General features: G+C 44.9%; 1 protein-coding gene across 6 annotated transcripts; it reads left to right on the top strand.

The window, feature by feature from the left end:
- Window positions 1-29,684: 29,684 nt before the first annotated feature.
- On the top strand, window positions 29,685-133,177 carry LOC143960982 (cAMP-dependent protein kinase catalytic subunit alpha). 6 transcript variants are annotated; one of them, XM_077470069.1, is made up of 11 exons: window positions 29,685-29,846; window positions 42,200-42,307; window positions 99,885-99,946; window positions 106,613-106,741; window positions 109,415-109,513; window positions 111,569-111,651; window positions 111,733-111,859; window positions 115,566-115,661; window positions 122,366-122,488; window positions 124,409-124,573; window positions 130,801-133,177. In XM_077470069.1, exons 2-11 carry the CDS (start codon window positions 42,262-42,264, stop codon window positions 130,924-130,926), a joined length of 1,056 nt encoding a protein of 351 aa, XP_077326195.1. In that variant the 5' UTR covers window positions 29,685-29,846; window positions 42,200-42,261; the 3' UTR covers window positions 130,927-133,177. The 6 variants fall into 6 exon arrangements, with proteins under 6 accessions (XP_077326195.1, XP_077326194.1, XP_077326196.1 ...); XM_077470068.1 differs by having other exon boundaries at window positions 29,833-29,913; XM_077470070.1 differs by lacking the exon at window positions 29,685-29,846 and adding an exon at window positions 29,923-29,944.
- Window positions 133,178-144,179: the final 11,002 nt, after the last annotated feature.

Genomic DNA, 144,179 nt, shown 5'->3' with positions numbered 1-144,179 from the left:
CTTTCTTAAGGTGCTTAAAGTACTTCCTCTGTTTAGAGGGTGCTTCAACTGGATCTTCCCATTTTAGAGCAGCCTTGACCGCTCTGACCAGCTGCAGAACAAGAGAAAAATCAAAACCTGCAGTTGATTCATCAATCTCACTGTCCGAAGACTCACTTGGAGAGACATTGTGTCTGGAGGGACCCGGAATTACAGGGTCTGCGTCTACATCGACTGGAGCTGTAACGGAAGGAGGATTAAACATCCAATCAGACTCTGCTTTGTTCAGAGATTCTTGAACCACCTTCCTGACCAATGCTTCCACTTGCTGGTCTCCGGCTCCTCTTTCCTTCATAGCTCTGGAATAACAAGACTCACAGAGAGATTTACCCTCTGGAACATGAGATTTACAACCCCAGCAGGCTTTCTCTGAGCGGCTGGAACGGTGGGTTGAATGACGACCAGATCCAGATCTTGACCGATCTCTATGGTGTCTGGAGGGTGATCTAGAGCGTCTAGAACTTGACGTAGAATGACGATGTTGTAACCTAGACTGGTCAGTATCTTTGCGTGCCGACAAATGACGTTCAGACCTAGAAGGGCTAAATAGAGAAGAAAAGACTACAGCAAGAAAAAACAAAAGTAATTACCCAAAATAAAACCAGCAGAAGGAAATAATATTCCTACCTGCAGCGTAAGGGTTGGCCACTGGGGGGCGATGATACGTCCATAATGAAAAAGTCTGTATGCTGTAGAGATTCGAAACACCATAAGCATCCAACAGGAATCAAATAGTAAAGCTTACTGGCGAACAGAACATACCTCCAAGCAAGACACACAGCACACCGGGAAGCCGCCTTTCTCCCGCAGAGCAATCCCAACCATAGCCTTATCTGACAGCTATTTAAATGTTGGCGCCGATGGTGACGTCACCACGCCCCCTGGCGTCGGTCAGCGGAGTTCGCGCGAACGAGGAACGCGCCTGCGCAGAACAAACGGAAGAGGCGGCGGACTGGAAAACAGATGCGCTCCAGCCGCCATATGTACCAGGAAATGGAAAGAAAGGAGATGACAAACAACACACAAAAACAGGCTGCCATAATGATAAATGATTAAATCAATACGATACCGCCACGGCACGATCCCAATCCATCCTGACTGGGGGTACTCCACCCACTGCACGAACAGGACATCAAAACAGAGGCCTCCTGCTAATAGCAAAGGATGTATGGCCAAATTGCCGCTTGCCTGCCAATGGCAGGTTAGTAAGCTCTTCATGGCATCGCATATATCGCCCGTCTCCACCCGGCTAATAGCTGGGACTGCTGGAATCCATAATCACCCTCAGGATCTTCGTGCAAACAGGACTGGACCGGAACTCTTTATAAGGTAAGCAAACACCTTGGTCCTAGGAGGAGGACAAAAAAGGAACACAGTCTCTGTTCAGAAGCAAAGATTTATGGGAGTGGGGTCCTATGAGGTATGAGAGGCGGGGTTAACCCATACGTAGGCTGCCATGGAGTCTGTCAGGAAATACTTCTTTTCAAAATTGTCTGCTTTTTTTGTTTATAGCGCAAAAAATTAAAAAGAGAGGTGGTCAAATACCTCCAAAAGAAAGCCCTATTTGTATGGAAAAAAGGGTATCAATTTTATTTGGGTACAATGTCACACAACCGCACAATTGTCAGTTAAATCATTGCAGTGCCGTATCGAAAAAATGGCCTGATCAGGTAGGGGAGTGAACATTCCGGAGCTGAAGTGGTTAAAGCCCATCTCTGGGCAATGGCAAATGTTGTTCTGTGCTTAGGCTTTACTGCCCACTCTGCTGTCACAGATTCACAAACCTAATTAAATTTAGAAAAAAAAAACCTTTCAAAGCAATATTTCACTCTCCTGAGTCTGTTCTTATGGCTCACCATGGCTCCTCTTCTAAGACTGAAGAATGCTGATCTAATACTGCAGCATGCCAAATTGTCTTGGTTGCCACTCATCAATGTAATGCCATCAAGCTGCTTCTGGAGTCTTAACCACTTTAGCCGGGAAGATTTGGCTGCTCAATGACCAGGCCATTTTTTGTGATACAGCACTGCGTCGCTTTAACTGACAATTGCGCGGTCGTGCGATGTTGCACCCAAACAAAATTGGCGTCCTTTTTTTTCCCCACAAATAGAGCTTTCTTTTGGTGGTATTTGACCATCTCTGTGGTTATTTTTTGCGCTATAAACAAAAAAAAAAACAATTTTGAAAAAAAAAAAAACATATTTTGTACTTTTTGCTATAATAAATATCCCCAATTGATTTAAAAAAAAAAAAGCATATTTTTTCCTCAGTTTAAGCCGATATGTATTCTACATATTTTTGGTAATAAAAATCGCAATAAGCGTATATTTATTGGTTTGCGCAAAAGTTGTAGTGTCTACAAAATAGGGGAAAGATTTATGGCATTTCTATTATTTTTAATTTTTTTTACTAGTAATGGCGGTGACCAGCGATTTTTATGGGGACTGCAACATTATGGCGGACAGATCGGACACTTTTGACACATTTTTGGGACCCTTGGCACTTATACAGCGATCAGTGCTATAAAAATGCCCTGATTACTGTGTAAAGGTCACTGGCAGGGGAGGGGTTAACTGTGTTACGTAGGGAGTGATTCTAACTGTGGGGGGATGGGACTGCCTGGGTGAGCAGAGATCATTGTTCTTAGTATGGATAACAGATTGCGCTCCTCACCCCTGACAGCATGGAGTTCTGTCTGTTTACACTTACAAATCTCTGTTCTGTCTCTGTGTGGAGCGATTGCGGGTGCACGCACATCAGCTGTGGCATCATGCCACAGGTGCGAGTGTGTCCGCCCCCTAGTGGTCAAAAGGCGAACCGACATACAGCTGTGAGGCCCCCATCCATGGACAGCCAAGGGGAACTGTCAACATTGCCAGACAGCACTGCCTTAACCCTCTTGGACATGGAGCTCACACAGGTTGCCACGGGAGTTCTCTTCCACTCTTCTATGGCGATATCACCGAGCTGGTGGATGTTAGAGACCTTGCGCTCCTCCACCTTCCATTTGAGGATGCCCCACAGATGCTCAATAGGGTTTAGGTCTGGAGACATGCTTGGCCAGTCCATCACCTTCCTTTACCCTCAGCTTTTTTTTAGCAAGGCAGTGGTCGTCTTGGAGGTTTGTTCGGGGTTGTTATCATGTTGGAATACTGCCCTACGGCCCAGTCTCTGAAGAGAGGGGATCATGTTCTGCTTCAGTATGTCACTGTACATGTTTGCATTCATGATTCCCTCAATGAACTGTAGTTCCATAGTGCTGGCAGCACTCATGTAACCCCAGACCATGACACTCCCACCACCATGCTTGACTGTAGGCAAGAAACCCTTGTCTATGTACTCCTCGCCTGTTTGCTGCCACACACGCTTCACACCATCTAAACCCAAAAAGTTTATCTTGGTCTCATCAGACCATAGGACATGGTTCCAGTAATCCATGTCCTTAGTCTGATGTCTTCAGCAAAATGTTTGCAGGTTTTCTTGTGCATCATTGTCACGATCAGGGGTCAGGCTCGAAGACCAATTGCTATAGCAGTTGCAGGATTACCACTAACCAGCAGGATAGGAACACAGGCCGTCACCCTGGCAGAAGACACAGCGGAGTCTAAGTACTAACCGGTTTTCACCAGAGCTCCAGATGGTAGAGATGGATTTAGCTGCGTGTTAGTACCAGGTCGCGGTCCTCAGGATCGCCCCACCAGGAGGTGAGCAAGCCGGGGTTCAGTAGCGGATGAGCAGGTAAGGATCAAACAGAAGCGTGGTCAGAAAGCAAGCCAAAAGGTCGGTAATGAGTTGTTGCAGATTGGGATCAGGCAGAAGCGTAGTCGTGGAACAAGCCAAGGGGTTGATAAGGAGCAGTAGCAAATATAAACGGCAGCAGAGAAGACGGGAGCGAGATACAGGCTGGAGATAGCACAATATTCTGGCAAGGATGAAGTGCAGAGACATTGCTTATATCAGGAAGTTCATGGGAGGAGCAAAGAGTTCAAGGTTCAGCTGAAATCAAGGTACAAGGCAGGGTTGTCAAAAGGATCTGACAAGGAACTGTCCAGCATCTCAGATAGCTCAGAGAGAAGATTCATTGCCAGACGCAGCGGAGGTCCTGGGTTCAAGTCCAGGTCCTGACAGTACTCCCCTCCTCCCAGGACGTCCACTGGACGTCTTAGGGCCCGGTTTGTGAGGGAACCTCTGGTGGAATTCTCTTGTTAATCTAGGAGCATGAACATTCTGCTCAGGCTCCCAAGAATTTTCTTCTGGCCCATATCCTTCCCATTGAACCCGATATTGCAATTTGTTCCTATAGATCCTGGAATCAAGAATTTTCTCCACCACATATTCTTCTTCACCCTGTACCTTAACAGGTGGAGGGGGTGGAAGAATTCTTCCCGAAAAGTGTTTTCGTGAAAAGGTTTGAGTAGCGATATGTGAAACACAGGGTGAATCTTCATACTGGCTGGAAGTTTTAGGCGAAAGGCGACTGGGTTGATCTGGGCCAAGATCTGGAAAGGTCCCACAAACTTTTGTCCCAACTTTGCATATGGAACATGAACCTTCAGATTTTTAGTAGATAACCAAACTTGATCACCCACATGAAAGGTAGGAAGTGCTCTGCGATGTCTATCTGCAGCCTTTTTGTAACTTTCCTGAGCTTCCCTCAAAGTCTCGATCAATTTATCCTGGATCTCCTGTAAAGCAGTTAATCTGTTGGTAACAGCAGGAATCGGAGTTGAGATAGGGAGATCAGGGATAAAAGCTGGATGATGCCCGGTATTTAGGAAAAAAGGAGTCTGAGAGGTGGCGCTATGTTTAGAATTGTTATAAGCAAACTCCGCCGTAGGAAGATAGTCCACCCAGTCATCCTGAAGATAATTAACAAAACATCGAAGGTACTGCTCTAACGTTTGATTGGTCCGCTCGGTCTGACCATTAGACTGAGGATGAAAAGCAGAAGATAGATTAACTGTTACTCCTAGAGCTGAGAAAAAGCTTTTCCAAAATTTTGAAGTGAATTGTACTCCTCTGTCAGAAACTACATCTTCTGGAATTCCATGTAGTCTAAAGATTTCTCGAACCATCAACTCCGAAGTTTGTTCTGCAGAGGGTACCCCCTTGACCGGTATAAAGTGAGCCATCTTCGTGAAGCGATCAATAACAACCAAGATGGTGGTCATTTCTTTAGAGGGGGGTAAATCGACTACAAAGTCCATAGAAATTGATCCCCATGGTCTTGATGGGACAGGGAGTGGCTGGAGCAACCTCAAAGGCGAAGCTCGGGGTGTCTTATTGCGAGCACAGACCAGGCACGATGATACATAATCTTTGACATCTCTTTTGTACCCAGGCCACCAAAAGGAAAGGGGTTAAAAGTTCCTCTGTCTTAGAAACTCCAAAATGTCCAGCAAGTTTGGAGTCATGAACCAACTTTAGGACTTCAACCCGAGCAACTTCAGGTACATAGAGGCGATGTGCTTGAGTCCAGAAGCCATTTTTGTACTCAAGGATGATGTCCATAGGGGGATTTTTGAGGAGTGGGTCATTCTCATACCCTTCCTTGAGGAGACTCAAGAGTGCTTTAGAACTTGTGGCACCTAGAAAGTTCTTTTGAGGCAGGACTGTGTATTCAGAGTTGTTTTCCTGGAGAGGTCCAGACAACATTTGTGATAAGGCATCAGCCTTACCATTCCTTGACCCAGGTCGATATGAGATAATAAAATTGAACCTGGAAAAGAACAATGACCAACGTGCTTGTCTAGAAGACAATCTCTTGGCAGAACGAATGAATTACAGATTCTTATGATCTGTGAGAACGGTCACAGGATGCTTAGTGCCTTCCAGCAAATGCCTCCCTTCAGAAAATGCTTCCTTAATTGCCAGTAACTCCTTATTCCCAATATCATAATTTCTTTCGACTGAAGACATTAAACGAGAGAAGTAAGCGCAAGGATGAAGCTGCATCTTTTCACCACGTCGTTGAGAGAGGATAGCTCCCACGGCAGAGTCCGAAGCATCCACTTCCACTATAAACGGTAATTCAGGATTGGGATGTACCAATACTGGTGAAGTAGTAAAAAGAGTTTTTAACTTTACAAAAGCAGCCTGTGCCTCAGATGACCACACAAAGGGTACCCCTTTCTTCGTTAGTTGGGTAAATGGAGCTATCACCTTAGAGAAGTTCCTTATGAATTTTCTGTAAAAGTTGGCAAACCCGACAAATCGTTGGATTTCCTTAATGTTTCCAGGGGCAGGCCAATCTACCACTGCTTTAATCTTCTCGGGGTCCATGTTCACTCCATCTGGAGAAATAATATACCCTAAGAACTGGATCTGGGCTTGTTCGAACTCACACTTCTCCAGTTTGATGTAAAGTCGATTCTGCCTTAATCTTTCAAAGACAGTGCAAACATGCCTGCGGTGTTCTTCCAGGTTATCGGAAAAGATTAGGATGTCATCCAGATAAGCAATGACAAATTAGTCCAACAGATCGCGAAAAAAATCATTTATGAAGTGTTGAAAGGTCGCAGGGGCATTGCAGAGACCAAAAGGCATGACCAAGGACTCGAAATGTCCATATCTGGTTCTAAAGGCGGTTTTCCATTCGTCTCCTGGACGAATACGGACCAGGTTATATGCCCCCCGTAGGTCAAGTTTTGAAAAAACTCTGGCAGAACGAAGTCTTTCCAACATTTCCGAGATCAAGGGGAGTGGATAACGGTTTTTAATAGTGACCTTATTTATGTGCCTGTAATCAATGCATGGACGCAAAGTGGAGTCTTTCTTTTCAACAAAGAATAGAGCTGCTCCTGCAGGAGATGTTGAGTGTCTAATAAAACCCTTCTCTAAATTTTCATCAAGCCACTCCCTGAGCACTTTTAATTCAGGTTCTGACAGATTAAAAAGGCGGCCGAAAGGTATTTCAGCCCCTGGGAGCAGCTCAATGGGGCAATCGTATGGGCGGTGAGGAGGTAATTTATCTGCATTTTTCTTATCACAGACATCCCGGAACGCATGGTATTGTGGAGGCAAGTTGTGATATGACTGGGTAGTTACCACACCAACTTGCAATTCCTTGACCAGCGGAGAACTTGTTTGGTAAGATTCCCTACAGTGTTCCTTGCAGTGGGAAGATGTGAAATCTATGGTTCGTGTTCCCCAGTTGATAGAGGGATTGTGAGTGGATAACCAAGGAATGCCCAAAATTACGGGAAATTTGGGTGATGTAATCAACTGAAAGCTGATGGTCTCACGATGATCAGCCTCAAACTGGGTTACCAGAGGAACTGTCTTATGGGTAACAGGTCCTGAGGATAAGGGTGAACCATCAACCGTCTCCATCTCAATAGGAGCAGATGTATTTCTGGCTGGAATGTTATTGCGGTGGGCAAACTCTATGTCCATAAAGTTTCCTCCAGCCCCAGAGTCCAGCATAGCAGAGCAGGGGATTTCATGGTCCTCAGAAATAAGCTTAATAGGGATGACAAAATGAGACAGTGGAGAATTTACTTTATTTTCTTCAAGAATCAATGGGGAGATAGACTGGGTAATAGAGTTGATTTGTTCAGACAGGATCACATCAGTCGCCGCAATTGTTCTTCTAACCTTGTTAGGACAGTTAACTGCGTAATGCCCAGAGTCTCCACAATATAGACAGAGATTCTCCGAACGTCTTCTTTCTTTCTCCTGAAAAGAAATGGATCTCTTAATTGCATCAACCTGCATAGGTTCAGCTTGGTCAGAATCTGGAGAAACTCTTGGATCCTTCTAAAAAAATTGACTAGCAGGGAAACGCATGCCACTATTACTTCCAAACATTCCCAGCCTCTCCTTCCTCCTTTCTGTAAGCCTCTGATCAACTCGGATACATAGTTGGATGAAGGCTTCAAGATCATTAGGAGTCTCTACTCTGGCAAGCTCATCCTTCACCTGTTCAGAAAGGCCCTGGCAGAACTGACTTTTTTGCGCTGCTGGGTTCCAAGTGGTATCTGCCATCCAGCGTCTGAATTCAGCTGTGTATTCAGCAACAGAGCGTTTACCCTGTCGTAAACTATGCAACTTTGCTTCAGCCGTAGCGCAGCGGTTGGGATCATCAAAAACTTGATTCATTGCATCCTCGAAAGTCTGGAAATTATTCAGCATGGCACTGTCTTGTTCGATATAGGGGGAGGCCCAGGCTAGAGCTTCTGTCTTTCAGAAATGAATGCAGTGGGTCGCATTTGCAAATAGATGCGACACTGGTTAAGAAAACCTCTGTAATGGTGGCGGTCACCATTAAACTTGGGTGGGTGAGGCATATGGGCGTTAGTATCATCTCGGGAACGTAGATCCAGCAATTGTTTTGTCAGAGCACGGATCTCTTCATGCTGCTCCTTCACCACACCTTCCAGTATGGAGAATTTTTCTTGGTAAATGACACCGAACTCCTGCAGCTCTGCAATTTGCTGCCTGAACGGAGCCACGGCATTTGCTATAGCGGCCTCCATGTTTTGGGCCAGAATATTCTGTCACGATCAGGGGTCAGGCTCGAAGACCAATTGCTATAGCAGTTGCAGGATTACCACTAACCAGCAGGATAGGAACACAGGCCGTCACCCTGGCAGAAGACACAGGCTCACCTGAGGTGCGGAGTCTAAGTACTAACCGGTTTTCACCAGAGCTCCAGATGGTAGAGATGGATTTAGCTGCGTGTTAGTACCAGGTCGCGGTCCTCAGGATCGCCCCACCAGGAGGTGAGCAAGTCGGGGGTTCAGTAGCGGATGAGCAGGTAAGGATCAAACAGAAGCGTGGTCAGAAAGCAAGCCAAAAGGTCGGTAATGAGTTGTTGCAGATTGGGATCAGGCAGAAGCGTAGTCGTGGAACAAGCCAAGGGGTTGATAAGGAGCAGTAGCAAATATAAACGGCAGCAGAGAAGACAGGAGCGAGATACAGGCTGGAGATAGCACAATATTCTGGCAAGGAGGAAGTGCAGAGACATTGCTTATATCAGGAAGTTCATGGGAGGAGCAAAGAGTTCAAGGTTCAGCTGAAATCAAGGTACAAGGCAGGGTTGTCAAAAGGATCTGACAAGGAACTGTCCAGCATCTCAGATAGCTCAGAGAGAAGATTCATTGCCAGACGCAGCGGAGGTCCCGGGTTCAAGTCCAGGTCCTGACAATCATCTTTAGAAGAGGCTTTCTTCTGGGACAACAGCCATGCAGACCAATTTGATGCAGTTTGCGGCGTATGGTCTGAGCACTGACAGGCTGACCCTCCACCTCTGCAGCAATGCTGGCAGCACTCATACGTCTTTTTCCCAAAGACAACCTCTGGATATGACACTGGACACGTGCACTCAACTTCTTTGGTCGACCATGGCGAGGCCTGTTCTGAGTGGAACCTGTCCTGATAAACCACTGTATGGTCTTGGCCACCATGCTTCAGCTCAGTTTCAGGGTCTTGCCAATCTTCTTATAGCCTAGGCCATCTTTATGTAGAGCAACAATTCTTTTTCTTCATATCCTCAGAGAGTTCTTTGCCATGAGGTACCATGTTGAACTTCCAGTAACCAGTATGAGAGAGTGAGAGCGATAACACCAAATTTAACACACCTGCTCCCCGTTCACACCTGAGACCTTGTAACACAAATGAGTCACATGACACCGGAGAGGGAAAATGGTTAATATTTACAAAAATGTGAGGGGTGTACTCACTTTTCTGAGATACTGTACATACTCACATTGGTCCAAGCTGGAACTATGTAACTATGTAAAAATTGCCATACCTAGAAATCAAGAGCTGGTTTTAAAAAAAACATTGAAAATTACAAGAAGTAGGTAATTACCAAGGAACTGTTCTGGAGGATTCCTAGAAAAGGAATTACTGGAAAGTGTAATGATAGATGTCTGTCATCATCCTGTGACAGCACAACCGGGATAGATACAGTATGGTAGAAATTCTTGGGAGACAGAAGCATCTGCAGAAGGCAGAATGGCTAAGGCATTCCTACTTGACTCTGATATTTATAATCTGATGTCCCATGTGACCAAAAGACAATAAGAAGGTGCAGTAAGGCATGTAGGTAGGTGAGTGAGGGGCCTTCCGCAGAACCAGATACATTATGGTTTAAGATATGCCCAATGGCTTCAAGGGTGCAAAAACAACATATTGTTGAGAAATAATTTATTCATGTAGTGACTAATCAGTGCAATGGTTAGCTCTAGAATAAAGGTACCTCAAAAGGTCTAATTTAAGGTTGTACCAAGAGGTTCCTGTGCGCAAAGTATATAGGTTGCAAAATCTCATTGACGTTCCTGTAGGGTCATTATAGGTGTAAGCTAGTAAATACCAGGTCCACCCTTAACAGATCCATCAATCACGGCTCCTCTGTGCAGTGCCTCTCGACCAGTCCCTGCCATGGTTGTCAGCCTACAGGCATAGTACTGTTATATTGACATGTAGTTTTATATGCGCTTTAAATAAGAGACTTACAGTATAAATTCAAGCTCAACTCCAGCTAACACTGTTAAGGGCTATGCTTGCAGCTGTCCATGCAGAGATCTGTCAGCATTCCTCGTCTGTAAGCTACCTTAGTGTGGAAGCTGACAGTGAAGGCATCATGGGCTGGTCAGGGACTGACAAAGGGCTAGATGTGGTCTAGGGACTCGCCCCGCTCTAGTTTAGGCAGTTACAGCAACCGTTTTTTTTCTTTAGAAAGAGGAACTCAACTTTGCTGTTTCAAAAAAATTTTTATTTTTTTATTACCTGACTTACTAAGCCTTGCTCTACACTGTACCTTTGTTTGGAGCTGGCCACTTAGAAACAGGGTCTTTCTTTCTCATGTCAGAGGCTCCAGCAAAGGGTAAAGTGAGCAGTGTGTAGGCAGGTGCAGTCTGCTTTGTCCACTGCAAGTGGCGCTCTCCCACAGCAGCACTGTAGGGATAAGTCAGGAGGAACAGGGTTCCTCGGTTTCCTGGGTCACTGCTGAAGCTATCCCATTGGATGTTGCCACCCCATGTGACTCTGGCAGCCATCTTGGGTCAGGCAAAACCATTTTAAAGCCATGATTCCCAGGTTTAGCCTGCATTTGCAAGTTGGTAGAATAGGGACTGGTACGCCACCTAGCAGGGACAGAACTAGTGGCAGGGAAAGGTTCCTGATGAGGAGGAAAAGCGTAGGGCTCACAACTTCTCTGGACACCTGCATGTGTGGGACCTGCCAGGCCGGTATTCTCCCCCTCTGTTCAGGAGCTGTCAGTTCAACTGCATCCTGCTGTCTACAAGCTGTTGGAACTGTGAGTGTTCCTGGTTGGGCTAACTTCCCACCAGGTTATTTGTGAACTGTCTCTGCTTTATTTCAATACAAGTTCTTCATTGCACTGGGACTAAGTGTGTTATTCCCGCCGCACTTCGCTACACCCCACCTACACTTGGCAGCAGTCAGCAGGATATGTCCTTTCCTTTGCAGCAGGTGCATAATGAAGGCAGGTTTTGGAGGAAGTCAATTGTAGAGGGCAGGTGCTTCCCCTTCAGGACTGTTTATTAGGCAGCTGATCAGAGAGGCTGATTGATGGCAGTTTTGCTGTCTGTAGTGAGGAGACCTGGATGCTGCCTGGAAGTCTCCATAATCTGACTTTGACCAGCTGGGTGAGCTTACCTTTAACAGAGACTTTGAAATATTGTGTATGCTGTGGCTGGGATGCTAAAGGTCTGGCAAGAGCCTGCTTAGCCCTCTGATCCCAACATAGAGGAGGAGAGACATGCATGTATCAGATTCCGGACCAGCTGGTGGTGGAGCTGGCTATTAACATCCTAGAGGATGATTGCAACCATACGGTGATGGTGCTACCAGAACACGAGCGAGCTACCTTGGAACACATTGTATCACACCTGGATGGCCTGTTGGGGGAGAAGATACCGCTTCTGGAGCTGAGTTGAAGGTTCTTACTAAAGAAACAGCAGGAGGATGAGAATTTCACACATTACTCAGCAGCCGTGCAGAACCTGTGGAGGCGCCTGGAGATGCGCTGACATCACTGACGCAGACCTCATGCTAAGGGATGAGTTTATAGTGGGTTTAAATGCTGGGTTTAAATGCTGCCCCCCTCTGGAGGGCATTGCAAGAGAAAGCGGTTGTATAGTCATTTTAATAGGTTTAACCTACAGGTAAGCCTATAATAAGGTATGGTTTAGGAAATATTACCCTCGCAATGCGCCACTGACTGCTTCGGCGCATGCTCACAGGGGATTCTTGGCTGAAAGTCCGGCAGACGCCGGACCCTGGCGGAAAGAAATCTCCCACGTGCATGCGCGGGAGTGACAATTTCGCGGCTCCGGCCACTCACAGCGCCGGAGCCGCGATACCCGGAAGACACGCCGAGGGCACATGTCAGCTCCCTCGGCGTGGATCGGGCCAGATGTCGGGGCCTCGTTCTAAGGTATTTCATAATGAGCTAGTATGCGGTGCATACTAGCTCATTATGCCTTTTCCTTTGCAGGTAAAAAAAAAAACTTCAGTGGGTTTACTCCCGCTTTAAGGTGCAACCCACCACCTCCTTCCATAATGCAGTGGTGGGTGCAGTTGCACAGGGACCAGAAGCTTTAAAGGGATTTGAACCTGCATACTTCAAAGAGGATGCCCTGGCACTTTCACCCCTGTCAGCCATGCAAACTGCACTCGCCCACAATGAACACCCCTCCTTCAATTTAACACAAAAATAATTAACTTATAAGGAACTAAACATTTTGAACTTGGGACTTAAATGTGGCATCAAAAAGCTCATTAATAAATTCAGTGTTTTTATTGATATTCACAAATATATTAGAAAGTTGAACATAAAAAAAACATTTTATTGGAAGTAATCTCAGAATAGGAACCCCTGTGAGCTATCAAAATAAAGTGGTGAACAGTGGTTTAAAAAAATAAATCCTTCTTTAATCCTCCCAACAATCCAAACCACCAAGTAGAAGTGTTTAAAGGCTTGGTGTTGTAGGACCTGGAAGCCTTGAAACCAAAAAAATAAATAAGTGTGAGGCAAATAAATGAAGGTATTGAAATGCTAGAAAAGCGTAAAGACATCATTATATGCCCCGCGGACAAAGGAGGAGGAGTGGTAATACTCTCCAAGGATTTTTACCATAACCAGATAATAGATATGTTATCGGACACGGTGACTTACAGGAAGCTGGAGAAAGATCCCACCCAGCAGTATAGAGATCGGTTGGAGAAATTAATTGAGATAGGATCTAACACAGGGGTCTTAACAATTAAAGCGGGAGTCCGCCGGGACTCCACGTTTTTTTTTTTTTTTTTTTTAAAGTCAGCAGCTACAAATACTGCAGCTGCTGACTTTTAAAATAGTGACACTTACCTGTCCAGCGCGCCCGCGATGTCGGCACCCGAAGCCGATCTCTAGATCGACACTCGAGTGCTGCCGCCGCCATCTTGGGTATGGGAATCAGGAAATGGAGCCTTTCGGCTTCCTTTCCCGGTTCCCTACTGTTCCCTACGGTTCCCTATTGCGCGCTGCGCAATGAGGACGGTCCCCGCTGCCTCTGGGATCTGTGTGTTTCCCAGCAGGCAGCGGGGCACTTGCGGAAGGGGGCGGGCACTTGCGGAAAGGGGCGTAATGTACGCCCCTTTCCGCAGAGAGCTAGCCCGGAAGTGGGTGCAGTTACCTGGATTATCCAGGTAACTGCACCCCCCTCCCCCCTGAAAGGTGCCAATTGTGGCGCCGGAGGGGGGGAGGAATCCGATGAGCGGAAGGTCCATTTTAGGGTGGACCTCCGCTTTAAGGAAAGAAAATATCTTACACCTGCCAGCAGTCGGGTACCCAAACTTTATACCTTACCCAAAATCCATAAGGATCCAACAAACCCTCCTGCAAGGGCCATTGTTAATAGTATTGACTCATTTTCATCGAGATTGAGTCAATATTTGGATACATTTTTACAGACAAGTGTGGGAGACACTAGATCTTATTTACGAGACACAAAAAGTTTTCTGAATTACTTACAGAATGTGGATCTAGGTGGCAAGGAACATGTGTTCTTGGTGACAGCGGATGTATCATCGCTGTATTCAATAATCCAGCATGACGATGCTCTTTTGACCTTAAATTGGGCATTAACCACTTTCAGACTGGACCAATTTGCTGGTCAAAGACCAGACCACTTTTTGCGATTCGGCACTGCGTTGCTTTAACTGACAATTGCGCGGTCGTGCGACGTGGCTCCCAAACAAAATTGACGTCCTTTTTTTCCCACAAATAGAGCGTTCTTTTGGTGGTATTTGATCACCCCTGCGGTTTTTATTTTTTGCGCTATAAACAAAATAGAGCGACAATTTTGAAAAAAACGTATTATTTTTGACACATTTTTGGGACCATTGTCATCTATACAGTAATCACTGCTATATAAATGCAGTGATTCCTGTGTAAATGACACTGGCAGTGAAGGGGTTAACCAGTGGGTGGCAGTGTAGGGGTTAAGTGTTCCTAGGGGCGTGTTACTAACTGTGGGGGGGTTGGGCTTTCATTTAGTGAACACTGATCTCTGCTCCAATCACATGGAGCAGAGATCAGCGTCACTAGTTGCTAGGCAGAATGGAGAAATGTTGTTTACAACGGCACTTCTCCATTCGGCCGCTCCATGAGACGATCGCGGGTCCCGATGGCAGGGCGCGCTCCCGATGTGCCACTGGCGCGCTCCCGATGGCAGGGCGGCACATTTAAAGGGACGTACATGTACGTCCATTGGCCTGCCTGTGCCATTCTGTCGACGCACATCGTCATGCGCTGGTCGGCAAGTGGTTAAGCAAGAGAGATGATCTTCCACACAATCAGAAAATCTTCCTAAGAAATGCTCTGGACTTTTGTTTGAACCACAATTATTTTTGGTACAACAATACATTTTATTCTCAACAAAGGGGTGTTGCGATCGATGGGTGCAAAATTTGCATAGCTAATCTATTTATGGCTGAGTAGGAGGATAAGGTGATTTTTAACCAACAACATTCCGAGCTAATTTTTTATAAACAATTTATAGACAACCTCTTCTTTATTTGGACCGGTACAGAGACAAATATGAGAATTTGTGCAATATCTTAACGCAAATGATTACAACATCAGACTTACTTCAGAATGGCATAAGCAGGAAATCAATTTTCTAGATGTGGCTATCTATAAGAAGAATAATAAATTGGAAACAAAAGTATTCTTCAAGAAAACTGATAGGAATAGCTATCTACCAATATCAAGTGGCCATCACCCACAATGGTTGAAAAATATACTCAAGGGTCAGATAATGAGAGTTCGGAGAAATTACTCTGAATATGATAATTTTAACATACAGGCCAATGTGTTGGCACAGAGGTTTGTAGTCTGCGGATACGATCCTGCTATTCTGAATAAAGTGATTGAGGAGGTCGGGGACATTCTAAGACCATCATGCCTAGAAGAATGAAGGGTTACTGTTCCTGCAAATGAAACGGGCAGGAACACGCAAGATAAGGAATGGGGCTTCATCTCGGGATTTCATGCCCAATACAGAGAAGTTGAAGCCATCTTTAAGCGACATTGGTATGTCCTGTTATTGGATAAAAAATTGAGCACGGAATTACCAGCTAAACCGCAATTCATCTTTAGGAAGGCCATGAGTTTTGGTGACAAAATATTTTAAAAAGTGGTTGACCCACCAAGACGCCCACCAACCTTCTGGGATCAGAACGGCTTCTACGCATGTAGGAAGTGTAAGGCATGCAGAGAAGTATCCAGACTGATTCGGGCATTAGAGAATTTTACCTCACCAGTGAATAATCATCTATTCACGATCAATCAATTTATTACATGTAATAGTACCCACGTGGTTTATGCGCTGAGGTGCCCATGTGGTCTTATCCACATTGGGTGTACGAAAAGAAAGTTGCGCGTAAGAATAGCTGAACATATGAGACCATAATGTCTTGTTGCACTTCAAATTGAAGCATAATATGGATGCAACGTGCTTGGAATTCTGGGGGATTGAACAGGTTCAGCCACACTGGAGAGGAATTAACATGGTCCGAGAACTATCGAAAAGCGAAACTCAATGGATCTATTTAGTAGATGTACTTGCGCCACGGGGCTTAAACATAAAGCTAGATATTAATTGCTTTATCAGTGACACCTAACAAAGTAACAGCAAAATAAGTTAGTAAGATCATAAAAAAATAATTAAAAAATAAAAAATAAAAAAATTTAATATTTATAAAAATACTTGGAACAGATTTCTATAATCTTTATAATGTTTTTCTAAATCATTTATAATATGAGATGGGAATTATATGTAATTTCCATCCATGCTGCTGTATCTATAATATATCCTTGATTTTATCTGAGTTTATATATATATATATATAATTTTTTAATTTCTTAACTTTTGTAATATTTAGTATAGTGATTTTTGCTACAGTTGGTTGGTGGATATTCTATATTCCTGATAGAGAGATAGGAATTTTTAATAACTAAATTATTTCTATTGAAATTAATTTAGTTTCATAATGAATCAAGTACTAATCCTTAATATCGAAGAGCAAGAAGTCGAGGTTCCCTAATAGAGTGAGAAAGACAAAACAACTGCGGAGAACAATAATGTTTTCGTGCAGGTCCATGTTTCTCCCATAGGGTAATGGTCACGATTATTTGACTGGATAGGTAGTATAATATATATTCATATTTTAGGAGTTAAACATTTATCATTTTATTCTATGTATTTACACTATAGGCTTATCTATAGAGAAGCCATTTCAAATATAAGAAGTAGATATATGAGGTGTTTAGGATTTTATAATTTTTTTATGTAATTGACCCTGATCTGTATCTGGAAGTGGGCATATATGGTACAATGATCATCCGGCCGATTATAATTGTAGGTTATAATCTTTGACTGTATTTTAAATATATTCCATATATAATTTCAAATATGCACAATATTAAAGAAAGGGATCATTGCTGAATACAGATCATTTTAAAGATTATTTTAATGAATGTTCATCTTCTCATGTATACCATTCCTTAAGATTTATTATCACATCATTTATCTAAACGTTCCTATTAATTGTATTATTGGCCATAGCTCATAAGCGATATAGGCATGATATTTTAGAAGTATAAAATGCATGGATATGATTATTTTGAGGTCTATTTATTATATGTATTTTTTGTGTAGCATGTAAGATCTTACGATCAGCAAATCTCTCTTTGACATGCCCTATGGGGGTTCTGTGGTTTCTATTGGTCCCCTGCATCGTCTGTCAACGAGAATTAAATCCGTATTGGCCGTGGGGCCATAGAATTTACATAAAAGGCGGTCTTCCGGTAAGTAAGCTACGCCCTCGTCGGATATGATGAAACGCGTCAGTGTCGTGGCTTACCGGAAGTGACAAGTGCGCTTCAACGGTGCAGTCCGGCCAGCAGGAAGTTATTCAGGCATTCATCCGCTTTACCCAGCAGACGCTCCGAGTCCTTTTCAGTGGCAAGATCCTCCATAAACAGGCACAGTGCACTTTTGATCTATGCTTCATTTTTATTTTGTTTTGGTACGCATACTTTGTACAAGGGGGCTTTGTGATTTGAATAAATTATTATACGGTTTACACTATGTGGATATTGCATTCTTTTCACATGAACCCTTGAGCCCTTTGAAACAGTATACTGACACCTGGTGAATGGTGGGAGATGAGCTGGTGAAAGGTGGAATTACTATTCTCTTAAGGCGCTGAATTTTTGGCTGTTTGGTGAGTGCATCCCCAAAGGGGAGATTTCATCGCACAGGGTGATCCTTGGTGGAAGCTTTTCAGCACAGCTAAAAACATATCTTTCTTACCAGTTTATGTCTTCTATAAACAACTGATATTCACATTGGACAGTGGATGGGAAGCGCTGCTGCAGTATTATAAAGGACCTTGGTTTTGGTGTTTTAAATATTGCCGGTTTTATATGCAAACTGCACTAACGAAATTAGCTCAGGATGTGGCCACCTTGAAACAGGAGGAAACCTCCTCTAAGAAGGACCCTATAGGGTGAAGTCCCACTGTGCAGGGACCCCGAAGAGGACCAAAGATGCTGGCAGCGCAGCCACTACAGACATATATCGAAGAACTGTGGGCAGTCTGGATTAAGAAACCTCTCCAGGCCATCTTTAAACTACTGATTCCTGGGCAGAGGTACAGACAACCCAAAGTCCCAGCAAGTCAGAGGACATGTTTGCACCAAGCCCAATGGCAGCTGCCTTAGTTAATGGGCAAGAAGTCCCATACCTGATTGACACCAGGTCAGAGGTCACAGTTATGAGGTGTGACTTCTATGTAGAGAGATTTGGAGCACAAGAACAGTTGGACCCCTGCTGGCTATCCCTCAGAGCGGCGAATAATCTACCCATTCTGGTCAAAGGCATCACCGGGGTGAGGATCCAAATCGAAGACCAGGTGGTGAAGTGGGTAGGGGTAGTGGCAGCAGTGCCTGTTCTGCTGGGTATGAATGTTTTGAAGGACCTGAACTTACCCTGCCAGTTTGCCAAATATGAACACTTGGATCAGTGAGTGCATGGTTGCTGTCACATGCTCTAGAATAACAAAATTGCACATGTCTATCTGTGATGCTGAGGGCAAGGCATGCATGGGAAACTCACAGAGGTGGGGGGGGCTAGCACTAGGCACTGGCTGGATGGATAGTGGTCCAGAAAGAACTATCACTTAGTCTGTGTCAGGACCAAGGTCCGACATTTAGTGATGCCTGCTCTAAAGCTACAAAGGTCAGTGAAGGCTTGGGCTTTAAAGCTCTTTTACTGCCTGCTAAAACTATGTAAATATTTTAATATTCATAGTCCTGGCACAGCTGCACTTTAACATTAAGAACCTCCTGGTTCCCGATGTACGCTTTCTTATTCTAAAGCACAACCTGGGTTTTGACAATGTGGCCAGGCAGTGTCCATGTCAGTATGGTGGAAACACTACGAACGCATACAAAAAAAAAACAGGCAATTAAATTTTTTTAGCAATTTAAAGTATAGAAAAATAAAATTGCTAAACTGGTGTGATAAGGGAATTATAACAATGGAAAGATGTTAAAATAATAGTGCTCTGAGGTCTGCCTAAATTTCCTCACCGTCTTGAGTGCAGCCCATCTGGGATAATACCTATTTTCTTCCCGATCTGGCAATCTTTCTTCTGACAAGGTCCCAGACATCTCCTTTTAATACTGCGCACACACTATGGCCCCATTCATTCCTTTGTTTTGCCATAGTCATGGCTGCCTTCAGAGGTCTCTCGGTGTAGGGCTTGCACAAAGGAATGAATGGAGCCTCAGTGCACTTACGCAGTACAAATAGAAGGCAGTCCAGAACACATCAGGGAAAAGATCCCTGGATTGGGGAGAAAGGTATTATCCCAGATCAGCTGTACTCGGGAGGGCGGAGAGATTAATTAAACGGCACCTTCAATAAAAGTCAGGTTGTCCTTTAAGCTAAGCTTTGCAATAGTACCTCCATATGCACATACGGGTAAAATTAGTATTGAACACATCAGCATTTTTCTAGGTAAATATATTTTTAAAGATGCTATTAACATGAAATTTTCACCACATTTCACTAACAACCCATACGATCCATACATGCCAAGAAACCAAAACAAATACGTTTAGAAATTAAGTTATGTGTAATAAACTGGAATGACACAGGGAAAAAGTATTGAACACATGAAGAAAGTGAGTTGCAAAAAAGCAAGGAAAGCCAAGACACCAGCTGAATTCTATCACTAATTAGAAAGAAATCCTGCCCCTTGTCAGCCTATCATTCAGTGCAAATTAATATCAGCTGGTTCAGCCTCAACTGATGGCCTCTCATTACCAAGTTGTCACACAAGAAACATCTCATAATGGGTAAAAGCAAAGAGCTCTCTCAAGACCTTTGCAACCTTAATGCTGCAAAACATACTGATGGCATTGGTTACAGAAGGATTTCTAAACTTCTGAATGTTTCAGTGAGCATTGTTGGGACCATAATCAGGAAGTGGAAATAAACTGGCCAAGACCAGGTGCTCCTCTCAAGATTTCTGAATGAAAAGAATTATCAGAAGAGTTGTCCAAGAGCCAAGGACCACTTGTGGAAAGCTTGAGAAAGACTTAGGCCGCGTACACACGGGCGGACTGTCTGCCCAACTTAGTCCGCCGAAACACATTTCAGCGGACAATCCGCTCGTGTGTGGGCTTCAGCGGACTTTTTCAGCGGACAGTCTGGCGGACTAAGTCTTTCGGAATTTCCGTAAGATTGTCCGTCCAAACCGGACAGTCCGCCCTTGTGTGTGCCAGTCCGCTGTACTTTCGAAATGAGCGGACTTTTCCCGCCCGGAGAAAAGTCTGCTCATTTCGAGCGGGTATCCAGGTAGGCGGGGCACGCGACGGAGACGTCGCTGGCCCCGCCGCCTGGAATGGACTTAAAGGGGAACCCCAACGCCGAAAAAAATCGGCGTAGGGGTGCCCCCCAAGTCCACAACAGACCCTTGTCCGAGCACGCTACCCGGCCGGCCAGGAAAGGGGGGCGAGCGAGCGCCCCCCCTCCTGAGCCGTACCAGGCCGCGTGCCCTCAACATGGGGGGTGCCTTGGGGAAGGGGGGGCCGCGCGGCCCCCCACCCCAAAGCACCTTGTCCCCATGTTGATGAGGACAAGGGCCTCTTCCCGACAACCCTGGCCGTTGGTTGTTGGGGTCTGCGGGCGGGGGGCTTATCGGAATCCGTGAGCCCCCTTTAATAAGGGGGCCCCCGGATACCGGCCCCCCACCCTATGTGAATGAGTATGGGGTACAATGTACCCCTACCCATTCACCTGTGAAAAAAAGTACAAAAAAAAACACAACACAGGGTTAAAATATTTTATTGCACAGCTCCGGGGGTCTTCTGTCTTCGGGGGTCTTCTCGCCGGACTCCTCCGCTATCTTCTTGTAGCTCTTTTGCTAGCGGAGGAGTCCGGCTTTCTTCCTCCCCGCCGCCGGCCTCTTCTCCCGACTTCGGGGGTCTTGTCCCCCTCTTCGGTTCTTCTGCCGGGCCACCGCGCCTTCTTCTAGCTCTTTTACAGGTGGTGGCCCGGTCTTCTGTCGCCGTCGCCGCCGCCTTCCGTTCTTCTTCTTCTTCTTCTTCTTCTTCTTCTTCTTCTTCTTCTTCTTCTTCTTCTTCTTCTTCTCCAGGAGATGTTGCCTCGACGATCTCTCCGGCCGGAATGCCAGAGCCGCGCTGCGCGGCCACTTATATAGTGACAATGGGGCGGTGTCACATGGTATATGTCACATAGGTTGGTCACATGGGTTGATGTCACATGGGGACTATGACATCGTAAGGGGGCGGGGTCACCATGTGACACCAACCCATGTGACATATACCATGTGACACCGCCCCATTGTCACTATATAAGTGGCCGCGCAGCGCGGCTCTGGCATTCCGGCCGGAGAGATCGTCGAGGCAACATCTCCTGGAGAAGAAGAAGAAGAAGAAGAAGAAGAAGAAGAAGAACAATGGAAGGCGGCGGCGACAGCGGCGACAGAAGACCGGGCCACCGCCTGTAAAAGAGCTAGAAGAAGGCGCGGTGGCCCGGCAGAAGAACCGAAGAGGGGGACAAGACCCCTGAAGTCGGGAGAAGAGGCCGGCGGCGGGGAGGAAGAAAGCCGGACTCCTCCGCTAGCAAAAGAGCTACAAGAAGATAGCGGAGGAGTCCGGCGAGAAGACCCCCGAAGACGGAAGACCCCCGGAGCTGTGCAATAAAATATTTTAACCCTGTGTTGTGTTTTTTTTTTGTACTTTTTTTCACAGGTGAATGGGTAGGGGTACATTGTACCCCATACTCATTCACATAGGGTGGGGGGCCGGTATCCGGGGGCCCCCTTATTAAAGGGGGCTCACGGATTCCGATAAGCCCCCCGCCCGCAGACCCCGACAACCAACGGCCAGGGTTGTCGGGAAGAGGCCCTTGTCCTCATCAACATGGGGACAAGGTGCTTTGGGGTGGGGGGGCCGTGCGGCCCCCCCCTTCCCCAATGCACCCCCCATGTTGAGGGCACGCGGCCTGGTACGGCTCAGGAGGGGGGGGCGCTCGCTCGCCCCCCTTTCCTGGCCGGCCGGGTAGCGTGCTCGGACAAGGGTCTGTTGTGGACTTGGGGGGCACCCCCACGCCGATTTTTTTCGGCGTTGGGGTTCCCCTTTAAGTCCATTCCAGGTGGCGGGGCCAGCGACGTCTCCTTCGCGGGCCTCGCCTACCTGGAGACGCGCTCGAAATGAGCGGACTTTCCTCCGCGTGTGTGGGCGAGTCCGTTCATTTCAAAAGTAGAGCGGATTGTATGGCGTATTTAGTCCGCCGTATTAGTCTGCTCAAAAAGTGCCGTGTGTGGGCAAGTCCGTTCATTCAAAAGTTTGGACGGACTGTCTGTCGGATTGTCTGACGAACTTAGTTGGGCAGGCAATCCGCCCGTGTGTACGCGGCCTTAGAATTAGCAGGTACAATTGTTTCAAAGGAAACAAGAAGTAATGCACTCAAATGTCATGGCCTGAATGCGTGCTCACCACACAAGACTCCAAAAAGCATGTTGAAGCTTGTTTAAAGTTTGCTGCACAACATTTAGACAAGTCTGTGAAATACTGGGAGAATATAGTTTGGTCAGATGAGACCAAAATTGAACTCTTTAGATTCCATAATATGCACCATGTTTGGAGGTCAAATGGCATAACACCCCAAAAACACCCCCATACCAACAGTGACGTTTGGAGGTGGGAACATCTGGAGTGGGGCTGTTTTTTAGAATACAGTCCTGGCAAACTTCATATCCATTGAACTAAGAATGAATGGGAAAAATGTACCAAGACATTGTTGATAAAAATCTGCTGCCATCTACCAGGATGATAAAGATCAAACGAGGGTGGACATTTCAGCAACACAATGATCCCAAACCCAAAGCCAAGGAAACTCTCAATTGGTTTCTTAGAAAGAAAATACAGCTGCCCAGCCAATCACCTGACTTAAATCCAATAGAAAATCTATGCAAAGAGCTAAAGAACAGAGTTTAAAGAGGAGGCCCACAGAACCTTCAAAATTTGAAGACTGTGTGGATAAATGGGCCAAAATCACATCTGAGCAATGCATGCGACTAGTTTCTCCATACAGCAGGTGTCTTACAAGCTATCATTGCCAACAAAGGATTTTGTACCAAGTATTAAAGATATTACTTTTTCCTTGTGTCATTCCATTTTATTACACATAACTTAATTTCTGAACTTAATTGTTTTGGTTTCTTTGTGTGTGTGGATTGCATGGGTTGATACCAACATGTGGTGAAAATTTCATGTCAATTAGGCCGCGTACACACGCGGGGACTGTTCACCCAACTTTGTCCGTCAAACAGTTTCGGCAAACAGTCCGCTCAAACTTAGCATGGACGGACATGGCCACACACGACGGACGAACAGTTTGCTGAAACCGTGCGCGATGACGTGAACGGCACGTACGACGGGACGAAAAATACGACGTCCTATACACTGCATTATAACTTTCGGCGTGTAAATCCTTTCTGAGCATGCACGGAACTTAGGCCGCGTACACACGCGCGGACTGTTCGCCCAACTTTGTCCGTCCAACAGTTTCGGCAAACAGTCCGCTCAAAATTAGCATGGACGGACATGGCCACACACGACGAACGAACAGTTTGCTGAAACCGTGCGCGATGACGTGAACGGCACGTACGACGGGACGAAAAATACGGCATCCTATACACTGCATTATAACTTTCGGCGTGTAAATCCTTTCTGAGCATGCGCGGAACTTTGTTTGACGAACAAGCCTACACACGCGGGGACTGTCCGCTGAAACAAGGTTTCAGCGGACAGTTTTTCGGAAATTCCGTAAAACCTTGTTCGTCAAACTGTCCGCTGAAACTGTCCGCTGAAAGCCCACACACGAGCGGACTGTCCGCCCAAACACTGTTCAGCGGACAAAGTTGGGCGAACAGTCCGCGCGTGTGTACGCGGCCTTAGTTTGACGAACAAGCCTACACACGAGCGGACTGTTCGCTGAAACAAGGTTTCAGCGGACAGTTTTTCGGAAATTCCGAAAAACCTTGTTCGTCAAACTGTCCGCTGAAACTGTCCGCTGAAAGCCCACACACGAGCGGACTGTCCGCCCAAACACTGTTCAGCGGACAAAGTTGGGCGAACAGTCCGCCCGTGTGTACGCGGCCTAACACCTTTAAAAATATATTTACCTAGAAAAATTGTGACGTGTTCAATACTTATTTTACCCACTGTTTCCCTTTATTACAAGAAAACGTTTAGAAATTCAAAGTTTGGGTATAAATTAAAGTTGTGTAAGATATATAGGGTAAAGAAGTTTATAAAGAATTCATACTTTTTTGCAAGTGGAAATGACTAGGGCTTACTCACCACTAAATATTTAACATTTCCATGTTACCTAGCACACTGCAGCTGCATGTTTAACTTTGCTGTGACAGCAAGCATAAAGTCTTGAAAACATAATGTTTAAAGGGGGACCTGTCATAGGAGAAATATGGATGTGACAATTGTTGAGCTCTCTTTTTGAGAATACCAATTGGCTATTGAACTTCCTTTTTCTCGGCTCGTCATGCGTCTTGTACGTAACCGCGTTCCCACATTCGTAATTGTTGGCCAACATTTGTGTGACCGTGTGAATGCAATACAAGTTTGAGCCAATAACCTTCGAACAAAAATCCACGGTTTTGTTGTCAGAAAGTCCGATCGTGTGTACGCGGCATAAGACTATTAACATATTAGAACCCCCTGAGTTCTCATACACTGATCCCTGTCCCCACACCTCACTGGTGGCCTCTGTATGTGGGGGGATTTTCTAGGTAAAGACAGCTATTATCTCTCACAATGGTCCCAAAATAGTGTCAAAAGTGTCCAATCTGTCTGCCGCAATCTCACAGTCCCAATATAAATCACAGATTGACGCCATTACTAGTATAAAAAAAAAAAAAAAAAAAAAAAAAACGTTAAATATATTCCATATTTTGTAGACACTATAACTTTTGTGCAAACCAATTAATATACACTTATTGCGATTTTTGTTTACCAAAAATATGTAGAAGAATACATATCGGCCTAAACTGATGAAGAAATTAGTTTTTTTACTTTTTTGGGGGGGGGGATAATTATTATAGCAAAAAGTCCAAAATATTGTTTTTTTTTCAAAATTGTCGCTCTTTTTTTTGTTTACAGCACAAAAAATACAAAACTGCAGAGGTGATCAAATACCACCAAAAGAAAGCTCTATTTTGGGGGGAAAAATTACATAAATTTTGTTTGGGTACCACGTTGCACTACTGCACAATTGTGAGTTAAAACGACACAGTGCTGTATCATAAAAAATAGTCAGGAAGGGAGAAAATCCTTCCAGGGCTGAAGTGTTTAAAGGTAAGTTTATTGCTAAAATCACAGTGTATATAGTATATGGGCATATCTGTTCTGCAGTGGTTACTGGGCTGCTTTCAAACTGATACGCAGGTGTAACGCAGTGCACAGACATGGACTTGGACACACACAATCACACCAAAGTCCGACGGATTTGAACGTGATGATGTAAGACCGGACTAGAATAAGGAAGTTCATAGCCAGTAGCCAATAGCTGCCCTAGCATCGGTTTTCGTCTGTCGGACTGGCATACAGATGAATGTATTTTTCGACCGGACTCGAGTCTGACGGAAAATTTTGAAACGTTCTAAATCTAAAGTCCATCTGATTATTTGACAACAAAGGTCCGATGAAGCCCACACACGATCGATTTGTCCACCGGATTCGTTCCATCCGGCCATGTGTATACGGCAATAGACTTCTGGTTTTACCTGTGGGTTTGGCCACACACAATATTAAAGAGGAGCTCCAGGCTCTGTCAGAAAAAATCCAGTAGCTGCTGACTTTTAATAATAGGACACATAGCTGTCCAGGGATCCAGCGATATTTTCACCCGAGCCGATTTTTCAATCAGCTCTTGGGTGCTGCCGCCACCATTTCGGGTAAGGCCCCTTTCACACTTGTGCGACTTGTCCTGTGACATGGGACTGCAAAGTCGCATGACAAGTCGTTCCCCATGATTTCCAATAATAACCATTCATACATGTGTGACTTCAAGTTGTAGCAACTTCAAAGTAGTCCCTGTACTACTTTGGTGCAACTTTCATGCGAGTGGAGGTCTATATACCTCAAGTTTTCACAGGCATTCCCTGAAATTGCAGCCACAAAATTGCGGCAAAATTGTGTGACTTTGAAATCGTAGTAGTGGGAAAGGGGCCTAAGGGAAACCGGCAGTGAAGCTTTGTGGCTTCACAGCCTACTGCATATGCGCAAAGTGTACTGCGCTTTGTGAATGGCCTGGTGGCTGGGGAAGGAGGGGGGGCCGAACTTCCAGATGACTTTGCCATGGCAAGATCAGCTGAAAGTGGGAGCGGTTACCTGCCAAATGTGGCAGCGGAGGGGGGGGGGGGTGGAGGCAGATAAGCTCAGCTTCCCCTTTTGGGTGGAGACATAAAAAATTGGAATTACCACTATTTTATTCTCCTGGGTGTCTGCTTTCAGAAAATATATCACGTTTGGAGGTTTTCACTAATCTTGCTAACCACTAACCACTTGCTGCCCTTCCACCATCAAATGACGGAGGAGCGGTGCGTCTCTTGTTCTGGGATGACGTCGTATGACATCGCTCCAGAACAGCCGCTCTCGTGCGCCAGTGTGGGAGTGTAGTGTGGCGATCGTGGCCGTACCATATTCCTAGGAAACGGCGTGACTCCGATCTCTGTAAAGAGCCAATGATGCAGCTCTTTAACCATTTGACCAGTTTTGTCCAATCACAGCCTGTCACATATAAATGCGGAAGTGCTGTTTATCGGCTCTCCTCGCCACACACTGACAGAGTGTGTGGCGAAGAGGGCAGATCAGCAGCATCTCTTCGCAGGGGAGACCAGGACAGGTAATCAAGGCACTGATCATCAGTGCCCTGATTACAGTAAAGCCCCAGCAATGCCCATCAGTGATACCAATCAGTGCCTATTCGTGAGTGATGCAAGTCAGTGCCCATCAGTGCCTCTCCCTCGTTGTTGCCTATCCATGCTGCCTATCAGTGTCGCATATTAGTGCCTCCTCATCAGTGCCACCTAATCAGTGCCCTTCAGTGAAGGAGAAAAAACCTAGTAGGGATTAAATACCACCAAAAGAAAGCTCTATTTATGTGAAGAAAATGATTAAAAATTAAATTGGGTACAATGTTGCATGACAATGCTGAATGCTGAAAAATGGCCTGGGCAGGAAGGGGGTAAAAGTGCCTGGCATGGAAGTAGTTAACCACGTCCCATCCGCCCCATTGCAGATTGACGTCCGCAATGTGGCTCAGTTATATTGACTGGGCGCCATATGATCCCTCATTGATCGATTTAGAATTGACTCTTTATGGGAAGGCGTAAGTGACCTATCTGGCAATTCAGGGGGTCCGCAATCAGAGGTGAGCGGCTAGTGATACCACAATGGTGGAGGTTCTGCATGTTGTCACCGACATGAAGTCCGTCGGACAAAAGTCTGCACATGCTTGGAAACAAGGATGAGCCCGGAAGCGTCTTGTAAAACTAACATTCGTAATGGAAATATCACGTATGTCTTGTATGTCACTACATTCGTAATTGTCGGCCAACATTTGTGTGACTGTGTGTCAAGTTGGAGCCAACACCCTTCAAACAAAAATCCACGGTTTTGTTGTCGGAAAGTCCAATCGTGTGTACGGGGCATAAGGCTGGAGTCACACCTATGCAGTTTTAGTGCTTTTTGCATTTTGTAGATTTGCACTACAGTCCATTTAACATGGTTTCCTATGGAACACGTTCTGTAGCGCAAATCTGCAAAAAGCACTAAATACGCCTAGGAGTGAATCTAGCCTGACACATGAACTTTAATGCATGAATATATATTGTTTATTCAATGTTATAGCGCTGCACTATTTCGCTTTTAATACTATACCGGGATTTTAGTTTATTGACCCTGAGTGCACAGCTGCTTAATTTATTCAGTTTTCATTTGCGCTGATTGATTAATTATTATAGTCATATGACGTCCAGCAGGATAAGCCGCTTGTTCCAATCCCTCTGGGGGGCATGCAGAGAGGTGATTGGTGATGTGGTGTGTCACGATGACAGACCGCATCTCCGATTGTGGTAAAGAGCCTCTGACGTAGGCTCTTTACCATGTGATCAATCACAGTGGTAACCAGCAAGTGCCGGTAATCGGCTTTCCTCAAGTTTGCGCTGACAGGCAGAGCCGATTGGCAAGACGGGCAGTGTGTGTGTGTGTGCGCAATGTGCAGCACATTGATTATCAGCGCAGCCCCCATCAGAGGTGCTCATCACAATGCTAATCAGTGCCCATCAGTAACGCCTGTCAGTGCCCTTCACAGATGCCAATCAGTGCCCATCAGTAATGACTGTCAGTGACCTTCACAGATGCCAATTAGTGCCCATCAGTAATGACTGTCAGTACCTCTTTATCAGTGCCCATGAATTTGACATATTAGTGCCTCCTCCTCAGTGCCCATTAGTGAAGAAGAAAACAAAATTTTATAACAGAAATAAAGAAAAACATTTTTTTTCCCAAATTTTAGGTCTTTTTCACATTGTTTAGCAAAAAATAAAAAACCACAGTGGTGATCAAATACCACCAAAAGAAATCTCTATTTGTGGGAAGAAAATGATAAACATCTAAATTGGGTACAGCGTTGTATGACATGGGACAATTGTCCTGGGCAGGAAGGGGCAGACCTCCCAACCTTCTGAGATGGGAATGAGGGACACCAATCAGCAAAAGTATGCAGGCATAGGACACACCCCTTGCCACGCCCCGTTAAAGGAGAATTGTACAAAAAACAAGATTGGTTAAACCCACAAGTGGTTGTTTTACCTCTACTATTCCTTCATATTGGCTTTTGGAATTTACAAATACAGCAATTTAGAAATCAGATGAAAGGTTTAGCGCTGGGAAACACTTTTTGATAGATAAAAAGTGCATTTTATATACAACTCTATAGATGAGACCAAAATGAGGGACAAATTAGGAGGAAAGAGGGACATTGCTCCAAATCAGGGACAGTTGGGAGCTATGGGAAGGGGGTATAAATGTCCGGCATTGAAGGGGTTAAACACGTGTGCAAAATAAAAAATGGTCTCTGGCAGGAAAAGAGCTGAGCTCTCCTCCTCCCAGCACTGGGGGACTTTCAGCCTATTTAGAATAAAGACTGGATCCATCTACAGCTTTATAATCTCCATTGTATGTTGTACAGTCCTGAGGGACTACAAGTCCCAGCACACCGAGCGGCGCTCTCCTCTCCTAAACAACAGCTCGGATCGTGACTGGTGCGCCGTCCCCTTTAAAAGGCGGGATGTGTATGTAGCTATAAATAGCTCAGTGACGTCTCCGGTGGAGCGGGTCCCAGTCAATGACACATATCATGTCCCGCCCCATTTTCTATCTATCAATCAATGGGTCCCATCCAATAGTGAGCGGCGAAGGGCGGAGCCCTCTGATTCCCACGCCCTGCTATTGGTTTGCGACCGGCGTGACGTCACGTTCACCGTCTCCCGGGTGACCAGCGAGGAGGAGGAGGAGGGACCAGCCCGAACCGACCGGCCGGAAAGGGGAGTCCGCTGCGAAGCGAAAGAAGAGCATAGCGGATTGGCGGCCGCCGCTGACGGCTGGGCGGGGCTCCTAAGAGGATTGGCTGACGTTTGTTGAATGACGCCAGTAGAGGCGTGGCCAGCAGGTGAGCGGGGTCCTAGAGGTATCGCAGAGGAGGAGGGAAGAGGCTCCGCGGCCTGCGGGTCCTACAGGTGACGGGGGGAGGCCGGGCGGCTGGCCGAGGTGCGGCAGAGAGGGGGGGTCAGAGGGGACTGTGAGGGGAGGGCGAGGCCTGGATGGGGGGGCTCTACTCCGACACATGACAGCGGGGACCAGGCCTGACATCTCTCGGATCTCACCGAGACAGGGGCCCTCAGATCCCATCCCCCTACAGGGACCCTCAGATCCCATCCCCCACACAGGGCCCCCTCCGCTGTGATCACATTCCCATCCCCCTCTGTATATGACATTTAGGGCCCCCTCCGCTGTCACCAGAGACATGATCCCACCCCCCGTGTCCTACAGGGGCCCCTCCGCTGTCATCAGAATCCCATCCCCCTCTATGTATGAACATTTAGGGGCCCCTCCGCTGTCATCAGAGACATCGCATTGCTGGGGTCAGTGTGTCTGACAGCTGGAGGGGTGAAGTGCAGCTGCTGTGTGATCATCACAGATCTATTGTGTGCAGACTGAGCAGATCCTCCCCTGTGCGATCCCAGGATCCTCCCCTGTGCGATCCCAGGATCCTCCCCTGTGTGGACGCAAGAGCCCCCCCCCGGCGGATCCTCCCCTGTGCGGACGCAAGAGCCCCCCCCGGCGGATCCTCCCCTGTGCGGACGCAAGAGCCCCCCCCGGCGGATCCTCCCCTGTGCGGACGCAAGAGCCCCCCCCCGGCGGATCCTCCCCTGTGCGGACGCAAGAGCCCCCCCCCGGCGGATCCTCCCCTGTGCGGACGCAAGAGCCCCCCCCGGCGGATCCTCCCCTGTGCGGACGCAAGAGCCCCCCCCGGCGGATCCTCCCCTGTGCGGACGCAAGAGCCCCCCCCGGCGGATCCTCCCCTGTGCGGACGCAAGAGCCCCCCCCCGGCGGATCCTTCCCTGTGCGGACGCAAGAGCCCCCCCCGGCGGATCCTCCCCTGTGCGGACGCAAGAGCCCCCCCCGGCGGATCCTCCCCTGTGCGGACGCAAGAGCCCCCCCCGGCGGATCCTCCCCTGTGCGGACGCAAGAGCCCCCCCCGGCGGATCCTCCCCTGTGCGGACGCAAGAGCCCCCCCCGGCGGATCCTCCCCTGTGCGGACGCAAGAGCCCCCCCCGGCGGATCCTCCCCTGTGCGGACGCAAGAGCCCCCCCCGGCGGATCCTCCCCTGTGCGGACGCAAGAGCCCCCCCCGGCGGATCCTCCCCTGTGCGGACGCAAGAGCCCCCCCCCGGCGGATCCTCCCCTGTGCGGACGCAAGAGCCCCCCCCCGGCGGATCCTCCCCTGTGCGGACGCAAGAGCCCCCCCCCGGCGGATCCTCCCCTGTGCGGACGCAAGAGCCCCCCCCCGGCGGATCCTCCCCTGTGCGGACGCAAGAGCCCCCCCCGGCGGATCCTCCCCTGTGCGGACGCAAGAGCCCCCCCCCGGCGGATCCTCCCCTGTGCGGACGCAAGAGCCCCCCCCGGCGGATCCTCCCCTGTGCGGACGCAAGAGCCCCCTCCCCCCGGCGGCTCCTCCCCTGTGCGGACGCAAGAGCCCCCTCCCCCCCGGCGGCTCCTCCCCTGTGCGGTCGCAAGAGCCCCCTCCCCCCCGGCGGCTCCTCCCCTGTGCGGTCGCAAGAGCCCCCTCCCCCCCGGCGGCTCCTCCCCTGTGCGGTCGCAAGAGCCCCCTCCCCCCCGGCGGCTCCTCCCCTGTGCGGTCGCAAGAGCCCCCTCCCCCCCGGCGGCTCCTCCCCTGTGCGGTCGCAAGAGCCCCCTCCCCCCCGGCGGCTCCTCCCCTGTGCGGTCGCAAGAGCCCCCTCCCCCCCGGCGGCTCCTCCCCTGTGCGGTCGCAAGAGCCCCCTCCCCCCCGGCGGCTCCTCCCCTGTGCGGTCGCAAGAGCCCCCTCCCCCCCGGCGGCTCCTCCCCTGTGCGGTCGCAAGAGCCCCCTCCCCCCACCCCCCCGGCGGATCCTCCCCAGTGCGGTCGCAAACCCTCCCCGGCGGATCCTCCCCTGTGCGGTCGCAAACCCCCCCCCCCCTCCGGCGGATCCTCCCCAGTGCGATCGCAAGAGCCCCTCCGGCGGATCCTCCTCTGTGCGATCGCAAGAGCCCCTCCGGCGGATCCTCCTCTGTGCGATCCCAAGAGCCCCTCCGGCGGATCCTCCTCTGTGCGATCCCAAGAGCCCCCCCAGCGGATCCTCCCCTGTGCAATCCTCCCCTGTGTGATTGCAAGAGCACCCCCCGGCAGATCCTCCCCTGTGCGATCGCAAGAGCCCCCCCCCCCCCCCCAGTGGATCCTCCCCTGTGGAATTGCAGGATCCTCCCCAGTGCGATCGCAAGAGCCCCTCCAGCGGATCCTCCCCAGTGCGATCGCAAGAGCCCCTCCAGCGGAACCTCCCCAGTGCGATCGCAAGAGCCCCTCCAGCGGATCCTCCCCAGTGCGATCGCAAGAGCCCCTCCAGCGGATCCTCCCCAGTGCGATCGCAAGAGCCCCTCCAGCGGATCCTCCCCTGTGCAATCCTTCCCTGTGTGATTGCAAGAGCACCCCCCGGCAGATCCTCCCCTGTGCGATCGCAAGAGCCCCCCCCCCCCCAGTGGATCCTCCCCTGTGGAATTGCAGGATCCTCCCCAGTGCGATCGCAAGAGCCCCTCCAGCGGATCCTCCCCAGTGCGATCGCAAGAGCCCCTCCAGCGGATCCTCCCCAGTGCGATCGCAAGAGCCCCTCCAGCGGATCCTCCCCAGTGCGATCGCAAGAGCCCCTCCAGCGGATCCTCCCCAGTGCGATCACAGGATCCTCCCCTGTGCGATCCCAAGAGCCCCCCTCCGGCGGATCCTCCCCGTGCGATCGCAGGATCCTCCCCAGTGCGATCGCAAGAGCCCCTCCAGCGGATCCTCCCCAGTGCGATCGCAAGAGCCCTCCAGCGGATCCTCCTCTGTGCAATCACAGGATCCTCCCCTGTGCGATCCCAAGAGCCCCCCTCCGGCGGATCCTCCCCGTGCGATCGCAGGATCCTCCCCTGTGCGATCGCAAGAGCCCCTCCGGCGGATCCTCCCCTGTGCGATCGCAAGAGCCCCTCCGGCGGATCCTCCCCTGTGCGATCGCAAGAGCCCCTTCGGCGGATCCTCCCCTGTGCGATCGCAGGATCCACCCCTGTGTGGTCGCAAGAGCCCCTCCAGCGGATCCTGCCTTGTGCGATCCCAAGAGCCCCCCACAGCGGATCCTCCCCTGTGCAATTGCAGGATCCTCCCCTGTACGATCGCAAGAGCCCCCCCCCCGGCAGATCCTCCCCTGTGCAATCGCAGGGCCCCACCCCCAGCCCCCTCTCACAGTGGCTCCAACCCTGTGTGATCGCAGGAATCTCCCCTGTGCAATTGGATCGGGCAAACTGCAATTTAATTTTACTTTTCCATGTAAATAAAAAAATTGGGCCCTTAAGGGCTGAAGTGATATTTGACGTTGCTCCGGTCCTCCAAGGGCGTAGAGTTGAGTGGGGGCCATCTTGCCCTCACTTGACTTCCTGCCCCTCACTCCAGCATCTCTTTGCTGCTCATAAAAGTAATCCCGTGGCGAATCCGCAGCCGGGACCACTTTTATCTGAAAGACTATCACCCTCTGTGTGAAAATATACCAGGGTTATGGGAGATTTCTGCCCTGGGATATAACGTCAAAGCCATGATCCATCCATCCATCCATCCATCCATCCATACATACATACATACATACATAGGATGGTCAGTAAGTGGTTAAAGGGGGCTTGAATTGTAAAAAAAAAAAAAGTCTGAGAAACACTGGTCTACACTAATCTGAGCTTGGGGGCAGCTCTTAAAAGAATAGGGGAAGAAATAGCAGAGGTAATGGGTTGCAAATTTAACCCCTTTGTGCCTAAGGGTAATGCCTAAGCACAATTTTTCAATTTTTTGTTAGTAAAACTGTATATCGTCACAACTACTTTGTGCATCCAGGTGGATTATACCACGTTTTTTTATTTTTTTTATTTTTTTCCAGGACAAATTTCATTTGGTGGCAAATGGTAATGAACATCTCGTGTTTTTTTTTTTTTTTTTTTTTTAAGAAAAATGCGCGACTATTGTTTCTTGGCTGTACTACGGGTACAAACAACAACTAACATACACATATGTGGCATCGCTACAATCATCAGGAGAATTTATTTTGGGTTGTTCTTTGGTGGTAGGTTATGGTAGTAGCAAGAAATATACAGCTACATTTAAAAAAAAATGTTTTTGTTGTACCATTTTGGGCTAGTTTTCCTTACATAATACTAAATTTAAATAAAAATTTAGTATTGTGTAAGGAAAACTGACCCTAAAAAATAGCTGTATATTTCTTGCTACTACCATAACCTACCGCCAAAGAACAACCCAAAAGTTGTGTGTACCCGTAGTACAGTCCAGAAACAATAGTGCACATTTTTCTTTTTTTTTTTTTTTTTTCTTTCTTTTTTTTAATTAGTATCAGTGTGTTTTATAGGCTTAAAAAAAAAAAAACAAAAAAACTCCTGTCCAAAAAAAATATTGACCCTGCCACTAATTTAGATCAAACCTTCATCTAGGTATTTTTTTTTTTTTTACACTTTATTTTTTCTCCTTCTGTAAGGAAAAAGAAATACGATGCATCTCTTTCCTCTTTTCACAGAGAGAAAACATGGGGGCAGGCTTCCCAGTGACTGATCACTGTGGTAGCCAATCAGAGGCTATCGCAGCAATCATGTGACCCTGAATCTGATGTTGCGGGCCCCAAACATTAGTACAGGGCTTTCGGTGAGACCCCGGGGTCTCTGTGCTGGTTCTCTCCCACCACAAAAGGAGATACGCAAATGTGTGGCCCCACGGGGAAAAAAGCAGTGTGTATTGGGGCCACATATTTGTGTCGGTGTCAAGGGGTTAAAGAAAAACTTTAGGTATGGGTGTTTTATACATATTTATATGGGTCCAGCTTGGGTCAATGTGACTATGTATATACCATACCTGGCCGATGACCCTGAAAGCTGGAAAAGTAGACACCGCTGCTCCAGTGATTTCCAATTGCCTCCAGTGTGCTGTGCTGTGCTGAGTGGCCGGCCTGATGTATTGTCAACACGGAAGGTTGGCTGCTCGCCACTGTTGGGAAAATGCTTTGCATTTTCCTGAATGAATGCAAAGCATTCACTGATTGAGAAAAGTAGAGAGCGTAACTTCACCGCTTCACCTTGTCCGATTAGAAAATGCTTTGCATTTATTCAGAAGATGCCAAGTAATCACTGAATGGCACCTGAGTGACTGACCTCCTGTGTTCATAGTGTAGAAGGGAAGCCACTCGGCACAGCGACTGGAAGGAAGTGGAGATCATTGTGGAAGTGGCGTCTGGCTTCCAGGGGGATAGGCCAGGTATGGTTTATACATGATTATATTGCTCCAAGCTGGACCAATATAACTACCGTATTTATTGGTGTATAATACGCTCCCCAGGTTTAGGAGGGAATTTTAAGGAAAAAAACTTACATTTAAATGCCCATCACTGCAGCCTTATCAGTGTCCATCTGCAGCCTTGTCATTGCAGCCTTGCCCCAGTGTCTATTGCAGCTTTGTCAGTGTTACTGGATGGATTTAAAATTGGCGGCGCCTAGATTGCAGGGACTGAGCGGAGTGAGCGTCGCAGAGTTCGCAAGGGGCTGGGCTGGGCGGAGCGGAGTGAGTGCCGCTGAGATACACATAGCCAAGTGTACTCGGCTCCTCTCGGCTCCGCTCACAGTCAAGCCCAGTCCCGCCCAATGATGGACGCAGGTCCAATGGTGGGACTGGGTGTGACTGGGATCGGTGTCACAATCAGTGGGGATCGGTGTATAACACGCACCCACGATTTCCCCCCCCCGATAAATACGGTACTTAAAAACCAAGTCTTTTTTTAAACTTTTTATTTACAAGTTTAAATCGATATTTTTTGCTAGAAAATTATTTATAACCCCCCGAACATTAGATAGATATAGCAGAGACCCCTAAGGAATAAACTGGTGATCCTTGCAATTTTTATGTCGCACGTATTTGCGCAGCGTTTTTTCAAACACAAATTTATTTTTATTTTTTATTAAAATATACTTTTAATGAATAAAAATAAAAAAACACACACAATATACCCCAATTAACACAGAATAAATAGATACCTAACATATCACGCTTTAAAATTGTGCACTCTCGTGAAATGGTGACAAGCTACAGTACTTAAAAAAAAAATCTCCATAGGCGATGTTTTAAACTATTTTATAGGTTACCTGTTTATTGCAGAGGAGGTCTAGTGCTAGAATTATTGCTCTTGCTCTAATGTCTCTGGCGATGCCTCATGTGTATGGTGCAAACACATTTTGTGTGTGCGAGCACTGTAAAAAAAATTTCTTATTTTATTTTTACACCATCCTTTTAATTTATTTTATCAATTTTATTTCTATTACAAGGAGTGTAACCATCCCTTGTAACCTTGTAATAGAAATAATAAGGCTGACAGGTCCTCTTTATGAAGAGATATTGAGGGGACAAAATCTCTCCTTTACCTTTTTAAAAGCAAGGGAGTTTAAAAAATAAAAAAATAAAAAATATTTTGCTTAAAAAAAAAAGTGTTTACTTTCACCCTAGACCAGAAGTGACATCATGACATCGCTCCGGTCCTCCAAGGCCATAGAGCAGAGATATGCAATTAGCGGACCTCCAGCTGTTGCAGAACTACAAGTCCCATGAGGCATAGCAAGACTCTGAAAGCCACAAGCATGACACCCAGAGGCAGAGGCATGATGGGACTTGTAGTTTTGCAACAGCTGGAGGTCCGCTAATTGCATATCCCTGCCATAGAGGTAATCAGAGATGATCTATCCTCTGATTACCTCTCTGACCAATTGGCCAATTGTTTCTCAGGAGCGCCAATGCAAACTGTAAGCCTGAGAAACGCTGACAAGCAGCAGGATCGGGGGGGGGTTATATGCATGCAACATCCAAAACCGGGAATTCTTTTATAAGTTGACCATACACTGACCAAATTTTTGCTGATTCAGCAAGGACCAAGAGACCAACCCAATTTGGTCATCCCTGCTCGAAAAGGAATCAATCCTGGGTGGGGAAGGTGGATTCCTCCATTTTGTAGCGGCTAATGTTTTAAAGCATTTGTTAAACCGCCCCCCAAGAAATGGATCCTGTTCCTTTTAAAGCATGTTATACAACACAATGCTTGTGCTGTGTCATTTGGCCCCCTGTAATACCTGGCTGATCCTGCCAGTTTCTGCCCTCCCCTTTAAACTGACCACAGTAATCATGGCTGCTGAGTCCTGACACTGTGGTCATCCGGGGCCCTGCTCTGTCACCTCTGACCTCCCCTCCCTGCCTGCCATCTAGTGACAGTGCCCCCCCCCCTCTGCTGCTTGAATAACTCTAACATTTATACACCATCAGCGCTGTCTCCTATTGCTGTGTCCCCCTCTGTGTGTGATTTAATTTAAAAAAAATTAAAAATGCTGTAAATACATAATTTCAGAGCGGCGATCACATGGCCGGCCTGCGCTCTCCTCCCAGCTGACGTCACTGGGGGAATCTCGGCCCCTGCTGCTGCATCTGTCAGAGGAGGAAAGGAGAGAACCGGCCGGTCATGTGATCGCAGATCGCCACTCTGAAATGAGGTGTATATACAGCATTTATTTTTATAAATAACACACATAGGGGGACACTACAATAGGAGACGGCGCTTAGCTGCAAAATTCTGGCTAAAATGAGAATTGTAATTATATTTTTTTGCTTGGAATAAAGATCACGATTCTCGCAGGCATAACATGTTCCACATTATAAAAAAATTGGGCTAACCTTACTTTTTTTTTTTTTTTTATTAATTGAAGAGTTTTTTTCCCCAAAAAAAATGTGTTTGAAAGACCGCTGTGCAAATACAGTGTGACATAAAATATTGCAACAACCTACATTTTATTCTCTAGGGTCTCTATACAGTACCTCTCGCATTTTTGTAAATATTTTATTATATCTTTTCATGTGGCAACACTGAGGAAATAACGCTTTGCTAGAATGTAAAGTAGTGAGTGTGCAGCTTGTGTAACATTGTAAATTTTCTGTCCCCTCAAATAACTCAACACATAGCCATTAATGTCTAAACCGCTGGCAACAAAAGTGAGTACACCCCTCAATGAAAATGTCTAAGTTGGGCCCACAGTGTCAATATTTTGTGTGGCCACCATTATTTTCCAGCACTGCCTTAACCCTCTTGGGCATGGAGTTCACCAGAGCCTCACAGGTTGCCACTAGAGTCCTCTTCTACTCCTCCATGGTGACATCAGAGCTGATGGATGTTAGAGACCTTGCGCTCCTCCACCTTCTGAGGATGCCTCACAGATGCACAATAGGGTTTAGGTCTGGAGACATGCTTGGCCATTCCATCATCTTTACCCTCTTCTTCTTTAGCAAGGCAGTGGTCATCTTGGAGGTGTGTTTGGGGTTATTATCATGTTGGAATACTGCCCTGCGGCCCATTCTCCGAAGGGAGGGGATTGTGCTCTGCTTCAGTATGCCACAGACAGTACATGTTGGCATTCATGGTTCCGTAAATGAACTGTAGCTCCCCAGTGCCAGCAGCACTCATGCAGCCTCAGACCAAGACATTCCCACCACCATGCTTGACTGTAGGTAAGACACATTTGTCTTTGTACTCCTCACCTGGTTGCCGCCACACACGCTTGACACCATCTGGACCAAATACGTTTATCTTGGTCTCATCAGACCACAAGACATGGTTCCAGTAATCCCTGTCCTTAGTCTGCTTGTCTTCAGCAAACTGTTTGCAGGCTTTCTTGTGAGTGAGTGAAATATTTGTATAGCGCACAACGTGAACTGAATCGCCTCAAGGTGCTGCGAAGAGCTTAGTTGTCCATCTTCTAGAAGAGGAAGTTCTTGAGTTTTTTCCTAAAGGCCTGGTGGTTTTCTTCCAGGCGGATGTTGGTTGGTAGAGCGTTCCATAGCCGTGGTCCTTGGACAGCGAATCTCCATTCCCCCTTTTGATTTGTACTGGGATTTGGGAACGAGGAGGAGGTTTTTGTTAGATGATCGAAGACTGCAGTTTGGTGTGTAGTGTTTTATTTTCTCAATTGGGTAGTGAGGAGCGTCTCTATGCACGCATTTGTGGGTGAGGCAGAGGGTCTTGAATGTGATCCGATTCTTTACGGTCAGCCAATGTAGGTTCCTCAGGGAAAGGGAGATTGATTCCCAGGGTTTTTTTCCTGTTATCAGCCTTGCCGCCGTGTTTTGGATAAGTTGTAATCGCGCAACTTGATATTGGGGTAATCCTATGTAAAGTGAGTTTGCGTAGTCAAGTCCTGAATTAATGACTGTTCCAACTACCACTGCTTTGTCATTCTTTGGGATAAAAGGGATGAGTCTGTGTAGCAGGCGTAGAGAACCACTGACTACTGCTCCTATTTCTGCATCCATTGACATTTGTGAGTCAAAGATGACCCCGAGACTCTTGGCCTTGGTCTTTGGGGAGATGGTCTGCCCAAAGATGGTGGGTGGTGTCCAGGAGGTCTTGGTTCAGGAATTATGGTTTGCGTGTAGGATAAGAAGCTCTGTTTTTGATTTGTTGTGTTTGAGGGAGTTAGTGGTCATCCAGTCTTCTATTAAATTGAGGCAATTTTCTAGTTGTAGTTGATGGTCTTTGTCTGGTGATACGGAGGTAAAGTTGTGTGTCGTCAGCGTACGAGTGGAAGCAGAGGTCTGAAAATCTGATGATTTGGAGGAGTGGGCGGATGTATATGTTGAAGAGGACTGGCGACAAGGGCGATCCTTGAGGGACTCCGCAAGCGACTGCCTGGGATTCGGAGGTGAATTCTCCTAGTTTTACTGTCTGAACGATTTCCTAGGAAGGAGGCGAACCATTAAAGATCTGGGCCTTTGACTCCTGCAACTTCTGTGAGGCGGATGAGTAGAGTATTGTGGTCTACTGTATCAAACGCTGCGCTGAGATCTAACAGTACCAGGAGACATGATTCTGTGCATCGTCTTTAGAAGAGGCTTCCTTCTGGGATGACGGTCATGAAGACTAATTTGATGCAGTGTGCGGCGTATGGTCTGAGCACTGACAGGCTGACCCCCCCCCCCCCCCCCCACTCCTTCAACCTCTTCAGCAATGCTGGCAGTGCTCATACATCTATTTCCCAAAGACAACCTCTGGATATGATGCTGAACACGTGTACTCAACCTCTTTGGTCGACCATGGCGAGGCCTGTTCTGAGTGGAACCTGTCCTGTTAAACCGCTGTATGGTCTCGGCCACCTTGCTGCAGCTCAGTTTCAGGGTCTTGGCAATCTTCTTACAGCCTTAGGCCATCTTTATGTAGAGCAACAATTATTTTTTTTCAGATCTTTAGAGTTCTTTGCCACGAGGTGCCATGTTGAACTTCCAGTGACCAGTATGAGAGAGAGAGAGAGAGAGAGAGAGAGAGAGAGAGAGAGATATAACTCCAAATTTCACACACCTGCTCCCCATTCACACCTGAAAACGTGTAACACTAATGAGTCACATGACACTGGGGAGGGAAAATGGTTAATTGGGCCCAATTTGGACATTTTTACTTAGGGGTGTACTCACTTTTGTTGCCAGCGGTTTAGACATTAATGGCTGTGTTGAGTTATTTTGAGGGGACGGCAAATTTACACTGTTATACAATCTGTACACTCACTACTTTTACATTGTAGAAAAGTGTCTTTTCTTCAGTGTTGTCACATGAAAAGATATAATAAAATATTTACAACAATGTGAGGGGTGTACTCACTTTTGTGAGATACTGTATGTGCTTACCTGTGAATCCCCCGGGAAGCTTTTTTTTGACAGCTTGATCGGCTCTCCACTTTTTATGTAGAATCGAGGAAATGTCGGGTTTAGGTTGGGGGGGGGGGTGAATTGAGAGCGTGATCTTTTAACTACCATATTAATCATGCAGCTCTAGCTGATGGTGTATAAATGTTAAAGTGGTTAAGCCACTCTAATTTTTCTATACCCGGCTGAAGTTTCTCTTTAAGTATAATGGTATGTAGTGTATAATTTTACTTTATATTCATTCTACAAAATGTAGTGTTCATCTGTAAGATGAAATGCGGAGACTTTTTGGCACTATGTTTCCGTCTTTCACAAAGCATTTCTTGCACGTCATTTGGTAGACTGACGTGAAATGTAGACTTGCCGCTGCCATGTTTTACTTTTTTTTTTGTTTGTTCTCTTTTGACACTTTTGTGTGGTATTTGAATGAGTAACGCTGACCTTTTGCTATTAGAGCAAACCTTTCGTTAAAAAAAGAAATTGGCCAAAAACTCTCCCTGCAGAAAAAGATAGAAAAAGGAGATACTTCCATAATAACTGGGACTTTAACGGCAACAGAGTGCATAAAATACAAAATGGTTTATTCAAAAATTGTATACATGTTATGGATTTTTCAAACCAATAAAAACATTGATAGTGATGAATTCCTATTTAGAGTTGAGATGGTGTGATGCGTTTCAGGACACAATACTTCTCCATCAGGGGATTTTTGTCAGGATTGGATCACACTAAAACATAACATAACACACTAAATAGTAGAAATCAAACATTTAGTGAGTAACAATATGTATGATAATTTAAACCGGTTGCTTCAAGCATAGGATACACAGCATAGTAGTCGCACAAAAGGACATACCCAGAAAGCTCATCATAAAAATCCACTACTGGAGAAATGTCAGCATTTGACTCGCAAACAAACAACACATATGTGTCAGAAGAGCACAGTTGTGTCAGGGGGGTCCCCACCTATCCACGCAAGGCCAATCGCGATCTTGCCAAATAGGAATGCACAAATGGATAACGCACCTCAATGTTACTAGAGTCTCTCCGATATGTGTACGATCCGCTAGGAAGGATATTTATTTATGCAATAAATTGAGCTACTCCGTGTCCAAAGGATGCCTCCTTTTCACAGACATGGCTCAGCCTAAAAGGAAGAAACCCTTAATCAAGTATACAAATACATCCTAACGCCATGGATTCAAATACAGAGCATAATAGGGAGCAGCAACAGCCGGGGGCATGCACGTGAACGTGGCTCTTAGAGCTTACTAGTATATTCACTTGAAGATGAATCTAAATAAGAACAGAGAAGGTATCTCGTAGTAAGCAAGTAATTCCTAAAATGGTTCATGTCAGTCATGTCATTTCCTCTGACATGAACCATTTTAGGAATTACTTGGTGACAAAAGATAGAAATGCCCATTTAATTGTAAAAAAAAATTATAACCTTTTTCCTTTTCTCTCTTGACAGGTCCTAAACATATAGGTGGGGGGCGTCTGTCCTAATCCTAGAGGCCCTGCCCGCCCCCCACCATGGGCAACGCGGCTACGGCCAAGAAGGGCGGCGAGATAGAAAGTGGTAAGTTGATTACAAGTGATGGGTTAAAAGTGGACCTTTAAAAAAATGTATTGTTATATGGAACATCTAGAAATAATTGTACCCTTTAAAATGTATCCCTGATAACACGTGACCGCGTTTTGTTGCTTAATAGCTGTATATTGGTGTGAGATCATCTAAGGCAGGGGTCTCCAAACTTTGCAGCCAAGTTGTTCAGCAACTACAATTCCCATCATGCCTAGTCATGTCTGTAAATGTCGCCTCATGGGATGTATAGTTCCGCAACAGCTGGAGGACCGTAGTTTGGAGATCCCTGATAGGCACTGCTGTCTTACAAGACTTGGAGTGAGATTTGGTAAGAGCTCTATTGTGTTGCTCACTGTTCTCCTGCTAGAGAGGCTGAGGTCTCACGGTGGAAGGATCTAAATGCTCCTGCTTTTGTTTGTTCTGTTGATCTTGGCTGATTTCTGAATTTCACCCCACCAGCCATCAAATCCCCAGTCACTGGGGGGCAGCTCTAACATGAGGAAGCAAAGCCCTGCTCCTCTGCCAAGATGCATACCTCCACACAGTGTCAAACAAGGTATGGTAAGTCAGTAGCAGGAAAAATAGGTTATCTGCTGGGAGCCTACAGGCAATGCTGATAACTAGTCATTTGCCCTCTTCTTGCCTTTTTTGGGCACAGCTTTCAACGGAACAGGTCCTCTTCAAATGTTATTTAGTCTGGCATAGTGTTCAGTGCCACAGTGACAAGCAACGTCCTGTGAGTCGTATAACCACATTTCCAAAAAAGTGGGGAACATTTAATGCTTTGATCCCCTGCAGATTTTGTAAGTCTGCCCACTTGCAAAGAAATGAAGGGTCTATAGGTGTTTTTTTTAATTTTTTTATCATAGGTGTATCTTAAATGATAGAGACAGAATATCCAGCAAAAAACATGATGCAAATGTTAGAAATTGATTTGCAGTTCAGTGAGTAAAATAAGTATATGATCCCTAAGCAAAACATAACTTGGTACTTGGTGGAGAAACCTTTGTTGGAAAGCACAGAGATAAGATGTTTCTTGTAGTTGGTTACCAGGTTTGTACACATCTCAGGAGGGATTTTGGTCCACTCTTCTTTACAGATCTTCTCTAAATCCTTAAGGTTTCCTCGCTGTCGCTTGACAACTCAAAGTTTTAGCTCCCTCCCATAAATTTTCTATAGGATTAAGGTCTGGAGATTGGCTAGGCCACTCCATGACCTTATTGTGCTTCTTGAGCCACTCATTTGTTGCCTTGGCGGTATGCTTAGGATCATTGTCATGCTGGAAGACCCATCCATGACCCATCACCCAAAGCATATTGTTTCCACCTCCGTGCTTTACTGTAGGCAATGTGTTCTTGGGGTCATAGTCAGCATTTTTCTTCCTCCAAATACAGCGTGTCGAGTTCATGCCAAAGATCTCAATTTTGGTCACATTTGACCACAGCACTTTCTCCCAATCCTTTTCTGAATCCTTTAGATGTTCATTGGAAAACTTCAGATAGTCGTGTACATGTGTCTTCTTGAGAAGGGGGAACGTGCCGGCACTGCAGTATTTATTTTTTTTTATTTTTTTTATTTGGATAAAAGTCAATTTACAAAGAAGTTGCTTTTGTGGTATAACAAACAGTACATTATAACAGTCATTTTATGTGAGATTCTTTGTGCATACATGTTAAGGCACAAGTTTATGAGGGTATAGACATCCAGTATTTAAGAGACTTCTTGTCATTCTGCTACCAATACAGTTCTGATTAAGATTTTCATGGTTTACACCTTCATAGAACAGTCACTTTCTACTTTCATCTAAGTAGGCCTGTCTGTAGGGCTTGGAGTATTTTAGGCACATGTTTCTCCATCCTCTAACCATCTGTCCCACACCTTTGAGTACTATACTGTGCTGCGCGCACTTTCTATGGGCATAGACTATTTTTTTTTAAGTAGCAGTGCATCATTAACGTCCCTCTTTCATTGGCGTCTGGAGGGAGGCTGAGCCTGTATCCATACCTTGGCTATGCCCTTATGCACCATAAACAGTTTCATTTAGAAACGTAGCTTGGTATTTGTCAATTTCTACATCTGGCAGAAGTCCCAGGAGACATAGTTTGGGGTCTAATATTACTGGGAATCCCATATTGTCGTCTAAGAACTGAACAATCTGCATCCAATATGTCTGAATGTTTGGGCAGCTCCATATGAGATGGAAGAATGTACCTGGTGCTGTGTGGCACAAATGGCATGTCGGGTCATATGTATGGAGGAATTTTGCCTTTTTTAGGGGAGTCAGGTAGGATTTGTGTACAATATATATCTGTGTCATTCTGTCAGATAACTTGGGGGACGTCAGTCTGGTCCCTTTCATTATTTCACCCCAGTCTTCCTCCTCTATGGGGCCTATGTCTTTTTCCCATTCCTTTTTTGCCTTTTGTGCAATGACATTTGACCTACGGTTTCTGATCTTTAGATACAGGGTCGATACGAGTTTAGAGGGTTCCTCTCCCATTATTATATCCAGAACTGGGGGAGAATCTGACACTACCTTCATATTTGGTAATTGTGTTTTTTAAATGCATGGTGAAGTTGTAGATACTTAAAAGCCATCTGGTTAGGGAGTGTATATTCTAGAAACTGAGCTTGGAGTTGGATAACACCCGATGGAGGTATATTATGCCATGTGTAGCCCATACTGTCGAGTCTAAGATTCTAACTCGGGTAGGTGTTTGACCCACAGTGGGGTGTGGGTGTGAATTTTCCCAGTGTTTTTTGCTTTTTAAATGTGATTTCCCATATTCTTTGATGGAGTAGCATTCCCATATTTATACCTTGGTGTTTTTTTTTTTTTTTTTTTTTTTTTGTGATTTGTTAACTTCTGAGGATAGCTTGGAGTGGGGTAAATGCTGGGTGACCTGGTTTATTACATACTAAGGCTCTATAGCGTTGCATTTCCACTTTGTTAAAGTGGTATATGTAGGAGAGTTGAGCTGCCAAGTAATAATCTTGTAGATCAGGAAGGGACACTCCTCCCATATCCGTAGGGTTCTTTAGAACATGCCAAGCCAGTTTGTCTGCCATTTCCCCATACAAATGAGTTTAGAATGGCTTCCATTTGTTTAAAGACTTTTAAAGGGATATAGAGAGGAGCATGCCAAACCATATATAGTATTTTGGGTAATTAAAATAATTTTTATTTTATATTTATACATCCCATCACTGCTAGTGGCAGCCTGGACCATGTCTGGGTTTTGGACTTTATCAAGTCAAATAGGGGTGTAATATACAGGTGTGTGTAGTCCAAAGTCCTAGTGACCTCCACCCCCAAGTACTTAATTTGGGATACTCTAAAAAATCTTAGTTGGGTTTGTTTTGGGGGGGACGGGGGGGTTTGATGTCCAGTGGAAGGATTTGAGATTCGTCCCAGTTAATACACAAGCCCCAGTAACTACCTATTTTTTGAATGATTTCAAGTGCAGCCTGTAGTGAAGGTCCCTGATCTGCCAAGTACAGAATAGTGTCATCAACATATAGACCTACTTTATCTCTTCTCGATCCCTTTATATTAGTGTTTGCTCTAATGGCAATCGCCAGCGGCTCTGCTGCCAGGGCATACAGTGGGGGGGCGGGACGAGCTGCAGGATTTCAATCCATGGCGGCGTATTGTGTTGCCAATGGTTTGTTTGGTGAATGTGGTCTCAACTTCCTTGAAAACATTCACAAGCTCCTCCTGTATAGTTCTGAGCTGATCCCTTACTTTTCTCATGATCATCCATAACCCATGAGGCAAAATCTTGCATGGAGCTCCAGACCGAGGGAGATTGATGGTTCTTTTGTATTTCTTCCATTTGTGAATAATCACTCCAACAGTTGTCTCCTCACCAAGCTTCTTGCTGATGGTCTTGTAGCCTATTCCAGCCTTGTGCGGGTCTACAGTCTTGTCCTTGACATCCTTTTGGCAGTCGCTTGGTCTTGCCCATGATGGTGAGATTTAAATGCAAGAAAGATTCTGTGGAAAGGTGTCTTTTATACAAGTAACGAGTCATTAGGAGCACCTTTTTTTTAAATTGAAAGGACTAATCTGTGTACCACATGAGCACATACTGTAGCCAGTCTGTGGGAGACAAATGTGTTGGTCGGTAGGGGATGAAATTATTTTACTCACTGAACTGCAACTCCAATTTTTAACCTTTTTTTTTGTATCGTGTTTTTTTATTTTTTATTTATTTTTTCTGGAATTTTGGGTGATAGGCCCCTTTCACACATGCGGATGGTATGTCCGTATTTCATCCATCCGTTTGCGGATGAAATACGGACATACATTCATACCTTTGGGATAGCGGGTGTCTGTGGATGAGCATCTGCAGACACGCGATTTCGTCCGCCTCCGCAACAGTCCGATTCTGCAGACGGAGAAAAATCCTATTTTTCTATCAGTCTGCAGAGCGGATCGGATGAACACGGACAGACGGTCCGTGCTCGTCCGATCCCCATAGAGGAGAATGGAGAGCTGACAGGGCGGTCCCTGCACAGTGTGCAGAGACCACCCTGTCCGCCGCCAGCTCAGCGGGGACAACGGAGCGATCCCCATAGAGGAGAATGGAGAGCTGACAGGGCGGTCCCTGTCCGCAGCCAGCTCAGCGGGGACAACGGAGCGATCCCCGCTGAGCGAGCGAATCTTCACGGGGCGGATCATTACTGATCCGCCCCGTGTGAAAGAGGCCATATTCTTTCTCTATCATTTAAAATACACCTATGATAAAAAATGTGACTCTTCATTTCTTTGTAAATGGGCAAACTTACAAAATCTGCAGGGGATCAAATAATTCTCCCCACTGTACATAAAAACAGATTGCAATGATTTGAAAATCTCATAAACCCGTGTTTTATTCACCATAGAAAACCTATCAAATGTTTTAAAGTAAGGTCATTGATGGCAGCAATAAAGAACTAACAGGGAAAAGCTGGAAGAACATTTTGCAACTGATTAGGTGCATTGGCAACAGGTCCGTAACATGACTGGGTATGTTAAAGAGCATCTTAGGGTCCTTTCACACAGAGCGGATCAGTGCTGATCCGCCCCGTGGATATCCGCTTGCTCAGCGGGGATCGCCGGAGCGATCTCCGCTGAGCAGGAAGATGACATGTCCGTCTCTGCACACTGTAGGGACGGACCTGTCACAGCGCCACTCTCCCCTATGGGAGATTGGGTGACGACGGACCGCAGTGTCTGTCGTCACCCGATCCGATGACAGATGGAAAAATAGCTTTTTCCTCGTCACACTTTTTCGGATCGGAGCGGGTCGGGTCAGATGTCAGCGGACATGTCACCGCTGACATCCGACGCTCCATAGACCTCTATGGAGCATCCGTTCAGGTCCGCCTGAAAAACTGACATGCGGACCTGAACGGATCAGCCGTGTGAAAGGGGCCTTAGAGAGTCAGAATGTCTCAGAAGTAAAGATGGGCAGAGGTTCACCAATCTGTGAAAAGGTGCATCTAATAACTGTTAAAACAATTACAGAATAATGTTCCTTAACCACTTGACCTCTGGAAGATTTTACCCCCTTCAAGAATAGGTAATTTATTGTGATACGGCACTGCATTATTTTAACTGACAATTGCGCAGTCATGCAATGCTGTACCCTAATAAAATTGATGCCTCCCCCCTTGACAATTTTGAGAAAAAAACAATATTTCTTTACTTTCTGCTATAAAACACATCCAGTAAAAGATGTAAAAAAATCTCTTCAGAAATTTAGTCCAATATGTATGCTGCTGCATATTTTTGGTAAAAAAAAATCCCAATAAGCATATATTGATTGGTTTGCACAAAAGTTATAGCATCTACAAACTATGGGATATTTTTATATTTTACTAGTAATGCCAGCAATCAGTGAATTTTTATAGCTGGACTGCGACATTTTGGCAGACATTTTGACATTTTTGGGGGACCAGTGACACCAATACAGTGATCAGTGCTAAAATATGCACTGTCACTGTACTAATGACCCTGGATGGGTAGGGGTTAAACGTCAGGGGCAATCAAAGAGTTAACTGTGTACCTATCTAGTGTTTTAGTGTAGCGTGTGAGGGGCTTTTACTAGGGAGAGAGGTCATTTTTATTCCCTGCAGGGACACAAATTCCATCCCTTCCCTCCTGTCAGAATGGTGATCTGCCTTGTTTACATAGGCAGAGTGACATTCTGTGCGTGCAGACGTCGAGTCCGTGGTACCCGCAGATCAGCTCCCGGTGTGTATTATAATCGCAGAGGGAACAAGCTGCTGGTGGTGCACGCGTGTGTGTATATATGTATGTGTATATATATATGTGTGTGTGTATATATATATATATATATATATATATATATATATATATATATATATATATATATATATATATATATATATATTTATTTATTTATACATTTTTGTGCACAGGTGCCACCCTGTAGCAGTAAAATCTGTTATAGGTTAACCCCTTGGTGCCCTAGCCAGGCCTTTTCGATCATTTGCCAGTTTGAACGTTTTGATCGAATGACACATCGATCCGATATTAAAGTCAAAGCATGTAGGGCCACCGTTCAACTGGTCAGCACTAGAACAGGCCACTAAACATGGCTGCCTGTGATATTGCAGGCTAACAATAGGACCTTGCGGCACGCTGTACCTATACAGGCCTTACTGTTGTCTCAAGGCACGCGCAACCACATTAGAGATCTAGATGGTTCAGCCTACAGGTGTCCACCCAGAACTGAAACCTACTCTGGTCTTGGTCACTCTAGTTTTCAGCTTTATAGGTATTGGGAATCGGCACCTGCATGGTTTTTATCTGTCAGTGGTCTTCTTCTCTGGGCTCCTGTGTTGGCCAAGTGCTCTCGACTCCCACCCATAGTACTCGTTGTAGCCTCTTCTACCCCTCTGATCATTGCGGGTGTTTGACATACAGAAGAGGGATTATATACCCCTGTGGAGGAGTACGCAGTCTGATCACTCAGCAGATTAGAACCACAGCGCTGCATATGTTTCTAGTGCTGGGTTATTTGGCTGTAATCAGAGTTGCTTTAATAAATGTTGCATGTGTTGTGCAGGTGCATGGAATTCAGGTGGAAAATTGTAGATGAATGGGATGTGCCATGAAATATAAATACTGCTTATTTACTGCACATCTTTTTAAGTGACTGACTTTCATTTGAAATCAACTGTTGCTTAAAGGGTATCCAAACCTAAAAATGTATGTATTGGAGCTTTCCAGTCCTTAAATGTGGCGCCTGCATTAGTTTTATAGCTAATGCGCTTTTTTTTAGGATAACCAGGTAAGCATAAACGGGAGGGATCCCGTGTTTTTATTTATTTTTTTTTTTATTATTTTTTTTTTTTTAGGGTTTTGATGCACTTTAAAAGCACAAACTGGTCAACCAGTTAGACTCCTGCTCCTCAAGTACCTTTCACAACTCTAGCAGGTCTGGTATAGACTAGAGGAAGCCAAATGCCTATTGGTCAACTTTGCTTCTTAGGGAAGTCCGTTCACTGGATCTTATAGTAATACTATACTATCCTTCAACTATGATAGCTGTAATGATTTAACCACTTCCATACCGGGCCTATTCTGGCACTCCTCTCCTACATGTAAAAGTCATAATTTCTTATGCTAGAAAATTACTCCCCCAAACATTATATTTTTTAGCAGAGACTCTATGGAATAAAATGGCAACTTTTTACGTCACTTTTATTCCCATTTACGAGGAATGCAAACATCCCTTGTAATAGGAATAGTGCGTAACAGGTCCTCCTTGTCTAGAAGACCACGCATCTCTCCTTCAGGCTGGAAAAACCAAAATAAAAAAAATAAACAATCTCGACCTTTCCAGCCACATCCGCCAGCCCGGACATGATGACATAATGTTGCGCCTGGGCCTCCGAAGGTCATAGAGATTACTGGGGACCATCTGGTCACCAGAAATCTCTATTCTCAACTTCCGGCGGCGTCAGATTTATTGTTATGGTCGCACAGCGAACCGGTAGATGCACCAGAGGGAGGGAAAAAGCAGCGAGGGGAGGCGCCGACCTGAGTGTAGTATTAAAATGAAGACTTTAATAGGATAAGATTAAAAACCCTTAGAAGGGGGGTGCTTCAGTATTTTGGGTTTGGCCCTAGGTTTTTGAGGTGGGTACAGCTGCTTTACAGGGCTCCCAGGGTGCGCACAAACAATTTGATCTCAGAATCCTTTTCCCTACATGGAGGCACTCGACAGGGGTGCCCCCTGTCACCCAGTCTGTTCGTCCTGGCCCTGGAGCCCCTAGCGATTATGATTAGAGAATCGCCTGTGGTACGGGGCTTGAAGGTAGGTGCCCTAGCAGAAAAAAAATCTCCCTTTACGCAGACGATGCCCTGCTCTACCTAAATGACATGGGCCCGTCCTTATCGGCTGCACTTACAATCTTTAATAAATTCAGCTCCTTTTCGTGAATCCGTATAAATTGGTCCAAATCGATCCTTTTCCCCCTAGACACTCAAGCACCACCCCCATGAGGTACTACACTGTTGCAATGGGCTATGTAATTCAAATGTTTTGGGGTGAAGGTAGCTAGAGATACCAGTTAGTATTATGCCTTGAATGTGCTTCCCCTCCTTCGACTCCTGAGGGAGTGATGCCAATCTTGGTCTGGGCTTCTGTTGAAATTGGTAGGACGCATAAACATTTTTAAAAATGGTGATTCTACCCAAGTTCAATTATATATTCAGGAACAGCCCATTCTGGATCCAGGGGTCCTTCTTTAGAGAAGTGGATAAATGTATTATCTCCTTCATATGGAACGGCTCCATCCCTAGGTTGGCCAAATCTACGCTACAATCACCCGTACATTTGGGGGGGGCCTTGCCCTTCCAAATGTGCGGGTCTACTACTGGGCCGCCATGCTGGTCACCATCTATTGGTGGTTTGGGGCACAACGATTAATGCAGCGTTGTGCCTGGAGGCGGCTCATTTGGGCTCAAAGCAGGCATTGCAGAACTTGGTTTATAGGGGGGTGAGGGCTTATGCTACTCTCCCTGGGCCAACAAAGACGACGATTAAGGCGCAGAGCGTGGCCGGACACAGGTTCTCCCGGACGGGTGCTGGTCCCCAGCCCAACCCCTCTGGGGTAACCCCAATCTGCTGCACTTTGGAACGATCCCGGTCCCGCAGGTGTCGGCGCGATTCGGTATTAAAACGCTGAGGGACATTATGCCGACGGGTATTCTGTTGTCACTTCACCAGCTGACCCATACCCATGCATTGCCCGGATGGATGTATTTTTGGAATGCCCAACTAAGACATGCCGCTAGGGCCCAGTTCCCCAACCCCCCCGACCCTGCAGTTAGACCCGCTGGAAGATCTCTTCATGGGTGGGGGTCTTACAAAGCCCTTGTCTGCCCTGTACAGTACCTTTCTCCCAATGGACTCTCTCTCATAGATATGCTCTGGAATAGGTGGAAGGCTGATATCCCAGCACTGGAGCTGGAGGACTGGGAGGATTGTCTAGAGCAGGCCCCAAGCTGGTTATTTCTGCGGGTGACAAGCTCATCCAAACAAAATTTCTACACAGTCTACCACACTCCGGTGCGTCTGGCCAAAATCTACCCTGACAGAGATCCCCACTGCCCTCGCTGCAAATCACATCTAGGAACATATATGCATATGTTTTGGGAGTGCCCTCGGCTGTCCCAATTCTGGTCTGATATTTTTGAACAATTAAACATCCAGCTTGGGCTGTCCGTTCCCAAGACCCGAGCTGGCCCTGCTGGGTATCCACGAAGACGAACAAAGATCTCACCATAACAAATTGTTGGTTTTATACCTCCTTTTCTACGCTAAAAAGGAAATACTATACAGATTGACCTCCTCTGCCCCTCCCAGTGTAGTTTCATGGGGAAAAAGGTGTCAATGCTGTCTTGCCACTCTATAAGCTAACATACCTTTAGTCGTTGCTGTCCATGGAAATTCGATAAAGTGTGGCTCTCATGGACCTCTATTTAGATGACTGGCTCTAACTGAAGTGGATCCTTTTTCCCCCCGTTTTTCCATGGCTGCCATGTTAAAGGCACTGGAGGGAGGGGGGTATCTCCTCCCACCACCTGTAAGAACAATCACACCGCTGAACTGCCGCTAGGGTGGTTCTTACGGTGCACCAGATCGCTACCTGTAAAAGATATCTGAATGATGCCTGCAGCTGCGGTGAGTGACATATTTTACCGCCCCCTTCCCCACTCTTCATCCTGAAACAACCCTTGCAGCAGCTGGCAGGATGGGGGAGCTGGCAGCGCTGCGGGGGGTGGGGAGGGGGACACCAAGGGAGCACAGGGGCCAGGTAGCCAAACAGGAGGATCATGGGGGGCACAATTTTCTGTAACCGATCCCCTTTCCTCCTGCACCTGCTGAATGCTGCTGGGAAGGAGCGGACGAGAGGTGGCTTTCAGCAGGAGGAAAGGGGATCGGTTACAGTAAATGCAACTGCCGCCACCACTCTTATTTCTGTTTCGGGGGTTGGCAAGGAATGATTGCGGTCTACCCCTCGCCTACCCACGATTGACTGATTGCTGACCCCCTGCTTTAGATTATGTAGGGCCTGCACCCCAGCTAGTACCTGAATGTTTGATTATAAAAACTGTAAATGATGAATCTGAAGCTATTCATCTGAATTTCCAACTAGGTTACTATTGCCACCGACTTGAGTTTTTTTTTTTTTTTTTTTTTTTTTCGATCTCTTCCAGTAAAGAGACCTCCTGATATTGTGGGGTACACACCCCAGTCAATAACCACTAGCTGCTTCTAGATATCTGATCATGTAGCTGTTTGAATAGCTCTCAGCTAGTGAAGTCCTCTATTTACCTTGTATAATTGAGGAAGAAAATGAAAGGGTGTGGCTGTGTACATAAAGGACTTATTCAGATGTCTGACAAGATGCATCTTGAAGTTTATTGCTCTGCCGTTTCAGATTAGTTAGATCAGTCTTTCCCAACCATTTTACCCCAGAGGAACCCTTGAAATTATTTTCAGGTCTTGAAGAACCCTACTAGAACCAATTCATTGGTGGTCGGTGAAAAAAAAAATGCCACGTACACACGACCAAACTTTCCGGCAGACTAGGTCCAATGGAATCAGTCCGTCAGACATTCTGATCATGTGTGGGCTAATCGATCGTTTTTCATAAAAAAAAAAAATCAGATGGACCTAGAAACAGAACATGTTTCAAATCTGTCTGATGAACTCAATTCCTGTCTAGGAAAACCGCTCATCTGTATGCTGGTGAAATGGACCAAATACGACGCAAGGGAAGCTATTGGCTACTGGCTATTGAACTTCCTTTTTTTAGTCCCGTCTTATGTCCTCACATACAAAACGAACAGACTTTCGAAAGGACTTAGTACGTTCGTGTGTGGCTAAGTCTGTTTGTTCAGAAGTCCATCGGAACTCTGCTGAAAGTCCGCCGGGAAGACCGTCGGTCTTGTCTTCGGGAAAGTCCGGTCATGTGTACGCAGCATTACATGGTCATGTGGAACAAGGCAGCCCTTACAGTGGTGGTCAAAATGCAATCCCTACAGATGGCTTAAGATTGTTGGCTTAATGCAACTGGCTGTACCAAGTGGAGTTGACCCCAGAGCTATGCAGACAATCAGCCACAGCTCAAGGAACTCTTAGCAACCTTTGGAGGAACCCTAGGGTTCCACACAACTAGATGGTTTTAGCTGCAGCACTGACCGTCTCCTTTTATCTGTAAGGAAGAAATGCCTTTCAGATACAGAACAAACAGCGACATGTGCAGGGACACTTTCCTTTGCAATCGGAAATCACCGGTGTTTATGTAGTACTTAGACATGCTTTGTGTGGATGTTCACTTTGCTCAGCCGTGGGACTGAATGCATCTTGTCACTGGTGCAGTAAAACCCATAGAGCTCAAAGTGGGGAGCTATGGCTTAGAAATGAACACGCTTTTATAGCTACCTATGAGATTTTAAAAATGTTTAAACCTGGAAATCCTGCCTTGGAGCAAGAACTCTGTTTTCTATTATAAGTCAGAAACGCCTTTCTGTGCAATCCTCTGATCTTGGTTTAATTTATTTAGACCCAACTTTATCCTCTGTGAATGGAGGAGGTTGGGGATGAATATCACAATCTCCCCTTCTCCAATCTCAGAACACCTTGCACTCTCTGAAAAGAATACAAGGCATTTTCAGAATCGACGAGTTGCAGAGCCAGCATAATGCTGTAATCTTTGTACTCCAGTTGAAAGTCTTGGGCCTCCTGTACACTGCTGGTAAACGGACCATTGGGAGCAGTTGGGCATTTTTTTTTCAACTGCTCCTGAACTCTCCTCTGTTATCAGTACATGTACACAGGGGCGTTTACAGTCATTTCTAGGCAGTTGCGTTTAGAGGCTTTTTTCTTTTTTTTTTTTTTTTTTTTTTTTTTGTAACGTAAAAAAATGAGTTCAGAAGCTGAGTTTAGAGGCATTTCAAGTGCCAAATCCTTCTAAACACGGTAACTCGTGTTTAGCCGTGTTTCGTGGAACTTCCACTGATTTGTCTCCTTAGGTGCCACATTTGGTACCTTTTTCGGGGGGGAGCGGATACCTGTCTTTAACAGGTATCCTGTTCCCACTTCCGGGAGTCTGGGCCATGGCCCGTGACATCACCACACGGCTTCCTTCTCTTCCCCCTGCCACTGGGCCAGTAGGACAGAGGAGCGGGGCTTCAGGCATGCGCAGTAGGGTTCCCGGCTTGAAACCACAAAGATAACATCAGCTGAGGTGCCAACATCGCTGGACTCCAGGACAGGTAAGTGTCCTATTATTAAAAGTCAGCAGCTGCAGTATTTGTAGCTACTGGCTTTTAATTTTTGCAGTGGTGGGTGGACCACCGCTTTAAACCATTCCCCAACTGTCATTTTGCTATAGACTGGTGCGGAATGTGGTTAAAGCTGGACTCTAGACTTGCCTTCAGTCTTGCACAGTTGTACATTGTCCTCTTCTGTACTGAAATGGCTTACTCTGATTTCACGGAGCACGGAGTGCTTCTTACAGTCTGCATTTGAAGCTGCAGCAAGTCAGAGACGTCTTCATTTCCTGGCTGGAGGACATCCAGCATCATTTACCTCTTCCTTCCCCAGCCTTTCTGTCCCTGTGCTGCTTTTTTTTATTTTTCCATCCTGGCAGCTCAAGTAGATCTAAACCCAATCAATAAAATATGATATAAGCTATTAAATGTTTATTGTAGATCATTCAAACGTGTGCCCTGCGTTATGCCCCTAGCCCATGCACCCCTGGTGAAGCATACAAACAGCTGTGCTGACTCACATTGCACAGTCACGGTGCACCTTTTATTATATCAGGAGGCCAGTATAAAGCAATGTTGTGCCACCAATGGGCACATAAAATAGGAAACGGTCAGCAGCGCTGATGTGCAACAAAGGGGGAAAAAAAAAAAAAGCAAAACAGTATTTTATAGGTAAGAAAAACCATGGAAATTGTTTGATGCACAGTGTTTTAGAAAACAAAATCGCTTTCCATTAGGATATAGATATACTTTAAATAAGCCGAATAGTTTGCATGTAGTCTTACTGGTTTAGATTTTGTGTATTCTGCAGCAATGGATAGAAACCTCACATTAGCTGACGTATAAGTTTCTGACACTAAACAGATTAAAGCTTTGATGTTATCTGTGATGATGTGCACTCACAGAGGATTGAGACGATTGTACGCCAGTGACGGAGTTTCTGACTTCACTTGTTGCTGCTTCCTATGACTATCCATGACGTTCATAGCTCTGTCCATGGGGGTGTGGTAGGTGCGTCCTACTCGTTTCTTGGTGGCGGTGTCTTACAGCTAACTGAGAAGTGTAGGATGTTGGAAATAGATCAGAAGGAACTAGGATGTGATGGGTTAATGAGGCACCGATCGAACACTCCTAGAAAGATTTTTGGAAGCCGAACCGAGCTGCTATGAAGGAAGGGTTAATCGCACCACACTGCAGGTCACTGCTAATGAGCTTTTATCCCAGTTTAATCCCCTTTAGCGGTTATTAATAGCAGGCCCAACCCCTCATAACAGGGTCAGCTGTGGGCAATTGCGTCTCTTCCTGCCCCCCTACTTCTATGGCTCTGCAAAGTGTTGCACCCACTCTCGGTAGATGCTCTGTTTCAGCAGCCCATGCTTTCCACCGTAGGCATCGTTCGGCGCTGGAAGCTGGCTACTTCTCACCTGACTTCTTCCACTCCTGCCCTGGACCAAGAGGGGCTGGAACTATACGGTATGGGATTCTGTATTAGGCTTTTGATGGGTTTAATAGAGAATGAGGGATGTACTTCCAGGCAAGAAATTTAATTACCACATTTAATCAATCACAGAACCTGTGTATTTTAATGTGTTCGGTTTTAAAGGCAACCCAATCTCGATCCAGCGATGTGCATGAAAGCAGAGGCTCTCTCGGCTCTCTGCCTCCTCATTGGTTGAGACTCAGCAGTGGGAGCCATTGGCTTCTACTGTTGTCAATCAGCCAGTGAGGAGGGGGCAGGGCCAAGCCATGCTGTGTGTCCAAGAGACACACAAAGTGGGGCTCGGAAGCAAGCATGCAGGCGCACCCCCATAGCAAGTGGCTTGCCATGGTGGATACTCTGTGGGGAGGAGGAGCCAGGAGGATCGGGCTGCTCTGTGCAAAATCATTTCACAGAGCAGATAAGTATAACATGTTTACTTTAACCACCTTCAGACCGGACCATTTTGCTGGTAAATGACCAGAGGTCTTTTTACACTTTGGCACTGCGCTGCTTTAACTGGTAATTGCGCGGTCATGCAATGTTGTACCCAAACAAAATTTGCGTCCTTTTCTTCCCACAAATAGAGCTTTCTTTTGATGGTATTTGATTGCCTCTGCGGTTTTTATTTTTTGCGATATAAACGTAAAAAGACCGCAAATTTTGAAAAAAAATGATATTTTCTACTTTTTGTTATTAGAAAAATCCAATAAACTCAATTTTAGTCATACATTTAGGCCAAAATGTATTCAGCCACATGTCTTTGGTAAAAAAAAAGTCAATAATTGTATATTTATTGGTTTGCGCAAAAGTTGTCACATCTACAAACTAAGGTACGTTTTCTGGAATTTACGCAGCTTTTAGTTTACGACTGCCTATCTCATTTCTTGAGGTGCTAAAATGGCAGGGCAGTACAAAACCCCCCCAAATGACCCCATTTTGGAAAGTAGACCCCCTAAGGAAATTGATAAGAGGCATGTTGAGCCCATTGAATATTTTATTTTTTTGCCTCAAGCGATTGAATAATGACAAAAAAAAAAATTTTTTTTTTTTTTTACACAAAGTTGTAACTAAATGATATATTGCTCACACATGCTATGGGCGTATGTGAAATGACACCCCAAAATAAATTCTGCTGCTTCTCCTGAGTACGGGGATACCACATATGTGGGACTTTTTGGGAGCCTAGCCGCGTACGGGGCCCCCGAAAGCCAAGCACCGCCTTCAGGCTTTCTAAGGGCGTAAATTTTTGAGTTCACTTCTCACTACCTATTACAGTTTTGAAGGCCATAAAATGCCAAGATGGCACAAAACCCCCACAAATGACCCCATTTTAGAAAGTAGACACCCCAAGCTATTTGCTGAGAGGCATGTTGAGTCCATGGAATATTTTATATTTTGCCACAAGTTGCGGGAAAATTACAAACTTTTTTTTTTTTTTTTTTTTTTTCACAAAGTTGTCACTAAATGATATATTGCTCACGCATGCCATGGGCATATGTGAAATGACACCCCAAAATAAATTCTGCTGCTTCTCCTGAGTATGGGGATACCACATATGTGGGACTTTTTGGGAGCCTAGCCGCGTACGGGGCCCCGAAAACCAAGCACCGCCTTCAGGCTTTCTAAGGGCGTTACAGTTTTGAAGGCCATAAAATGCCAAGATGGCACAAACCCCCCCCAAATGACCCCATTTTGGAAAGTAGACACCCCTAAATTTAGGGGTACACTAGTGAGACTAGGTAATAAATGGCGGGTTCCCTGAAACTATAAAAAAATAACTAACCAACCAGCGTCACCTGTAACAGTTATATGGTGATCACTGGTGAAAGGGTTAACTAGGGGGCAATTAGGGGGCTTTATGCGGTAGTATATGGGGGTCCCTGGCGCTATAAAAAGCTGCAGCGAACCTAAATACCTACCTGCCTAACTAGCGTCACCTGTGACACTAATACAGCGATCAGAAAAACGATCGCTTATTAGGCTGGGTTCACACTGGAGCGATGCGGGAACGCCACGAATGCGCGGCGGGTTCCCGCATCGCATGCCTCCCGGCGGCAGTTCACACTGCCCTATGCGAACTGCTGGGAGTGTCAGTGAAATGTTACTGACACCCCCAGATCAGTTCGCATATCGCAGTGCGATCTGCAAACTCGGATCGCATGGTGTGAACACCCATGCGATCCGATTCTGCTGCGGGCCAAAAAAAGGGTCCCGTGCGAATTTGCGGCGGGTGCGGCGGGTGCGGCGAATGGCTGAACTCGAATCGCACAGAGATCGGATGTGATTTGCACTGCAGTGCGGTGCGAATCACATCCGTTCTCATAAACCGCTGCAATGTGAACCCAGCCTTAGTGACACTGGCGACGGGGGGTGATCACGGGGTTAAACCTTTATTGGGGGGGTTAGGGGGGTACCTTAGAACTAAAGGGGGCTAACCCTAACTGCCCTAACAGTTATTAGTCACAAATGACACCCGCCGGGTGATCAGGGGGTTAAACCTTTATTAGGTAATAAATGGCGGGTGCCCTGAAACTATAAAAAAATAACTAACCAACCAGCGTCACCTGTAACAGTTATATGGTGATCACTGGTGAAAGGGTTAACTAGGGGGCAATCAGGGGGCTTTATGCGGTAGTATATGGGGGTCCCTGGCGCTATAAAAAGCTGCGGCGAACCTAAATACCTACCTGCCTAACTAGCGTCACCTGTGACACTAATACGGCGATCAGAAAAATGATTGCTTATTAGGCTGGGTTCACACTGGAGCGATGCGGAAACGCCGCGAATCCGCGGCGGGTTCCCGCATCGCATGCCTCCCGGCGGCAGTTCACACTGCCCTATGCGAACTGATGGGAGTGTCAGTGAAATGTTACTGACACCCCCAGATCAGTTCGCATATCGCAGTGCGATCTGCAAACTCGGATCGCATGGTGTGAACACCCATGCGATCCGATTCTGCTGCGGGCCAAAAAAAGGGTCCCGTGCGAATGTGCGGCGGGTGTGGCGGGTGCGGCGGGTGCGGTGAATGGCTGAACTCGAATCGCACAGAGATCGGATGTGATTTGCACTGCAGTGCGGTGCGAATCACATTCGTTCTCATAAACCGCTGCAATGTGAACCCAGCCTTAGTGACACTGGCGACGGGGGGTGATCACGGGGTTAAATCTTTATTGGGGGGGTTAGGGGGGTACATTAGAACTAAAGGGGGCTAACTCTAACTGCCCTAACAGTTATTACAGTCACAAATGACACCAATGCAAAAAAAAAAAAAAAAAAATGACATTGGTGTCACTGTGACTGGGGGGCAGGGGTAATTGGGGGGGTGATCGGGGGGTAAAGGGGGGGTGTGAGTGTGCCTGGCATGTTCTACTGTGTGTGTAGAGTGTTGGTGCAACTTACTGATCCGCTCTCCTCCGTGTCGGAACGAAAAATACCGACACGGAGGAGAGAATACATCACTTCCTCTCCTGTGTTTACATTACAGGAGAGGAAGTGATGTCACCGGGGATTTCTATTCGTCGGGAGCGATCGCGAGGGGGTGGCCATGAATGAATGGCCGTCCCCTCGTCCGGGATCGCTCCCGAACGAATACCGACCGCCGCAGGCACCGGGAGGCAAGGGACCCGCGGGAGGCAAGGGACGTACATGTATGTCCTTATGCCTGCCCGTGCCATTGTACCGACGTACATCGGCGTGCGGCGGTCGGCAACTGGTTAATAAAAATATTTTTTTTAAATCACATATTTATGATCACTTTAACACCTTCACATTCCTTCTCTACCTCCCACTGTGTATGATCTGCACATTTAACATATCTAGTGCACCATTATCAAGATCCATTTTTTTTAACCTCTTCAGTACCAGCGTTGTTCTTGTTAGACTTTTTTAAATAAAATACAATTTCATTCTTTATTGCATCTCAGCGCTGATGATCTCCTACATGGCTGCATTGCTTTTGTCTATTTTTCCTGCCGTAATATGTGTTGAAATGGCTACTTGTTGTCCCCATCAGAAGCCCATGTGACAGGGTGACAATGCAGGAACAAAGCTAGGAAACAGCATTGTCATGAACAGGATCACCGGGGTGGGGGGTTATTTTAATGAAAGCTGCAGACTTGGTGAAAGGCATTAACATGTCTAAGCTCATATGAAATTTTAGAGACTGAGCCCACTTTTAGTGGGTATGAAGTATGGTGCCGTTGGCAGTGCCATTGTGTACTCTGGGACTGAATAGTGCAGAAAAGTGGGCAGTGCTATTGGGGTGGATATACCCTGCATTATGATCCGAGGATAGTGCAGAAGGGCTGGCAAGCAATACCGTTGTGGTAGATACACCATGCACTCTGGGGTGAGGATAGCACAGGACAGCTGGCATTACCATTGTGGTGGATGTATGCCTGCACTCTGGGGTGAGGATAGTGCAGGAGAGCTGGCAGTGCCATTGCAGTAGATGTATCCTGCCCTCTGCAATGTCACAGGAGAGCAGGTACTGCTTTTGTGCTGGATATATTATGCACTCTAGTGAGGATAGCAGAAGAGAGCAGGTAGTACCATTGTGGTGAATATACACTGCACTTTGGGGTGAGGATGGCACAGGAGGCCTGGCAGTGCCATTGTGGTGGATATGAACTGCACTCTGGGGTGAAGAAAGTACAGGAGAACAGGCAGTGCCATCGTGGTGACAATACTCTGCACTCTAGGGTGAGAATAGCACAGGAGAGCCAGTATTATGATTGTGGTGGATAAATTCTGCAATTTGGGGTGAGGCTAACATAGGAGAGCTGGCAGTGCCATTGTGGTGGATTTATCCTGCACTCTGCGATGAGGATAGCGCAAGAGAGCTGACAGTGTCAGTTTGCTGAATCTCCCTGCGCTATGGGTGAGGATAGCACAGGAGAGCTGGTGGTGCTATTGCGGTAGATACACCATGAACTCTGGTGAGGATGGCACAGGAGAGCTGGCAGTGTCATTGTGGTAGATACACCATGCAGTTTAGGGTGAGGGTGGCACAGGAGAGCTGGTGGTGCTATTGCGGTAGATACACCATGCACTCTAGGGTGAGGATGGCAAAGGAGAGCTGGCAGTGCCATTGTGATAGATACACCATGCACTCTGTGGCAAGAATAGTGCTTTATGGCCAAATATGGAGCAGGCACTCTGCAAAGGAGATCTGTACAGTGCTGGGTGGTGGCTGGAGGAGACAGTTGAAGGGCTGTGGGTGGAGAAATTTGCAATGTTTGTATGTACACAAAACCTGACCTCGGTGCTCTTGGGTGTGGTTAATTTATAGTAGAAGCAGATTATAAATCATACATCCCCCCCCCTCTGTGACAGTGCAAGTCACACACAACAAGCTGGAAATTTCCACAAATGGACTCGCCACTGGGTGGCGCTATAGTATAAGCTTGGCATAACAGCTGCTCAGTTTTAGGAAGCAGGTTTTTGCCTTTTCTGTAGGTGAGAATTCTAGGCAGGCATAAGAATGTCTAATCGCTCATGTCTACGTTCTTATTTTTATTTTATTTTTTATTGCGTTTTTGACAGGGGGATTAATAAGCCACATCAGATTTTGTAACTCTGGGATATAGGAGTATATTCGGGACCCTGATGCTGTTCCGAATTCAGACTGACCTGGGAGTCTGGAATAGATCTATCCCGAGGAGTGGTAATGATCCTGGAACCTGAGGGCTGGAGATTTATATCTCCAATACAGACTTGTGGCACTCAGAGATTTGGACAAAATCTACCTTTTCAGTGGCCCACCCATCCTCCTCCAGCACTGCAAGGGTTAATTGTTAGTTTATTATAGAGGTGCATGGATAAGGTGACATACTGATGTTCCTTGCTTCAGCAAGCTCCCTCCTTCCATGCATTGCCGCCTCTCTAAGGCACTTTGGATCTTGGTTACTACAGTTATGGCCGCAGTTTATTGCCCTGCTCTGTATGTAATGAAGAGGAGGGACCACCCAAAATCCCCAGTTTTTAGCAGAAGAGAACAGCGCTGGAGCCTGCTGGACCAAGGGATAGGGGAAGTAAAATGTACCTTATCACTGCACCACCAGACTAATGAAGTGTTTAACCCTTGCGGGGCGTCTCATTGCAGGGGTATATTCTGTCTTTGTTCAGATTATAAAGCAGACCTGTGCTTTCATGACATGGAAGACTGCCATTTTGGGGACTGCCCAGGTTACAGGAAACTGTTAAAGTAAGTCAGTTGGCTCACCCTACTTTGTAAGGTGGCGCCAGGTCCATAAAGCAGGTCCTCCCAGGTGAATGTTCCAGCTCTGTTTTTATGTGTAAACCTTCTAGGGCAGAGATATGCAATTAGTGGACCTCCAGCTGTTCTGCAAACACTGGAGGTCTGCTAATTGCATATCCATGATCTAGGGTTTCCCCAATCCCTGGAGCTTTATTTGGTTATTATCAACCACTCTGCTTCCTAGATAAACACTGGTCTTCCTCCTACCACACCTGGTGCCTTCCTTTTTGGCTGCTAAATGTGATAGATGGCCTCACTGATGAATAGGAAAACAAAGGGTTAAGAATAGGTGGGGTAGTTATCGACCAGATATGTGAAATAGATTATCAAGGTTTTGGGGACCCCCAACTGCTTGCAATACAAACCTAGCGGGTGAGCAGACATCCTCCCAGAGTAACCGTTTTTAAAATCTTCTTTTTTTTTTTTTTTTATGGGCTAAATACATTCCCAGTGCATCCAAACAAACTGTGGTCAAAATGGTATAGTTTTTCTTTAGAAAGTAGCTACAGACTGGATAGTAAAGCCTGTCCCCTGTCAGCATGTTGCAGAAACAGACCCTTGTTTTCTGTGTGAAAGCAGTAGTCCCTCTGCAAAAATCCAACACTGCCCCTGCAAACTGCCTTGTCTTCTATAAGCCCAGTTCATATCACCCCATTCCAGTGCTGTGAAAAAGGTACAGCATGCAGCGCTTTTAGCAGTGCTTTTAGCGTAACGAGGTGCAATGAAATCCACGAAAGTAAACCGTGAGATGCATCAGGATAATTGGCGTTATCATACTGCACACCAGTAGCGGCGTCCTAGCACAGCTAGTGTGAACAGGCCCTTGATGGGTTTTTTTTTCGGTAAGTCCGTATAAAACTAGTTGACCTAAAGGCTGAAGTGGTCTATGCTTTCTGTGGCTTTTAGAACCCTTCTGGAGTCTACTGAAAAGATAGGAACACTGTGACTATATACAAGGTCAACTATGGAGATTTCTCCAGCACTGAACTGGATGGGTGATTTCAATTCAGATGTAATCTTGAGAAAAAGGCTTGATGTCTCATGACTACCTTCTTTAAAAAATAAATAAATACATTTTTGCAGGGTCCGCCCCTAGGTTTGTGATACAGAATTATTGAAATCAGTGGATTAGCAAGATAGCCAGGCAAATGGAATTCTGAGATGTTAGCAAGGCAGCCTATACAGTTGTCCTCATGAGTTTACATTTATGATTTTCTTGGCCATTTTTCAGAGAATATGAATGATACTGTAACACAAACTCTTCTTTCACTCCTGGTTAGTGTTTGGCTGAAGCCAACAATCAACTGTTAAATCATAATCACAACGGAAACTACCCAAATGACCCTGATCAAAAGTTTATATACCCCAGTTCTTAATACCGTGTATTGCCTCCTTTTAACATCAGTGACAGCTTGAAGTCTTTTGTGGATGAGGCCCTTTATCTTCTCAGATGATAAAGCTGCCCATTCCTCTTGGCAAAAAGCCTCCAGTTCCTTAAAATTCTTGGGCTGTCTTGAATGAACTGCACGTTTGAGATCTCCCCAGAGTGGCTCAATGATTTTGAGGTCAGGAGACAGAGATGACCACTCCAGAACCTTCACTTTATTCTGCTGTAGCCAATGACAGGTCAACTTGGCCTTGTGTTTTGGATCATTGTGCTGTTGGAATGTCCAAGTACATCCCATGCGCAGCTTCCTGGCTGATGAACGTAAATGTTCCTTCAATATTTTTTGATAACATACTTCATTCATCTTGCCAACAATTTTGACCAAATTTCCTGTGCCTTTTTGTAGCTCACACATCCCCCAAAACATCAGCGATCCACCTCCGTGATTCACAGTAGGAATGGTGTGCTCTTCTCCAAATGTAGCATTTATGGTTGTGGCCAAAAAGCTAAATTTTGGTCTCCTCACTCCAAATGACTTTGTGCCAGAAGGTTTGAGGTTTGCCTCTGTGCTGTTTGGCGTATTGTAAGTGGGAAACTTTTGGCATTTGCATAGTAATGGCTTTCTTGTGGCGACTCGACCATACAGCCCATCTTTCTTCACGTGCTTCCTTATTGTGCATCTTGAAATGGCCACACCAGATGTTTTTCAGAGAGTCCTGTATTTCACCTGAAGTTATTTGTGGGTTTTTCTTTGCATCCCGAACAATTTTCCTGGAAGTTGTGGCTGAAATGTTAGTTGGTCTACCTGACCGTGGTTTGGTTTAAACAGAACCCCACATTTTCCACTTTTTGATTAGAATTTGAACGCTGCTGATTGGCATTCTCAATTCCTTGGATATCTCTTTTATATTCCTTTCCTGTTTTATACAGTTCAACTACCTTTTTCCGCAGATCCTTTGACAAATCTTTTGCTTTCCCCATGACTCAGAATCCAGAAAGATCAGTGCAGCACTGGATGAAAGATGCAAGGGTCTGTCAGGAGTCCAGAAACTTATTGCCCTTTATATATATATATATATATATATATATATATATATATATATATATATATATATATATATATATATACATACACCACAGGTGAGGATGTTTACCATTTTGATAGCCATTCAAACCCCTTTGTGTCAACTTGTGTGCATGTTGGGCCAAAATGTAAACTTTTGATCAGGTTCATTTGGGTAGTTTCTGTTATTTAAAAAGGGTAAACACAGTTGATTTGATAATAAATGGCTTCAACCAAACACTAACCATGATTGAAAAATGGCCAAGAAATCATAACTTTATTATGTAAACTTATGAGCACCACTGTATTTCTCTCTCATTTATTGATGGACACTCTTCTGAATCTTGACCTTGGGGGAATTTAGCCACCTACTGGAGTAGGACACTAGGCAGAAAAGAACTTGGCACCGCCTGTGGGCAGTCCCTTCTGCCATAAAACCCCCTTTATGCAATAGGCTGCTGTTTAAGGTTTGCCCTTTTTGCAGAGCTGAGTCCGTCAAACGTAAGAGAAAATTGGATCTTTTTTGTTTCTCGCTGTAAAATCCCTTTCTCCGAGTTCATTGATGGAAACCGCATCCATTCCTCTGTTGGCATTTATGGTTTCTGCCACTGATTTGTTAATAACTGGATTTCTCATAGCAGAGAGGGGGGTTTTATGCCAGAAGGGGCTGCCCATAACCCAGGGATGCCCAAACTTTTGAGGAGCAAGGGCCACTTTAGCGACTTGGTAACCAGTCACGGGCCACAATGAGCAGAGCAGGCAGTCCTATCCACCCAGACAGAAGGGAGTGGATCGTGTTGGAGATGGACGGGTGTAAATGGACACAAGTCCATTTTACATCTGCCACGCTATAGAGGTGAATAGAGGGTCCGATTTGGGTCCACCATGAAAATCGATTATGTGAAATGGGCCTAAGGCTGCTTTCACACTGATGCACTGCAGTTTATCTGCACCTCAATTTTCACTTCTTCCTCTGGATTCCTACAGGTATCGCTGGCCACTGCTGCCCCCCAGGTGGCTATGGCTGGTAGCTGCTGCTGGCTGTCCTCCAGAGCTGGTACTGCTGGCGGATACTGCAGTCGGGTACTGTTTATGGGTATTGCTGGCTGGTTCCCGCCCTACCATCCCCAAGCATCAGTGTTACAGGAGTCGGTGCTGGAGGAAGCATGCAGCTGTAGTAGAGAGCAGAGCTTATGCTTCCTGTATCGCTCTTGACCGTACAGGAACCATCGACTCTGCTTCTTCTAGCGCCGGCTCTGTGCTTCATGCTAATGCTCGGGGGGTGGCAGGTCAAGAACCTGCAATCTTGGCTTGCCGACCCACCATCCCAGAGCAGGAGGTGGCGGGCAAAATCAGAGGGTGGTTGGGAACCCCTGCCATAAGTGGTGCAGAGTTCTTTTCTGCCTAATGTCATATCGCCAACTTTATGGTGAAGGTTCAGAAGAGCGGTGTCTGTCAGTGAACTCGGAGTAAGCGATTTTACGCTAACAAAAATCCCAAAGTCACCTTGGAATGTGTTAAATCAAAAGTTGATTTCCAAGAGCAGGATGGGAGGTGTGAAAGTTGTGTTACCTTCCTGTTCTATTTGCATAATCCCATCCTTGGTGTCAGGCTTCAAAGGTGTTTTTACATGACTAAAGGTGTGAATTGTTGTCAAATTGCTAGAGTAGAGATGGTAAATTGGCATTGTACAGGGAAGATTGATGGTGTCAAAAGCGGTGCCTCAATTCAGGGAAGGGACACTTATTAGAACTGCAAAAAGCTGATTGGATAAATTACAAAATGCCTTCAACATTACAGAACAAGTAAAGGTTGAATGTCACTAATTACATGACCTAGATCCGTGGTCTCAATTGTGGTCCAGATGCTCCCACTGACACAAACGATGAGGCATCATTCCCCCCCCCCACTGACACCAACAATGGAACATGCTTACTTCTACTGACATTCACAATGGGGCACCATTCCTTCCACTGACACAAACAATGGGTTGCTATTCTTTCCATGGTCATCAACCATGGGATGCCATTCCTTCTATTGACCTCAACAATGGGGTAGCATATTTCACACTGATACCAATGATGAGATTCCCTTCCACTGATGTCATCAGTGGGGAACCATTCCTTTCCATAACAGTGGCACGCTATTTTTTATTTTTTTTTGCACCGGACACCAACAATGAGGCACAATCGTTCCTCCTCCTGACCATAGATGGTATGTAAATTATTATTATTATTATTTTTTTTTTTTTTTTTTACTCTCTGACCACTAAGCCTGAGACATTGTCCACTGATGCCAGGGCATTTTTGCTCCTGCTCTCCATTCCGGCCCCCTCAAGGTCTGAAGTACACTAAACTGGCCTTTGTTTAAAAAGTCTGGAGACCTCTGACCTAGATAAATAAAATAAAAAACCTTCAGAGTTCTTTAAAAATGTTTATCATCCATAGGAATTATTGTCACCTGTGGGAGATTGGACACTAGACACAAAAAACTTGGGGGGTCGGCGGTTATATCCCACTTTTTTGCTTGGCGTCTTCAAGGAGGTTGGATGTGTTCGGTTTCATTTGTCTCTAGACTTCACTATGATTCTCATTTTTAAATGTTTTTCCTGGTCAGTTCACCGTACCGGGTGCTGTGCTGCACAGCAGCTTTAGCTACTTATTTACCATGCCAAAGGAATAATGCTTGAGAGCTAATTAATGAGTAAACGTTTGGTTGAAAAAATGAGTAAATCTGGTTATGTTCTAACAATAACAAGAAAACATGAACTCTGCTTGCCACTATTTACAGACCGGCTGGCCAAATCTGGAAGAGCAGGTCCTTTTTAATTTGGTGGGGGGGGGGGGGGGGGAGTAGAAAGGTGCCTTCGAGTAAGGCTGTCTATCAGACCTTCACTTGAAAATGTGTTGGATGACACGGAACGTTTTGGCCAGTTATTTCTTGTTCTTTGTCAGTTTAGTCAAATCACTGCAACTGTGTGTCACAGAACATTGTGTATCTCTTTTGAATAAGATAAGATAAAACTATTTTTAGCTCTACAACTGCTGCATGTTATGTCAGTAGGTAAGATCGGTAAATTTGACACAGGAGGGCGCAAGCATTTTCACCACCACATTTATTGAATAAAAAGTAACAAGAACATACTTGCAAATATGAGAAGGTATGAGCATATCCGAAATCAACTCCAGCTTAGGTGATGTCAGAGTAGCTGCTGGTGGAAAGCTGACATTCGGGGGACCTGCCCCCTTCCTCAGAGCTCTGAGGAAGAGGTCATATCCCCTGAAACACATTTTCTGATCTGCTCCTACCTTCTCATGTTTTGTATGTTTGTTTGTTTTTGTTACTTTTTATTCAATAAATTTGATGGTGGTAATGCACTAGATGTTTGTGCCCTCCTGTGTCCTTTCTCAAGGAGGGCAACATCGGTTTGGACACCACACATACACCATTGGTTTTGGGACAGAGTGAGCGCTGAGGTGGTGGGTGTATGTATATTATGTATGTGTGTATATGTATATGTGTGTGTGTGTGTGTGTGTATATATATATATATATATATATATATATATATATATATATATATATATATATAATATAATATAATATCTCACAGTGCCTTGCGAAAGTATTCGGCCCCCTTGAACTTTTCAACCTTTTGCCACATTTCAGGCTTCAAACATAAAGATATAAAAATTTAAATTTTTTTGTGAAGAATCACCAACAAGTGGGACACAATTGTGAAGTGGAACGAAATCTATTGGATATTTTAAACCTTTTTTAGCAAATAAAAAACTGAAAAGTGGTGCGTGCAAAATTATTCGGCCCCTTTACTTTCAGTGCAGCAAACTCACTCCAGAAGTTCAGCGAGGATCTCTGAATGACCCAATGTTGTCCTAAATGACTGATGGTGATAAATAGAATCCACCTGTGTGTAATCAAGTCTCTGTATAAATGCACCTGCTCTGTGATAGTCTCAGTTCTGTTGAAAGCGCAGAGAGCATCATGAAGACCAAGGAACACACCAGGCAGGTCCGTAATACTGTTGTGGAGAAGTTTAAAGCCGGATTTGGATACAAAAAGATTTCCCAAGCTTTAAACATCCCAAGGAGCACTGTGCAAGCGATCATTTTGAAATGGAAGGAGTATCAGACCACTGCAAATCTACCAAGACCTGGCCGTCCCTCTAAACTTTCAGCTCAGACAAAGAGAAGACTGATCAGAGATGCAGCCAAGAGGCCCATGATCACTCTGGATGAACTGCAGAGAACTACAGCTGAGGTGGGAGAGTCTGTCCATAGGACAACAATCAGTCGTACACTGCACAAATCTGGCCTTTATGGAAGAGTGGCAAGAAGAAAGCCATTTCTCAAAGATATCCATGAAAAGTCGCGTCTAAAGTTTGCCACAAGCCACCTGGGAGACACACCATATATGTGGAAGAAGGTGCTCTGGTCAGATGAAACCAAAATCAAACTTTTTGCCCACAATGCAAAACGATATGTTTGGCGTAAACGCAACACAGCTCATCACCCTCAACACACCATCCCCACTGTCAAACCATGGTGGTGGCAGCATCATGGTTTGGGCCTGCTTTTCTTCAGCAGGGACAGGGAAGATGGTTAAAACTGAGGGGAAGATGGATGCAGCCAAATACAGGACCATTCTGGATGAAAACCTGTTGGAGTCTGCAAAAGACCTGAAACTGGGACAGAGATTTATCTTCTAACAAGACAATGATCCCAAACATACAGCAAAATCTACAAAGGAATGGTTCACAAATAAACGTATCCAGGTGTTAGAATGGCCAAGTCAAAGTCCAGACCTGAATCCAATCGAGAATCTGTAGAAAGAGCTGAAAACTGCTGTTCACAAACGCTCTCCATCCAACCTCACTGAGCTCGAGCTGTTTTGCAAGGAAGAATGGGCAAGAATTTCAGTCTCTCGATGTGCAAAACTGATAGAGACATACCCCAAGCGACTTGCAGCTGTAATTGCAGCAAAAGGTGGCTCTACAAAGTATTAACGCAAGGGGGCCAAATAATTTTGCACGCCCCACTTTTCATTTTTTTATTAAAAAAGTTTCAAAAATCCAATAGATTTCGTTCCACTTCAATTGTGTCCCACTTGTTGGTGATTCTTCACAAAAAATATAAATTTTATATCTTTATGTTTGAAGCCTGAAATGTGGCAAAAGGTGGAAAAGTTCAAGGGGGCCGAATACTTTCGCAAGGCACTGTGTAGATAGATATGAGATATATATATTCTCTCCTTGCATTTTTCGTGTTTTGTTGCCTCAGCCTGGAATTAACATGGATGTCTGACACTCCTCTCCTACATGTAAAAATCATAATTTCTTTTTGCTAGAAAATTACTCAGAGCCCCCAACCCACTTTATTTTTATTTTTTTAGCAGACACCCTGGGAATGGCGGTCGTTGCAACTTTTTATCTCATACGATATTTGCGCAACAATTTTTCAAACGCTTTTTTTTTTGTTTGTTTTTTTTTTTTTTTGTTTTTTAAATCGTGGGAAAAAAAACTAAAGCTAGCTAATTATTTTTTTTTTTGTATAATGTTAATGTTGATGGTCTTGCGCTAAGTAAATAGATACCCAACATGGCACTCTTTAAAATTGCGCACACTCATGGAATGATGCCAAACTTCAGTACTTAAAGCGGAGCTCCACCCTAAAGTGGAACTTCCGCTCATTGGAACCCTCCCCCCCCCCCCCCTCCGGCGCCACAATTGGCACCTTTCAGGGGGGAGGGGGGTGCAGGTACCTGTACAATACAGGTATCTGCACCCACTTCCGGCGTAGATTCTGCAGAAGCTACGCCCCTTAACGCAGAATCTACGCCCCTTTCCGAAACGCACAGATCCCAGAGACAGCGGGGACCATCCTTATTGCGCAGCGCGACTCGCGCATGCGCAGTAGGGAACCGGGAAATGAAGCCGCAAGGCTCCACTTCCTGACTCCCATACCCAAGATGGCGGCGACAGCACCCTAGAGACGATCGAGAGATCGGCTTCAGGTGCCGACATCGTGGGCGCGCTGGGCGGGTAAGTGTCATTATTTTAAAAGTCAGCAGCTGCAGTATTTGTAGCTGCTGGCTTTTAAAAAAAACAAAACAAAAAAAAAACGGCGGACTCCCTCTTTAAAAATCTCCACAGGTGATGCTTTTTACAAGTTACAGGTTTAGAGTTACAGAGGAGGTCTAGTGCTAGAATTGTTGCTCACGCTCTAACGCACGCGGTAATATCTCACGTTTGGTTTGAACGGCGTTTACATATGTGGGCGGGACTAACTTTGTGTGTGTGTCCGCTTCTGAGCGTGCGCCATTGGGGATGGGATTTTTTTAAATTTTACTGTGGTTTTTCTTTTTTCTTCTTCTTTTTTTTTTTTATCACTTTTATTCTGTAAACATCCCTTGTAATAGGAATCGTTCATGACAGGTCCTATTTATGTAGAGATTGCGGGTCAATAAGACCCCACATTTCTCCTCCAGGCTGGAAAGCATGAGATCGAAAAAAAAAAAATCCACGATCTCATGCTTGCCAGCCGAGATTGTGGCTTTGTTTACATCTGCAGCCCAGACGTGATGTCATAACATCACACCCGGGCCTCCGACGGTCATAGAGATGACTGGTGACCATCTGGTCACCGGAATCTCTATGGTCGTCATCTGGCAGCGGCTTATTCTTTCCCTGGGTCCCCGATGGTACGGGAAAGCCTGGAGAAGCACCGGATGGTGACGGGAGGGGGCTTGTCCCCTCGTCTGTAAGAATGATCAAGCAGCGGAACGGCCGCTGTGATCATTCTTATGGTGCACCGAATCGCTGGCTGAAAAAGATATTCCCACAGAAATTCAGACTTAATTTGATGTCCTTGGGCAGGAAGTGGTTAATTTACAGAACATGCCCACAACTTTGAAGATGATTATTTGCTTCACAATAAAAATAAAAAAATGGTGCTCCTAGGTTATAAAAAAAGAAAAAAAATCTTTGATGATCCCTAATTGTTTGGAGAGTTCCTTGGTCGTCATGGCAGTGTTTGGTTAGTGGTGCCTCTTGCTTAGGTGTTGCAGCCTCTGGGGCCTTTCAAAAAGGTGTGTGTGTGTGTGTGTGTGTATGTATGTATGTATGTGTAATGACAGATCATGTGACACTTAGATTGCACACAGGTGGATCTAATTTGACTAATTATGTGACTTCTGAAGGTAATTGATTGCACCGGAGGTTTTTATGGGCTTCATAACAAGTAGGGTGAATACATAGGCACATGCCAAGTTTCATTTTTTTTATTTCTGAAAAATAGTTTTATGTATATATTTTTCTAATTTTACTTCACCGACTTAGACTATTGTGTTCTGATCCAACACATATAATTCAGATTAAAAAAACATTGAACTAAAGGCTGTAATGTAACAAAATGGGTAAAAAGACAAGGGGGGTGAATACTTTTGGAAGGCACTGTATATTTTCATATAGGCAATGTCTAATTTTTCAATGGTGGATGTCAGTCTGAACTTGTTTAAGTGCTTGGCGATCCACTTTTATTAGGCGAAATGTAAAAGCACCTATAATGGGCATGCGAGTATCAGAACTGGACCATGGAGCAATAGAAGAATTTGGTCTTCTTGGATAAATTCTAAAAATGTTTTAAGAAACACAGCAACGAGTTTGAGGTGTTAACTTGTCCTGCAGATTCTCCAGAGCTCATTCTAATGGAGCATCTGTGTGATATGCTGGAAAAACGAGTACAATCCATGGAGGTCCCACCTCAAAACTTACAGGGCTTAAAGGATCTCCCACCGACGGCTTGGTGCCAGATAACTCGACACTCCTTCAGAGATCTAGTGGAGTCCGTGCCTTGATGGATTATGGTTAGCGGTCATAATGTATTTCTCCAATACATGCACATGTCCTATGTTTTATCCCTTTAACCAGTTGCCGACCTCTGCATGCCAATATATGTTGGCACAATGGCATCAGTAGGCAAAAGGGCATACCTGTACATCCCCTTTAAGAGCCAGGGATAGCAGGTGCCCGTGCGTGACCGGCGGACTCTGTCTGCCAGTCTCCTGGCGATCGTGTCACATAGCCTCAGAACGGGGACGTGCCTATGTAAACAATGCGCGCGGGAGATTTCATCACGGCAGGGTCCAGTGTCTGCCGGCTTTCAGCCGAGAATCCCCTTGTGCGCATGCGCCGCTGCAGTCAGCGGCGCATAGCGAGGGAAATATCTCCTAAACTGTACAGGTTTAGGATGTTATTATTTATTTATTTATTTATTTTTTACCTACAGTTAAGCCTTATTATAGGCTTTCCTGTAGGTAAAAGTAAAAAAACTTACTATACAACCACTTTAAGGTATAAACGGGGTCAAGAAAAAAACCAAGCTTGCTTACCGACCAGCTCGTAGACAACCAAATAAACCTAACACTATGCCTTACAAGCAGGGGTTTAGTGTGCACGCATTTGCAAATGCATGCGTAAACTACAGAGCCCCCGCCAAGGCACCCTGGAATCTAGTTCCTATATCTAACTTATGAGTGACTCCACAGTGGAAGCACATGCATTCTGATGGATAGGTGGAGGGCAGATGGACTGATGGGGAGCCAACCCCTTCTTAAAGGTACAGAAGCACACTGAACATCCAGCATATAGCTCAATATCTGTGAAGGTGTCAGAGTGCGTTGCCTGACCAATATACAGTGATAAAAAAAAGGCGCCATTGCCCCCACCTATAACTGGCCATTGGAGTAAGCAGCTTTGGAACACAACTTATAAGTTAGTGATAGGAACTACAGATACCAGGGTGCCTTGGTGTGGCTCTGTGGGGAAGGGGGGTGTTTTTTGAAGCACCCGATCAGAGCCATAGGCTCTATTAGGCTTCAAAAAAGGTGCACTGCGAGCGCAAACCATTGAGCTCGCAGTGCACACAGGTGTGTTGGCAAAGCAAATTAATGTTTGGCTGAGAGGCGGTTCTGTGTTAGCAAAGCAATCGGGAGGCCTGGATGTAATACCGGGCGCCTGATTGGCTGAAGGTAGAGGCATTCCCATTGGCCACCGTGCAGAACAGGAAGAAGACATGCATGGATAACACGGCATCCATCGCCGCGCTACACGTCCCACAGCTCGCTAACTGACCCACCACCACGATGGGATAAGTGGCGGGCGGGGGGTTGGCCACAGTGACTGCATATTATGGGCACAAAGGCTGCATTTGCGGGGCTTAGTTGGCTGCATTTGCGGGGCGCAGTTGGTTGCATTTGCAGGGCACAGTGGCTGCAATTGATGTTTTTGTTTCAGTATTCAGTTCGCCTGCGCCCCCTCCAACACCCCCCCCCCCCCCCCCCCCCAAAAAAAAATATGTGCACCAGTGGTTAGACGGGTTTATTCAGTTGTCTGCGAGCTGGTAAGTACGTTTTTTTTTTTTTTTTTTTTGTTTTTTTTTTTGTTTTTTTTTCCTTCCCCCTGTTTATACCAAGGAGAACATTGGTTGCAAAGAAGAACCATACTGGACTTCATGAACTAGGATAGGATTTTTTTTATTTTTTTATTACAGGGACAATTTATAGAGTGCATTTTTGTTTTACCAAGGTAGGGTGAGGTTCCACTTCTCACTTCTCTAAAACGCCAATAGTACACCATAACATGCGCCTATCAAGCACAGGTATGTAAGGTCAGCTATTTGTTAAGTGCCTTGGATGCCCCAGATCGCTGTGTCTAGGAATTTACTTCAGCTCAATGTTAGTTTTTTCTTTGGTATCCTTTGTTGACCCCTGATCTGAATATGTAAACAGGGTGCTTTTACTGGAACTGTTTTATCACAGTAGCAGTGATTGAGTGCAGTTCCAAATGGCCCAGTGTAGAGTATGCGTTTAATCTATAACTGAGGAGCCTTTGAAGCAGCAGGAGTGAATCTCAATAGGTCTGGCTGAGTTGCAATTAAAGCACGCTTTAAACACGTGTCGAATGCAGAAAAACATATCTCATTAACTTAAAGGCTAAGTTCGCCCTTTTTGTTCAATTTTTTTTAATTAATTTTATTTTGTGACAATATAGCATTAATGTACTTCTTTTGCAAAAATAAAACTGCTTTCCATTTATTCTACACACACTTGCCTCACTCTCTTCATGGCTGTTCAAAAACACACTTCTCCATTACTTGTGCCTTACTTCCTGGACAGACTTTAGGTCATGATACAGGAAGGAGTTGACCAACTGATCTAATTGGCACACAGCCTGCATCATCTACCCTCAGCTGGTCACCTCCTTCCTGTGTCATGACCTAAAGTCTATCCAGGAAGTAATAGTGTTTTTTTTAAACAGCCATGAAGAGAGTGAGGTAAGCGTGTGTATAAATGGAAAGCCGTTTTATTATATATTATAGGGGAACTGGAATTTAGAAAAAAAGTGAAATTGGCCTTTTTTTAAGGTTTTTCTACCTATAGAAAATCATGTATCGGGACGCACCACCAGAACCAGAGCCAGGTCAGGTTAAAACTAGGGTCTGTGATAAAGCTTCATCTAACCATACAAGATTACAAAGAAATAAAGAGGGTTGAAAAATATTCAAAAAGCATTCCTATTCAAATTTAATATTTAACCTGAAAGATTTTTAATAAAACGTGAGTGCATAGGTATGGCTGATACCTAGCTTGGCCTGACACCAGTTCACATGTCCAATCATTAGGCCCAAGTCTTGGACTCTTGGTGAAGGGAATCTCAGTTCAGAAAGACCCTTTCTTAACCTCAATTCTTCAGTCTTTTCTGATGGAAATCATGTGACAAGTGCCTTGGCATCGGCCGTGTGACCAGGTTTTCAGTAACACTGCACATATTACATTGCTGCACATGCATTACCACAACACAATATGGTGTTAATGGGCCCTAAATCTCAGGATCCCCTTCTCATTGGCTTTTAGACTTTGGCTGTCACTTTTCAGTAAAGCGTTGGGCGTTGTTAATGTATTTGGCATATCGAAAACCAAAGTGTAATATATTGCAAAAAAAAGGAAAAAATCGGGCTAAAAGACCAACAAACACAGCTGGCATAACAATTTAGATAAATTGTGTAACACAGTGCTCGACAAAACCCAGTCGCCAGGTCGCATTGGCGACTAGAATCAGCGACCTTGTGCCTGGGGCAGCATAGCTGGGGGTATCCCGTCTCCGTGGACCCCCCCCCCCGCGCGATCGCGTCGGGCCGCGCCGCAGGCGGCTGGTAATTGAGCCCCCGGCTTTGAGTCCTTCTGTGATCCTATGGTTCCTTCTGGAATCTGGCGCCCTCTTGTGGTGGCCGTTGGAATTACAACCAACAATGCTAATGGGCCAGTCTTTCTCCATCCCTTTACTAAGAACCCCTAAACAAAAAAAAAAAATATATATATATATATATATATATATATATATATATATATATATATATATATATATATATATATATATATATATATATATATATATATATATATATATATATATATAAATATATATATATTTTTTTTATTTATTCTAACACCCTAGAGAGTAAAATGGTGGTCGTGGCAATACTGTCTGTCACACCATATTTGCACAGCGGACTTACAAGCGCACTTTTTTTGGGGAAAAATTTTTTATTTAATAAAAAAAAAAAAAGACAACAGTAAAGTTAGCCCAATTTTTTTTTTTTTATATTGTGAAAGATAATGTTACGCCGAGTAAATCGATACCCAACATGTCACGCTTCAAAATTGCGCCCGCTCATGGAATGGCGACAAACTTTTACCCTTTAAAATCTCCATAGGCGACGTTTAAAAAATTCTTCAGGTTGCACGTTTTGAGTTACAGAGGAGGTCTGGGGCTAAAATTATTGCTCTTACTCTACCGATCGCAGCGATACCTCACATGTGTGGTTTGAACACCGCTTTCATATATGCGTTCGCTTCTGCACGCAAGCTTGGCAAGACAGGGCGCATTTAAAACAATTTTTTTTTTTCTTATTTTAACTTTTATTTTTATTTTTTTCACTGTTCTTTTAAAAAAAAAAAAATGTGTGTCACTTTTATTCCTATTACAAGGAATGTAAAAATCCCTTGTAATAGAAAAAAGCATGACAGGTCCTCTTTTATATATGAGATCTGGGGTCAGAGAGACCTCACATCTCATATTTACACTAAAATGCAATTAAAAAATGTCCCTCTAAGAGCTATGGGCAATGACTTGAAGACAGGTGGGGGGCTGGGGGCTATCTTCCCCTCACTCGTCTCCATGTCAGGCCAGGGACAGGTCCAGATCGCCGTCACGGACCTGGCTCCTAACTTTTTTAGCTGGCTCCTAGATTCCAAGCAAATTTGTCAACCCCTGGTGTAACAAATGTAAAAAATACCACGCTAATATCAAAGGACATATGTATAATGTTGAAAAATCAAAGTATGCATCCTAGAGCCAACAAATTATGAAGATAATGGTCCCAAACATATGAAAACCATCCCAAATGGTAAGTGAAGCTGTGAAGAATCTTGGTTTATATAAATCAGTGGATACTCCAAACACCATAAGCGTGCCGCCACCTAAAGTCACATTCAGTTGTGTATACAGTAAAACCTTGGTTTTAGCCCTTGTACACACAGTCGGACATTCTGACAACCAAATCCGACCAATTTTTTCCGACTCTGTTGCATACACATGGTCGGACAAAGTTGTCGGAAAATCCGATTGTACATAACGTGACGTTATTTCATTATGACGGGACTACGTTCAGGCTAGTAGCCAATAGCTTTGGTCTAGGAATTTGATCTGAGCATGCGTGGCACTTTGTCCGTCGGAGTAGGCTACACATGATCGGAGTATGTCTGTCTGATCGGAGCATGTTGTCGGAAAATTTTATAAAGTTGAAAAACTTGGTCCGTCGGATATTCCAACAGAAACAGTCCGGAGACCACACACAGTCGGATTATCCGGCAATGTGGTCCGATCGGACACATTCCGGCGAAATCTCCGACGGTGTGTACAAGGGCTAAGAGTAACTTGGTTTGAGAGCATTTTGCAAGACGAGCAAATATTTTAAATACATTTTGACTTGATCTAAAAGTAGCGTCATGTCACAACTGAGTATAAAAGAGAAGAGAGGTGCCTCGGAGTGTAGTAATATGGTTACATTTAATGAAGGTACAATACTTGGCAACTTGCATGGTTGATAATTTAAAACAGGCACATCTTAGTATGCTGGCATCCGGGGGTAAAGCTCTACACATAGACCATCCTCCAACACCATCAGCCTCATCGCTTCCACGCTGCGCTTCAAGCCTTGCTTTCAGATCGCTCTACTGCAGGGTAGTCTTCACGGTCACAATTGCAGACTGGCAGCGATAAGAGCTGGCAGTACGAGGGATGGTCTAAGGCCGCGTACACACGCGCGGACTGTTCGCTCAACTTTGTTCGTCAAACAGTTTCAGCGGACAGTCCGCTCAAAATTAGCATGGACGGACTTGCCCACACACGACGAACAAACAGTCCGCTGAAACCGTGCGCGATGACGTGAACGGCACGTACGACGGGACTAGAAAACAACGTCCTATACACTGCAATGCAACCTTCGGCGTATAAATTCTTTCTGAGCATGCGCGGAACTTAGTTTGACGAACAAGCCTACACACGCGGGGACTGTCCGCTCAAACCAAGTTTCAGCGGACAGTTTTTCGGGATTTCCGAAAAACTTTGTTCGTCAAACTGTCCGCTGAAACTGTCCGCTGAAGCCCACACACGAGCGGACTGTCCGCTGAAACACTGTTCAGCGGACAAAGTTGAGCGAACAGTCCCCGCGTGTGTACGCGGCCTAAGTGGACAGCTTTACCCCGGATGCCTGCATACTTAGATGTGCCTGTTTTAATCATGATCCATGTGCGTTACTAAATGTTGTACCTTCATTAAATGTAACCATATTGCTATACTTAGAGGTGCTTCTCTTCTCTTTTATACTCTGTAACTCCTGCTGGATTTTGCTTCTAATCCCCTTGTGGAGGCTTCCATTTGTGGATGGACATTTTATGGTTGCACCTATAAATAAATGGTTGTGGAACGAATCGTTTGAGTTTCCATTATTTCTTATGGAGAAATTTGCTTTGATATACAAATGCTTTGGATTACAAGCATATTTCCGGAACGAATCATGCGGGCAGTCCAAGGTTTTACTGTACTTCTGGTTGGAAAACATGTACCACCTCCAGGTCTTCATTTTTATGGTCTCACGAGTGCCTCATCTGCTTGTATAGGGTATTCTACCATGACACAAAGAGAGAGTCAGAAAACCACATAGTGTAAAACCATAAGGGAGAATCTGTTTAAAAAGTACTAACCACTTTACAATGTTAAAAACAGTGTGCTTGACAATACAGAACTCCAATGCTGGGAATCGCACTGGTCACTTCCTGGTTGCAAGATGCATTGTGATGTCATAAGTAATAGCTCTGCCCTTTGCGTTTTCATCACAGCTGATAGGGGTGTGGAACCAACGCTCGTCACCATGCTACATATATAGTAAATGTAATGAGGGAAACCAAACGTTGGGTGGAACAAGCTGCGACATAAGCCTCACTGTAGTACTATGAATACCCAAGCCTCATTCGGATGCGATGGAGAATCCAGCTTCTAATCATGGTATTAGATGAATCAAACGTAAGAAGTCCAATAAATACATTGAATTACAAAAAATACAAAAAAAAATCTGATATTAACATCTATCAAGGTTTTGAATATTATATAGGTAAATGAAAATGCAAATTGAACAAAAATAAACTATATTCATATATTAAAATTCTTCACGGTTTCACTCGCCATTTGAGCCTGTTTTCATATGTTTGGGACTATTTTGTTGTTGCCACTAGGAAGCACACTTTGATTTTCCACTTTTGAGATATATAGTGTGTGTGTGTGTGTCCTTTTCGAGATATTGGTGCCACATTTTTTATTTAGATTTGTAATGTATGGTAGCTTAGCTGTTTCTAGATGCTGTAGCTGCATTTGTTTTCTTTTTCAGCCCTTTTTTCCCCTTTTATTTTCATCTGATGATCCTGCAAAAACCACTTCCTGTCCCTTCCTATCTACACCCATTTTTTCAATGCATGGCTGATGTTATCCACTTTTATCTATGGAAGGAACCATGGTTGTTGCACAACCTGGACTGCAAAACATACCTGCCTTTTTTTTTTTTTTTTTTCCCCATCTCCATTGATTGACGTCCCCTTTAGAGATGTGCCAATTGTGGAGGGCGAAGACAGGATGGGGATGGTTTCTGTTATCGTGCCCAGAGTGGGAGACCTCAACCATGATAAATTGTTTAGGACTTGCTCTCTGATATAGAGTGGCTATAGCAGAGTGTGGCCTGCAGCACTTCTAGAGGTTGTTTTGCAGGCATGTTTAGGTTGAATAAAGACACCAGTCCATCCAGTTCAACCTCAGTGAGTGTGGGTGCATGTCTACAATTGCCCCTATCCATGTACATTGTATCTCATCAAGATATTCTTCTATTATGTATTATTTATTTAAGGTATCCATATAGCACTGTCAATGTGCGATGTATGTGTGGAGCACTGCGTAAACTCACATCAGTCCCTACCCTCAAGGAGCCCACAATCCAAGGTTCCCAACTTACATTCATATACTAGGGCCAATTTTGGACAGAAGACAATTAACATGTCTTTGGAGTGTGAGAGGAAGCCGGAGGAAGCCCACGCAGGCACAGGGAGAACATGCAAACTCCAGGCAGGTAGGGTCGTAGTTGGGATTTGAACCAGCGACCCTTTTTACTGCTGGGTGAGAGTGCTAACCACAACACCACTGTACCACTTTTAGCACAAGTCTGTCACATGGACCACTACTGCGCCTGTGTGGCTTCAATTTCTTTGGGTCTACTACACACCATTTTGCTTCCTTTTGGCAGCTGGACTGTTGGCACCAATAAAAAGCACAGCAATCCTAAGGTGTTCTTCCTGGGTTCAGCTCCAATGCCTGACAAGAAGGCTTCACCCTTGCCTCTCGGCGGCAGTGAAAAATCATGGCAGATCATAGGCACCAAGGGGTCAGATGGCCCTGCTTACTTCTCTAACAGCTCAGGGGGTTGATAGTCTCTCTCCAGAGGACCCTGGTGCCCCCCTTTTCTGCCAATTGCCTGCTGCCTGACCTTCCTTTGGAAATTCTTCTGGCCCACCAGCTGCAAACCCTTCCTCCTGCCTATCTATAGAGGAATTTTCTGCCACCACATCCGATATTTTGGGAAGAATCTAGGTGCTTTTGGAAGCCATAGATCACAGCGGTCACAAAAGAGCCCCTTTAGTGTCTCATAGGTTGGTTTCTGATGCGCTGCCTAAAGAATTGGTTTAGGAGGAGACATTTCAGTCATTGGCAACTGCTGCTATTAATCAAATTCTGTGAGGAGGGAATGGGCATGGGATTAAGCCGGGCTGTGTTCATCTATAGACACTCACCGCCTGGCTCGGAAGCTTGCTCGCAGGTTCAGCCCATAGGAAGCTGCTTCTTCTGGCGGTGCATGAAGAAGAGAAGGCGCTTAGCGCGCTGGTAGAGGACAGTAGAAGAAAAGGATCTTCCCACCGTCCGCAGTTTCCCCCATCCAGTGTGTGGCTAGAGGAAACTCATCTCGCAAGTTGAACAAAAATTTTTTTTTTATCTATGGGCTGCTTAAAGGCGGAGTACAGCCAAAGCTCGCTTGATCGTGTTGCACTCCTATTACCCACTTTCAGCAGATGGCGGGTTGAAGTCAGGTGTCTGATGTCACAGTCAGTCCAGGCTCGGGCAGGATTGTGACAACAAAGTCGGGACCCGCCCACACCTGGACTGGCACCCGGCTCAGCCTCCCAGCTAGCTGATGAGAGCCTGAGCTGGCTGCTCCCGTTCCCTCCACAGCCCAGCGCTTCATGGAGCGTGGGTGACTGATAAATTTCAGCTTTCTGCTCGGAACTGTGAGAACTGAGTTTTCTGCGGTGTTTGATCGCTCGGTTCTCAGTCTTGTAGACGCTGAGGGACAGATGCAGCATTATACAGATGCATCCACCTAGATAAAGGGGTTGTAAACCCTTGTTTGTTTGTTTTTTTTAAAAAAAGTCATACCTCCACTGTGCACAGAGTGGCCCCGATCTACCTCCTTCTGGTGCCCCCCTGGCAGCGCTGGTAGCTCCTGCCCTCATCAGGTGTCCATATTTTTGGATAAGTGCTCTCCTTGGTGGACACCTGTGCGGGTGCGTTGCCGAGTCCTGCTTTTGCGTATATTCACACAGAAAGCAGGACTTGGCCCCATATTTCTCTTTTAAAATCCTGTGTCCTGTAATGCAAGAAAGGGATTTTACTGGCAAGTCAAAAATCCCAATTTTTCAGAAAAATAAAAAAACGAATGCAGCCACCATATCTAAGGACTGGCCTCGTTGGCTTAAAAGGAAGCATGATACATCTGTGAGACCAAAATGCGCAACCCTACCCAAAGAAGTGTCTGTATGGCACTACGCACGCACAGGAAAAAAAAGCCTCAATTTCCGGATATAATACATGTGTGAATAGGGGGCTTTAAGAGCGTGATTGTGTGTTCTGTGGTGGTATTTGTTTTTTTTTTTTTATGTTTGTTTTTTATTCACTTTACCCCTTCTGTTATTGGTGACCCATGAGTGCTGTTCTGCTGGCTCCGTCTCCATTTCTGTTGGCTTCTCACCTGCAGTGTATACCTGTGTGGCTCTCCATCCAGCCCGTCGTCTTCCCTCGGTTTAATTATCACTCTTGTTTCTACTTCTCTCCCTCCTCTCTCACTTCCAGGTCTTTCTCCTCCCCTTTGTATTTATCTCGCTCTCCCTCCACCCCCTGCCAACAAGAAACCTGTAACCAGCTGATAAGAGGGCAGGCAGGCTGAGCCTCTGTGCCCCAGTCTCTTCTCCTTCTTTCATTCTCCCGGTAGTACATCTGTCTGTCCTTGTCTTGTCTTGCCTCCTCCTGTCTCGCATGCTTGCACTTTTTTACTTGTAGATTGCTCAGTGTGCCCTGCAGCCTCTTCATCGAAGGGCTGATTATCCTCCCTTCCTCTTCACCTCTCCCTAATACATAACATGATCTTTCACTCCGTGTGCTACCTTGGTCACGTCTTCCTCTTCTGTAGAACTTCTCTATCCCAGAGCAGATCTGGTCATGTCTGTCCTCCTCTATCCCCGTTGTAGACCCTTCTTACTGTCTGCTTGCCTTGACTAGTTCTCCAGTTCCTTTTTGAATTTCCCTCTTTCTCCATTTACTGGCATCTATCTCCTCTGCGCCCCCCCCCCCCCCCCCCCCAAGCTGAATGTGACGGCCTCATCAGTAGCCCCATCTTCAACTTTGGCCCCAGGATGTCGGCCCTACAGAAGTTGGAGAACTTGGCTTCACGGGTGTTCAGCCGTGGCACCCGCAGTCCAGCGCCGGGGCCTCCTGCCAGCCCTCCGGCACCCAGCCTGCCCAGCAACGTGCTAATCTGGGATCGGGAGAGTGAGTGTGCACCATGCTATGCGGGGTAGGGACCTACGACTCGCTGCGCAGTGCCCTTCATTACTGCAGTTCTTTTCTTGTTTTGGTCAGGGTAAGGTGAAACGCTCTGCAGTGTGGAGTTGTCAGCATTGTGCAATGTTCTGTAAGGAATGTTTTTTTTGTGTGTTCTACGGAAGGTTATAAAATGTTCTGGTATTTGTATATGAAGCGTGTCCTTGTGCGCTGGGCGCTTTTGATAGTCTGCGAGGTATTTGCGTTTATACGTGTGGCGCTTCTACTTTTGAACATTGTCCTGGCATGCACACTGCTCCACAATACTCTGCATGCTTCTGCTATCTCACCCTCTTAATGTTTAGTTAAAATAATCCCTAAATAACTTTGGGCTTGTGCAATGCTCTGCAATCCATTGTAGGTCATGCTTGGTGGTGCTGTTCAGTTTAATCTGTCATTGCAGTTTCCTGTGGGTTTTTTCTTTTTCTGGAGTTTTATCGCTGAGCTCCATGGCTGTGCATGACATGTGTCACTGTGCCAGCCTGAGCCTTGCCTGCTGGGATCACACTGGCTGGAGCTTTGAGCAGATTGCTCGGTTTCTGCTGCCCTCTGAAAAATAAGAAAAGTCCAGGTGATTTGTAGTCAATTGCTGCCATAGTCGGCCATTCATGTAGGGATCTGATTGGATAGAATGGATCGCGGAGCCCTCATGTAGCTTGCCCATCCAGCACTTGGTTTTATGTTCGGTGACCTCATCATTAACTGGGACTTTTCCTATGTGTATTTTAGGGCTCCTGCACCCACAAGATCTGCCATATTTCCCCACCAGGGTGCCCACAGGTGCTGTGTACAGCCGCTTATAGAAGTCAATGGCCATACGTGGCTACATGCGTGTATACGCACAGCGTATAGAAACGCACACATGTTTACGGGCATACAACTCTGGATTTAGACTGAGTTCAAAGTTGTACACCTTGATGCATACAGTGCCTTGAAAAAGTATGCATACCCCTTGAAATTTTCCACATTTTTGTTATGTTACGACCAAAAACATAAATGTATTTTATGGGGATTTTATGTGAAACACAAAGTGGCAGATAATTCTGAAGTGTAAAAAAAAAAAAATGATAAATGGTTTTCAAAAGCTTTTACAAATATGTGAAAAGTGTGGTGTGCATTTGTATGCCCCCCCCCCGAGTCCATGCTTGGTAAAACCACCTTTTACCGCAATTGCACCTGCAAGTCTTTTTGGGGATGTCGCTACCAGCTTTGCACATCTAGAGAGAGACATTTTTGCCCATTCTTCTTTGAAAAATAGCTCAAGCTCTGTCAGATTGGATGGAAAGCGTCTGTGAACAGCAATTTTCAAGTCTTGGCAAAGATTCTCAATTGGATTTGGGTCTGGACTTTGACTGGGCCATTCTAAGACACGAATATGCTTTGAGCTAAACCATTCCATTGTAGCTTTGTCTATATGGTTGGGGTCGTTGCTCCACCCAAGTCACAAGTCTTTTGCAGACTCTGACAGGTTTACTTCTAAGATTGCCCTGTATTTGGCTCCATCCATCTTCCCATCAACTCTAAATCGCTTCCCTGTTCCTTCTGAATAAAAGTATTCCCAAAGTATGATGCCACCACCATGTTTCACAGTGGGGATTGGTGAGTTCAGGGTGATGTGCAGAGTTTGTTTTTCGCCACACATAGCGTTTTGTTTTTAGGCCAAAAAGTAAAATTTTGGTCTCATCTGACCAGAGCACCTTCTTCCACATGTTTGCTGTGTCCCCCACATGACTTCTCGCAAACTACAAATGGGAATTCTTAGGCCCCTTTCACACTGAGGCATTTTTCAGGCGCTACAGAACTAAAAATAGCACTTGTATAGCACCTGATAAAAGCGGCTCTTTTCACTCCAGTGTGAAAGCCAGAGTGCTTTCACACTGGAGTGGTGCGCTAGCAGGACGGTAAAAAAAGTCCTGCTAGCAGCATCATTGGAGTGGTGTATTCACCGCTCCTACCCATTGAAATCGGTGAGGCAGCGCGGCTATGCCGCCGGCAAAGCACCGCTGCAGCGGTCCTTTTGCGGGTGATTTTAACCCTTTTTCTGCCGCTAGTGGGTGTTAAAACTGCCCCGCTAGTGGGCGAATACTGCCACTAAAACGCTGGTAAAGCACTGCTAAAAATAGCCCGCACCGCCCCAGTGTGAAAGGGGCCTTATTGCTTTTTTCAACTGTCTTTCTTCTTGCCACTCTTCCATAAAGGCCAGATTTGTGGAGTGCGTGACTAATATTTGTCCTGCAGCTCTTCCAGAGTTACCATGGGCCTCTTGGCTGCTTCTCTGATTGAAGCGGAGTTCCAGGCTTTTTATGTTTTATTAAAAGTCAGCAGCTACAAAAAGTGTAGTGTGACTTTTAATAAACAGACACTTACCTGTTCCACAGTCCAGCGATGCGGCCGAACGGAGAGTCGCCACTCTGGGTACCCTGCCGTGGCAGCTTTCGGCTTCACGAGCAGGCACGCATGGTGCATGCGTGAGTCGGGCTGTTCCCCCGGAGTGGACAGCTAGAGGGAGGGGCTGCCTAAGGCGAAAGGAGTTGCCTTGGCGGTCCCTGGGTGGAAGGAGGAAGTGGGACAGGAAGTCCCCCTCCTAACGAAGCACCCACTACCCCCCCCAAAAAAAAATTACATGGCAAATGTGGCATGTAAGGGGGACGAGAAGTGCTTAAAGCGGAAGTTCCATTTTTGGGTGGTACTCCGCATTAATGCTCTCCTTGCCCGGCCTGTCAGTTTAGGGGGGCAGCCATGCCTTGATAAGTTTGTAGTTGTGCCATACTCTTTCCACTTTCGGATGATGGATTGAACAATGCTCCTTGAGATGTTCAAAGCTTGGGATATATTTTTATAACCTAACCCTGCTTTAAACTTCTCCACAACTTTATCCCTGACCTGTCTGGTGTGTTCCTTGGCCTTCATTATGCTGTTTGTTCATTAAGATTCTCTAACAATCCCAAAATGAGATATACCTATGCTCAGATCCCAATATATGATATACCAGGTGCTAAAGGGGTGTGGCCACATAACACTACAAATACTGGATGAATTCCTGCACACCAAGTTCATCCAGTATTTTTGGAGAGATAAAGTCGCAGCCCATTGATTTTAGTGGACCTTTTTCAAATCTATGCAACCTAGAAAAGGTTCCTGCACTACTTTGATGCAACTTTCTTGTGCTTTGCGTGTCAGAGTGTAAGTCGGATTAAATTGCGCTGGTTGCACTAGTTACATATAATTACATAGTCCAAGTTGAAAAAGACACAAGTCAGTCTAGTTCAACCTATAAAAGGGGAAGAACAAAAATAATACAACCCCAGTATGTAGTGCAGCCCCACAAAATGCTCTGTGCAAACACTGACTTTTTCAAAATCCTTTGCATTCTGCTAGGCACATCTGTAGCTTTCCATGTAGCAGCTATTGGGCTTGGTTATTGGCTAGTTTATCTAAGACCACATTTTGCTGTCCCTTTTAAATCATGTAATAAATAATCAAATCAATCAACTGCCTTCATCTATGAACTCGGCGTGCAAAATGTGCAAACAAACGTGTAAGTTAAGCAGTATGTAAACCACAAAAGCAAAACATTGTGCAAAAAAAATAAATGGTGCAAATGAAGCAGTAAATTAAAAATTTACAAATTCAATTGATGTCTATAATCAAAAAAGGTCCTAAAGAGTCTCTTGATAAAAAGCCCTTGTGTAAATAATGGATAAAAGGTGCTGAGAAGAGTCCTTTTAAAAAAGTGTTGAAGTGTTCCTTCAAAAAAGAGAAGAGGGCCGCTTAACAAACAGTGCTGATCCCGAATTACAGGGATCAAAAGAGCATGAAATCCGTCCCCAAGTGACACACTTCCATACACAACCAAATTGTGACCATGTGCTTTCTCCGTACAATGTAATGGGCTATTTGAAGACCAGCCCTTAGGCTGCTTTTACGCGGAGGCGGTTTTCAGGCGTTTTAGCGCTAGAAATAGCCTCTAACACCTGGAAACCGCCTACCTATTCAATTGCGTGCGACTTTCACCGGGCGGTGCGCTGGCGGGACGTTCTGAAAAGTCCTACAAGCAGCATCTTTGGGGTGGTTTGGGAGCGCTGTAAAATTGCAGCCACCGGCAAGAAGAAACGGGGGCAATGCTGGAGGCAATTTACAGCACACGCTAGTTTTGGCAGCATCATTATTAATGTGGAATGTATATACCTTGCTAAAGAAACATGATCATCAGGTTATGGGTAAAGTTCCACTTTAAGGCTCCATTCACACTAGTGCGATTTCAGATGTGACTTGAGTTACACAGAATTGCATGGCAAGGAAAATCGCCTGTATGTTTTTAACCAGTTCTTGCCAGTGTAACTCTTATATGTAACCGTGCAGTATGTGGGCATTAAAGTGGTTTGTAAACCCTTTTGTGTGACCTTTACCTATACGCAAGCCTGGAATAAAGCTACCTATAGGTAGGTGAAATATTTCCCAAACGTGTGCTGTTTAGGAGATATCTCACTTGTAGTGCGCAGATGTTGTCTTCGGCGCAGGCGACGTGAAGAAACAGACCTCCGTGCCGTTTCTTCCCCCAGCGTGTGCCGTGACTGGCGGCTTGCACGCGCAGAGCCGGAGTCCGCGGCCCCCGGAAGCAAGAGGGGGAAAGATGGACGCGGTCTGCATAGGGGACAGCGTGGGCTTCATTTGCAGGCAAGTGTCATATAATGGGCTAGTATGCAATGCATACTAGCCCATTATGCTTTTAATTCGCAGGACTTGCAGGGCGCAAAAGAGGAAGTAAAGCCCATCAGGTTTAAAGTGGAACTAAACTTTTCTATCCTTTTAAGCCAGGGAAGTTGCCATCTTGGCCTCTGATGTTCCACTGCCATGATGCTGCACATGTGATCCGTTCTGACACCAGCTATTTGATGGTTTGACAGTTTGGTTGAGAGCACAATCTGTTTGTTACATTAGTTGCGTGCCAGGAATGTAACTGTATTTTAAAACTGTTAAATCGATGGGTTTAGTTCCGCTCCCAGTAACCATTTATGATTAGGAGCTTGTGAAGTGGACTCCCAATCTTGTGATGGCCAATCACAGTGGTCCCATGATCAGGACCTCCGTCTCATTGGCTTTGGGATCCGCTTATAGGGCCGCTGCGTGGCAAGGGGGTTATGGACGGCAGAGTCGGAGCTTGCCCACCTCCCAGAGAGGTAAAAATGTATCATTTTCTCTTACAAAAAGACGTCCTCTTTCCAACTTTATGTTGGTCCTGCAGTAGCACAGCCATATGTTTTGCCTATGTGACTAATATAAGCCCTAAAATATGATCAGCCGATAATGGCGGTGCCATGGGCCCGTCAGTAGATCATGGATCCACTTTTACATGGAATTTTTACGAGTTTTCTAGTAGTCTATAAAATCTCTCATGCCCTCCGCACAGCTGACATAACCGGTTTGCCTCTGTGCTGCCGACAGGAGTGGCCTCCGGTAAAGTATTACAATTGCCTAATGATGTTCCCGTCTGACAGCGCTGATGTCTAATGTGAGCTCATGTCATTCTGTCAGAGCCGGAGCCACTCCATTCTACACGCAGGGTGGAAATCGGAGCGTTCAGCCCGTGTCACCTTGCAGGACCTTGTGGAAGCGGCTCCGTCCTCCGTCTTATCTTCCTTATCTCTGCTTGTGCACAGACCTGGAACACAGCAGGTCCTACTCAGAAGGTGGATAAGGAGCCCAGCAGAGAACGGCCTTACTTTGTAGGAGATTGTCCTCACACGGCAGAGGTGTCGAGGTTTTCCCTCGTTATAAACCACCTGCAATAACACCACTATATCCACACTATAAGGCCTCATTCAAATGGGCACATACACTGTATTGCCAAAACTATTGGTACCCCTCTCTTTACACGCACATGAACTTTAATGGCATCCTAGTCTTAGTCCGTAGGGTTCTGTATTGAGTTGGCCCACCCTCTTTAGCTATAGCAGCTTCTACTCTTCTGGTAAGACTGTCCACAAGGTTTAGGAGTGTGTCTATGGGAATATTTGACCATTGTTCCCGAAGCACGTTTATGAGGTCAGGCACTGATGTGGACGAGAAGGCCTGGCTTGCAGTCTCCTCTCTAATTCATCACAAGGGTGTTCTGTTGGGTTGAGGTCAGGTTTCTGTGCAGGCCAGTCAAGCTTCTCCACCCCAAACTCGCTCATCCATGTCTTTATGGATCTTGCTTTGTGCAATGATGTACAGTCATGTTGGAACAGGAAGGGGCCATCCCCAAACTGTTCCTACAAAGCTGGGAGCATGAAATTGTCCAAAATGTCTTGGTATACTGACGCCTTAGGGGGCCTAGCTCAACCCCTGAAAAACAACCGCATATCCTAACACACCCCCCCTCCACCAAATGATTTGGACCAGTGCACAAAGCAAGGTCCATAAAGACATGGATGAGCGAGTTTGGGGTGGAGGAACTTGACTGTCCTGCACAGAGTCCTCACCTCGACCTGATAGAACACCTTTGGAATGAATTGGAGAGGAGACTGCGAGCCAGGCCTTCTTGCCCAACAGTGCCTGACTTGTCAACAGCTGGAGATGTGCAGCAGCTGTACAGATCTTCCTGCAAACGCCAGTGGTTACACCCATACTGGGACGGACGCATAGCTTTGGAAATAGATAATCTGCATCTACAGCTGTGCATCTTTCTCTCTGTATTGATGTAAACGCTGACCTGTGCGGGAAGATCCGTACAGCCTCTGCATCTCTCCGTCTCTCATTGATCTTCAACAGGCAGGCTACACATTTCCTGGGCGCATAAGCACCTGGAATATCTGATATTTCTTAATCTCCTGGCTCTAAATGGATGGGATGGATGAGCACAGCACCAGTGCAGGGGATCATTTTATAGTTCTTAGAGTTGGGTTTCAAGTACATTCTGCTGTGCCTTTAGGTGTTTATAGCACTAAAATCAAGCCGCCTGATTCTGCTGGCTTTCGTTAGACTAGTAAGGAATGTAAAACTGGCCATACACCTATAGATTTTTTCCTTTCAGCTAATAGCAAGGATGGATGAATCTCCCACTATGCCTATTGTATTTTGACAACTGGCCCCATTGGCTATTCAAATATCCAAACAGCTCCTAAATTTGGTTAGATGCAGCCACTGTTCAGCTGCCAATTTTCTGCCTAGCTCCTTCAATCTTTAAGTGGATGTTGGGAGGGAGACATCAAACGGGACCACCCATGGAGTGAGTTTTGGTTGGGTCAGAAACCAGTTGAAATTTGTACAATGTATGGCCAGCCTAAACGCCCATTCACACTAGGAACTGCATGTCAATCCCACAAACACTGTGCGGTTCCTGTGCGATCAACTTGCAGTTGCAATTTTAGCCCTATTCATTTTGAATGGGATGAAACCTGCATGCACTACTTTGTGAAATGCATGGTAACCGCATCACATGCGGCAGGCTGAATGTACCAAGTTGAGGGGATTGTCTTTAGATTATCGCTAGCAGCTGCTTATAGCCTCTAGCAATAATCGCTGTCTTCTCCCAGTGGGGACGGCGCCCCCCGCTGGGAGAAGACTATGGCCGGCAGGAGGGATTCCTATATCAATACTGTCTGATGGGAGAATCAAGCAAATTTTGGGTTGCAGGAAAGAAATTTGCTGGTGTATGGCCAGCTGTATGCATCCCTTGCCTTCGTGGAAATCCCTCGGCTGTGCCAGGGCGATGGTCTTCTGTTCTTTAGGGTGACCGTCACCCCTCCCTCCTTAATGGGCATAAACATGCACATTTCAATTTTAAGTATTTGAAATATTATCTTCATGTATATTACAGTGTTGTTTTTAGCTTTAATTGCCATTCAGAATGTCTATTTAAAATTCTGGCCAATCATTACTAGTTGTATAGACTAAATAGTATATTATTATGTGTAGCTGTATGTCACTGGCTGATGCCACCACTTGAGTCACTTGACAGTCGGGTGCATGTCTCCATGCTAAGCACACCAATTTTCCTGTTATAACGCTTCATTCTTTAGGCTACTTTCACACTGGGGGGGGAGGCGTTAGTGGCACTTTACTGCTGTAATAGCGGCGCTTTTTGGCCACTAGCGGGGTGCTTTTAACCTCCGCTAGCGTCGGAATAAAGGGTTAAAAGTGCCCGCGAAGTAACCCCGTTGCATCACTTGTACCTACAGGTAAGCCTATAATAAAATAAGGCTTATCTGTAGGTACTGTAAGTATCCCCTAAACCAGTGATGGGGAACCTTGGCCCCCCAGATGTTTTGGAACTACATTTCCCATGATGCTAATCTACACTGCACAGTGCAGGAGCATCATGGGAAATGTAGTTCCAAAACATCTGGGGTGCCAAGATTAGCCATCACTGCCCAAACCTTCGCGGTTTAGTAGATATTTACCATATACACTTGCTCCGACATCGGCGCAATGCGCACTTAAGAAAGGGGCCACTCGTGCGGTTTCTACAGCAGCCGTGCCATGACGTCATTGCGGCTCCAGCCAATCACAACGCCGGAGCCTGCGAACCTGGAAATAACTCTGGGAGACGTTGCCGGTCACAGCGGTGTGCGTGGCCACTGCAACAGCTTCAATCTAAGGTAAGTATTTCAGAATAAGTATCCATTGCATACTTGCTCATGATTGGCTTTTTTTTTTTCTTACATGTTTTTGGGGGGTTCACAACCACTTTAAATAGAAATGTTTATTGCTTATGTTTTGCGGTTGCATTTTTCCTATACTACCAAATGCTACTTAGCAGTTTATGTGGATGTACCTTCGGGGTCATCGCTGATTCCACTCTTCTGAATTTATGGATGGGACCTTGCAAGGTCATACTTGCTCTTTTGAATTTTCTTTGTAACAACTGATCTGTTCCTATGACTGTTGGATCTGTATTTGTATTGTCTCTTATGCAGACCCAGTACTGCTGCTGTACGTTTTTATTGGTGTAATATCAAAAATTTTTATAAACTCCTTCAATTGGGTGTCACTCATTAAAAAAATAAGTGACACCCAACACAGCAATGCATGTTACGTGCATTATGGCCACTCAGAGGTGTCAATCCGGCCTGAGGGGGAAAAATAAAAGTTTACACTCGTACAATAAAAGCATAGAGTTGCAGATATTCTCGTTCTTTTATTGTACGAGTATAAACTTTTTTTGTGTGATTATAGCATGTTTGCTATAGACATACTGTGTATAGCAGGCAATATATAGGCAACACATCTGTCCAGCTACAGATCCTGTACCATGAAAAGAACACGTGTCATAGAATCCTATACCCATGCAGTGCTAGGGGATCAAATACTTTGTTTCCCTCACTGTACTTGTGGGCTCCATGTGGAAGCTGGTAGACTCCACCACTCCAGTGATCTCCACTAGCTTGTGCCGAGTGGCTGTGCCGCTTACTAAGCACAAGAGGTCATCCGCTCGGCACAGGCACCATTCAGAGAACACTTTGTATTTTCTTAGTGAAGGCAAAGAATTGTCTGATTAGACAAGGTGAAGATTGTGACATCCTAAATCCCACCTCTCCCCCTCATCCAATCAGAGAACACTTTGCATTTATTGCGCAAATGCAAAGCATTTTCCTTCTGGCACCCATACGGAGGGAGGAATCTTCTGTGTTCACTTTGCAGCAAGGCAACTGCTTGGCACAGGCCCGGAAGATAGTGGTCATCATTGTAATAGTGATACTGCTACAGTGATTTCCATCTTCCAGGGAGATCGGCCACGTAGGGTATATACAAACACGACTAAAAATATCCATACCTGGAACTCATCTTTAAAGTGTAAGCTCACATTTACAGAAAATCTGTAAGGTGAACTTACACTTGTCCTCTTCCCCATTGCAACCCCCATACAACCCCATACTATGTATGAACACCGATCTCTCTCTTCCCCCCCCTAGTCAGTCCCATCCTGCCTACGGTTAGAACACACCCAGGGAACACAGTTAACCCCTTGATTGCCCCCTTAGTGTTAACCCCCTTCCCTGCCAGTGACATTTGTACAGTATCAGTGCATATTTATAGCAGTGATCGCTGTATAAATGTCAGTGGTCCCAAAAAATTGTCAAAAGTGTTCAATTTGTCTGCCACTACATCGCAGTCCCATTAAAAGTCGCAGTTTGCCGCCATTACTAGTAAAAAAAAAAAAAAAAAAAAATGCCAGAAATCTTTCCTCTATTTTGTGGACACTAACTTTTGCACAAACCAATCAATATACGCTTATTGCAATTTCTTTTCTTTCTTTTTTTTTTTTATTATTTTTTTTTTTTTTTACCAAAAATATGTAGAAGAATACATGACTGCCTAAACTGAGGGGAAAAATAATATTTTTTTAAAAAATAAATGTGGGGTATTTATTATAGAAAAAAGATATATTTTGTGTGTGTGTGTTTTTTTTTTTTTTTTTTTTTTTTTTTTTTCAAAAATTGTCCCTTTTTTTTTTTTTTGTTTTTATTGCAAAAAATAAAAACCGCAGAGGTGATCAAATACCACCAAAAGCAAGCTCTATTTGTGGGAAAAAATACGTCAATTTTGTACCGGTACAGTTAAAGTGACACAGTACCGTATCGCAAAAAATGGCCTGGTCATTGAGCAGCCATATCTTCCGGGGCTTAAGTGGTTAATCTCAGTGTGTATGGATAGGGGGCATTCTAATTGGTCGACACCTAAACCTCCATGGTTTAGGACAGTGATGGCAAACCTTGGCACCCCAGATGTTTTGGAACTACATTTCCCATGATGCTCATGCACTCTGCACTGTAATAGAGCATCATGGGAAATGTAGTTTCAAAACATCTGGGGTGCCAAGGTTCGCCATCACTGGTTTAGGAGATACTTGCAATAAAGCCACGCGCTTATTTCTACGGCACATGCGCACTTTATAATGGGCAAATCGTGCCGTTTCTAAAGGGGCTCATGCGGTGACTGGCGGCTCTGGCGCAAGAGTGACATCATGCGACTCCGGCCAGTCACAGAGCCGGAGTTTGTGGCCCCGGAAGGAAGAGGGATGGAGATGGACGCTCACTGCTAGTGGGGACAGAGGTGACATTATAGCCCATTATGCTTTACTTTTGCAGGGAAATAGAGGAAGTAAAACCCATCATAAGTTACTTCCTCTTTAATAGAAGCCGAGATCTTGTGATCAAGTGTTTTAAGCTTTCAAACATGTAAACATCAGTGTAGGGAGCCGGAGGCAGCATTTTACATAGGAAATATGTATTGAAGTCCTTTTTGTTACGTTTTAAAGTACATGTAAATTCAAACTTCTTTTTTTGGGGGGAGGGTTTGTTCTGTTATAATTAATTATAATATTTTTTTTTCAATCAACCCACTGGTTGAATGAAAAAATGTATGGTCTGCCTTAGGCCCCTTTCAAACTTGTGCGATTTGGCACTGCAAAGTTGCATGACCAGTTGTATCCCCCCCCCATGATTTCCAATGATGAGCATTCATATATGTGCGACGTCAAAGTAGTCTCTGTACTACTTTGGTCTGACTTTCATGCGAGTTGAAGTCCATATACCTCAATTTTACACAGGCATTGCTTGGAATGGCAGCACAATCGCGCTCGCCTTTCAAGACGCAGAAGTGTGAAATGGGTTTAGGGTGACTGTTGTGACAGAGAAGGATGGTGGGGGTTATACAAGCGGTTATTGTCTATTGCTGAGGACTGAAGCCATAAAAAAATGACTTGGAATCTGTGGGGACACGTGAGCTGATGAGGCATTTCTTGTTCACCTACTCGGCACATACACCCCGTTTACTATGTTATTATCCTTTATTTATGTAACACTGGTAAGACAGGTGGAAACTTCCAGCGCTGTGGGTGTACGGCTGGTGACCTCCTTATCTGATGTTGAACAGTTGTGGAAGACAGTCCAGCGGGAAGGATGTCTGAGTGCGCCATTCGTCTGCCACCTCAGAGACTCCTTAGTAGTCGCTGGTAACCATTGTAACCAATCGCACTGTTCTAACCTGCCCTGGAAGAATGAACGCTACAAGCTGGTTGTTCATAATTAGGGCTGCAACTAATTCTTTTCCTCATCGAATAGTTGTCCGATTTTTGTTTTTGTTTTAATTAATCGTATAAAAACAAAAGTTTTGGTGTATAATTTGGCTAATATCTAAAGTTAAAAAAAAAGACCAGCTATATGAATAAGGAACAAAATCAAATCTACTCTGAGAATAACAGACACAAGAGATATATACACTATTAAAGGTTGAATGTGGTACAAACCATCAAACGCCACTCAAAATTTTTATTGAAAGGGGGAAAAAACCCAAAAACCTAAAAAGACCTAAAACGCTGTTTTTCTGATTTTTAGGCGGAGCTGTAATCTAATATTATGCATGACAGACTCCTCGATACATCCTGCGCCCGCTGTCACTTATGCTGGCCATACACTATATTTTTTTTCTTTTAAAAATGTTCATTTTTAACGACGTTCGTTCGATTTTCAAATAATGGGGTCAAATCAACGTTTATTTGTGACCACAGTGATCGTAAAATTTGGAGGAGCAGAATACAAACATTTTAGGTCGAAGGCATTTTCCAGACTGTGTCTGTGCTTTTCGTTCAGAAATGACGTTCTTTTTAAAATCGAATGTTAAAAGCAAGAGAAATTTTTGAATGTACAAAGAATATTCACACCTGAAAATCGGCCAGCAAAAGACATTCAGTAGCAGCAGCAGGCTTTATTATTTTTTTTTTTCCACCTGTCATGATGGGGTTAAAAAAAACACACAAAATAGCCTGTTTTGTAGTACAAAAACAGCTGATGATGATAATCTCATATATATGTCTGCATGAGGAACTGAAGCGGAGGGTAAATGACTAGTCACCAGTATATCTTGTGGTCTCTGTGCCCAGTACTGACTTACCATGTCTTGTTCTGCATGGTCTGTGAAGGCGGCCATCTTGGTAGAGGCAGGGCTTCCCCATGTCTGAACCTCCAGCAAGGACAACAGTAAGCAACATAGTTGTGGCGTCACCGAATCTCACTCTGAATCTGAGACCAGCTGTCAGAGGCTACAGTGCCTAAGATCTCACACTGCAGTTATGATGCTTTAGGTGCAGAAATGCCTAGGCACACTCGTACCAGCAGTGCCTTAGATATCACAGTGTATATGTACAGTTATGAGGTTATATGTACAGAGTACACCTAGGCACAATCGCATATTAACAATGCCTTAGGTCTTAAAGGGGAACTGCAGTCTGCTCACACAATTTGTAATAAAAACATCTTTGCCATTCTGAAGCTTTCCTCCAACCATATTTTATATATACTGTGATTCTGTATTTGCCAAATATGCTGCAGAAATCTCCCTCCACGGAGTCTGGCTGCAGCCATTTTAACTGGGCAGCTGAAGCTGCTGCCTGGTCGCTTCCTTGATTTACATAGAGGCACACCCCATAGCTTTCATTGGCCCTCTTAAGACTCTTTCCCACTCTCTTCCTGGCAAAATCTCATTAGAGTGAGAGAGAGCTGTGCATGATGTCATAAGCCTAGGCCAGTGATGGCGACCTTTGGCAACGCAGATGTTTTTGAACTACATTTTCCATGATGATCAACTACACTGCGGGGTGTATGAGCATCATGGGAAATGTAGTTCTAAAACACCTGGGGTGCCAAGGTTCGCCATCACTAGCCTAGGCTAATGACTAGACAAGAAAGGGAAAGTGGGCTGTATAACCGCTTAAGGACCAGCCACCATTATTCTACTGTGGCAGGTTGGCTCTCCTGAACGGATCGCCGTAGGTGTATGTTGGCCGCTTTAAGAGTGGAGCCGATGTGAGTGGCTGGCGGCCCCAATGTCCGCCGGCCACCTGCAATAGTTTCACAGAGAGCCAGAATGGGGATCTGTCGATGTAAACAAGCAGATCCCTGTTCTGTCAGGGGCGTAGAGAGGACTTCTGTTCCTAGTGATTAGGAAGAGCGATCTCTCGCCTCCTCCAGTCAGTCCCCTCCCCCCGCAGTTAGAAACACCAAAATTGTTGCACTTTTTTTGTTTATAGTGCAATAAATAAAAACCGCACAGGTGATCAGATAGGACCAAAAGAAAGCTCTATTTGTGGGGAAAAAAGGAAGTTAATTCTGTTTGTTTACAATGTCGCATGGCCGTACAATTGTCTGTTAAAACGATGCAGTGCTGTATTGCAAAAAATGGCCTGGTCATTAACCCGTTCCCGCCAAGCGTACACAGATGTGTGTATTCGGCTTTCGGGGGTTATACCGGAATGATGCCCGCAGTTGTTTAGAGAGGGTGATCGGTTTTCCGAGGATAACAAGCGATGCAGCTAAAAGCCGCTCGGTTGTTATCCCGGAGGATCGAGAGGGGACATCCCCCCCCCCGTGCGCTGCCGCTCATCCTGGGCCTCCCAGTGGAATGTGAGGGCCGATCGACGACCTGGCTCTTCTGGTGGATAGTGACAGACTGGAACAAGGCCGGAAATGACTTCGTTCCAGTCTCCTTGATGTAAACACGTTTACTCGGCTGCCAATGGCGCCGAATTTGAAAAAATATGCAATGTTTAGATACACCGTTTTTGGTGCTCTGAATACTTTGAAGTGCAAAGGAGGGATTGGAGGTATTTTAGACCCCCGATCCCTCCATAAAGAGTACCTGTCACCACCTATTACTGTCACAAGGGATGTTTACATTCCTTGTGACAGCAATAAAAGTGATGACATTTTTTAAAACCCAATTTAATGATCTAAAAATTTAAATTTTCAAACCGCCCCAGCACTGCGAGCTCGAGCAAACTCGTACGCACCCGCATATGTAAACGGCGTTCAAATCACACATGTGAGGTATCGACACGATCGTCAGAGCAATAATTCTAGCATTAGCTGTAACTAAACTGTAAAAAAATGTAAAGCGCCGCTATTGCACGCTATACAAAAAAATTGGGAAAACTTCTTTTTTTTTTTTTTTTTTAATCCATGAAAGTGTCTCTTTTCCCCAAAAAAGCACCGCTGCACAAATGCCGTGTGACATAAAATATTGCAACAATCGCCATTTTATTCTCTAGATTCTCTGCTAAAAAAAATATGTAATGTTTAGGGGTTCTAAGTAATTTTCTAGCAAAAAATAGGCAATTGCACAAAGCAAGGTCCATAAAGACGACATGGCTGAGTGAGTTTGGCGTGGAGGAGCCTGACTGGCCTGCACAGAGTCCTCACGTCAATCGGATAGAACACCTTTGGGATGAATTCGAGCGGAGACTGTGAGCCAGGCTTCTTGTTCAACATCAATGTCTGACATCACTAATGTGCTTCTGGAAGAATGGTCAAACATTCCCATAGAAACACGCCTAAACCTTGTGGACAGCCTTCCAAAAAGAGTTTAGGCTGGTATAGCTGCAAAGGGTGGGCCAACTCAATATTGATCCTACGGACTAAGACTGGGATACCATTAAAGTTCATGTGCGTATAAAGGCAGGCGCCACAATACTCAAGACAATATTGTGTACATGGAGGGGCAGCTCTAGGAGCCAATCTGGCTCTGCTGCAGTACACATGTGCTACCAGGAGTGAGCAGAAGGGTGACCCCATTTGTCTGCTTCTTCTTTGTTGTCCAATCAGCAAGCAAGAGCTCTGTTTTTACACAATTCCTTTGGTAGATAAAACCGTTCCCATGATGACTAAAAAGTGTACTTTTATTGGTGAATGTCACACTCATTTATGCAGGTATTTCTGTAATGGAATGATTCCTATGAAGGATTCCTATGAAGGATTCCTATGATAGTCCGCTCCATTTAGTGGCCACAATGCAGTACAGTTTTCTCATTGAGGAATGCCAGAATGCTGTATTGCATTCCTGCCACTAGAAGGCGCTGACAAAGGAATTTGTCTATTACAGAAATTACAGACAAAATTCATACAGCCTGTAGGAATGTGTGTGACGTTCGTCCAGCGAAGTGATTATTTAGAGGTTTTGTTGTGGAGTTATGATTTTTTATTTTTATTTTTTTTATGTCGAATGTCCGAATCTTCTTCAGGTTCTTAATCTTTCTTTGTTTTCTTTGTCTTTTGCAGTGAAAGAATTCCTAGCCAAAGCAAAGGAAGACTTTTTGAAGAAATGGGAAAACCCAGCACAGGTAACTCTACAACTCTCTGCGCTGTGCACATTGCATGACCTCCTACACACAGGGACAATGTCTATAGTATGGCTTCCAATCCACTTTATAAAGATGGGGACAGCCTGGTAGACGTTTGATGGTAAACGTTTGTTTGTTCAGTTTTATTTTGCACAGTGTGGCCCCGATCATCTTCTGGGGTCCGCCGGCGGCAATCGCGTCTCCTCGCTACAGTAAACCCCCTAGGACAGTGATGGTGAACCTTGGCACCCCAGATGTTTTGGAACTACATTTCCTATGATGCTCAACTACACTGTAGTGCATGAGCGTCGTGGGAAATGTAGTTCCAAAACATCTGGGGTGCCAAGGTTCACCATCACTGTCCTAGGAGAAGCACTCTCCCGGGGGGTTACCTTGCGGGCGTGCTCCCAAGTCCAGCATTTGCCTCCACTGACACAGAAAGCTGGACTCAGCCCTGCCTCCCGCATCATTGGATTTGAATGACAGCAGCGAGAGCCAATGGCTGCGCTGCTATCAATCTATCCGATCAAGAGTCGAGAACGCCTGCCAGAGAGCTAGAGCGCGTCTCCGCCAAGGGAACGAATGGGCTCCGGTGAGTAAAATGGGGGGGGGGGGGGGCAGTGCCAGACGTTCTTTCACCCTAATGCATAGGATGCATTTGAGGTGAAAAAACACAAGGGTTTACAACTCTGTTTTTTTTTATTTTGACTTTTGATACAGTATAGAAGGATTAGAAGACCTGTCAGTTTTTATTGCTGTCTGTTCCCCTCTCTATTTGTCCTGTTTTTAATGTTATCATTTATGGGTAGCATTTCAGGTGGTATTTCTGTGGTGCCCATGATGTGTACAGCTCTGAGTGGCTGCAGGTTCTTTTAGGTGAGCTGATAGTAGACGGTAATACTGCAGCTCAAAGAAAGAACAACCAAACCAGGTGATCTAGGATGGCTCATTGGTAATGGATAAAAATGGCAAATTCTAAACTATCGTAATTTATTATAAACCTAGGATAAAATCTCCCAACAAATGGTAAGATCACGTGTCATTTAATTAGGGAAAATTCATTCTTCTGTTTTACAAATGTCACATGGTACATCTCGGTTACAAGCCGCTTCTTCATGACTCTACACTCACCGGCCACTTTATTAGGTACACCTGTTCAATAGTTTGATAACACAAATTGCTAATCAGCCAATCACATGGCAGCTACTCAGTGCATTTAGGCATCTAGATGAAGATGACTTACACCCAGCATCAGAAAGGGGATTTAAGTGACTTTGAACGTGAGGTGATTGTTTGGGAAAAGACGGGGCTGGTCTGATTATTTCAAAAGCTGCTGATCTACTGGCATTTTCACAAACAACCATCTCTCGGGTTTACAGAGAATGGTCCGAAAAAGAGAAAATATCCAGTGAGAGGCAGTTGTGTGGATCAAAATGCCTTTGGTCACAGGTCAGGAGAATGAGCAGACTGGTTTGAGATGATAGTAAGGCAACAATAACTCAACCACTCGTTCCAACCCAGGTATGCAGAATACCATCTCTGAATGCACAACACATCCAACCTTGAAGCAGCAGAAGACCACACTGGGTGACGTTCCTGTCAGCTAAGAACAGGAAACTGAGGCGACAATTCGCACAGGATCACCAAAATTGGACAATAGAAGATTGGAAAACGTTGCCTGGTCTTAGTCTCTATTTCAGATGTTCGGGTCAGAATTTGGTGTAAACAACATGAAAGCATGGATCCATCCTGCCTTGTATCAACAGTTCAGGCTGGTGGTGGTATAATGGCGTGGGGGATATTTTCTTGGCACACTTTGGGGCCCTTAATACCAATTGAGCATAGTTTAAACACCACAGCCTACCTGAGTATTGTTGCTGACCATGTCTATCCCTTTATGACAACAGTGTACTCATCTTCTGATGGCTCCTTCCAGCAGGATAATGCACCATGTCACAAATAAGGATGGGCTGGAGCGTGTTCGCAGCTCCACATGCCCGAGCCCGCCGGGAAGCTTACACTGAGCAGTGCTAATCGCAGGCAGTGAGACGTTTCCTGGTCCACAGCTGCAGAGATCGAGAAACGTCTCACTGCCTGCGCAGTGTAAGCTTCCTGACGGGCTCAGGCATGTGGAGCTGCCAACACGCCCGAGCCCATCCTTGCTCATAAAGCTCAAATAATCTCACCACTGGTTTCTTAAACATGACAATGAGGTCACTGTACTCCAATGGCCTCCACAGTCACCAGATCTCATCCAATAGAACACCTTTTGGGATGTGGTGGAATGAGAGATTCCCATCATGGATGTGCAGCCAACAAATCTGCAGCAACGGGGTGATGCCATCATGTCAATATGGACCAAAATCTGAGCAATGTTTCCAACACCTTGTTGAATCTATGTCATGAAGAATTAAGGCAGTTCTGAAGGCAAAAGGGGGTCCAATCCGGTACTAGCAAGGTGTACCTAAATAAAGTGGCTGGTGAGTGTATATTTGCATATAACAAATTTCTTGGAAGCTTTGCAAAAAAAATAAAAAATTGGGGGGAAAAAAAGATCATGGGATAAAATTCCAATGGTGCATAGCCCAACTTATATACACGGCATTCTTTACCTGAAAACCACATGGAATCAATCCTGCCCATCAGGAGAAGAAGGCAAAGAAAAAATATACCAAATCCAGTAGGTTTCTATAAAGTCTTTTGTTTTCTTGGTCCTTTGCTGCCTTCTCCTGATGGGCAGGATTGATTTTATGTGATTTTCAGGATAAGAATGCCGTGTATATGTTGTCTTTGCACCATTGGAATGTTATCTCCATTATACTCTTTTCTAATTTTTAGATATGATATAAATCCTTCCAAGAACTTTGTTATATGCAAATATAGAGTCTTGGAACATGTGACATCTGTACATGGAAGAATGAATTTTCCCTCTTTTTATGACACGTGATGAACTCTTTATACACATTTGTTGGGAGATGTTATGCCAGGTTTATAATAAATTCTGATATCTTAGAATTTGACGTTTTTATCCAATACCAATCAGCCATCCTAGACTGCTGTTCTTTTTGTTCCTCTTTTTGGGTTGATGACTCGCAAGGTAAAATTTTGGATCCCTGCCACAAATATATCTGTATAAAATACTGCAGCTCAACTACTGTTTCTTTACTGCCACCCGTGTGAACGAGGTCTAATGCCCCGTACACTCAAATTTTCCAACAACAAATGTTGGATGTGAGCTTGTTGGCAGAAAGTCCAACTGTGTGTATGCTCAATCGAACATTTGTTGTCAGACTTTCCACCAAAAAATGTTGGCTAGCTGGTTCTCAGACTTTCCGCCAACAAAACTTTGTTGTCGGAATTTCCGATTGTGTGTACACAAGTTTGTTGCACAAAAGTTTATGCGTGCTCGGAATCAAGCAGATGGAGCCGTTCCTAATAGTTGGCCAACAAATATGAATGGTGATGTACAAGACGTACGACGACCCAAGAAAAAGGAAGTTCAATAGCCAGTGAACTTCCTTTTTCTCTGGTCGTCATATGTCTTGTATGTCACCATGTTCGTAATTGTTGGCCAACATTTGTGTGACCGTGTGTATGCAAGACAAGCTGGAGCCAATGCCCTTTGAAACAAAAATCCACGGTTTTGTTGGTGGAAAGTCCAATCGTGTGTACGGGGCATTAGTATTTACCATTTGGGGGGGGGGGGTGAGTACAACTCCTACTATAATTCCATCCCTCTAGGACAGTGATGGCGAACCTTGGCACCCCAGATGTTTTGGAACTACATTTCCCATGATGCTCCAGTACACTGCAGAGTGCCAGAGCATCATGGGAAATGTAGTTCCAAAACATCTGGGGTGCCAAGGTTCACCATCACTGCTCTAGGATGTAAGCACTGCAGCTCTGATAGTCCCCAGCCACAAAACACGAAGGCCCGGGCTTCTTCTGAATGACCAAGGGAAGAGGGAGGTGGAGACAACCATAGCACTTGGATCTGAGATGTGCGGGGCGTCCATCCTAGCAGGGTGGAAGGACAGTGGGAGAGGTACATCCTCCAGTAAATAAACTAGATGGATTGCGGGAAGAGGGCTCATCACTGGAGGTGGGTTTGGAGGCAAAGGACTCTTCAAATGCCTTTACACTAAAGGACTTGCGGTGCCTAGAGTTGAGCTTTTAGAACTGAAATAGTCTTATCAGATGGGCATTCTGTATTATAAAGTTGAAATCTGCAGCAGGAAAGATAACACAGGTAACGTTTTATGTATTTCACTAGCTTTTGAATGGTACCCTAACGCACCTCCAGACTCTACGTGCACTGCAATGTTTTGAGGCCCAGCACAATGCAGTGTGCCATGAACAAACGCCAACAGCATTGTAACCCATTCATTTAGGGCCCATGTATTCCACAATGTATAATGAATTGGGCAGTGATTTACCTCATTGTATGTAAAATAGGTGATATTTGCATTTTTGGAAGTGCATTAGAGATCCTATGCCTTTTAGAGTTGTTGTTGTTCAATACAATGAATGACACCATAGGGGTTAATTTACTAAAGGGGACTAGACTGCACTCTGCAAGTGCGTTTGCTCCAGAGCTTAGTAAATTGGGGAGCTCTGCTGACTTCCATCATCCAATCATGTGAAAGCAAAAAATGCTTTTTTTTTTTCCTCATTGCATGTGATTGGATATTCTTTGCAAAGTAAAGCTTTGCCTCATTTTCTAAGCAACCGCATTTGCAGAGCGCACAGTCTATTTACCTTTCGTAAATCAACCCTAATGTGTTTCAGCATAGGTAATGAGCGTGGCCACAATGACCTGGTGTTATAGGAGAAGTTCACCTTTTCACAATAAATAATAAATGCACATTTTTTTGCAGGTAAAAAAAGTACATTTATTTTTGATGCAGGAGCCTTTAAAGCGTTGCACCAGTGATCAGGGGATCTGGTGCCCTGCTGGTCTCATGCAGACCTGTCAGTGTATAGGCTTGCCCGTATCTTGTATGAGGAAGCCGATGTATATGCTGACCAGAAGAATGAATGAACTACCACAGCACCATTGGTAGTGCATTGAAAACTACAAGCTGAGAGCCGCAGAGGCTAAAGATCCTTGTCCTTTTTCCATTTACAGAACGCTGTGAATGAGTGACGCGGGCGGGTGGGCGGGGCCCCACAGGACCCCGTTTTGCTTTGAGGGGAAAGCAGGGTAGCTGGAGGTGCAGGGGCCGGTGCATTCATAACATGTTACACCACGAATATGGGTGTAACATGTTATGAAAGGTGAACTTCTGCTTTAAGGCAGGGGTAGGGAACCTCGGCCCTCCAGCTGTAGTGAAACTACAAATCCCATCATGCCTCTGCCTCTAGGAGTCCTGACTGTTATGGTCAGGCTCTTGCAATGTCTCATGGGACTTGTAGTTTCAAAACGGCTGGAGGGCCGAGGTTGCCTACCCCTGGTTTAAGGGGTCCTGTGCGGCCTACTGCAGTGCGTCTTGCACCAATACATGAAATCCATTCAATATGTTGTAATGTGAGTGGATCCTATAACAAATCTAAATGATTGAGCCAGAAGCAGCAGGAACAATGGGAGAAACGAGGCATGAAAAGATAAAAAATAAAAAAACTCCATAATCTTTAGCAGCCAATCAGAATGCACTTTAAACTCCTTTCACACTGCTGCAACCCCAAGGGCATGCAACTTTCAGGGTGACTTTGCATTGGAACTTCAATGGCCTTTTAATACAGCTTTGATGTTTTGTGACTTTGGCAAATCAACCATACAGAGTGTGACACTTTTATTATTAAACTTGCAAATCCCTCTGAACTCCCAGCCAAAGTCGCAAAGACAAGACAAAAACGCCTTCCTTGTGAATTTTGTGATTTTAATATTGCAGTCTATGGCACGCCTGTCCCAAGGAAGATGCAGAAAAGATGACACTCATTGAAATGAATGCGTTTTGATTTGTCGCACAACTTTCTACGTCACAGCAAGTTGCATGAGAAGTCACAGCAGTGTAAACCAGGGTTAGACCCTCAGGAGGGTTTTTAGTGTAACACATTGAGCACAGAAATAAAAAAACGCATATGCCAGTTAACTGTTTTTTTAAATTCTTAGCCCAGCAGTTGCAGTTTACAAATTTCAGTGCTGCCCCTTTGAACATCCGGTCTTCACAGGAAACAGTTAACAGTGGACAGTGCAGTCTCCTGTCAGTCTGTTAGCAGGGGAGTGCCTTGGCATCCTGGGCTATTGGGCTGTGTGTTTTCTATTGATGCACACAGTGTAGGCAGACAACTCTTGTCCCGGCATGACTCCGCAGGATGCTGCAATAGAAAGGAGCCACCCTGAAAGCGGAAACCTGGGGCAGCGGTCATGGTGCCAGCTTAACCTGGGACATGGGCAAGGATTAACAGATAAAGGAGCTGCATGTCCAGTAAGTGTTTAAATCGACTGCTGAAAGTGCTCAACAAACCTGAGGTTTTAATATCCCTTTAATTGAAGTCTGACCAGGCTAAGATGACTTCTAAATGGTCGCTGCAGGTGTGGCACTTGGTGCTGTATTTTTGATGAATAATGCTGAACATGTAAGCTGTAGAAACTCCTATGTATTGTATAGACCCATACACACAGTGCACATGTAGTCTTAGTCCTCCTTATCTGTCATTCTTTAGAACACTGCTCATCTGGACCAGTTTGAACGCATTAAGACACTGGGCACAGGCTCGTTTGGACGAGTGATGCTTGTAAGACATAAGGAGAACGGGCATCATTATGCTATGAAGATCCTGGACAAGCAAAAGGTAAGGCCTGTAATCTGAGTCTCATGGACCTGATATTATGTGCTTAAAGGAAAAGTATATATGTGTGTATGTATGTATGTGTATATATATATATATATATATATATATATATATATATATATATATATATATATATATATATATATATATATATATTATAAAAATTCTCTCTCGTATGTATGTGTGTATATATAGTATGTGTGTGTGTGTGTGTGTGTATGTGTGTATATATATATATATATGCTACAATTATCAATTTATTTTCAGAATCGATTAGTTGGCCGATTTTTATTGTTCCGATTAATCAGTTAATAACCTTTAAAAAAGGGAAAAAAAAGTGTGGTGTATAATTTAGTTAATATGTAAAGTTTAAAAAAAGGCAATTTATTCATAAATATCTACTTTAAAAAAACTCCCTAACCTTTCCAAATTCGTAGCGGCTAAAAAAAAGCATAGATGTGAACGTGTCCCATAGAAAATCATGTAAATTAACTGTAGTGCGTTTCTGCAAAACACCATAGATGTGAACCAGGACTAAGACGTTTAGTGACATAATGGGGGTTAAAAAATAAAATAAAACAAGCCCTTTATAGTACAAAAAAAGCAGATAATTACTACTGTAAGGGGTTCATATTTTTTTTTTTTTTTTTTTTTTTTTTTATACTGTAGAACTGTCAAAGTAACATTTACAGTAGCGATTATTTGCTCTATTTGTATCTTAAAGGGCTAATTTTAAATTTTAGTTTTTTTTTTTTTTTTTTTACAACATCATGTTACTGGCCAATTAATCGATCATGAAAATAGAAATCGATTAGTTGTTTCAGCCCTAAATAAATTGTCTCTCTGTCTCTCTGTAAATGTAAGCATAAGGTTTCTAAATGTGACTTTTGACAAAAGCCAAATTGTAATGGTTAGATGACTGGGTCAGGGCAACTCCAAAACTGCAGCTCCTGTGGGATGTTCCCAGTCTACAATGGTCAGGACCTACCAAAAGGGGTCCAAGGAAGGAAAAATTGGCAACAGGGTCATGGGGCAGCCAAGGCTCATTGATGTATGTGGGGAGCGAAGACTGGCCTATGTATTCCAAATCCAATAGAAGCGATACTGTAATTCAAATAGCTGGAAGGGTGAATGCCGGTTCCAATAGAAAGGTGTAAACACAGGGCAATGACAGCACTTCCGCGCATGCACACTGGATCCACCATTTATGGCACAGGACTCTGAAGGAGCGCCCCGGTTGGCTGTTCCTTCATAGCGCATGCGCCAGTGATGCCACCGGTTGCATCTACAGTCAATATTTTGTAAACAGTGCACATTTAGATGTTTGCACTACCTTATCGCAGTGTGTTGTGTATGGGGATGTGTAGCTGCAGACCAGTTGGGGGGGCCATGCTGAGGCAATGACCTGCCTGAATGGTTACAGTTTGAGGGGATAGTTTAGGCCCTCATTATATCGTTTTGGCAAATTTGTAGTTGATTGATTTTCCAGAGATCCTAACATGATTGGTATAGCCTATACCAATCACGTTCCGATCTCTGGAAAAATCAATCAACTACAAATTTGTATACCTACCCCCTCCTGCTGTTTTGATTTGTCCACGTAAAAAATACATTTTGTAGATATGGGAATCTGGCTTGCATGCTCTTTTGCAGAGCAAGTTTTAATATTTGCAGAAAAGCAAGAGTCCCTTTACCTTGTAGACTTTGTTAACCCTTAAAGTGGGAGTACATTTCTATGCATCACTTTTTACCTATAGGTAAGCCATAATAAGGTAGTGTATATATCTAAACATGCACAGTTTAGGAGATATTTAATGTAGATGCAGCTAGTGACGTCACTGGCGCATGCGCTATGAAGGAACGGCCACCCGAACCGCTCCTTCAGAGTCCTGTGCCATAAACGGTGGATCCTGCGTGCATACACGGAAGTGCCGTGTCTCATAATGTGCTAGTATGCAATGCGTACTAGCACATTAGGCCTTTGCCTTGCAGATAAAAAAAATCATTGTGTGATATATTCCTGGTACGAAGAATTACTAGGCTACAGCTCCTTATGACCTTGAAAAAAGGAAGTTGGGGGCACCCCATTATAACCAATCAAGTCATGCCTCCACCTCATGGCCTGTTTTAATCCTACCCTTGCAGGGTAGTTACAGCGTGGCCGCATTCACTTGAACGGGTCGTGTTTGTGGCAGTGCTGCCAGCTGAATGTATCGGAAGGAATCCTTTTTGTCACAGCATGTATCTAGCTTAAGGGGAAGAGGCAATAAAAACTAGGCTCAGCTACCTGTTTTTACTGCCCCCTCCCTTCCCAACCGCAAGTCTAAACACGCCCTAAAGCAGACTGGCCCATAACATGTCTACCCTTTGGTGCCTTAGCTAATTCATCCCTCCAGTTTTTATTAATGGCATTGACTGTTCAGCTTTGATCTGTTCTCGTGTAATAATCTCATTACTGGGGGTCAGGCAGAGCGAAAATCGCACTTTTCTAGGTTTTGGGTTTTGGTCGGCCAACTATTCTTTGGTCCTCTTCTGCCTTCACCACGCCAACCCTCGTGTAACCAAGTTTTTTTGTTGCTGGAGGACACCAGGATTGTGCTGGCATGTTCTACCTTCCTCTACTGCCTGCGGCACCAATAAGGCCCTAATTCTTACCCTCTGCTTGGTCTTCAGGTGGTGAAATTGAAGCAGATTGAGCACACGCTGAATGAGAAGCGGATCCTACAGGCTGTTAATTTCCCTTTTCTTGTTCGGTTGGAGTATTCATTCAAGGTAAATTACATGAAACACACTGAATATCTGTATATGGTCTAAAACTTTATTGCTTATTACGCTCCTGGGATCTGTTTTGCTATATATTTTTTTTCTATGACTGTATAACCATTAACTCTCATTGTATGTCCACCGTCCTTAGTTGTCATCGGTTAACCTCTATACATCATGCCTCCAACCCAGCAAAGTGTTCTCCCCAGTCTGCTGCAGTATTCTACCTTTTTATACTGTCACCATTTATTCACCAGTCTTCCTCCCTGCCTCCTGTCTCTCTGCCAGCACAGTGTTATCTCCATTCTGGTATATGTCCTACTTCTATACCATTTCTGTCGTAACCTGTCTTACTCAATACCGCCCATCTCTCTGCCAGCACAGTGTTATCCCCATTCTGCTGTTGTGTCCTGCCTCCATACTGCCAATATCAACTGGTCTTCCTCATTACTCCGTCTCTCTGCTAGCACAGTGTTATCACCAGTTTGTTGTAATGTGTCCTGCGTCTATACGATCGCCGCCAACATAGCTAGTCTTCCTCAATACTGCCTGTCTCTTTGCCAGCACAATGCTATTTCCATTGTGCTGTAATGTGTCCTGCCTTTCTAACCTGTCTTCCTCACTGCCTCCTGTCTTTCTGCTAGCACAGTGTTATCTCCATTCTGCTGTAATTTACTATCTTTTATACTGTCCCCACTTTGCTAACCTGTCTTCCTCGCTACCTCCTGCCTTCCTGCCAGCACAATGTTCTCTCCATTCTGCTGTAATGTGTCTGTCATCATGACCATTTTTCTCACTTCCACCTCTCTGCCAGCACAATGTTATCACCACTCATCTGTGTCTTGCGTCTATACGATCGCTGACATCATAACCAGCCCTCCTTACTACTTTCTGTCTCTCTGCTAGTACAATGTTCTCCCTGTGCTGTAACATGTCCTGCCTCTATATCAGTGATTCTCAACCAGGGTTCCTCCAGAGGTTGCTAGGGGTTCCTTCAGCGTTGGGCAATTTCTGCCTCTCGGATAAGTTCCCACTCACACCATTGATCTTTTTAACTATCAATAAGGAGGTAATTCTTCCCAATGACCACAAGTGTAAGGACCATTCTTCCCACTGACCATCACACTAATGTATCATGAGTTGTAAATTTCTAGTTTTTAGTAGGGGTTCCCTGAGAGCGGAGAACTATTTCAAGGGTTCCTCTGTGTTGAAAAGGTTGAGAAAGGCTGGTCTATATGATCATTGGCATCATAACTGGTCTGTCCCATTACATCCTATCTCTCTACCAGCACAATATTATCACCACTCTGCTGTAATGTCTTCTCTATACGATCACCACCATCATTACTGACCTTCCCCACTACCACCTGCCTCTCTGCCAGCACAGTTTTATTACCAGTCTGCTGTAATGTGCCCAGCCTCTGTACTATCGCCACCATCATAGTTACATAGTAGGTGAGGTCAAAAGACACAAGTCCATCAAGTCCAACCTTGATGGACTTGTCCAATCATAACCTGCCTTCCTTACTACCTCCTGCCTCTGACCATGCACTGCTATCACCGATTTATCTCCCGGATGCCATGATCCCATTATAACCAGTCTACCTCACCCCTTCCTGTCTGGGCTCCATCATCATCCATCTCGTTAATGATAGTCTTGTCGTTGGCCTCCTTCCTCTAACCCAGTCATTCTTAACCAGGGTTCCGTGGAATCCTGGGGTTACTCCAGAGGTTGCTAGGGGTTCTTTGACCTGTGGCTGATGAACCACCTTTTTTGATGGTGCCTACAGAGTTCAAGGTTCAGCATCACTTAGCAAAGCCAGCAGCATGACACCAAATATATTTTTAGCTGTCTTTAAGGGTGGCATTTTGAGCACCATTTTAAGGGGAACATTCTTCCTATAAGGGGCATTGTTCTATTGACCCCTGATGAATTGGTTTTTGTAAGGGTTCCTCGAGACTTGAAAATTATTTTTGGGGTTCCTCTAGGGTTAAAAGGTTGGGAAAGCCTGCTCTAACTTCTCCAGTTTCCCCATTATCTTCTACCTCTGCTCTGTTTTTCAGGACAACACTAACCTGTACATGGTTATGGAATATGTAGCAGGGGGTGAGATGTTCTCTCACTTGCGCCGGATCGGACGCTTCAGGTAATGCGCTTTTTACCATTTTAAAGATGAAGGGAGTATTTCCGTCCACATGTTGCTAACATCTTGCCTTTCCCCGTACAGTGAACCTCACGCCCGATTCTATGCATCTCAGATTGTATTAACGTTCGAGTATCTGCACTCTTTGGATCTAATCTATAGAGACCTGAAACCAGAAAACCTGCTCATAGACCAGCAAGGTTACATACAGGTATTGTACATCCACATGCTGATTAAATATGAACAGAGAGATCCATTTTACCTTGATATTTGTCCTATTGCATTATATGTGTTATCCAGTGTTTTCATGTTCAGGTTAGTACAATGTTTCTACCGTCTGGTAGACAGGAATCCCAAGCAGAGTCTTTTACCTTCATTTAGTGTTGGGAACCTCGAGCTAGGGGTAGACTGATATTGTTTTTTCAGGCCTGATACCTTTTTTTTTAATTTATTTTTTTGGCCGCCTTTCAGGCTGATGGCCAATATCGGGTGCCGATATTTCGTTCATCACCGTCACTTGTTACTGTCTCCTGCCACCCATATGCAGCTTGTCGCATTTCCCCAGCGACGTCCGAGTGGGTAAACTTCCACATGTGGGCAGTGAGATGACATAACTATCTCTCTGCTCAGCTGCAGCTCTGTCCAGAGCAACCTTCGCGACCCAGCTGTAGGGGGCAGAACAGCGGTTATGCGAGGTGGGCAGTGAGCGATGACATCATCTCTCTGATGCCCACTGCACCGCTTACAGACATGGCAGAGACTGCAGGGAGTGCCACAGGGGTGGCAGGTCTGGTCAATATCTGTAATATCGGTAAGTTTCTGACCCATCATGATGATTTGAAAAAATAAATTGTAAGAAGTGTGCCCCATTTCCAGCTGGCTGCTGTACAGGTTTAAAATCTTCTCCCCACAGAGCTGATCTTCTGGCACTGCTAGAATTAAAGTAATTTTAAAGGTTTGTTGTTTTTCTCCTTTAAAAGAGATGTATGGGAATGATGCGTTTGCCTAGCTGGATGCTGCATCTGTTCCCCCGGCATCTCGAACACTGAGAACTGAGCGATCAAACACCACCCATTGCTCGGTTCTCAGAGAGCCGGTGACTGTCGGTCTCACTGGAGCGCTGGGCTGTGGAAGGGGTGGGAGCAGGCGACTCAGGCTCTCGGCGGCCCACTGAGAAGCTAAGCCGGTTGCTGGTCCAGGCATGTGGGTGGATCCCGACCACGATCTTTCCTGAGCCTGGACCGGCTCTATGACCACAGCCGACAGCGGGCTTCATTGAGGGAAGTACAGCTAAATGAGCTTTGGCTGTACTTCTCCTTTAAAATAATACACATCATACTTAACTGCTCTGTGCCATGGTTTTACCAGATCCTCTGCTTCTCAGCCCCCTCCTTTAGTGCCCCTAGAGCAAGCTGCTTGCTCTGAGTGCACTCATGGTTGCTTGCTCCCGAGCTGCCTGTCTGTCTATGGGGCACCCAGAGCGTGGCATAGTCCCCCCCCCCCCATTCCCCCCCTCACTGCCTGTGATTGACATCAGTGGGAGCCAGTGTCTCCTGCTGCTGTGGCTCGGCCAATAAGGAAGAGTGAGAGCTTGGAGAGCCCCTACTCTTGTGCACATCGCTGGATTAAGATGGGGCTTGGGTAAGTATTGGGGGTAGGAGGGGTGACAACTGCACACTGAAGGTTTTTTTCACCCGCATGAAGGTAAAAACCTTTACACTTTTAAACCACCTTTAGATCAGCCACTACAAGTGTGAAAGAGTTATGCCCTACCCTTGTGCCCGCCTCATTCATTTGTAGTATTCTTTTCCAGAACACACAGGGTTCCTGTGAATGGAGGATGGGCAGATGAATGACAAGATCTGCCTTCTCCAATCACAGAACACCTTGCATCTGAATGGAGGAGGCAGGCGGAAGGGGTGGGCAGTGCACCTCTTTTACAGGCAGAGGCTGATGTTAACTCTAGCAGTGCCGGAAGTTCTGCATTATAAGGAGGAACTCTGCAATAGATTTCTATACTACTGTGTGCATGGGGCGCACTTCATTACAGAAAGGTCCCTGGTGCTGATTAATAAAAAAAAAAACAGCTAGCCTTTGGCTTTAAAGACGAGTAGTTGTTAAATACAAAATCTGGTAATCGTTCAAGAGATTCTTATTAAGCAAAACTCCATTGCTGTATTTGGGAAGCACTGGGCTTAAGACCAAGATGAGCTCTGATAGGTGTTTTTTTAATTGGAGCCTGTAGATGGTGCTCTTGTGTGCTGAATGTCAGACTATTTGTATTACTGCCGATTTACATTGGGTTTAGATTACTGCTTACACTGCCATCTACAGGCTCCATATATTATTGTAATGAATTTTTTTTTCCTGCTGTGCTGGTTTACCAAAACTGTAGCTAAAGTAGAATTGCTGTTTTTTTGTGATCAGATAAATAGATGGGGATAAATCTGAAAATATTTTAGCACTTCTAGTTTCTATGAAGACACTAAGGTGCCTATTTATAAAGCAGTGATGATATAGAGAGAAAAGAACATGAACTTTTATTAAGTGCAACAATGTGCTTTACACGTGTGCATTGCATTCTGCTTGCTGAGGGACTAATAAAGCCAGCATAGTGCGATAGTAATTAAAAATCCAGGAGGAGAGTCCAGTCTTGTGATCAGTATGTTCTGTCTGCTCACAGGCCCCACACTGCAGTCTAAATGTAAAGGGGTTGTAAACCCTCGTGGTTTTTCACCTTAATACATTCTATGCATTAAGGTGAAAAACCTCCTGTGAGGCAGCACCACCGCAGAGCCCCCTTGTACTTGCCCAAACCAGGTCTTTCCAGCAACGGGGACGAGCACACCAGCTCCAGCCGGTGTCTGTGGTCCTGATTGTATAGATTGATAGCAGCGCAGCCATTGGCTCCCGCTGCTGACAATCAAATCCAATGATGTGGGGGATGGAGCCTGATGTCTGTGTCAATAGACGCAGGGCATGGGAGCGAGCCTGCATGAGTGCCCAGAGAGAGCGTGGCTTTCCATGGGGCACTTGAGAAGAGGAGGAGCCAGGAGCGCTGCTGAGGGACTCCAGAAGAGGAGGATCGGGTCCACTCTGTGCAAAACCAACTGCACAGAAGAGGCAAGTATGACATGTTTGTTTTCTTTTTACTTTCAATGATCACTGTAAACAGGCAAAATAGAGAGGGTGAATCTCCCTAACGGGGACACAGACAGTAAAAATAAAAAACTTGATTGGTGTTCTAAACTTCCCCTGCTCCATCCAAAACTAACAACAAAATACATTTGCCTTTAGTTAAATACTGCAGTGTATAAGAGGTGGTAGTATTGTATCTGCTGTCTGCTAGAACTACCCCCCCCCCCCCCCCCCCAAAGGCGTCTTAAAGACGCAACTATTCAAGGTGCATATAAAGCATTGAACAGAATAAAGAGGAAATCGATGCAATGCATTTGATCTGGCACTTCAAAGCTGAACTCCAGCCTCACCTTCAGTCTTGCACAGTTGGCCCGGCTCCTCTCCTGTACTTGAACAGCTTACTCTGATTTCACCGCACACTGTGAGCCATTTCCTGGCTTCCTGCTTGTATCAGGGTTGTGGATTCTTGAGAAGTACTGAGGTCGGGGTGATTTGATGGTTCTTCAGAAACTGTGTACAACACCCTGCTGGACTCTCCTGCCAGCTTTGATCTGTCTGCATGACATAGTGAGTACATCACTGGGTCTATAATAAAGTATGTAATAAAAAGAAATGTTACAATTTTAAAAAGTCACTAGCTTGTGTTTGAAGGGTGGGGGTGGGGACAGTGGGGATCTCAGCACCTGCAGTAACAGACATTGGCCAACTGTTGCCAGAATTGTGCCCAGGAAATGCACGTTAAATCTGAGCCAACTATTGGTCCTGTTTCTTTCTTCTAGGTGACGGATTTTGGTTTCGCCAAGAGAGTCAAAGGAAGAACATGGACTCTGTGTGGGACCCCAGAGTACTTGGCCCCTGAAATCATTCTCAGCAAGGTGAGATTATGTCTGTGGTATTCATTAACCACTTGCTTACTGGGCACTTAAACCTCCCTCCTGCCCAGACCAATTTTCAACTTTCAGCGCTGTTGCACTTTGAATGACCATTGCGCGGTCATACAACACTGTACACATATGATATTTTTATCATTTTTTCCCCACAAATAGATCTTTCTTTTGGTGGTATTTGATCACCTCTGCAGTTTTTTTGTTAAATTGTTTTTTAAAAAGACCGAATTATTTATTTCTTTTTAAAATTATTTTTGTTTTCATAATTTGTTATAACATTTTGCAAACAGGTAATTTTTCTCCTTCGTTGATGTACGCTGATGAGGCTGCACTGATGGGTGGCAATAATGGGCACTGGTAGGTTACACTGATAGGCAGCACTGCTAGGTGGCATTGATAGGGGGCACTTGTGGGCAATGATAGGTGGGCAATGGCAGGGGGTACTGATTGGCACAGATGAGGCAGATGTACCTCCTTCCTATTTGGGACCGATGTCCCTTGCACATAAGCCAGTGATCGGCTTTTTTTTTCTCCTCACGCTGTCAGCATGGGGAGAAATAAAAAACGATTACTGAGCTTTTGTTTACACACGTGATCAGCTGTCATTGGCTGACAGCTGATCACGTGGTAAGGGTCCGGGATTGCGCAAAGGGGAGGCCGTCATGTGACGGCCTCCTGGAAATTCAGGTCTGCTCTGTAGCCGTCATTCGGCTATGGCCCGGACATCAAGTGGTTAAGCACTTGCCGTCTGGGATTATTTTGCTTTTTTTTTCCCTCCATAAAGCACATATAAAATCATAATTTTTTTTGCTAAACCATTACTTGGAACTTCAGGCATTATATATTTTCTGAAAGTGGAGGCTGTGGAGAATAGAGAATGGTGGTTGTTGAAATTTTTTATGTCAGGCTATATTTGAGCAGTAATTTATGCGACGCAAATTGTTTTAGGGAAAAAAATAGGCGTAAATGAATTTTAGTGCGCACAAACACAATATAATACCTGCTTTTTGATAAAAATCTAAAATATGCTGCATTGAGTAAATAGATGCCAAACATGTCAAGATTTAAAATTGTGCACAAAGGCAATGACCTACAGTATCTTGTTCCTCAAAAACCTTTACAGGTTCCCAGTTTAGAGTTAAATGTGAGATCTGGCTCTAGAATTATTTTTCGAGGCAACACTTCAAGTGTGGTGTAATGTTTACGAATACATGCCTCACCTACGTGTGTGTTTGCATTTGCTTGCGAGCACAAGGAGGCAGGGATGCTTCTTTGAATATATTTTTTTTATTATTTATTTAATCACTTCAGCCCTGGAAGGATTTACCCACTTCCTGACTGGGCCATTTTTTGTGATATGGCACTGCTTCGCTTTAACTTACAATTGCGTGGTCAGGTGACGTTGTACACAAACAAAATTAACGTCCTTTTTTTTCCCACAAATAGCTTTTATTTAGTGGTATTTGATCACCTCTGCCGCTTTTATTTTTTGCACTATAAACAAAAAAGGACAACAATTTTGAAAAACAAAAAAAAAAAATTCATCAGTTTAGGCCAATATGTATTCTACATATTTTTGGTAAAAAAAAAAATGGCACTAAGCATATATAGATTGGCTGGCATAAAAGTTATAGTGTCTACAAAATAGGGGATATCTTTTTTTATTATTTATTTATTTTTTGTAATCACTAGTAATTGCGGTGATGAACGATCTTTAGCAGGATTGCGGCTGAACAGATTGGATGCTTTTGACACTTTTTTTTTTTGGGACCATTGATGTTTTATACAGCAATCAGTGCTATAAAAATGCACTGATTACTGTGTAAATATCACTGTCAGGGAAGGGGTTAATACTAGGGGGCGATCAATGGGTTAAATGTGTTTTCAGGGAGGTGTTTCTAACTGTGGGGGCATGGGACTGACTGGAGGAGGAGGGAGATCGCTGTTCCTGATCATTAGGAACAGACAATCTATCTCCTCCCGTCAGAACGGCCTTCTGTTTTCATTGGCTTTCTGGCTCTTTGTGGAGCGATCGCGGGTGGCCGACGGACATCGTAGCCACCAGCCACACGCATCGGTTTCGGGGTGCGCACGCCTCCCTCAATTCTTAAAGCCTTGCACCTGCCAACCTGCTACCATATAACTACGGCAGCTGGTCGGCAACAGGTTAACTAAATATTGCTAACACAAGCCCCTTGTTATATCTTTGGGCAGTAACGGGTACTTTTTGAGACATCAGGGGTCTCCTATGCTAGCCATAAACTATACAATTTTTTTTCCTGCAACCACGGGTTGCAGGAAAGAAAATCACTCCATCCCCATCAACACAGTTGGTGAGGGCATTTCCCCCGTGGGGGGGGGGGGGCTATCGGGGAGCTGCCCCTGCCGGGAAAACAGTGATTATTGCTAGCGGCTATAGCAGTTGGCAATAATCACATCCTGAAAATCCGGGGGCTGGTTGCCTCAAAGTTGATCGATGCATTGACTTGGGTACAACAGCCTGTCCGTACATGGTTCGAATCTCAGACGGTCCCTGCTGAACCGGCTGAGACTTGAACCGTCTAGGGCCGGCTTTAGAACCCTGATATCTCTCCTGCCCTTTAAAAACATCTGATCAAACACAGATGAGTTTGATCAGCTGCCTCCGAGGCTGAACTGGCCAGGGAACGACGGGACTAAAACTGGAAATGACAGAATAATTGTTTCTAGGTTTGCTTTCTAGTTTCATTCATCAGAGGAGACAACCTGACTGATGATATCACAGTGGTGGTTGGGAGGAAGGTCCCCTTCCCAGCGCTTTGAAAGTATTTGGGCGGCTGTAAAGCTACTTGGATCACTTTTACTGGAAAGATGATTGCTAAAAAATGTAATTGCTGCCGGGGCTCTGTGTTTGTGTGTGTAATTATATATAATCTCACACAGCCTACAGTAGGCAAGTGGTTAATCTAACAAAGGCTTTCTATGTGATTTCTCTGTGCCTAGACGTTGTGCCTTTGTGAACGCAGTAATTGTGGCTTATAGTAGCAGAAGTGGCTGCACTTAGTAGCTCTGGTCCATTATTATGAAGGGCATAAGAAGAAGAATTTAAAGACCCCTGCTTTGACAAGCAACAACCTACAGTAGCAGATGTACAGTGAATCTACATGTGTGTGTGTGTGTGTGTGTGTGTGTACACACTTCCATGGACACGTGTGTGTGTGTGTGTGTGTGTGTGTGTGTGTATACACTTCCATGGACACGCGTGTGTGTGTGTATACACTTCCATGGACACGTGTGTGTGTGTGTGTGTGTGTGTGTGTGTATACACTTCCATGGACACGCGTGTGTGTGTGTATACACTTCCATGGACACGCGTGTGTGTGTGTATACACTTCCATGGACACGTGTGTGTGTGTGTGTGTGTGTGTGTGTGTGTATACACTTCCATGGACACGTGTGTGTGTGTGTGTGTGTGTGTGTGTGTGTGTGTGTATACACTTCCATGGACACGTACGTGTGTGTGTGTGTGTATACACTTCCATGGACACACGTGTGTGTGTGTGTGTATACACTTCCATGGACACACGTGTGTGTGTGTGTGTATACACTTCCATGGACACACGTGTGTGTGTGTGTGTGTGTATACACTTCCATGGACACACGTGTGTGTGTGTATATACACTTCCATGGACACACGTACGTGTGTGTGTGTATATACACTTCCATGGACACACGTGTGTGTGTGTGTGTATACACTTCCATGGACACACGTGTGTGTGTGTGTGTGTGTGTGTGTGTGTATACACTTCCATGGACACACGTGTGTATACACTTCCATGGACACACGTGTGTGTGTGTGTGTGTATACACTTCCATGGACACACGTGTGTGTGTGTGTGTGTGTGTGTGTGTACACTTCCATGGACACACGTGCATCTCATTTATGTCTTTGATAGCACACGTGTCCATGGAAGTGTACACACACACACTTCCATGGACACGTGTGTGTAGACTTCCATGGACATGTGTGCTATCAAAGACATAAATGAGATCCAATTTTAAACTAGTTTGTTGTATTTACATATCTTTGAAGGACGAACATTTGTTTTGTTGTCAGATAAACTTCCCTTTGCCTGCCGTCACTCACACCCATATAAACTGCATGTTAGCACTGCTTAAACAGACTTGTCAGCTATTTTACATGTAAGTAAAAAAGTAAACGTTCTGCCTAAGAGCAGGGGCCACAGGATGCCTGGCATAACCTTTTAGGGCCCATTCGTGCAATATGGTGCACTGTGCTAGAACAGAGTCCACCTTTGAGATCATGCTTTATTGCACCCATATTTAGGCTGTAACATCAAACAATGCTTATCCCCCCCACCCCACCTGACTTATTGGAATGGCAGGGAGCTTCCCCCTGTTTTTATTCTTGAATTTAGTATAGGTGTGCATGGCTCTATCTGCTCCACTGCATCATCAATTCAGATTTCTTTTAATAGAAAAGCGACACTCCACACCATGGCGGAGGGTGACCGATCTCAGTCGAGCACAAGTGTGGTTGATGTCACTACACTTGTAGTCCAATGTTTACTTCCTCCCGTCCTATAACCGAAGTTTAGTATGGTGGGCTGGGGGAAGAATTTACAGGAGCGCGGGCAGTGCACCCACCATTACTGCAATGTTCTGCTACCTTCAATGCAAACATTTAAAGCAGAAGCCCAGTCTAAACCTACTAGAATGGGGGTGGGAACAGGTTTAAAGTGGTTGTAAACCCTCCATACACCCCGTGAAGTGAATGGCCTCAGATGATACACAGAGATGAAATAAATCCTCCTACATAAGTTGTACCTGTTTATCTGCAGCCTTCTGGTCTCTACATTTGTTCAAGGTCCAGAATTTATAAAGCATGTCTGAGATGTCAGAAAAAAATGGGACGGAGAGCAGAAGTTACTCTGCAGGGCTCAGTGAGGAGAGCTGATTTGAGGGAAGAAATACACCCCACAGCACAGGGGAACAGAGCTGAGGCTGCCAATCACAGGCTGTGTGCTGGAGATCCCTCCCCGTCATCATTTTCCTCCTGGTTTCAGGAAAACTTGTCAGAAGTGATTCATACTCATAGCAGAGGAATGGAGCAGCAGACAGAAATGACATGAAGTGCTCTTAATTGAAACAACACACACTATAGAGGGATATGCTTTGTTCATGTCTGAGGTTTATATCTGCTTTAAACTAGAATTTTAGGCAAAACTTTTCTTTTTCATTTTTGACATCTGTGTCCCATTGCTGAGAGTTCTCTTCACTTCCTGTCCCATCCCCAAACAGGAAGTGAGAGGTGATCCATGCTAATTGAGGCATTTCCTTTGTCCCCCCTTGCAGCATTTAATGTCATTTTTGTATGTGTGCGCTATAATCTACTTTTGTTCTGTGTGTCGGTCTTATAACAGCACTATGTTGAATGTAAACACATTTTTTAGGGTGTGCCCCCAAGTCTGTTGTTTGAATGGGAAATTGGGTCTCCTATCTGTCTGGATTTCACAGATGGGATAGCAGCGGGTGTCGACGGACATGTCACCCCTGACATCCGCTGCCCCATAGAGGTGAATGGATCTTCCAATCAGGTCCGACTGAAAAACTGACGGGCCAACCTGATTGGAGCGCTCTGTGTAAAAGGGGCCTCATTTCCTTGTACAGTTGTGCTATGAGTCTCTTATTGTCGCAGAGACCCACTCATTGGCAGTTAGGGGGGTTGGTTATTTTTTAACAGGTGAAAACCTACTTTGAGAAGTACAAAGAGGAGGGTGTTCTCGCTAATAAAACCAAGCAGTGTGGTGACTGCTTTTAGGCAACACCTTGTGTTAAATTGGGTGACAAGCATTCTGGTTTTATCTCGCTGCACTTGACTTATTAGAAAGCAAGCCTTATCATTTTGGTTCCCGTCACTATGACCAGGACTGTATATAAAGAACATGCACAGTTGTATCTACACCCCCAAGGATGAGCAGAAAGGGCTCATTCTTAGCGATTGTTCATGGTGTACAGCGCCCGGAATAGACCATTTCTGTGCCAGGCATGGCCAGGTGTTCAAGATCATCTGTGAACAGGAGGCCTATACAAAGCAATGACAGGCTGGCGCTGTGGATGGCTGCTCTCATGTAATCACTCAAGGAGTGGTTATATGCAGCTAGAGACAGATGAGTTGCTTTACATAGTCCAGGGCCACTTACCGGTCCCTAGCCGCAGGTAATTGCTTCATATGAGATTACAGATGTACGGCTATGGAACCTGTCACTGATTTGTACAGGGTTCCTGATCGGAAATACTTAGAATGAACATGTTTATTTTAAGAGGGTATGGCTAAGTCCATGAGAATGAGCCCTAAATCCATTTTACTTACCAAACTGTTTCTTTAACCTGATGAAAGGACCCTCACACCAGGGCCTAGATCTTCTGTTGGTGGACATTGAAGGATGTTCATGTCGGACAAATGTCACGTATCTCACATCCATTCGGTATTGGCAGGTTGCTTACAAGCTTTTAGCCAGCCGTGTGTTTATGGATTGTATGGAGAGACCAACGTACACAGCAGGGACCTCACATAAACCTGGGGAATTCTACACCCCGTGCTTAGGCAGGGAACCTACACAGGACTCCAGCAGTACAATTATATCATGCTAGTTCCTGGTCTATAATGGTTTCTCTCTTCTGTCTCCTAGGGATATAATAAAGCTGTGGACTGGTGGGCGCTCGGTGTCCTGATTTATGAGATGGCTGCAGGTTATCCTCCATTCTTTGCAGATCAGCCCATTCAGATCTATGAAAAGATTGTATCTGGGAAGGTACGTGATTCATGTTTGTTCTCTTAAAGCTAAACTCTAGGTCAGCCGGGAAATTTACAGATAAAATGAAAAATGGGAGCTGTTTTAGTTGTCAAAGGATTTGTATTTCTGTCCATTCATTCCTGAGTCTTGCATAGCTCTGTATATAGAAAGCCACTACCAATTATAAATCCCACATGAGAAATGTTCAAAATGCGTTGGCAGCGCTAAATGTGTATGTTCAATGTCATAGTCACAATCTAAAAGTAAAGCAGGCGAGTCCAAGAGTTAATGAGATCTCTCATATACAGCAGGGGAAGACATTCAAAAGTACTCCAAAGATCCCATCACCACACCTTGTGGAGTCTCGCTTCCTATTCATGTTACACTCACCAGATCACAAAATGAAATTTGCCTGGGGGGGGGGAGGAGTAAGACCATCTTCTCACACCGCATTTAACTGTGCCTGGGAATCCTCTTCTCATCGGCAACTCCCAGTGTACACTACACAGCAATCCAAGAGTTCATTGGATATTATGCGCTTCGCCCTCTCACGAAATCTATGCTGAAACGCAGTAGGTGGTGACCACGTAGCTATAGAGTTGGTCAACGAGAGTGCGGCTTAACCCAGGTCCACCGCGATCAGCTGTTCTACGAGCGGTGAGAGCTTCACATGCTGGCTGACTTATGATCCGATTGTGTACAGGCTTTTTAAGTTTATAAGTGCAATGGAGAAATATAACAAAGTTACGCTGTGAGACATTTTATTTTATTGTTGGTCACGGCGGCTGATGAGGGGGAGCTCCTTATATCCAATGAACTCTTATGAGAGTGGATTGCTGTGCATAAAAGTGTAGTGTATACCGCGAGTTGCTGATAAGAAGAGGGTTCCCAGGCACAGTTAAATGCGGTGTGAGAAGGTGGTTTTACCCCAAGGTGAATTTCATTTTGTGATCTGGTGAGTGTAACATCAATAGGGGGTGGGACTCCACGAGGTGTAGTTAAGGGATCTTTTGGAGTACTTTTGAACATAGTTGACAGTATTCTCAAATGAAGTGGTATCGAGTCAAACTTCACGACAAAAGTGCAGCATATACTCACCGGCCACTTTATCAAGTACACCTCTTCAATTGCTTGGTAACACAAATTGTTAATCAGCCAATCGTATGGCAGCAACTCAATTCATTTAGGCATCTAGATGTGGTGAAGACTACGTGCTGAAGTTCAAACCAAGCATCAGAATGGGGATTTAAGTGACTTTGAACAAGTACTAAAAATTACCTGTTGATCCTGTCAGCAATCCAGTATCTATGTAATTTCTTGTGCAATGAACTGAAATCTCACACTGTGTTATCAGCTTTTACAAGCTCTCTTCTGCAAACTACAATACATCACCTCCTTTGTTATGGTGGTAAAGGAAGGGGGGAGGTGTTTGTAGTTCAAATAAGCTCTGGCTATGGATCCTCTATAGATACTGTATAGCCTGTTGTCATTGTAGGACAGGTCATGTATTACTGGCAGGAGCATCAGGTAAAATGAGAGGAAAAAATATTCTTTAAAAAAATAATGCAGCCACCCAAGGAATGGCAACCCTGCAATACATTAAAATTGTGTTGTTCATTTGTGATGCACTTTAGGGAATTCAAGGGCAACTTTTCTCATCTCCTAACCTACTGACTAGACAGGTAAAGAGCATCAGCAGAGTGTTTGCATAGTTCTCGGCAATACTGTTGCGTGCCTCCAAACTGACCTTTTTAGTTTTAGTGCTGCAGTGTAGGGGACTGTAATAAAAACCCATACTAGTTTAAATTGGGTATTACGCTGGTTGCATTTGAAAAAATAAATGTAATGATTTATTATTGAATACAGAGCTGCATTTTTTAGTGCCCGCCTAGAGTTTAGCTTATAATTTTCCCTCACTGGACTCTGTTACTTCTACAGGTACGCTTCCCTTCTCACTTCAGCTCTGATCTGAAGGATCTTCTCAGAAACCTTTTGCAGGTTGACCTTACCAAACGATTTGGGAATCTGAAGAATGGTGTGAGTGATATCAAGGGCCATAAATGGTTCAGCACCACGGACTGGATTGCAGTCTATCAAAAGAAGGTATGTGACAACAGACAAATTAGGAGAACGTGAATATTACAGGGAAAGGTGAAGGATGATTGTGTTAACAAAAAATACATTGTTACCCTACCATCTAGCTACAGAGTAAACAATATTTCTTGTTCATACATCACGGGACACAGAGCCTTCATTACTTTGTGGGTTAGATAGTCACCTGTGGTGATTGGACACTGGTTCTATATAACCCCTCCCTTATGGGGAGCACCTCAATTTTTTTTTTGCAAGTGTCTAAGGTGGTTGGTCACGTAAAACATGTGCAAAGAAGAAAGCTCTGCTTGATGATCCCTGCAGGGGTCTAGGAGCTATACAAACCAGATCCATATCTCAGGCCGATATTTGACGCTCAAGATGGTATGGTACCCGGGCCCCGTGGTGGGAAGAAAAAAGGGGTTTTGCCTGTAATGTCTCTCTTTGGAGGACTGGGCTCTGGAAGAACCAGACTTGGTGTACTATACAACAGTGTCACAAAAGTTTCTTGCAGCGTCTTTTACAGGTCCAGGTAAAAGGATCCTGTAATAGGAACCCATAATCCTTGAAGGTTTGCACAGCACTGCCCGCCGTGATTGGTGAAGGCTGGAATCTGTCTGTTTTTAGCAGTTACTGCGGCGAGGACAGGTAAGTGAAGATAATCCTATATATATTACATATGGATTTCTTCTAAGAGTAGTTGTATGTCTTACCTGGTTTCTGCCACTAGAGGGAGTAAGAGGCAAACCTGGTGTATACTTACATGCCATCAAGGATACACGCTCAGTGAAGTTGGTTTGTCAAGCCGCTCACCTCCTCCTCTGCAGACTCTGCCACATCTGCATACAAAAGGGGTCCCACGTAGTCTCGCGGACAGGCCCAGGCAGCACTTCTAAGTGGTCCTCTTCTCCCTCCCTGATTCCCGGCAGCCGCCATGACAGTCCTACACATGCGCGCTTTACAGCTAGCTCAATGGGAAGGAAGGGGGGGCCTGGTTGCGGGTGCGCAGGCGCTAGGCGGCAAGTTTGAAAAGCCCAGAGCGTCAGAGCCCCTGTAAGCGGAGGACACAGCTGTGGGCTGTAAGCATCTAAAGTGATTGGATCCAGGCAAACCTAAGACACTTACTCGGCATCAGGTTGTGCATTATTAGCATATATGTTTATTGTGAGACTATAGCACAACAGTGATTGCATATGTACTAGTACCTCTGCTTGCAGCTTAGGACTATGTCTCCTCGTAAGAGGACTTCAAAGGGGGGTTAATAAAGGCACCAAGGCATCACCGCCTATGTCTAGGGGTTCTAAAAATGCCTGTAGGTTACCATCCCCCCTGAAAGACTGGAGCCAGCCTCACAGGATGAGTCAGTGCCCCTGTCAAGTTTTGCAGCCTCTCCTAATAATAGCAGTACCTGTATATGTCACAGAAGACTCATTTAAAGATTGCTTTGGAGGGTTTAGAGGGAAGGATAACTAGCCTTGTCACAGCTTCCTTAAAAGATAGCAGGAAAGGGGGTAAATCCCCCTCCCTCTGTGCTAGCTTCTCTCTCAGATGATTCTTTTGATAAAGGGGAAAGATCCCTATCTGGGGATAGGTATCAAGAGCAGTCGGATTAATCAGAGGAAGAGAAGTCCTCTTCTACCTTGAAGGCCCTCAGGAAGCAGGTTCAGTACTATACTGCCTCAAACTGTTCCTCCCTAGGGGCCCAAAAATCGCCTCAGGCTGCATATACCTTTCCAATTCATCTTTTGATAGGTGGACTGGGGGCATCCCAATAAACTTCCTAAGGTTCTGTGTTTTACAATTGATGCCATTTTGGACTCTGTTCAGCAGGCATCACGTCTGTCCCTCATGCTGGTACATATGTGCAGGTCCCTTTGGCTTAGCATTGGACAGTTGAAATCTTATGTAAGATATTTAACCTGATTCCCGTTTAAAGGGGAGTGCCTATTTGGAGATGAGCTGGATAAATACATCCAGAAAATAACCGGTGGTAAGTCCACATTTTTACCGGTTAAAAAGAGTAAACATCCATCTTTCAAATGTTCTTTCTCCTGCCCCTAGAGCCTCAAATTCCAGGCAGTGGCAAGGCCGCCCCCAAGGGCAAAAGAGGTCTTGGGGTAAAAAATCTGGTAAACGGAGCCCCAAGGCCTCCTTATGAAGGCCCCCCCCCCTCCTCGGCCAAGTGGGGGGAAGGTTGCTGCAGTTTGCAGAGGCTTGGCAGGAAGAGATTCAGGACAGATGGGCAACCTCCACGGTGTCACTGGGCTACAAGCTGGAGTTCCGAGAGCTTCCGCCTTCTCGCGTCTTAAAATCAAGGGTCCCCAAAGATCCGGTAAAGAGAAGGCCTCTGTTTCGGGCCTTAGATCATCTGTTATCCCAAGGAGTGATAATATAAATAGAACCGGAGGAGCAGAACTCGGGGTTCTACTCATTTTATCGTGAAACGCGTCAGCATTTTTTGTTCTGAATTTTACAACAATAAAGGCACAATTCACTTTATCTGATCCGGAGTGCGGCTATCCAGAGTTCTGTTTTTTTTTTTTTATCCATTAGGCAGACTTTCCAAGCTGCCAGTGACTGTATCCAGGAGAATGGTCTCTACACCCCAACATATTTCAGATCATATGTCAAAAGTGGGGTACCCCGGATGTAGACCTGTTCGCGTCCAGATTTAACAGGAAGCTAGAAGCTAGCTTTGTGTCAAGAACAAAAGATCCACTTGCTCAAGGATCAGATGCCATGGGATCAGTACGATCTGGTCTATGCATTTCCTCCAATTCCGCTAATTCCACGGTTCCTTTGGAGAATCAAAAGGTAAGCAAATTCAGTCATTCTAGTGGCTCAGACTTGGCCCAGATGACTCTGGTATGCAGAGGTCGTGAAGATGGCAGTAGTGAAGCCTTGGGTTCTTCCGCAACGGCCAGACCTACTCTCACAAGGTCCAATATTCCATCCTGCTTTACAAAGTCTGAATTTGACAGTTTGGCTACTGAGACCCACATTCTAAAAGGCCATGGGCTCTCAGATTTCAGTTCTTTCCACTTTGATTAATGTCAGAAAGCTGGCTTCCAGGCTCATTTACTACAGAATCTGGAGAGCATATGTTTCCTGGTGTGAATCCAGGGGGTGGCATCCTAGAAAGTATGCCATTAGCAGGATTCTTGCCTTTCTTCAGTTAGGCATAGAGATGATGTTGGCTTTGAGCACCATCAAGGTCCAAATCTCGGCCTTGTCAGTTTTTTTCCAGAAGCCACTTGCTTCACATTCTTCACACAGCCTTTGTTAAGGGGGCGCTGCGCTTAAATCCGCCGGTCAAACTTCCTGTGTGCCCATGGAATCTAAATTTGGTTTTGTCCGCTTTACAGGAACAACCTTTTGAACCATTGCACCATGCTTCTTTAATTTTTTTTAACTAAGAAGTTGGTCTTTCTGGTCCTCTGCTAGGAGGGTATCGGAGTTAGCAGCTCTTTCTTGTAAAGAGCCATATTTGATTATTCACAAAGACAGGGTGGTGTTGCGACCTCACCCTACCTTTTTACCCAAGGTAGTTTCAAGATTCCATTTGAATCAAGATATGATCCTACCGTCCTTTTTTCCAGATCTGCAGTCAGAGGAAGAGGAATCATTACAACCTCTGGATGTTGTAAGAGCAGTCAGTATCTATCTGCAGGCGACCACTCAGATACGAAAAACTGATTGTTTGTTTATTCTCCCGGAGGGCCCCAAGACGGGCCAGGCAGCGTCAAAGTCCACTATTTCTAGATGGATTTTTTTTTCAAGCTTATGGTTTAAAGTGGTTGTAAACCCTTACAAACCACTCTGACCTACAGGTAAGCCTAGAGTAAAGCTTATCTGTAGGTCCAAGAAATATCTCCTAAACCGTGTATATATACAAAAAGACGGGCACTGCTGTCTACGGTGCATGCACCGTAGACAGCGGCGCGCAGGTGCACTGAGCACGCCGCTGCTAATAGCAATATGCCATTAGTGGCAGCTCCCGTGCGCATGCGTGGGAGTGACGTCATCGCTGCTCTGATGCTGTGAGTGGCTGGAGCAATGCATAGTAGCCCATTATGCTTTACCTTTCCGGTGAGACAAAGAGGAAGTGCTTCCTCTTTACAGGGGAAGATTCCTCCTTTTTAACTTAAAGCGCACTCTGCTAGGGCCATTAGTGCCTCTTGGGCGGTGCGTCACCAGACCTCCTTGGCTCAGATCTGCAAGGCTGCAACTTGGTCTTCAGGCCATACATTGACTAGATTTTATGAGGATTTTATGAGGTGGATGTAAGAGGGCAAGAGGATGCCGCCTTCGGGCGCAGTGTACTACAGACTGCAGTTTAGTTCCTCTAGTCCATCTGCGGTCCTATGTTTTCTGATCTGTGTCTCCCTCCCCTCATTTGGGTATTGCTTTGGGACACCCCACTAAGTAATGAAGGCTCTGTGTCCTGTGATGTATCAATAATAGAACAGGATTTTTAATACAGCTTACCTGTAAAATCCAATCCTTTTCTTGGGAAATACATCACAGGACACAGGGTTTCCACCCCTCTAAGGGTTTTACGTGGAGACGTATTGCTTTTCTACAAAACTGAGGCGCTCCCCATGGGGGAGGGGTTATATAGAGGAGGAACTCCACTTAATTAGGGTCAGTGACTGACTAACCCACTAAATAATGAAGGCTCTGTGTCCCATGATGCATTTCCCAAGAAAAGGGTTTTACAGGTAAGTTGTATTAAAAATCCTGTTTTTTCTTAGTACCTGATGAGCCCTGCTCACAAGAGATTAAAATCTATTGCATACACATTTTGTACAAATTATGGAATTCCCAGACCACAACCAATTTTGTCGTTGTAAACAGGTGTAAGTGATCTCTGACATTTTGTCTCCTCGGTACAATTCTAAGTAATACATTTTATGGCCAAATGTTTGAGGACATCTATATGAGATTGTTGGTAATCCTATTCCAAAACCATGGACATGGTTTGCAGCTATAGCAGCCTCCACTCTTTTGGGAACACTTTCCAAAAGATTTTGGAGTGAATTTGTAGACCTTCAGCCAAAAGAGAATTTGAGAGGTAGTGTACTGATTTTGGACGAGAAGATCTTGGCTTGCAGTTGGCAGTACAATTGATCTAAACGGAGGTCGTGGTGTTGAGGGTAGGACATTCATGTTTCTCTAAGACAAAACTTATCAAATTATGTCTTTATAGAGCTGACTTTGGGCACAGAGCACAGTCATGCTAGAACAGTAAAGGACCTTCTGTGTTGGCCACAAGTTTGAAAACGCATAGTAGTCTAAAACTAGGATAAGCAACCTTTTGAGATCTACCTGAGCAACATAGGAGATCAAAGAGGGTTCAGCGCCTCAGCTGCACAGAATGAATGAACAGGAAGAGCTCTGCACGGTCTCTCTGTTCACTCAGACTGAATTATAGTAAACAGTTTACTATACATCACTTAAAATTGAACAAAGTGAGTGGTAACAATCACTCACTCTGTCCGTTCAGAAAAGGAAGGGGCTGGTAAAGGAAATTTACCAGCCCCTTCCTCCAGCAGCCATCAGAGGCGGGGAAGCTGGCAGCACTGCAGGGGGGAGAGCACACAGTGGGGACAGGCAGAAGAAGGAAGGGGAATCTTCACAGGAGGGGTGACGTTTACTGGAACTGATCCCCTGTTTATCTCCTGCAACAGATGAATGCTGGCAGGAGGGAGAGAAGGAGAAGGCAGCTTTCTACTTCTGGAGATAATTAGAGGGGGATCGGTTCCAGCAAATGCTGCCCCCGTCACCACTCCTGTCCATGTACCAGGGGTTGGCAAGGAAGGGACACATTCTACTGATCACCTGTCTGCGATCAACTGGTTTACAACCCCAGTCTAAAATGTCTTTGCTGTAGCAATTAACAGTATGCTTTACTGAGAACCTGATTTCCACATACTTTTGGCTACATAATAGGTGTGATGATCAGGTTTGCGTACATAAAAATTCGACCATGTACTGTATAGTATTTTCCTTCTGGGAAAACATTGTTGATCCTGTCTGATCACAAGATAATGCAGACAGGGACATTTCTGATGACTGCAGCAAGGACATGGTTGCTGAGAGATAACATTGACCTATGTATAGAAGACCTTTAAATACTGCTGGGTAAGCTGAAGTGGGATTCGCAAGTTATAATATTTCTATCATATCTCCCATGTTTTAGTCTTTTGATTTCTAAACCGACATTGTCTGTGTTTTAGGTGGAGGCACCCTTCATACCCAAATGCAAAGGGCCGGGTGACACAAGTAATTTTGATGATTATGAAGAGGAAGAGATCAGAATCTCCATTACAGATAAATGCGCCAAAGAATTCTCAGAGTTCTGAAGAGCGCCCTGATAGCAGGAGCCATTACTCAAGACTTCCCACGATCAAGTGAGACCGATGGAGAGAACGCCACTGATCAGCACACAAACTTCTCCTTCCCTTTCACACTCCCCACCTCTCTAGCTTTTTATTAGTGGTGCAGATTCAACTTGGAGGCCATCTTATTTTATCCTGGATCTGGTGGTGCTGGTTTCGATTGGTCCTGGAGAAAACTCCATTCTCTGTCATACCCCACCTCGCTCACAGTTTTGCTTCTCTCCTAGACAGATCTGAGGGGCCAAGAGTTATTTAAATGTGAGTGGTTCCTCTAGGGTGGAGCCAGAACCTTTGGGGCAGGCCCATATCCCTCAGGAGTTGGGGCCTGTTATTATTAATTTTTTTTTTTTTTTTTTTTTTTTTTTTTTTTTTTTTTTAACCATTTTCTTTCAAAGAGCTTGGCTACTGGTTTTAATCATTTAGTTTACATAGTTTATTAATAATGAACTGTTTTAATCTGAATTCTTTCCCCACCGATCACTGTCCTGTTTCCCAGCTTTCCCTATCCTAGAATGACTTTTAAACTGAAAGTGCCAGTTTTTATCCCCACCTTACACCACTGTTTAGTTCACGTAGCACATTTTTGCCTCTGTATTAACCACTTCTCCCATCATCGATGCCATAATCTTTGTCTGGTAGGTCCTTTATTGGTGTTTATACACAAAACCAGAATAATGGAAGGGGGGTGTGTGGGGGGGGGGGGGGGGGGGGGTATTTAAAGTAAGTTATTTAACAATCCTTAGCATTATTTTCGAAAGAGAGGTGGTGGCCGTTGGACTGCTTCTGTGGCTTTTGTCATCCCTGTTGTCTTTGAGTGCCATTTTACTAGTGAGCCCTTTTACTCAAGTCAAGAGGGTCTTGATATAATTCAGCTGCAGTTGTAGCGTAACTTGAAAAATTTGGGAACTGATGGCAATACAGCAGTCTTGTGGTATCTCAAAGTACCAGCACATGGCTATAGTGAGACTTTGTCTAGGACAAAGTCAGTTGATGTGGTCCTTCATTTTTGTTTTCAAGGCTCGATTTAGCTGTTTTAAAATATGTTGTAAGCCTAGAATTTTTATTTTATTTTTTTCTGCCCAGAAGTAGGTTCTGTCCTGTTTACCTGTACCATTCAACAAACCTTTCAGTTAATGGGAGTGTTTTTTCTTTTTTTTTTTTTTTTTTTAAATGAATACTGGGCACCTTGAAGGTCTCTTCCAGTCCACGTTGCACTACAGGTATTGTGTTTTTTTTTTTTTCCAAATGAGTGGAACTCTTGTGGATTTTGTTCAATGTTACAAAAAAAAATGGGCAGTATATATAAATATATATGTATTTATCTCCAGCATCAACATTGCTATCCTATTGTCTTGGCTTGGAGACCTCAAACTGCCCCTTTTTATGGAACCATGTTTCCAGTAGAGCACAATTTTGAAGTTGTTGTCATAGGAAGGTTTTTGGTAGCTGGAAAGACGGGACCGTAAAGCTCTCTGCTTTATTCATTTGGGTACAGACTCTGAATAGCATCCCAAAATCAATTTTGGGGATCTCAAATTAGCAGATACACCCTTCATTTTAATGGCCTGTTTCCAAAGGCGCTCCTTGTGGTCCTAGAACAATGGCATGTTGACGGGCTGTTTTGACCAAAATGGCAAACAGGGGCTTCTATGGTTAAAACAAACAAGCGCTTCTATTGAGTATAATACAGTCAATAATGGCAGATCCACAGAACATTAGGTGAAATGGGTCTTTGGTAATTTTGTGATTTCAAAAACCATAACCATGCCCCCATGATCAGCATAATGGTGTCCTGGAACAATCTCTCTGATTTATTACATAATAATGTACATTCTGCGGAGCTAAATATTAGTTCGGAAGTAATACCAAGTCCCCAGCTGTGCTGTGGCTTTAAAGACTTAAGTTGGGAGGGTCAATTTTGGAAAGGACCATTTTTAATCCAGCATGAGGGTGATAAAACATGAAAGGTAGGCTTTTCCAAATATTTGTCATGAGGGTTTGGCTTATTACAGATGTGGTGAGGGAAGTGGGATAATTTGGGGGCAGATCTGTGAATTTCAATTGCGTTTTCACTTAAATTCTATATATATATACATATATGTGTATATATATGCACACACACACACACACAAACACACATTCACTTCTTACATGTGTTATACTGTAAACATTTGAGAAAAAAAATACCAATAAAGTTTTGTTTAAAAAAAAAAAATGTAAAATGTTTTTTTCTGTACCTCCCTGGTATGTTATGTGTCAAGCATACCAAACATTTTCTCCCTCCAGCTTAAATTATCTAGCTACAACCCCAATTCCAAAAAAGTCGTGACTCTGTGTAAAATCTAAAAAAAAAAAAAAAACAGAATGCGATGATTTGCAAGTTTCATAAACCCAAATTTTATTCACAATAGAAAACATATCAAATGTTGAAACTGAGAAAATTTGCCATTTTAGGAAAAAATAAGGTATCGTTGAATGTGATGTCAGCAACTCGTCTTACAAAAGTTGAACGCGGCAACAAAAAAGCTGTCAAAATAAGTGCTAATAAGAGCTGGAAGAACATTTTGCAACTAGTTAGGTTAATTGGCAACAGGTCAGTAACAAGATTGGGTATAAAAAGAGCATCTTAGAGAGTCAGAAATCTCTGTGCGCAGACCAAAACACAATATTGGATGCCTGTGATCTTTGGGTCTTCAGTCAGCACTTTGTTAAAAGCAAGCATGATTCTATGATGGACATCACTGCGTGTGTCTGAACACAGTTCGCTATGCCATCCAAAAGGTAAGTTAAGACATGGAAAGAAGAAAACTGTATCTGAACTTGATCCAGAAATGCTCTTGTTCTCTGGGTTACAGCTCATTTAAAATGGTCTGTTGCTAAGTGGAAAACTGTTCTGTGGTCAGACGAATTAAAATGTGATATTCATTTTGGCAACTGTGGGCACCGCATTCTCTGGACTAAAGAGCTGAGGGCTTATCAGAGCTCAGTTCAAAAGCCTACATCTCTGATGGCATTAGTGTGTATGGAAAGGGCAGCTTGCACATCTGGAAAGGCACCATCAGTGCTGAAAGATAGATACAGATTTTAGAGCAGCATATGCTCAGGCAAGAATTGGACCACATTGCTCTCACAAAACTCCAGTAGTTGGTCTCCTCAGTTCCTAGGCATTTACAGAGTGTTGAAAAGAGGGGATGCTCCAGTGTGGTAAACATGGCTCTATGCCAACTTTTTTTTGAGACCTGTTGCCATGAATTTCAAAATTTCCTTATTTTTTTTTTTCTTAAAATGGTACATTTTCTCATTTTAACCATCTCAATACAGGGCACTTAAACTCCCTTCCTGCCCAGGCCATTTTTCAGCTTTCAGAGCTGTCACACTTTGAATGACAATTGTGCGGTCATGCTACACTGTAACTATGTGACATTTTTATAATTTTCTTCACGCATAGAGCTTTCTTTTGGTGGTATTTAATCACTGCTATGTTTTGTTTTTTTACAAAAAAAAAACTAATTTTTATTAAAAAAAAAAAAATTCTGTCAGTAAATTTTGGAAATAAGTAATTTTTCTCCTTCACTGATGTGTGCTGATAAAGAAGCACTAATATGCTGCACTTATAGCCATGGATGGGTAGCACTGACTGGCATTACTAATGGCCACTGGTGACCACTGATTGCTTGCACTGATTTCTGTCACTATTTTGTAATCAGAGCACTGATCAGTATCCTGATTACATGTGTAGATGTCTCCTTGTGAGAAGATTGCGCTGATCGGCTCTCCTCACCATGCACTCTGACAGTGTGAGGTGATGAGAGCTGATTACTGGCATCTCCATGTTTACAGGTGATGACCAGCTGTAATTGGACACAGCCGATCACATGGTTAAAGAGCTGCGGCTCTTTACAGAGATCGGGGTCGCACTATTTCCTAGCAACATGGCGTGGCCATGTTTGTCGCGCTGTGAGCAAGAGTGGCTATCCTGGCCCGACATAATGTGGCGCTATCCCAGAACGAGAGCCGCACCGCCCCTCCATCATTTGACAGCGGGAAGGCAGCAAGAGGTTAAACAATTGATATGTTTTATATTGTGAATAAAGTATGGATTTATGAGATTTGCAAATCATTGCATTCTTTTTATGTATATTTTGCAGTGTCCCAACTTTTTTGGAGGTTGTATGTGTGAATGCAGGTGGACTGAAACATCCTTCCAGCTTCTATTCAATAGGAGCATTAACACTGGGATTTTGCTACTTGGAGTCCTAGCTTTGTTGCCTACACCAACATTTCCTTCTCTTTTAAGTAGAGATCACAGTATTCCCCCTGACAACTCCCTCATCTGCACATAAACCAATACGCCACCACAAGATGGAACTGTGGTTGTGTAGATAATGGTAAAAAGTGCCACGTCCTATTAACTTGAATGTATTTGAGCGGAATCACAGACTTTATAGGACCAATGTATTAAACAATTTTTATTTATACCAAATGTACAAAAATGACTTAAAAACATATACAATAGAGACTTGTATAGACGGTAATCAGCACATCCAACTCTAGCCGCTGGGCCCAGGTCAATAGGTTTAATGACCACTGGGGATTCCCCGAACAGAGTGGGAGCAGAATACTATTTTTAGAGGTACAAGCTCGACATGTTTCACGACATAATGCTTCTTCGGGAGCTTATCAATAGTTTTCAGAGAGTAAGTGTATGTATATAAAAAGGTCATGAGGTTTAATTCCTCTATGTAGGTAGTTCAGCATAAAAGGGGCACCAAAACGCTTGTAGCCAGCTCACAAAGTTAGAATGTCATCTTAGCAAACACAGTAAATGCATACCATATAATCATTGCATAGAGAAGATAACGCTCACACAGGCTATTATAATTTTAATAGACAGCACTGGCCAATGGTTATTTGAATTCCTACAGGTGTCCTGGGTATAATTGAGTGCAAGTCTCTCAGAGCAAGCAAGCAATCCCAATCATGTTGCTGACACAGGATTTATGGCCGGGAGGTAAGGTCTGCTGGTGTCTAAACCGATGGCAACAGTGAGTATACCCCTAACTTAAAATGTCCCAATTAGCCTTTTTCCCTCCTCAGTGTCATGGGACTCATTAGTGTTACAAGGTCTCAGGTGTGAATGGGGAGCAGGTGTGTTAAATTTGGTGTTATCGCTCTCACTCTCTCATACTGGTCACTGGAAGTTCAACATGGCATCTCATCGCACAGAGCTCTGAGGATCTAAGAAAAAAGAATTGTTGCTCTACATAAAGATGGCCTAGGCTATAAGAAGATTGCCAAGACCCTGAAACTGAGCTGCAGCATGGTGGCCAAGACCATACAGAGATTTAATAGGGCAGATTCCACTCAGAACAGGCCTCGCCATGGTCAACCAAAGAAGTCGAGTGCACGTGCTCGGCATCATATCCAGAGGTTGTCTTTGGGAAATAGACGTATAAGTGCTGCCAGCATTGCTGCAGAGGTTGAAGGAGAGTGGGGTTAGCCTGTCAGTGCTCAGACCATATGCCACACACTGCATCAAATTGGTCTGCATGATGGTTGTCCCAGAAGGAAGCCTCTTCTAAAGATGGTGCACAAGAAAGCCTGCAAACAGTTTGCTGCAGATAAGCAGACTAAGGACATGGATTACTGGAACCATGTCTTGTGGTCTGACAAGTGCATCTTTCCTACAGTCAAGCACGATGATGGGAGTGTCTTGTTCTTGGGCTGCATGAGTGCTGCCAATGTTCTGTCGATATGTGCTCACCGCCGAAAAGTGCCCACGCATGCGTAGAACAGAATGGCACTCCAGCTCCAGCCCAATCAGCTGGAGTGATGTCTCCATAGCGCATGTGCACATCGTAGGAGCCTTTTTTTTTTATAAGATGACGTTTTTCTGGCACAATTTAATGCTATGCAAACAGTGGAGGGACACCGTTTTTGTCATATTGTGCCTCGCTGTTAGGCCGAGGGTTTACAGTGAGGCACAATCTGACTGAATATACTGTGTCCCTCTGGTCTTTGCAAAGCTTTCAATTGTGCCTGTGAGATGGTTCCCCCTTTGAAATAACCCTCATCATTGTGTGGCATCCTTAAGTGGAAGGTGGAGCGTAAGGTCTTTAACATCCACCAGCTCTGTGATGTCATGAAGGAGTGGAAGAGATCTCCAGTGGCAATCTGTGAAGCTCTGGTGAACTCCATGCCCAAGGGGGTTAAGGCAGTGCTGGGCAATGGTGGCCACACAAAATATTGACACTTTGGGCCCAATTTGGACATTTTCACTTACTTTTGTTGGCAGTGGTTTAGACATTAATGGCTGTGTGTTGAGTTATTTTGAGGGGACAGCAAATTGACACTGTTATACAAGCTGTACACTCACTACTTTACATTGTAGAAAAGTGTCATTTCTTCAGTGTTGTCACATACAACAATATAATAAAATATCTACAAAAATGTGAGGGGTGTACTCACTTTTGTTAGATACTGTATATAAGTCTGTACTTTATTTTTATTTTTTTATTTTTTTTTATGCATTGGAGCCTGTAAAGTCCACGATTCCTCTCAAATAAATGTAACTCTGCTTTTTCATCCAGAATGTAGAGCCCTTTGTTCATACATTAAAGTGGATGTAAAGCCACTCTCATCCTTTCTAAACTACTGCAATATTGGTTATCTAGAAGGATATAGATGCCTCCTGCATGTATACTTATCTGTCAAATGTCCCCTCTGTCTGCTATGAGACCTGAAAAACTGCAGATTTTGTGGGTGGGTCTGTTTTCCAGGGCTCAGTGGGTGGAGTCGTGATGTTAATAGATTTTTTAATGCATTTTCTCCTGTGTATTCCTTACGCTGAACTTCTGCTATGATCACTAACATCCAGTCAAAACCCAGAAAAGTCCACACATGACTTCAGCATGCGCAATTATGCTGAGGTGTGGAACAGCCAATCCTTGCAGAGCAGCAGAAGAAAGGGGTGGGAGGGAATTAAAAAAAAAAATAATGCATGTCTCTTAGGCTAGTGCACGAGATATGCAAGTCACCTGTCAATCACAGCAAGAGGGAGGATTTGACAACGTTTTTCTCTGTCAAGATTTATCCCACTGAAAAATAAGAGGATTGCTCAGATCTGGATTAACTCTTCATGGCAAGACTGGACTCAAATGATAGGAAATCTTATACTCCTACATTTATGACATAAAAAAATTGGGTTTAAGGGTGAGCATCTACATCCCGGAGGGAAATCCTGGGTCAGATGTCATGAAATTTCCTGGTGCCAGTGAAGCTATTGGTTGTGTTCAGATGTCCTAGCACAGATCCACCCCTGCTTCAGCCTTTAACCTAGGTATATTGTTGTAGTTTAATAACTGGAGGCAGCTCTGCAATGATGAAACAAGCCTTGTGTTTCATCAGATAAGGCGACCCATCAGAATGTGTAACGGAAGTGACGTTTTGTCGCTGCCATCTTGTTACACCCTGCACTCCTCCACAGTAAGGATACACTGAGAAGGGGGGAAAGTGGACATCTTGTTACCACCGGAGTTTTACATCTTACACGTTTTTTTGTTTTTTTAACAGTGAACTGAGTTTATATAGTGAAATACATTACTCAGAACTCTGTCTTACTGTTTAGATGTTGAATTTTAAAAGCTTAGGCAAGCGTGCTGATCTCACAGGTTTGCTAATCGGACAGAAGTTCGCTGCTTTTAAACTTCAACATGTGAACATGTACACAGAGTTGTAAGTACTGAATTTCATTTTATATAAGCTCAGTTTACTGTTAAAAAGGTGTAAAATGCAAAACTCTGGGTGTAGCAAGATGTCCGTTTACCCCTTCTCAGTGTATCCTTACTGTGGAGGAGTGCTGGGTGTAGCAAGATGGGGGCACCGAAACGTCACTTCCGTTACACATTCTGAAGGGTCGCCTAGTCCCGGCAGTGCAGAACAAGGCTTGGTGAGTCAGTAATAGGGAAGCTATCGGCTGCACAGAGCATATAGGCAGTGCTTGGCAAGTAGTTATTCATCCCTTGCCTGCCAACTACTTTGTGCATTATACCTTTTTTTATTTTTTTTTCATTATTAGGAAAACTGTCTCAAAATATAAAAAATATATATATATATATATTTTTTTTAATTGGCTTTTTATATTTTCTTGTTACTACTATAACATTCCACCAAAAACTTAACTCAAAATAAATTCTCCTGGTCTGCACGATCACAACGCTACCTCCTATGTGTATGTTAGTTCTATCTACCCTTAGTATTGGCCATAAACAATAGTGCGCATTTTGCTACTTTTTTTTATCCTACCTAAAACACACTGACACCAATTTAAAAAAATGCTTTTTTAAAAAAAAAAACAGGAGGTTCCCATCCCAATCGTTAGTACGGGACCCTGGGGCTGGCACTGAGACCCTGGCACTTCCAACACAAAGACAGATACACATATATGCGGCCCCATGGAAAAAAAAAAATCCCGGTCCAGTGAGGCTGCATGAAACCATGCTTATAAAGATAAAATAGGGGGCATATATTTAAATTGGTGAGTGTGACATTCAATTGCAAGTGAATCACTGTAATTTGAAACATTCACTACAAAGCTTTGCCTGCAGTGCATGATTTGTGAATGTCACATTAACTGCTTTATAAATATTCCCCTTGAACTTTATTAACTAAAAATGTAACTTGTTAGGTGCACAAAAGGCATTGTCTACATTCAGGGCCGGTGCAAGGTTTTTTGTCTACACAGGTGAAGGTGCTTATTGGTAAACCCCCCCCCAATACTTCCTCTTACCACCCATTGATGGCTGCAGAAGAGGTATAGCAAACGACGAAACATATTTCTCCATTTACATGCAGGCCAGGTTAAAATTGCCCAGTGCTGAGTTCCCCCTTACAGTGTTAGGGAGAACTCTGTGGACCATGATGTAAAGGAGAATTCTGAGGTAAAAAAAAGAGATGGCCAGAGACTGCAGCCATGGTGCAAGAGACAACCAGAGCCTGCTGGTATGCCACAAGGGACGGCCAGAGGCTGCTGGTATGGCACAAGGGACGAGCATAGGCTGCTGGTATGGCAAAAGGGACGGCCAGAGGCTGTGGGCATGGCACAAGGGACAACCTAGAGGCTGCTGGTATGGCACAAGGCACGATCAGAGGCTGCCGGTATCGCACAAGGGACGACCAGAGGCTGTGGGCATGGCACAAGGAACGGCAAGAGGCTGCGGGCATGGTACAAGGGCCAGCCAGAGGCTGTCCAGAGACCTATTAATCTAGCATGGACAGAACATGACAACCCTGGATGCTCAACAGAGAGAACAATAGCAAGGCTTCTATCGATACAGATCTCCCAGTAGTGCATCATATGGGGTGCAGGCGTTATGATCTATGTCCTGGGCAGGTGATGACAGCACCATGGCCATGCCAGGCTCCCATTCATAATGATCCCCATTGCTGTGACCTGGATAAAGGATGCCAGCCCTGGATCCTCAGCACAGATCACAATGCCGGGCTACCATTGATAGTGATGTCTTAGTTCTTGCAGGGTATCGCTGTGTCCTGGCCATTAGATGACACAGATCATGCCTGGCTCCCATTGACAGTGACAATCCATCCATAGCCCCCGTGCAGTGCCCCCCCCCCCCCTTACCTTTGTGTAAAGGTCTGATGCTGCTCCGTGTACATTCCATTGACGGACACAGCTCCTTTAAATCTTGACCGTAGGGTTATCACGCCACCTTCAGGAGTGGACTAGGCAGAACATGTAACACATGTAAAAACAGCAAGACTGCATAGCTCCGCCCAGGGGGCGGTCCCTCTGGCTATAACCCCTCAGCCTGCTTCCAGCAGCTCAGTTTTTTTCTGCCTAGCTGTTGATCACTGGGATAGCCAATCAGAGGCTATCCCAGCGTTCAGGTGACTCTGAATCGGGAGATTAGCATCCCGAGCGTTATTACGGGACCCCGGGGCTGGCGCTGAGACCCGGCTGGGTGACAGGCTGATATATATCCTTGTAGTTTCCCCAGCCTGGCCATCTAGCGTGAGCAGGCTCCAGCTACGCGCTTTGGTCAGCCACGACATGCCCTTCTGCTCCAGGGGTGGCCGGTGAGCTATATGCTCCGGGGGCACACATATGACCTGGCTACTGCTGTCTTGTGTCACAGTATGCCGTGGCCAGCAGCCACCCCATACTGCTCGGGTGATGGGTCTGTGGTGGGATGCGTTCAGCTATTCCGACCGGACGGGTAAGTACAGCTGTCCCTGCTTCGGCAGGATAGATTGGCCTCGGTGTCCCTAGTACGCTGGCCTAGTACGCCTGGTGGCGGATGTTCCCTGGCGGTTGCCGATGCGAGAAGACCTCCTATCGCAAGGTCCGATACTCCATCCTGCTTTACCATCGTTGGTTTAATGACGTGGCTGTTGAAAACCAGGTGCCAAAGGACCGTGGTCTGTCGGACTCTATGCTGAGGGCATGGAAATCTTCTCTGAAGATTTATCATTGTACGTGGAAGGCCTACATCTCCATGTATGAGGAGATGGGGTGGCGTCCACGCACTTATTCAGTTTCCAGGATCCTGCTGTTTTTACAGTGAGGAGTGGCTCAAAAACTTGCCTTAAGTACCATCAAGGGACAGATATCGGCCTTGGCTGTCTTTTTCGAACGCCCCTTGGCGTCTCACTCATTGGTAAGCACTTTTGTACAAGGGGTTCAACATGTAGTCCCTCCAGTTTGACCACCCCTACCTCCATGGGATCTGAACCTGGTGCTATTGGCGCTTCAGAAACCGCTGTTTGAGAATATTAGGGAGATTCCCTTGTTGACTCTTTCCCAGAAAGTTGTCTTTCTAGTGGCTATTACATCTGCCAGGAGGGTTTCTGAGTTGGCGGCCTTGTCTTGCAAGTCTAGCTCAGGAAATATTGGCCTACAAGGTCTGTAGATACGATAGATACAGGTATTTAGATGCTAGGTGTGTGGCCACCCAGACCAGAAAAGTAATGTATGGGGAGCTTAATATATATGTTCTATGAGGGAACGTGCAAAACCCTCGCCACTATCACATAATAGTGTTTGGGATGGATGTTGGAGTGATACACAAAAAAGGAATATAGTGGTTAAAACCTAATAATATCTGATGTGATTTTTAGGGTAAGCATAGGACTCTAAAATGGTGATACTAAACAGTAAATAGGTCCGTTCTTACAACATCCCATAGGTAAAATCAGTATATGAAAAATGTGATAAACAATATATACTGCGATTTGTTGCAACTAATCCAATCGCATAAAAAGTGCTGGTGCTAAGTGATACGATAAGTGTGTTGCAATGTCTACTACACCTTGAACAACAATGTATAAATACACAGTTATTAACTAAAAACAATTTAGTGCAAAAGAAGAGAAAATAGCTAATTGTGGTTAGCAAAGAAATCGCATAAAGTGCCAGTGTTAGACAAATTGCGTTGGATACGTGTGGGTGTCTCTCCACCCTATACTAAATAATAACTGCAGTGAAGTGAGATAAGTTCATGCAAAATTGGCACAGAAGAAAATTGAAAAACGCAACATTAAAAACGCATAAATAATATAAGTGTTGCAGGTGAAAAAACTCTCTAACAATAATGCAGGTAAATAGTGCTCAATAGTTAAAAACTATATGACATATATATTCCACAAGAATTGTGTCCATATACAACATGTGCGACAACCAATAGCGATTATATCCAAAATCGCATATGGTGAAAAACGCATGCGGTGCTGGTGTTTAGTGCTATATGAACTATAGCGATCTGATCGGTGGTGGTGGTAGTGAAAGTATCCCACGTGGTCCTGTGTACTCGGGATGTGGGTGTCCCCTTACTTTACAGCTGTAAGGTAACAGCATGTAACATATATATCCTCAGGATTCTTTATCCCACGAGGTCTTGTTACTGTGTCCCCGTCTCTTGCCTATTCCGCTGTGTGGTCACTTTAAATGGTTGTTCAGCGATGCCCAGTGTAGGGGAAGGGGTGGTTACCTCAGCAGGTTATGTAGGGGATTTAAGAAAATAAGGAGGAAGGGAGCCCCATATAGTAGTATTTATGAACAAAGTTTAGGTTTATTCAAGAAACGAAAAAATACTCACAAACAAACACAGTTCAAGCATAGAGTATAAACGAGCTGCGAGCTCGATTGCGTCACTTCCGGTAGCGTCCCCAAGGATATGGCGGTGCTACGTCCGCAACCCTCTTTTCTTCCAAAGGTGGTTTTGGCATTCCATCTCAATGAGGACATTGTATTACCATCGCTTTGTCCTAAGCCGACACATCCAAAAGAAGTTGCCCTACATTCCCTAGACGTGGTCTGGGCTCTGAGGGTATATCTCTCTGCTACGGCTCCCTTCCAGAAATCAGACTTTGTGTTTGTTTCTATGACTGGTCCAAAGAAAGGTCTTGGGCTCTCGCCGACCACCTTTTCCTGGTGGATCAGACAGATCGTGGTCCAGGCTTACGCCTTGAGGGGGCAGGTGCCCCCCTTTCCTGTCACGGCCCATTCCACCAGGGCAATTAGGGCCTCCTGGGCTTTCCGACATGAAGCGTCTGTCTCCCAGACGTGTAAGGCTGCGACTTGGTTGTCCGTTCACACTTTCACAAAATTCTACAAAGTTGATGTAAGCGCATCTTCGGATGCTTGCTTTGGCCGCAGAGTTTTGCAAGCGGCTGTGTAAAGTTGCAATTTACACTTTTTTCTTTTTTCAAGAGTTACAATTTTGTTGTAAACACATTTTTGATGCATATGTTGGCCGCAAGTTCTGGTTCGGCCATTTCGGATGGCAACTCCTCCGTTGAGGCATTCCTCTGGTTTTTGGTGAAGTTATGCTTTGCTGTTTCCACCCCTCATTTTGACACTGCTTGAGGAGGTCCCTATGGTCAAGATTTAAAGGAGCTGTGTCCGTCAATGAACGAAAGAGAAGATTGGATTTTTGTACTCACCATAAAATCCTTTTCTCTGAAGTTCATTGACGGACACAGCACCCACCCCTCCTATTTTACGTTGTACTGCTTGTTGACATACTGAGCTGCAGGAAGCAGGCTAAGGGGTTATAGCCAGAGGGACCGCCCCCCGAGCAGAGCTGTGCAGTCTTGCTGTTTTTACATGTATTACATGTTCTGCCTAGTCCTTTCTTGAAGGTGGCATGATAACCCTACGGTCAAGATTTAAAGGAGCTGTGTCCGTCAATGAACTTCAG

This window comes from Lithobates pipiens, unplaced genomic scaffold (assembly GCF_037356315.1).
Source record: "Lithobates pipiens isolate NorthernLeopardFrog02 unplaced genomic scaffold, aLitPip1_a1.2 Scaffold_8, whole genome shotgun sequence".
NCBI lineage: Eukaryota > Metazoa > Chordata > Amphibia > Anura > Ranidae > Lithobates > Lithobates pipiens.
This window is presented reverse-complemented; position numbering and strand designations above follow the sequence as displayed.

Bases quoted from the DNA above. Each gene is read 5' to 3' on its own strand.
- LOC143960982 (XM_077470066.1), top strand. From the start codon at position 83,664: ATGTCGGCCCTACAGAAGTTGGAGAACTTGGCTTCACGGGTGTTCAGC. The intron at 109,514-111,568 runs GTAAATTACATG...TCTGTTTTTCAG, and splicing joins GGTTGGAGTATTCATTCAAG to GACAACACTAACCTGTACAT. The intron at 111,860-115,565 runs GTATTGTACATC...TCTTTCTTCTAG, and splicing joins ACCAGCAAGGTTACATACAG to GTGACGGATTTTGGTTTCGC.